General features: G+C 40.5%; 2 protein-coding genes across 4 annotated transcripts; both read left to right on the top strand.

Annotated features, from left to right (window-relative positions):
• Window positions 1-69,840: 69,840 nt before the first annotated feature.
• LOC124288221 (extensin-like) lies at window positions 69,841-70,536 on the top strand. Its single transcript, XM_046724784.1, has one exon. The coding sequence runs from the start codon at window positions 69,841-69,843 to the stop codon at window positions 70,534-70,536; it is 696 nt and encodes a 231-aa protein (XP_046580740.1).
• Window positions 70,537-71,428: 892 nt separating this feature from the next.
• Window positions 71,429-131,411, top strand: LOC124275013 (leucine-rich repeat-containing protein 74A-like). 3 transcript variants are annotated; one of them, XM_046710572.1, is made up of 14 exons: window positions 71,429-71,651; window positions 91,939-92,007; window positions 93,156-93,429; window positions 96,249-96,463; window positions 107,573-107,680; window positions 108,092-108,185; window positions 110,869-110,918; window positions 119,885-119,966; window positions 123,875-123,960; window positions 125,973-126,167; window positions 128,985-129,080; window positions 129,569-129,832; window positions 130,107-130,192; window positions 130,688-131,411. In XM_046710572.1, exons 3-14 carry the CDS (start codon window positions 93,228-93,230, stop codon window positions 130,854-130,856), a joined length of 1,647 nt encoding a protein of 548 aa, XP_046566528.1. In that variant the 5' UTR covers window positions 71,429-71,651; window positions 91,939-92,007; window positions 93,156-93,227; the 3' UTR covers window positions 130,857-131,411. The 3 variants fall into 3 exon arrangements, with proteins under 3 accessions (XP_046566528.1, XP_046566463.1, XP_046566597.1); XM_046710507.1 differs by lacking the exon at window positions 91,939-92,007 and having other exon boundaries at window positions 71,430-71,651; XM_046710641.1 differs by lacking the exons at window positions 71,429-71,651; window positions 91,939-92,007 and adding an exon at window positions 87,935-87,958.
• The last annotated feature ends 12,304 nt before the right edge of the window (window positions 131,412-143,715 follow it).

Below are 143,715 nucleotides of genomic sequence, written 5' to 3'. Positions count from 1 at the left end.
TCAGTTTATATATATATATATATATATATATATATATATATATATATATATATGTGTGTGTGTGTGTGTGTGTGTGTGTGTGTGCGTGCGTGCGTGCGTGCGTGTGTGTGTATTTCGTATTTCTAATTGGCGATTACATACACCAATCGTGTAGTGTTTCATAGTCTCTTAGTTACAAGAAAGAATAGTGAGAATGCGAAGTTTGATATTAGAAACTTTCGTTTCATAATTTGATTAAAACGTAAATCTTGTCATACGGACATACCGTGCGTTCCTGCGGACGTTGAATTTACAACGTGCGGCGTCACACCGTGAGGTAGCGAATTCAAGCATTTCGCCAGCTCTAAGTTAAGTTCGGCATGGCAGGTTTAGTCCATTCACAATGAACAACATGGTGTCTTTTTCTGAAGTATTCCCAAGAGTGCTTAGAGTGATATAGGGTCGGTCATCTGACCTTTTAGACAACACGTGAAGCAATTTCTCCTCGGTCCGTGGTCGATTACCCATACTTGTTTGGTCAAAAATACATAACGTCACTAGTGCTCAGGTGTGTTTTGTTGTTACATGTAAAAGCCAACTTCTTCAACATCAGAAAAGGACAAATACAAAAAATAAAGAATTTTAAGGGTCCAATTTGATTTATATTTTATCGTCTAGGCAACCTTATGTTCGTCACACAAAAACACCAAAAAACGTTTCACGATAATTGAAAGGTACAAATTTGTATATTTTTTGGTTTTGTACTTTTTGTACCAAGTTTTATTGGGAAATGTCCATAAGAAACGGGTTAAAGTGCAAGTCTGTTTTGCAGCCCTCAGACGATAAAGCAACTCTGTTTAAACTCCAACGTTAATCACGTTAATGACAGGCAGGGATTCAGCTGTCGTTACTCTCAAAGACATGAGCATACAATGTGTTTGTCATGCATAATATTATAGAGAAATAGGAATTTCCCCTGAACCATTTTCAACATCTTGAAACATATGAAGGAAATTATAATCTCTCAAAAACACAGTGGTCGTTTCTTTCGCGTCGCAGCGCTTCATATACTACTCAAAATATGTTAAACATCCGATTCTACAGTGAGTGAGTGAATGAGTTTGGTTTTACGCCGCTTTAGCAATATTCCAACAATATCACGGCGAGAACACCAGAAATGGGCTTCACACATTGTACCCATGTGGGAATCGAACCCGGGCCTTTGTCGAGACGAGCGAACGCTTTAACCACTAGGCTACCCCACCGCCCTATGATGCTATAGATTAAGACGATTCGTATGAAAACCTAAGCGTTGTAGCATCTCATCTATAAAGAATAAAAGCTGCAAAATGGATTTTTGTAAACTTAAGCGTTCATTTGTAGTGAGAGAGTGTTGCATTGCACAGTGTCCTTGATTATCAGCTGTTTGGGGGTGTTTGACGAATGTTAACAAGGTATTATGAGGTAAGTATTGTCCCCCTTGGACAACCTCTCACATGTAACCCGAATAACTAGTGTTAAACACCCATGTACAATATAAAATCCCGATGAAAAATAATCAATTCCCCGCATTTCTGACCGTATCAATCACCGATTTGTTTACTCTTAATCTGGGTATAAATCACCATTGTCTCTTCAAGATCAGTCTATCGATCGGCGGTGTCTGCTTCAGACATGCTATCGATATTTGGTTATCTACTCAAGATCATTCTATAGACCCCTTGTATGTCTACTTTGTAGCACGAAATTGATTATTTGTATTGCTATATAATGATATCGATCACTTGTAAGTGACAACATTGGGGCAGTGGGTAGCCTAGTGGTTAAAGCGTTCGTTCATCACACTGAAGACCCGGGTTCAATTCCCCACAAAGCGATCGTAGGTTTACGACAGCCGTAAGACTACGTTAAAGTATCCGAAGTGCGAAGTCTTCTTAGCACCACGATCAAAGCGATCGTAGCGCTACGACAGTCGTAAGTCGTAAGGAGTTACGATCACATTAGCGATACGATCGCATTGAGGAACGGGGCCCTGGGTTTGATTCCTCACATGGGTACAATGTGTGAAGCCCATTTCTGGTGTCCCCGACCGTGATATTGCTGGAATATAACTAAAAGCGGCGTAAAACTATACTCACTCATGTATTCACATTCAGCTTTAGAACACCAAATTCCGCTTCACAACACAAAACTCAGCAATTTCTAATGATACAATTTTTATCTCGACATTCTAATTTTAGCCGGGTTCATAACTGTATCTTTTCATTTCTACTCTTCGACATGCAATATGATCAGCTGGATAGAACCACAAGAAACTATGGAACATGCAACTGATTCTGAAATCCACTTTATGAGATTCTTAATGTCGCATTGCATCATCGTTAAATATGAATTATTTTCCACAAGTAAGCCGATTGGAGTAAGCAGTGATATATCGTGAGACGACGATCCAATTGGCCTATAGAGAGGGATACTTATCAGCTCAAAGCTTGGGTTTGACTGCATTCCTGAACTGTGATCCCTAGTCTCTCCCTAATCAGGTCGTATTTCCCTATTACGCCCCCTCCTGTCTTTATTAAGAGGGATGTTAGAAAATCTGGTCCTGTTCATTACTGATAGTCACGCGTACATGCTCGACCTTGACCTTGCCGATCTTTATACCCTGGGCCCCGTTCCACAAAACGATCGTAGTTGTAAGAGGATCGTAACTCCCATACTTTAACATAGACTTACGACTGTCGTAGCGCTACGATCGCTTTGAGGAACGGGATCCTGGCTAGCTATTCTCGAAACGTTCGTAGCCCTACGAACTTCTTAAGCCCATTCTTAACACATTGGCTACGATCAAAGTTAAGAATTCTTAGGGCTACGAACGTTTCGAGAATTAGGGCCAGGGCTCTCTTAGCGCTAAGATAGTCGTAAGGTAATGTTAACTTACGACTATCTTAGCGCTATAAGAGCTTCGAAAATCTAGGCCCTGGTCCTTATCAAGTACATAGACTCTCGCAGAAAAGGAAGAAAACGCTTGAATATTAGAGTTGACAAAAATATATTACCATAGTGCTACTAGACTTAACTAGTGCGGAAACACTGCTATTTCCAGGTCCCAAAGACAATTAAGATATCTGTATCGAATATATAACCATCAAAGATGACGCTGTTTGTTTCATATTTAGCCACCATCCACATGGGTGTATTGATATCTTTGTACGTCAGTTTATGTACGTGGTCTTTCTCTGAAACGGTGACATCTGTTTTAATATAGAACGTCAATGCACATGAATACCCAGTCTTGACAACCCTCAGAAACAAATTCCGTTTGGTGTAAAGGGGGAAAATAGCTGTGAAAAGTATGTGAATGGATCAGTGAAAATTAACAATGACGACAGAAGTTCGTTAAAAGCCATTAAGCTGAATTTTACCTTCAGCAGCAAAATTTATTGACTGATGAGTCTCGGGATATGAAGAACGTTACTTCAAGGCCTCAGTAAAGCTTTTTTTGTAGACATGAGGAGGAAATTTGTAAATTTGACGCATCAGTAATAAAAATGATGTCCTATGCGATTCCCTATTTGTACTTGTACCATAGCTCTCGAATTACTTCAGGTGAACAGTTGACTGACTACAAATAGACTCGGCATATGTTTATGACAGGTGCCACCGGTGGGGCAGGATTCGCTCACCTTATTTCGAACACCTGGTATCATCACTAAATCATAGTGATTCATAAACATATGCTATGTCATCGTATCGCATGGTGACAATCACTGGATTGTCTGGTCCAGACTCAATTTGTTTACAAACAACACCATACAATTGTAATTGTGCTGAAACATACGTTACGGAACCGGTTTCACTTGCATTTCATTATTTGTCTTCTCTATGGGCAAATGGTGCGTACCTAATGGGGGTTTCAATTCGAATTTGGCGCAGATCCTTCCAGTAAAGCACTCATACGTACTCATGATTAGCAGGATCATAAACATCACTGACCTCCATCAAGGTATGTTCCGAGTTCTCGACTCGACTCGACTCGACTCGACTTTTAGCATGAAAACCGGGAGATTTTTCAGAACCATCGTGCAAACCTAAAATTTACTGATGCTACATGCATGTACGCTCCTGTATTACCATACTGTATTCCTTAAGTTTGTTGGAATGTGTCGCACATCTGGTGACTCGACTCCCTTGAAACGCTGAGTTGCACATTTCTTCATAAAAAGCTTTACTATTTTTCTACGTGTTCGACATAAAATTACAGATCAGTTGCTTTGTCTTTCAACCTTTTCGAAATATCTATAATATATTTAAAAGATTCGTTTTTATACGTCATGTTATTTTCATAGTATTGTGAAGGTTCCTCGACAGACTGAAACCACTTAAAGCATGTTATAACTTCTTCTAGAATTGCGTCAAGGAAACAGCATATGGATAAAACATGTTCCATAAAATGCATTCCTAAACATAATTTTTCCTCCGCGACCCTAAACGTCATTTGAAAATACCTGGCTTATACACTAATGAAAGTGTCAAAGGAAATCTGCTGGTAGCAACTTAGCAAGGAAACAGGGAAGACCAAGTCTAGATCCTACAAGGCAAGACCCTAAACTGCAAAGCCCTAAGAAATCTCACGTGATTTGCAACATCTTAAGTATACCGCGCTGTGGTGGAATGTGTGAAATGTTTGAAATATTTTCCTTGGCCAGGAATTACAGCGAGGTACCATTCACACTGATGTATCCTTCCTCATGTAATTAATCCCACTGCGACGATTGTAATGCCGGTTACAACACCTGGTAGCGACCCCGGCTAATCCGCTCACACAGGAAGTCTGACAATCATTCTCCCGCACACCGCGACACTGCATGTAGGAACTTCCGGTCAGTCGCTGCAGGCATTTTTCACGATTCTCACTGAGCAGCCTGAGCTTCCTGAGAATGCCGTCAGTTCAGTGCCGTCCTCCACCTGCAATAGTACAATTTAAGAAATAATGGACAGTGGTCTATTTCTGTCTGTTCCGTCAAGGACATGCGCTACAACGTAGATGTGGAGGGTCATTGCGGGCAGACATATTGACTTTTTCTTTACGAGCATCTAACGGATTATGTTCGTATGCATCACAAGTGTTATATATATATATATATATATATATATATTCCAGTTTTATCGTCCTCGTTTTAATTTTGTATGCGTGTTTGTATATATAGGGTATAATTAATACACTTGAAGATCTGGGTTAGGGCTGCTTTTCTGGATCCCTTGCTTGAAGGAGGCAAGTGAAATGATGGGGCGGTCAGCTCGCAGACTTGGGTGATACATGGCATCGTATCAGAGTTGCCTTAAATTGGTCTTTACAAATAAATGCTTGCTGTAAGAGGTGACTGAAGGGGTCAGGTGGTCAGCTCGCTGACTTGGTTTACAAATATCATCCGATCAGAGTTGCCTTGGTCGATGCTTATTGTTTCAATCACTTGATTGTCTAGTCCAGACTCGGTTATTTACAGACCGTCGTCATATAGCTTTAAAATATTGCTGAGTGCTTGAACCATTATCATGACGTCATGCTATTGTTGTTGCGCATGATTCCGAGCAAAGATTTCTCTGGCCACGATGACCATTCGGATAAGACCGACGCAACAATAGCCGACTATGCACTATTTTTCATTAATTCATTATACGTCCGACGTGTACAGAAACAAATCTAGTGTGTCAATGACTATCTTTAAGAAACCTGTTTCCTTTCACAAAATGCGACGCGTATATATGTTACAGTTAACCTGTGTAGTCAGCCTTTTCGCATAATGACCAACTGAATCAGTCATTTCGGGAAGTGCCTGTCAGCACTAGGCAATACATGTAATGACTGAAAATTCCAGTTATTACACGAAATGACTAAAATTTATAGCTTTCTTTTACACATAATGCCGGACTGAAGATTTTGCAAATCAGGCAATATGTGTAAAACACCAAATGACAATGTTTTCATTGTCTGATGGACACACCTGTTCATTTCAAAGGTTATTACTTACTGTATTTAAATGCAGTCTATAATCACTATTTGTTTTAATACAATAATGAATATGTTTTACTGGCCTCGATGAGAAAGCGTTCTATCGCACCACCATAGTAACGTTAATGTATACAGATTTATGTTCTTTTGTCAATAAGGGTGTTGGTGCGGGGAATATAACAGTTGTGGAACGTTTGATTTATATGATATCTTCATCAATGAAAGATAAAGTAGTGGAATAGTCATGTCATGATTGAACGTAGGTGACAAGTTGGAAAACGATTCTGACTGATGATGATGATGATGATGATGATGATGATCAATGAAAGATAAGGTAGTGGAATAGTCAAGTCATGATTGAACGTAGGTGACAAGTTGGAAAACGATTCTGACTGATGATGATGATGATGATGATCAATGAAAGATAAGGTAGTGGAATAGTCAAGTCATGATTGAACGTAGGTGACAAGTTGGAAAACGATTCTGACTGATGATGATGATGATTATGATGATGATGAGGAGGAGGAGGAAGAGGAGGAGGATTTTATTAGCGCTTCGGATTGTGCCGATTTCTCACCTTCGACTTTCAAAGCATTTCACAGTTCCTATAACTACAGGAAGTGACGCAACCGAGAGGCTGTTGCTCATCATTTGCCAGCGCTCACTTATATCCCTGCCAGCCTGTCGGCTGTAACTAAGTCTTGATAATTAACCAACTAGATCATACTGAACTATTTGACTTTTGTACAAATTTTAATTCACTTTTGTAATTTGTTATATATTAGCCAGTAAATGTGCTTATTTCGTTCCGATGTTTCCATCACTGAAGTTCAAGACATCACCATGAAATGACAGCCGTTTGGACTATACACATGTAAAACAGTATCGCGACACCTATGATATTTGCTTCCTATATACCAATAATTAGGTTTGCATGATACATTGATTAAAGATATCCCTCTGAACTGACAACTGCTCAAAGATGGCAAGTTATTGTTATGCGGAATGCCTGCATTACATTGAGTACTATTGCAAGAGATAATGGTTGTCATCCATCGCCTATCAGCCGATTGGCCAGGAAACCGGCACACCCTTGACGTTAAGGGCCCTTAGCGTCCAGGTTGATCACGAGTGACAACTCGAGGGTATAGCCATTCCCAGAATCACAATACTTCAATTCATGCCATGTGTCTACATTTGCATAGAACAAAATCGGCCGGTAATAGAGCAAGACGACGGAGAAGACGTGTTTATCCCCAGAGCACAAACAGTACGACTACATGTAGCTTGGGATTTGACGTCACTGGGTGGGATCCTCTTGTCGGACGGAAGTCGATTTCTTCGTTCATGACTGATGGCTGACTTCGTGTTTGAAACACTGCACATGCACAGTTGAATATCGTGGAGCAAGTACCGGGTTTTTGGGGTTTTTTTTTTCTTTGTTTTTGTTGTTGTTGTTTTGTTTTGTTTGTTTTTTTTTTTTTGTTTTGTGGGGTGTCATTGATGGTGTAGGGTGTAAACTTGACCTTGTGACGATCTGACAAAACTTGTATGGACAATGGTACATCACTGACATCCTAGACTGGGTTGTTGTTCCACATTTCGATGACCTTCCTCTGAACCCAAGGTCATTTTTTCTCGACGACAATGTTAGGTCACATCTCGCACGTGACGTTGGTGATTTCTTACGTCAAGAGGCGGTATACACTAGTAGCAACTCTTCCTTGGCCAGTCAGGAGTCCAGATCCACAATCCCGTAGAGGATGCTTGGTACATTATGGGTAGCACATTACGCCAGAGTGATCCTTCAATGCAAAATCTTGATGTATTGGAAGGAGCCTTCCTTCTAAAATGAAATGCAATACGTCAACGTCAATCCAGCGTCTGCCACAGTCAGCAAGGAGGTCAGGAATGTTATTGCAGTTGGCGGAGGTTACACCAGATATTGACATCGTGCTCTGTTATTGATTATTATGTGATTTCTTGCGGATTGGGTGCCAGAGTCTTGAAAATGACCGCATTTGTTAACGTCGTACGACTATAGTCATCAGCACTTCAACATTACTAAATGTTTGCCATTTTTGCTTCCATGAAAATCATATATTTTATATATTCATTCTTTTTAGAATTTGCCATTTAATTATTCCTTGAGGCTCGATGTATCCCATAAGTAATCATGGTTTTTGATACGTTTCTTTAGTTTGGTTAATTATAACCTAACGTAGCTCGACCAGACCAACCAGTGATCGATTTCATGAAACATTACCAACATCCTTGCGGTACTTTGGAACACAACCGGCCAAGTCATCCAACCTTACCGTCTCTTTTAACCAGATGAATATTCTGGGGTTATAGTCGAACCCAAATCCACCATGTGAGTAACTTTGAAAAAAACATACATTATGTAAGAAACCATTTCACCTTTTCTCTTTTATAAGCACTAAAACACATTACAAATTAGGAATTAAATACAATGTTGCTTTATAGACTCCTCCTGGTTTATCTTAAGTAATCTCTCCCCCTTCGAGATAACATCAAATATAATTACAGATAATTGGAATCAACACGTTTGTTCGTGACAGCTGACATTCACCCAGTGACGCTGCGTGACAGGCATTGTATACAGTTTTCGTTCACGTAATTACCGTGGTAATGGTCGGTTACTTCCCAACCGGGAAAGGTTATATTGCATAGCTAATCCTAATGTACTGTCATTCTGTTTCATGTTTAGGATTTAGAGATATCTTTAGACATCTACTTCGCTGTCACTCACGCGAGATATGGCTATTTCCATTTATTCGTGACCAATCGCGTGCCTGGTAACGGAAAGCGGCGGATGGGTTCGTCATTGTTAGTATGCCATACCTCCCACACTATACTTTAGATTACTTGGCCTTCAAAATGACTTTAAGGAACAGGGTTCAGATCGTTGCAACAATATCAAAGCACGCACACCTGGTGTCACCAGTGATTCATTTTTATTATTTATACAGTATTTTCCCGTTTACGCCTTGCCTTTTATGCTTGGGCGAATATTCGAGATTAGTGTTTCACATTTACGACTCCAAACATAATGGGGGCGATGGGTGTTCTGTTATCGGGAAACACCGTAGTTACTTCCTCAAAGAATGACCATTACAAAATGCGCTTTCACACCGTCGCAGCCATCACTTTAATAATCAAGGGACATAACTCCGTCATTCACATACCACTAATAGGATAACCCTACAGTGGGGTCGCATAGTTGTTAAAGCGTCCGCTCGTCACGCCGATGACCCGCGTTCGATCCCCCACATCGGTACAATGTGTGGAGCCCATATCTGATGTCCCCTGCCGTGATATTGTTGGAATATTGCTAAAAGTGGCGTAGAACTAAACTCACTCACTCACTCTTAATATACGATCCTAAATCTCAGGTCTTGTGTGAGGGTGACAGAGTCACAGATCCAACCCCCGGAGTGCGGCGATCCAATCGAACGTACTCACATACCAGCATGTTGAATTTGAAATCTGTTCAAAGCACCATAAGCCTCATTCAATTCTTCCATTAAATGTATTTGTGCAACTACACAGTATTATTTACATACCACCGACATTTTAATGCAACCTTTGAAAATTCACGAAGTTACTAATCTCAATGGATCTGCTCCTATTACCAAAAGGAACCTTTATCGTAATCACGGAAATTCAGGAATGTTCCACGCATGCCTCGAAGCGAGAGGATTGTAAGTCGCCATGTTTGTTGTTCAGCACCGGAGTGAACATTGAGGATTAACAGGGGTGTCATGAGGAAGTGTTTTTAGTTCCAAAAATGTCCATTCTCAAAAGAATTTACGTGAATTATTTACGGGACCATTCTCTGTGGTATGGGATCCCTCTCCTAAACAGATCTAATGGTGATAGTCGCTGGCTGAGATAATACTGATGCGCGTGAACTCACTGAAGGTACTTCAGTGCAATATGCGATCCTTATATATTGCCAATTATAGAAGGCAATCATTAACATGTGTATTTTGACAGATAATGCCATGTTTGAACGAAATGATTTCTATCTGCTGGGACTGGAGACTGGTCACCTTCAAGTGCCCCGTTACGTACTGAAGAAATCAGTACGAAACAAGTTGTCGTTCTTCTTGCTTTATACCATGCCCCACTAATTGCAGGAAGCAATCGGTCGGTCAGTCCTTGTTAATGATGGTAGATTTGGAAGGAAGCGAGGGTTTTACGACTAATTTGGTGTCAGACGACGTTCTTTAGAAGGGATCTTGTCTTGACAGCACACTTAGATCATGGTTGTGAGTCTATTGACCGGCTCCGTCTCAAAACACTGAGATGAAAGAATGTAGCGGGGCAATGTGACAGTTGATGGCGATATACTGCGTTAATGTTTAACAAAGTGTGTGCTATTTAAAACAACAGCCGAGCAAAGAATTAACATTGATGAGAGGATGGTAGAAGAAATGTTTTCCCTTTGTATCTTAAGAAGGTAATTCAAGTGCGTCCGGCGAAACAAACATCTATCTCTCTGGTAGACAAAATCCAATTTCTTTACGAACACCTCGTAATATAGTCTCACTGTACACCTTAAAGGATCAAGGCCTCTTAGTCTGGCTATCTCGGGGACGAAATCCTGCCAGACACTCTTATTCTGTATATCTCGAAGACAAACAGCAAACAGAGACATTTGATATCAATTAAAACATCAGGTTACGACGGGAGTTCACTTTGTATTAGCATAGTTATGTGAACAGTGAGTGAGTGAGTGAGTATGGTTTTATGCCGCTTTTAGCAATATCCCAGTAATATAACGGTGGGGGACACCAGAAATGGGCTTCACGCACTCTAATCATGTGGGGAATCGAACCCGGGTCATCGGCGTGACGAGCGAACGCTTTAACCACTCGGCTACCCCACCGCCCCAGTTATGTGAACAACTGAAACCAGTTGCAAATACGGATTTTCCCCATTGCTGACCAGTTGAACAAGTTCCTGACTGCACCATCCCGCCCCCCTAAAACTCAAACAAAAACTTACTCTTTTGTCCTTTATATTTTTACAGTCATGTTTCATATTACAATACAAGCCCTTTCTTTCGTGTAAGTTTTCTACTGAACAATCATTCCACTGGCATATAATTAAATTCAGTAATTCCCATTTGTGATGAAACATACGATCACCCTCAAAGGTACATGAAACTAAGATTCATCAATGACCTCTCCTTGTTAGAGGGCTTTCTAACAATAAACGGAAAGCCTAAAAATACCCCGAGCTTTGAGTCTAATAGGAACCCGCACGCTTGTTAATCAAGGGTCATCAATATTGCAGGTGTTGAACCGTTCAGTTATTAACGTTAACATTCTTGTACCGGGAACGATCTTCTGTAAGTACGTATAAACTCCCTGTAAGTAGGCCAGAGCTTTATACATGGGAGTGGCCACGTACAGACGTCGGTGTACTCAGACAGGGAGATGACATAATAGGTTTCAAAAGAGTGCTTGTTATGCCCTTGATTCCAAGGTCAAGGGTAAGGTCTCATGCTAGTCTGAGAATGTTGATGAAAGAAACACATTTGGCAAATGAACCCGTATCGGTATTTGGAGGATTAGCTTTCTGAAAACCTTTTCTGAACGATATGATCGATAGTTTCGCATTAAAGACACATTATTGATATTTCGGTGTCGAGGGCACAGGAAATAAGGGGTTCAATGTTTGGAGGATAGGAAGTGACAGGCTTCACTGTTGAGGGAACAGGAAGTGACAGGCTTCAATAGCGAGGGAACAGAAATTGACAGGCTTCATTGTTTAGGGAACAGAAAGTGAAAGGCTTCAATGTCGAGGGAACAAAAAGCGACAGGCTTAATTGTTGAGGGAACATGAAGTGACAGGCTTCAATGTGGAGGGAACAGAAAGTGAAAGGCTTCAATGTCAGGGGAACAGAAAGTGACAGGCTTCAATGTGGAGGGAACAGAAAGTGAAAGGCTTCAATGTCAAGGGAACAGAAAGTGACAGGCTTCATTGTTGAGGGAACAGAAAGTGAAAGGCTTCAATGTCGAGGGAACAGAAAGTGACAGGCTTCATTGTTGAGGGAACAGAAAGTGAAAGGCTTCAATGTAGAGGGAACAGAAAGTGAAAGGCTTCAATGTCGAGGGAACAGAAAGTGACAGGCTTCATTGTTGAGGGAACAGGAAGTGACAGGCTTCAATGTCAAGGGAACAGAAAATGACAGGCTTCATTGTTGAGGGAACAGGAAGTGACAGGCTTCAATGTCGAGGGAACAGGAAGAGACAGGCTTCAATGTCTTGAGGACAGTAAATGACAGGCTTCAATGCCTTTAGAATAGTAAGTGACATGCTTCATTGTGTGGAGGATAGTAAGTGATATGCAGGCTTCAGCGTCTAGGGAATAGTAAGTGACAGGCTTTATTGTCGAGGGAACAGGAAATGACAGGCTTCAATGTTTGAAGAATAGTAAGTGACAGGCTTCATTGTTAGGAGGATAGTAAGTGACAGGCTTCAATGTAGAGGGAACAGGAAGTGACAGGCTTGAATGTAGAGGGAACAGGAAGTGACAGGTTTCAATGTAGAGGGAACAGGAAGTGACAGGCTTCAATGTAGAGGGAACAGGAAGTGACAGGCGTCAATGTCTAGTGTCCAGTGTTCGAGGAGCAAAAGGAAACAGGGGAAAGTGTCCATGACATTCGTCAATTTTCAGTCACAGCCCTTCGAGTCCGGAAGCAGTTTATGACACTTTCATTTCAGTCGGACAGTCAGCCGACAAGTGAGTATGATTGCCGATGGTTTTGGAGAAAGTGCCTGCTTACTGTCGAGGAAATGATTTGTAGATGTTGCAATAAGTTTTTAGACCCGTGGAATGCCGCTGCCGATCGAATCTAGCCCTACATACGTACTGTCAACGTGGCTGGAATTAATAAACGAATTTATAAGGTGAGTTTTCGCTGTCTTGGGTGATCCATGATTTTGGCTTGGAATTGCGGAGGTAGCTGTTTTTGGTGAGTCGTGGCGTATAACTTTTGAAATAATGATCCGATTGTGACCATTTATAGCTCATTTTGTAGGGAAATCATCATTGTGCTGATGACGTTTTCTTCCCCACCTGGATAGATGCAACTCCAACATCGCAGTTCATCAGACTTAGTCTTTAAACTTTCGACAACCATTTTGTCACAGGTGTATCCCGTCCTGTTAAAAACAAAGCCTTGTCCAAACAAAACGGTACCTAATCAGCCAATCCTCAGGCTCCACAAGCTTATTTGAAATCTATGGGAATACTAGGTTTTCTGTAAGTCAAGAAATACGCCATTATTCCATCTTAAGCCTTTCATGTCAGTTTGTTCATTTATAATAACAGTTCGTCTGACATGACCAGACAATGGAATCTTTCTGAACAACTGTACTTTTATGCAAGAGAAAACGTGACACTTGATACACGTATATACGTGAAATGTAGTTGTCTGGAGCATTTCGCCTAAGGTTAACGTTGTTGTATCATTAAGATAAGAGGTCGCGGTTCGTGTGTTTATCTGCCAGGCACTTAAGTCTATCTGGATGCACTGATATCATAATATTTTGAAACGTCTTACTTTTTATATCAGAGGACATAATGACACTTCAAACATGTGAGACTATCAAAAGCTGTTGCCTTGAGCAATTCGTCTGAAGATATTTTGGTCCGTAAAGTAGACTAATTGTCATACAATCCGTAGGTGGAGCTGCAAATAAGAGATTTGTGTGGTGTAGTTTCTTTATTGTGATTGGATTTGGAGTCAGTCTTGTCTGCCCAATGAACACAGCACATGGAACTATCCTTCTTTGAAACCGATGATAATGTTTGTTGCCGTCACCGGTGATGAAGGTGATAACCGTTGCCAGGTCCCATCTGGTGTCTAATCCAGTTCCATATTTCATTCTCCAGATTAATCTGTCATGTCAAAATCCAGACACTTTCACAATCCGACAGAGGTGTCTGTGAAACATACAGAAATAATCATTATTCCTTCCAGGTTTTCAGTGTGATCATGGCTTCATCTACAGACGCCTTCTGGGTAGGAAACATGCACGGAGGTCGTGTAAGGTCACAAATGAAAGCGAGCAGACGATTCTGACATGACTGGGGATGTGGTATTAACTCATGGAAGAATTACCAGTCCAGGTGGCAGACGTATTGTCTCACATGACTGGGCTACAGGCGATACCTGATGCAATTACAACACACCACTGAGTAAGACTTGTTTCCTGTTATCTGAATTGAGGCCGCGTTAATTATTGAAGGCATGCAGTATGCACACGGACACAGGCATGACGTATGGGTCCAGCGACTGGGGCAGTGGTTGCGTGAGGCGCCATGCGGGTCTTATCTTTATTGACATCAATACACATTTGGAACTAACGCTGACGGCACTGGTGAATGAAAATGGAAAGACTGATGCCTATGTTTGCAACCACATGTCTTTAAGTAGGACCATGATCACAATCGCGATAGTTACAGTATGATTGCACACCGCTTTCTTTTGTTAGAATAGAAATAGATTCCACTTGGTTGGAAGGGATAAAGAAAGAAGAAAAGTATTCGAATTAATCAGTGATAACACAAATAAAGGTAAACACTAGCGGAATCATCTAACACACGCACGATCTGCATGGACAAAAAAGTGCCATCGATTCCTCTCGAGACAAGTCACTGACTCAATAATGTCATGAAACTGAAACATCGTGGCAGTGGAATTACGAAATCATTAATGATAGACTGACAAACACCAAAGAATTTAAATTACAGGAAAATTACCATGAACGTTTTCTTGAACAAAAGTTGCTTAGACAGCCAAAGCCAAGTCTGTGTCCCTTGAACACTGCCTAGAACGATTAGTAAAATGTTTCCAAATTTGTTTCATCTATATGATCCTAAATAACTTTGTAACATTGTAAAATCCAACATGGCGGCCACTCGGCGACTACCACCCGTTTTATCCCTGGGAGTTTAATAAGGTGTTGTTTTGAATGCCAGCTAAGGTTTACATCATTCATTGGAATACTTTTCTATCATACGATTCCATGAACTCAAGCTATTATGTGCATTATCATCGATAAATTGTCAGGTTTTTCGTATTGAATTTCAGATTCCCACAAAAAATGGTATATTATTACTTCTTTCTTGATAACGAGCGACAGTTGGAAACTGTCACCACGCGTAATTGAAGGGGAAACCATCTGCTACATGGGGAATACGGTATCGTTGAGACAAACTACTCCATTTGGCCATAGAAATGCGTTTTCCAACGCCGGTCAATGCTATTAGTGTACGGGTTGGTTTGGCATACACTGCAGGGTTTGTCACTTTTTCTAAACAGTTGGTGTACGGGTTGGTCATATAATACTTTTCTAAATATACTTGTCCTATTTTACTGTAAAGTGTGAATTCAAAGACACATTTGTGATACTGCATAAACCAAAAGTTATCTCAGTTACTTTAAGGAAACTTTCCACAACTTTTCGCACGCTCAGAGGCACAGATATCAGTTTGCTGCCTTGACCATATCTCAAAGTATATAGCCTAAGTGAATGAAAGTGTGAAATGTTGACATAAAACAAACAAACTTTTGCATATGTTATAGGCATAAATAATATCTTGACAATCTAATGGAAACTAATTGTAAAGCATGTCGCATAATTCCTTCGTGACATCTAGAGAAACATACATGCACTCATTTGGCGTCAGCCATGGGCAGAAATCACTCGATTCAAATTTTTCTTTCTGGAATTGCCAGATATTTTTCCATTTTTGTAAATCTGGACATGCGCGACGCCGAGTGAGTGCAAACCGAAACATGAGTCTGATTAACCTATTCAGACAATGACCTACTTTTCAGCCGATCCGAATTTTCTCGTGGTATTTACAAATAAATTATAATTTTAAACTTTAATAACATCGTATTTCTATATTATTCTTGTGTACTAAATTTCAAACTCACTGGTTACACCTGTTATGGTTCCAATGTTCAACGGCAGAGCAGTTCCTGTAATGAATTTTGGGGGGATTCAGGAAATATAAATCTACTTTTATTGAATGACAACACATTCAAGTGCTATGACCAAACCGTATACCGTCAAATGACCAATCCGCCCACTACTAACAAATGAGACGTGACCAATCCGTACACTCAACGGCAGGGGGGTGCCTCACAAGACGGACAATTTCAACAATTGAGAGCAAATCTGGTAACTCTGAATATGGCGCACAGGTTTTCATAATGATCATGGCTTCTGGACAGGAAACATGCACGGAGGTCGTGTAAGGTCACAAATGAAAGCAAGTAGACGATTCTGACATGACTGGGTTGATTTGGTATTAACTCATGGAAGAATTACCAGTCCAGGTGGTAGACGTATTGTCTCACATGACCGGGCTACAGGCAATACCTGATTCAATTACAACACACCAGCGAGTGAGACGTGTTTCCTGTTATCTGAATTTAGGCCGCGTTAATTATTGAAGGCATGCAGCATGCGTCTGTACGTATGAGTCTAGCGACTGGAGGACTAGTTGCGTGAGGCGCCATGCGGGTCTTATCTTTGTTGGCATCAATACACATTTGGGACTAACGCCAGCAGCACGGATAAATGAAACTTTAAAGACTGATGTCTGTGTTTGCAACGACATGTCTTTAAGTAGGACTTTGGTCACAATCACGATAGTTGAGATCACACTCCGCGTTCTTTTGTTAGAATGGTCTCGATATCTAACGAAATAGATTCCACTTGGTTCGAAATGCTAAATAATGGTGAAAATATGTGGATGAATCACTGACGATCAGTGATGGCACAGGTAAATTGAAAATATGGCCTGCTCTGGCAGGTGCATCAACACACAATAGATCTGCATGGAAAAATCCGTGCCATCGATTCCTGACCAGACAAATCACCGACGAAACTGATGCATGGTGTCAGTGGAATGACGAAATCATTAACTGCTAGGCTTACTAACACCAAGAATTCAAATAACAGGGAAATGACCATTTAGGTTTTCTTGAACCAAACTTGCTTAGGCTGCCAAAGCCAAGTCTGTGTCCTCTTAAACAAATGTCTAGCTCCATTAGTAGAATGTTTCCAATTTTGTGTCATTGATATGGCCCTAAACAACAAATAATGTTGTAATTGCCCAGGGCAAAATAACAGGCATGAAGTTATTCCAACGTGAATCTGTTTGTTCAAATATTTATTGATGAACTTCCAACATGCCCTTTGTTGTATGAGGCTAGTATCGACCTCCCATGTGTATGTAGTATATTTTATAAATTGCACAATGAATGTTGTTTCATGCATTGTTACTTACAATAAAGCGGTTCACCGTATCAATACTTAAAGTAGCAGTTCAAGTCAGTCTTTGAATGAGACGTCCGTCGGTTACCATTACCTTTTGTTGGAATATCTAGAACAAACTTAAAAGTATAGCAGTTTGAAATCAATCGTTATAAATTCAACTGACGTTCAAGATATTGGAGATGCAATCCAACTACGCTCTTATGAGTTTTCTTTGGTTACATAAGTTGTATGAGAGACAGAGCGATCGAGGTTATAAGTGAGATTGAGAGAGAGAGAGAGAGAGAGAGAGAGAGAGAGAGAGAGAGAGAGAGAGAGAGAGAGAGAGGTGTACGTAAATGGACAGAGATAATGACACCGACAGTCAGAGACAGAGAGAGAGAGAGAGAGAGAGACATCGTATAATAAATATAAAATTGCAAAATTGTGAAAATACCATTTCTAAAGTTAGTTGTCCTAAACGTCACTCCTTCAGGGAAGGAAATTTGGATGTCAAAGACCATATGCACATCAAACACAATACCAACAGGATCTTCAACAGAAGGTGGCAAGTGTCCTCCACTACATTAACGTTTGATTACAAACTGGAACTCTTCACAACACAGTAAAACATTACCCTGTGGCTAAATGATCCTAACAGCATCAGTTAATCAATCGTACATTATGGAAAATTAAATTGCGTTCCAATATCATGGCAAACTCATGCTGTAATTTGGAAAAAGAAAACATATTTATGTGGACAATTTGAACCCGCTTTCACGAGAGTTCCAATATTTAATTAACGTTCAGGACAAAAAGGGGTATGGGGTGTGGGCCCACCCCTGCATCCCCCTCTGGATCCGCCTATGTTGTGTGCAGGTGTTCTGTTTATCTTCCTCTACTAGGAACATTGTTTGTTTGTTTCAAAAGCGTTTGTAATGCCAGCTCACTCAGGGATTTTATTTTATTGTCACTAAGATTGACTTCTTTAATAAGGTGGAGTTGCCTAGTGGTTAAAGCGTTTGCTCGTCACACCAGAGGCCCGGGTTCGATTCCACACATGGGTACAATGTGTGAAGCTCATTTCTGGTGTTCCCCGCTGTGATATTGCTGGAATATTGCTAAAATCGGCGTAAAACCAGACTCACTCACTCGCTCTTCAATGAGATGACACTGACAGCTGATAGTAATCACGACTATCGATACGTTATGTAATATATATATATTCGTCATGTTGCCTGGAACATATGTCAACCCAAAACCCATATAAAGTCGCGATAAAACAGTAAAATCGAAATGGCTTATTTGGAGTTTAAGCCTCAGCTCAATCCGGTATCACTGCTTGTCATAAACATCCCCAGGATTGGTAATATGATTCATCTGTGACAGATACAGTTTGGACTTGATGTATTAAAGTTACCCTTGTTTCGCGTCCACTTCATAACAGAAAAGAACACAGTCCCACCGGGACAAGATGCGTCGTAATGAGTCGTTAAGTGTGTTTGAAGTGCTCTCCAATTTCCATTAAGCTCCGGAAAGAGCTTGTTCTGTTTTGCTTGTAAAAGTTACGTGTGTCAAAACACACTTAGCTGTTTTTAACATTTATATTTTGTTTAGAAATGATTTTCTTGCGATATTTGAAACTGTGTCCTCAGGTTAGACGTCATGTTCGCTTCGAGAAGAATTTGTAGAATTGACGGTTTCCAAGTAACACGTGCTATGAAAACACGTGGACATTGGAAAGGTGAATTGCAGCTGACGTTTGCGGGAGACGGACTTTGCCTTAAGACGAATATCGAGTGACATACTGAATTGCTTACACACGTAATCCGATCCACATGGAATCCAAACTTTCATACAAGCGTCATCATTAAACTTTTCCTAAGTTGTTTGTCATAAATTTCGATGTGTTTAAAATCGAATTTCGGTTATATGTTCCGGACGTGATCGTGTTGTAACATTAGCAGTAGCTGGGTAGTAGTACTAGTAGAAGTAGTGGCAATGTAGTAGTTGTAGTAGTAGATCTAGTAGTAGTAGTAATGGTAGTAGTAGTAGTAATAATGGTAGTAGTAGTAGTAGTAGTAGTAGTAGTAGTAGTAGTAGTAGTAGTACTGGTAGTAGTAGTAGTAGTAGTAGTAGTAGTAGTAGTAGTAGTAGTAGTAGTAGTAGTAGTAGAGGAGGAATCAGTTGTAGCAAAAGTAATAAAAGCAGTTATAAACCGACGTACAAAAGAAAGAACGCACCTGGTGCTTTTGGATTACTTTCCATAAAGAGACGTAGATGTTTTGAAAAGAGTTTTTACAGTGATAAAAGACACAGACTTCCTAATATGTTGCCAAAACACCACACATATCGTGCTCAATTGCGAAGTTGCCAGTCAAAATCACACTTTTCAAATAATCCAAAACTTTCTTTTGTACGTCAGTAGAGTATTTGCTTAAGTTTAAAAAAGAATTTCCATGATATATTCTTGATGTGATCTTGTTGCAACATTAGCAGTAGCTGGGGTAGTAGTAGTAGTTGTTATTGTAGTAGTAGTCGTCGTCGTCGTCATCGTCGTCGTCGTAGTAGTAGTAGTAATCGTAATGTCAGTACTAGTAGTGGTCATGGTAATGGTAGTTGTTGTAGTAATAGTAATGGTAATGGTTGTAGCAGCAGTGGTAGCAGCCTCAGTAGTAGTAGTGGTAGTAATAGTAGTAGTAGTAGTAGTCGTCATCGTCGTCGTAGTAGTAGTAGTAGTAATCGTAATGTCAGTACTGGTAGTGGTCATTGTAATGGTAGTTGTTGTAGTAGTAGTAATGGTAATGGTAGTAGCAGCAGTGGTAGCAGCCTCAGTAGTAGTAGTAGTAGTAGTAGTAGTAGTAGTAGTGGTAGGAGTAGCAGTGGCAATAGCAGTACAATTAGAAGTAGCGGTACTATTAAATTGAACAGAAGCAGCAATAGCCGTAGTGATAATTGCAGCAGTATATAACTTGTTGTATTTGTATAACTTGCTGCTGTATTAATGTTGTTGTAACACTCTTAGGCAACACTTCCAAAAGCAACCTTTAGTCGTTGTTGAAGTGATGCCACACAACTCGCAGCAGTAGGTGATTATTTCAAATGAAAACATAACGCTAGAGATGGACATCCAAGATTCGTCAAGCTGTACATGTGAACCCTGTCTGGCGAGAAAACGAGAAACGGACACCGCGTGCTTGCCTTCAGGAACTGCGACCACCCGATCCATTTAACTGTCACCTACAAACACCAAAGGTAGCTGGAGATATGCTGTCCTCAGGCCTGACAAGCTTAATTGAAAACTATCGGAACTATAGTTGTGTGGGTAATTATAAATAAAGTATTATTCCATCTTAAACCTTTCATGTTGCGACAAATACCTGTTCATCTTACATGGCCAGGCACGGGGATCTATCTGAACAACTATAATTTCCTGCGAAGCAACACGTGACACATGATACACTATAACTGTCAAATGCCGTTGCCTTGAGCAGTTCGTCTAAGGGTGTTGTCTTCTTTAGATGAGAATTAATTGTTCGTTTATTTGTCTGCCAGACATTTAAATCTAATTGGATGCGTTGATATCATTATAATTTGAAATGACTTTACATTTATATGTGTGTGGATATAACACTTCAAACACGTGAGGCTATCAAAAGGTATTGCCTTTGGCAATTCATCTAACGATTATTTTATTTAAAGTAGACTTCTTGTCATACAGTCCGTGGATGGAGGTGCAAATATAAGATTTGTGTGGTGTAGATACTTTGTTGTGACTGGATTTGGATTCACTCGTGTCTGCCCAATGAACACAGTACATGGAACTTTCCTTCTTTGCAACCGATGATAACGTTTGTTGCCGTCACCGCTGATGAAGGTGATACCCGTTGCCAGATCCCATCTGGTGTCTAATCCAGTTCCATTCTGTGTTCTCCAGATTAATCTCTCATGTCAAAATCCAGATGCTTACACAATCTGACAGAGGTGTCCTTGCAATGTACAAACATAACCATCATTCTTACTGCACTTCCTTTCAGGTTGTCAGTGTGATCATGACTACATGTTCAAACCACTACAAACACAAACTGGGCAGGAAACATGCAAGGAGGTCGTGTAAGGTCACAAATGAAAGCGAGCAGAAGATTCTGACATGACTGGGTTGATTTGTTTGTAACTGAGGAAAGAATTACCAGTCCAGGTGGTAGACGTGTTGTCTCACATGACTGGGCTACAGGCGATACCTGATACAATTACAACACACCACTGAGTGAGACGTGTTTCCTGTTATGTGAATTTAGGCCGCTTTAATTATTGAAAGCATGCAGTATGTGTTTCTGTGCACACTGGCTCACACATGACGTTCCATACGTATGGGTCTAGCGATTTAGGAGGACTGGTTGCGTGAGGCGCCATGCAGGTCTAATCTTTAATGGCATCAATACACATTTTGGACATTAGGTATATGACAGGTTTCTATGTCTCGGGTGCAGATTGTGACAAGTCTCCAAGGAGCAGTTAATTGTATGTTTCAATGTCTTTGGGACTCTTCATGACATGATTCAAGTTCCTGTGATCTTGTAACAGTTCACTGTGTGCCTTTTCTATGCTCCGAGGTTTTCCATCCGTTCTTCATTTTAACAGAGAGTACCGCATGTCCTTCAACCTATCACAGTTGCTACAATACATATTTTTGGAACTTTTCCCAATCATATCTACATAAAACGTTTCCGTCATCAATGCTCAATAATTAGCAGCCAGCTCTATCAACTCAGTTTATCAGTCTCGAAACCTTTCACCAGCTTTCTTGTCACGGCTGTATCCCGTCCTGTTAAATGCAAAGCTCTGACCAAGCACCTGATCAGTCACTCCTGGTATGTTTGTTGTCTTATTGACTCCTCCTCGAATGATGCTGACAGATTCAGTTTGGATTTCATGTATTAAAGTTGACAACGGTGAACAGAAAAGACCACAATGCCACTGGGGCGGAATCTGTTGAAGTGAGTGGTTAAGTGTGTTTGAAGTGCTCTCCAAACATGGAGAATCTCCATTAAGGCAAGGTAAGAAATCTTCTGCATTGCATATAAATGTTAACTGTGGCAAAGTATTTTCAATTTTTTCATATAAATGTTTTGTTTGGAAATCAAGATTCAACATTAAACGTGAAATAAACACATGTTACGATAGGAAAGCTGAATTGAAGTTGACATTTACCACTTTTCCTTGAGATGATAATGAGGTGACCTAATGACTTGAACTTTGTATACATAAGCTTAAGTACGTAATCCGATCTACGCGGAATCCAACTATTTCAATAAACGCCATCATTAAGTTTTTTCCTAAGTTGTTTGTCATAAAATGTATAATATTTAAAATTACATCAGGTCTATATATGCCATTCCTTATAGCACAAAACAGACTATCGCTGATTCTGCATCCTAAATGTAATTTTTTTTTATTAACGATTGCATTGTGAAAGAAAAAAAAAAGGAAAAAACTATAGATAGATTTGAATATAGGTTGAAATCAAAATTTCGAGTGACGTGGGATGTAAACTCACAACTGTTGTCAATAATCTGTGATGTCAAAAGAAATACTGTTCTTCATCTTCACAGAAAGTATATCATGCCATGTAAGGTTTCACAGTTGCTATAATACATATTTTGGAATATGACCACCTAATCCCCCGTTTAGGAAGCTCTGTCTACAAACGTTTTGCTTGTTATTTAAGGGCACACTCAGCCATATTCCAGCTGTATTCCAGCTATATGGAGTATGGAGAGAATGTGTCGTCATGAACATCGATCAGTGCAATGTTGATAAGATGACATGCTTCATCCAAGCCTGACCAACCGATCCATTTAACCATCACCTACAAGCACCAAAGGTAGTTAGAGACCAGTTGCCCCAGGCCCGACAAGTTCATTTGGAAAATATGGGAACACAAGGCTTTGGGTAATTCAAGAATACGCCATTATTCCATCTTAAACCTGTCATGTCGGCTTGTTCCTTAATGACGGCAAATACCAGTTCGTCTGACATGACCAGACACTGGCATCCATCTGAACAACTATAATTTCATGTAAGAGAACACTAGCGTTGAGCAATTCGTCTAAAGGTGTTGTCTTCTAAAGATGAGAATTAATGGTTGGTTGACACTCCTGCCAGACACTTAGATCTAACTGTATGCATTGATATCATTATAATTTGAAACGACTATAATTTTTTTATATGTGTAGATATAACACTTCAAACATGTGAGACTATCAAAATCTGTTGCCTTTTGCAATTCGTCTAACGATTCTTTTATTTTTGACTGCCGCAAAATAGGGTAATAGTCCTACAGTCAACGGATGGAGCTGCAAATATGAGATTTATGGTATAGTTTGTTTATTGTGTTTGGACTTAGAATCAGTGTTGTCTGCCCAATGAACACAATACATGCAAATATCCTTCTTTGTAACCGATGATAATGTTTGTTGATGAAGGTGATGCCGTTGCCAGGTCCCATCTGGTGTCAAATCCAGTTCTATTCTGTATTCTCCAGATTAATCTGTCATGTCAAAATCCAGACACTTACACAATCCGACAGAGGTGTCTGCGCAACGTACAGAAATAACCACAATTCTTATTGCAAATCCTTTCAGGTTATCAGTGTGATCATGGCTTCTGGGTAGGAAACATGCACGGAGGTCGTGTAAGGTCACAAATGAAAGCGAGCAGACGATTCTAACATGACTGGGATGGTTTGGTATTAACTCATGGAAGAATTACCAGTCCAGGTGGTAGACGTATTGTCTCACATGACTGGACTACAGGCGATACCTGATGCAATTACCACACACCACTGAGTGAGACGTGTTCCTGTTATGTGAATTTAGGCCGCGTTAATTATTAAAAGCATGCAGTATGTGTCTACGTATGGGTCCAGCGACTTGGGAAGTGGTTGCGTGAGGCGCCATGCGGGTCTTATCTTTGTTGGCATCAATACACATTTGGGACTAACGCCAGCAGCACGGATAAATGAAACTTTAAAGACTGATGTCTGTGTTTGCAACGACATGTCTTTAAGTAGGACTTTGGTTTTGTCACAATCACGATAGTTGAGATCACACTCCGCGTTCTTTTGTTAGAATGGTCTCGATACCTAACGAAATAGATTCCACTTGGTTCGGAAGGCCAAATAAATGTGAAAATATGTGGATGAATCACTGACGATCAGTGATGGCACAGGTAAATTGAAAACATGTCCTGCTCTGGCAGGAGCATCCAACACACAAGAGACCTGCATGGAACAATCTGTGCCATCGATTCCTGACCAGATAAATCAGAGACGAAACCGAGACATGGTGTCAGTGGAATTACAAAATCATTAACTACTAGGCTTACTAAATAGACATAGATACTGACACCGACAGTCAGAGAGGGAGAAGGGGAGGGGGGGGGGGGGAGGGAGAGACATCGTATGATAACTATAAAATTGCAAAATTGTGAAAATACCATTTCTAAAGTTAGTTGTCCTAAATGTCACTCTTTCAGGGAAGGAGAATTAGATGTCAAAGACCATATGCACATCAAACACAATACCAACAGGATCTTAAACAGAAGATGGCAAGTGTCCTCCACAACATTAACGTTTGATTATAAACTGGAACTCTTCACAACACAGCAAAACATTACCCTGTGGCTAAATGATCATAACAGCATCAGTTAATCAATCGTACATAATGGAAAATTAAAGCGCGTTCCAATATCATGGCAAAATCATGCTGTAATATTGAGATGTTAACATATTTATGAGGACAATTTGAACTTGAAGTGGGACTTTAAAGGAACTGGAAAACTGGGATCCGTATTTGGACCAACGACTCATTATTCACTGTGCATATATGTGAACAGGCAAAGGATATATTGGCTGCATTAGGAGTCATCTGAGCGTAATGTTCAGAGCGTAAGCGTGAGGTACTGATAAACCCAGAACACGATGCAGACTTACTTTTTTGTAAGTTACGGAAAGATGCAGAGTGGTGATTAATGAGTTTGTGCCAGTCATGTTATCTTATGATAATGACAAAAGGCGGTGTTTGATATTACCGACGAAGCTCATTGGTCGCCCTGCCATTCGAGTTTAAACTACACCAAACCAGAATCTGTTGGTTTAACTGGAAGTTCCAGAACAGATTGAATGATCTGGCAGCTGTGACAAGCTGATTTTGTATAAGAGTTCTGTGTTTTGCAGATGTACATCAATCCCGTAATCATGCCTGACAATAGTTTTCAATATCCAGCTGTCTTTCTTAACATTAGGACTTATGCTGCCTGTGACCACAGATATTTTCAATATCCAGCTGTCTTTCTTAACATTAGGACTTGTGCTGCCTGTGACCACAGATATTTTCAATATCCAGCTGTTTTCTTAACATTAGGACTTATGCTGCCTGTGACCACAGATATTTTCAATATCCAGCTGTCTTTCTTAACATTAGGACTTATGCTGCCTGTGACCACAGATATTTTCAATATCCAGCTGTCTTTCTTAACATTAGGACTTATGCTGCCTGTGACCACAGATATTTTCAATATCCAGCTGTCTTTCTTAACATTAGGACTTATGCTGCCTGTGACCACAGATATTTTCAATATCCAGTCTTTCTTAACATTAGGACTTATGCTGCCTGTGACAACAGATATTTTCAATATCCAGTGCTGTCTTTCTTAACATTAGGACTTATGCTGCCTGTGACAACAGATATTTTCAATATCCAGCTGTCTTTCTTAACATTAGGACTTATGCTGCCTGTGACCACAGATTATTTATGCTGCCTGTGACCACAGATATTTTCAATATCTGTGACCACACAGATATTTTCAATATCCAGTGCTGTCTTTCTTAACATTAGGACTTATGCTGCCTGTGACAACAGCTATTTTCAAGCGGGTGACATTTTGCCAGGGCAGATACAGCTTTTTGCGAAGTGGTGTGTGTGTGTGTGCGTGCGTGCGTGCGTGCGAGCGTGCGCGCAGTTCAGAAAGGGGATGCGCAGTCAATTTTCACCCGCTTTCACGAGAGTTCCAATGGTTATTTAATAAACTTTGAGGACAAAAGGGGGAGTGGGGATGTGGTGCGAACCCCTGCATCCCCCCTCCCCCTCTGGATGTTTTGTGCGGGTGTTCTGTTTATCTTCCTGTACTAGGAACATTGTTTGTTTGTTGTTTCAAAAAGCGGCAATGCACAAAAAAATCGTTTGTAATGCCAGCTCACTCATGGATATTATTTTATTGTCACCAAGATTGATTCCTTTAATAAGGGGCCCGTGAAGTTCCGGGGTAGAATAGGTCTTCAGCAACCCATGCTTGCCATAAAAGGCGACTATGCTTGTCAAAAGAGGCGACTAACGGGATCGGGTGGTCAGGCTCGCTGACTTGGTTGACACATGTCATCGGTTCCCAATTGTGCAGATCGATGCTCATGTTGTTGATCCCTGGATTGTCTGGTCCAGACTCGATTTTTACAGACCGCCGCCATATAGCTGGAATATTGCTGAGTGCGGCGTAAAACTAAACTCACTCACACACTCCTTTGATAAGGAGGGCGGTGGCGTTGCCTAGTGGTTAAAGCGGTCGCTCGTCACGCCAGAGGCCCGGATTCGATTCCCCACATGAGCACAATGAGTGAAGCCAATTTCTGGTGTCCCCCGCTGATATTGCTGGAATATTGCTAAAAGCGGTGTAAAACCCAACTCACTCACTCACTCACTCTTTAACAAGGTGATGACACTGACAGCTGATAGTAACCACGACTATCGATACGTTATGTAATATATATTCGTCATGTTGCCTGGAACATATGTCAACACAAAACAGATATAAAGTCGCGATATAACAGTAGAATCTTATTTATAATTTAAGCCTCAACTCAATCCGGTATCACTGTTTGTCATAAACATCCCCAAGATTGGTAATATGATTCATCTGTGACAGATACAGTTTGGACTTGATGTATTAAAGTTACCCTTGTTTCACGTCCACTTCATAACAGAAAAGAACACAATCCCACTTGGACGAGATGCATTGTAATGAGTCGTTAAGTGTGTTTGAAGTGCTCTCCAATCCCCTTTAAGCTCCGGAAAGTGCTTGTTTTGTTTTGCTTGTAAAAGTTACGTGTGTCAAAACACACTTAGCTGTTTTTAACATTTATATTTTGTTCAGAAATGATTTTCTTGGGATATTTGAAACTGTGTCCTCAGGTTAGACGTCATGTTCGCTTTGAGAAGAATTTGTAAAATTGACAGTTTCCAAGTAAAACGTGCTATGAAAACATGTGGCCATTGGAAAGGTGAATTGCAGCTGACGTTTGCGGGAGACGGACTTTGCCTTAAGACGAATACCGAGTGACATGATGAATTGCTTAAACACGTAACCCGATCCACATGGAATCCAAACTTTTATACAATCGCCATCATAAAACGTTTCCTAAATTGTTTGTCATAAATTTCGATGTGTTTAAAATCGAATTTCTGTTATATATTCCGGACGTGATCATGCTGTAACATTAGCAGTAGTTGGGTAGTAGTAGTAGTAGTAGTTGAAGTAGTAGTAGTAGTAGTAGTAGTAGTAGTAGTAGTAGTAATGGTAGTAGTAGTTGTAGTAGTAGTCGTCGTCGTCGTAGTAATAGTAGTAGTAGTAGTAGTATTGGCAATAGCAGTACAATTAGAAGCAGCGGTACTATTAAATTGAAGAGAAGCAGCAATAGCCGTAGTGATAATTGCAGCAGTATAAAACTTGCTGTATTTGTATAACTTGCTGCTGTATTAATGTTGTTGTTGTAACACTCTCAGGAAACACTTCCAAAAGCAACCTTTAGTCGATGTTTAAGTGATGCCACACCACACGAAGCAGTAGGTGATTATTCCAAATGAAAATATAACGCCAGAGTTGGATATCCAAGATTCGTCAAGCAGAACATGAGAACCCTGTCTGGCTGCAACGAGAAACGGACACCGTGTGCTTGCCTTCAGGAACTGCGACCACCCGATCCATTTAACTGTCACCGACCAGCACCAAATGTAGCTGGAGATATGTTATCCTCAGGCCTGACAAGCTTAATTGAAATCCATAGGAACTCAAGGCTTAAGGTAATTATAAATAAAGTATTATTCCATCTTAAACCTTTCATATTCCGACAAATACCTGTTCATCTTACATGGCCAGACACTGGGATCTATCTGAACAACTATAATTTCCTGTGAGGCAACACGTGACACATGATACACTATAACCGTCAAATGCCGTTGCCTTGAGCAGTTCGTCTAAGGGTGTTGTCTTCTTTAGATGAGAATTAATGGTTCGTTTGTTTGTCTGCCTGCCAGACACTTAGATCTAACTGGATGCGTTGATATCATTATAATCTGAAACGTCTTTAATTTGAGAAGAAATAACACTTGTAAAATAGAACATGTAAAACTATCAAAAGCAGTTGCCTTGAGCAGTTCGTCTAAGGGTGTTGTCTTCTTTAGATGAGAATTAATGGCATTTAAATCTAATTGGATGCGTTGATATCATTATAATTTGAAATGACTTTACATTTATATGTGTGTGGATATAACACTTTAAACATGTGAGGCTATCAAAAACTATTGCCTTCAGCAATTCATCTAACGATTATTTTATTGGACTCCCGTAAAGTAGACTAATTGTCATACAGTCCGTGGGTGGAGCTGCAAATATAAGATTTGTGTGGTGTAGATACTGTATTGTGACTGGATTTGGATTTACTCGTGCCTGCCCAATGAACACAGTTATATCCTTCTTTGGAACCGATGATAATGTTTGTTGCCGTCACCGCTGATGAAGGTGATACCCGTTGCTAGTTCCCATCTGATGTCTAATCCAGTTCCATATTTCATTCTCCAGATTAATCTGTCATGTCAAAATGCAGACACTTACACAATCCGATATAGGTGTCTGCGCAACGTACAGAAATAACCACCATTCTTACTGCAGTTCCTTTCAGGTTTTCAGTGTGACCATGACTACATGTTCTAACCACTACAAACGCTTTCTGGGCAGGAAACATGTACGGAGGTCGTGGATGGTCACAAATGAAAACGAGCAGACGATTCTGATATGACTGGGTTGATTTGTGTTTAACTGAGGGAGGAATTAACCAGTCCAGGTGGCAGACGTATTGTCTCACATGACTGGGCTACAGGCGATACCTGGTCAATTACAACACACCACTGAGTGAGGCGTGTTTCCTGTTATCTGAATTTAGGCCGCTTTAATTATTGAAAGCATGCAGTATGTGTTTCTGTGCACACGGGCTCACACATGACGTTCCATATGTATGGGTCCAGCGACTTAGGAGGACTGGTTGCGTGAGGCGCCATGCGGGTCTAATCTTGGTTGGCACCAATACACATTTGGGGCTCACGCTGGCTGCGCGGGAGAATGAAACTTTAAAGACTGATGCTTTTGTTTGCAACAGCTTGTCTTTAGGTAGGACGTGTGTCACGATCACGATATTATACAGATTATATAATAGAAAATCTGTCTCGATGTCAGCTGAAACAGATTTCACTGGCCGTGAAAGAATAAAACTAGCGGTGAAAAGTATGTGAATGGATCTCCGGAAATCAATGATATTCGCGAAAAGATTAATCAAGTCGTGCTCGGCCGGAAGCTCGCACCCCACATATGATCTGCATGGAACAGTAAATGTTTGGTTTCTGCCTGGCCCAGCACAACAGTGCTCCTTCTGGACAATCCAGTGACAGTGACTCAGTTGTGTCTTGTGTGATATTGAAACATTGTGTCAGTGGAATTACATCGTCATTAACTGCAAGACTGATAAACACCACGCACTTTACATTTTATGAAAATGGAGATTTAAGTTGTCTTGAACCAAACTTGCCTATACTGCCAAAGCCAAGACATTGAACAATGCCTGGATCGATTAGTAAACTGTATTTGATTCGTTTATATGATCCTAAACAACAAATAATTTTATCATCGCCAAGGGCAAAAATAACAGGCGCAAAGTATTCCCAGCATCAATCCGTTTGTTCAAAGAATTATTGTTGAACTTCTTCCAATATGCCCCTTGTTGTGTGAGGCTAGTATCGACCTCCCATGTGTATATGTATTTTTTAGAGCATTGTGTAAATTGCATAGTGGATGTTGTTTCGTGGCATTGTTACTTACAATAAAGTGGTTCATCAATTCTTAAAGTAGCACTTCAAGCCAGTCTTTGAATGAGACGTCTGTCAGTTACCATTACCTGCAGTTGGAATATCAAAAGCAAACGCAGAAGTTTAGCGGTTTCAAATCAATTGTTATAGATCTTCAACTGACGTGCTACCAAAATGCAATCCAACTATGCTCTAATGATGTTTTATTGGTTTCACCTGACTATGTGAGAGACAGAGCGAGAGTGGTTGATGGAGGGGAAAGGAGATGGACAAACGGAGACATCGACATCAACAGACAAAGGGAGAGGAGAGGGGGAAGGGAGAGACAAACAAGCATTAGATAGAGGGCGAATTAGGGGGGGGGCAAAAGGGATACGTTCAATCGGTGAGAAAAACGAGAATTGAGAGCGATAAGTTGTTCGAAATTTCATAAGATTATTTGTGAAGTCGGTTGTCCTACTTTATGAGGGCAGGAGTTTGGATTATTGAAGACAACAAGCACATAAAAAAGACCAGCCATCAAACTCACCAACAGAAGACATCACATGTCCTCCTCAACATTATCGTTTCATTATAAACTGGAACTCTTCACAACACAGTAAAACATTACCCTGTGGCTAAATCATCGGTTAATCAATCGTAAATAATGGCAAATGAAAGAACGTTCTGATATCATGGCGAAATCATGCTGTAATATTGAGATTTTAACATATTTATGAGGACAATTTAAACCTGAAGGAGGACTTTAAAGAACGAACGAACAGGAAAACTAGGCTCTGTATTTGAACAAATAATTCATTGTCCGCTGTGCGGAAATGCGGACAGGCAAATAACATATTGGCTGCGTTAGGAGTCATAGGCTCGTAATACATGTGTCTGCATACTATTGAGTCTGGACAGATCTGCCGGATTATATGTCCCACTGACAGTTTTAAAAAGGATGTCACAAACTAGGGTTAAATAAGTATTGATATTAGCAGATGCTTCTTGTTCTAAAACCCAGCACTAGTGATCTAAAACCTACACCTCTGCGCAAGGCTGTATATCATTTATAATCAACGAAGCTTGACTGATTAAAGATCTATACCATGTACAGATTTCACATTGGTGCAGGGGCTTGTGTCATTCCGTGGGAATACTAATTGTAATCACTATTGTGTATGGATTCAGAAAAGACATGGTTTCATTTTTTCTGTTGGCTATAAGTGTCATTGTGGGGTGATTGAATATGAGTTCCCGAATTTATTTTTTTTAAAACTTTTGAGTTCCCAAAATTGCTTGCGACACCATTTCGAGGCAAAAATATTTTCATATACTTATCACAACATAGTCATGTAGCATATCAAAAGGTAGCTTATGTTGCATGATATAGAAATAACCATATAATATGCTTATAATTTCAATTTGGTGACATCAAATATGACATAATCACATAAATTAATCAAATATTGTCTTTCCTTCATTGTAAGTGTTGGCCTATAATAATGGAAACCATTTATTCAATTAATGTATTCTCCCATTTCATAATATATACTACCATGACACACTTATGTAGTAATAATAGTACCCAGGTAAGGTTAATGTGACTATCATATAGTTATGCACAAGTGTCAAATGAGGCCTACCAGTACAGTCAGAATTGACACGCTGACACTCGTGCCTGGGTAATTAAATGACAAATGACATAAATCTAAATCTGCAGTCAATATAAACTGAATGTATTAATACGGGAGTGACAAATTATATCATAGTGAACAGATAACTACATATTACAAGTGGGGTATGCAAGTGCAATAATATAATGTGTACTAGTATATTTATTTTAACTTTCATAAGGATTAAGCATTGTTAAGTAACTTGCATTGTCAATCAATCTGTCATTAACAAAACTTGCTGTTGAAATACAAGCTTCGAAATTATTTGACCTCAAGTTACCTAATCAGTTACCCCAGTATAATCATCAGAAAAAATGGAACCATGTTTTTTCTGAAACCATATGCAATACTGACTGCAATTATCAGTGGTTCCAAAAATTAACATGCACTTACCACGGAAAGCATATTTGTTACATAAGCTCCTGTACTACATTTCAGATTTCAGACTGACCAGAGTCAATACCCTTTTACCCTCAGAATATAAGTCTTCATCTAGAACTCGTAGTTTCAGCTGAAATGATATCTTTAAGGTAGCATTTATCTTCGCCTATCATAAGTGCGTATCTTATGGGTATCGGCTTGAGTCGTTTGTAACCAATGTTCATGTATCTAACGGAAAGATGTCAACGGAAACGAATGTAACTGCTTTACTTTCGCAAGGCGTGAAGTTCTACCAAAAGACTGCGAAGCCAGACGAGGTACGGACTATTTGCCATAGGTGACGATTTGAATCTTGCCGAATGGAAATACTTCGTTTTTTGTAAGATACGGAAAGATGCAGAGTAGTGAATAGTGTGTTTGTGATGGTCATGTTATTTTATGATCATGACTAAAACGCTGTCACATATCATCGATGAGGCTCACCGGTAGCTCTGTGCTCTGAGGCCATTCTACATCAAATCAGAACCAGTCGTTTTAACTAGCAGTTTCAGTGCATATTGAATGATCTGGCAGCTGTTACTGGCTGATTTCTTTGGTGGGGGGTTTATGTTTCTTAGATGTACATCCTTCCCGTAATTAAAACTGACAATATTTTTCAATACCCAGTGCTGTCTTTCTTAACATTATGACTTATGCTGCATATGACCACAGAAATGTTCAAGCGGGTGACATTTTGTGCGGAACTGGGGTTGTTCTGTTTATCTTCCTGTACTTGAAACATTATTTGTTTGTTGTTTCAAAAACGGCAATACACAAGAAAATCGCTTGTAATCTCAGCTCGCTCATTGTCAGGGATATAATGTTATTGTCACCAAGATTGACTTCTTTGATAAGGGGGCGGGGGTGTTGCCTAGTGGTTAAAGCGGTAGCTCATCACGGCAGAAGCCCGGGTTCGATTCCACACATCGGCACAATGGGTGAAGCCCATTTCTGGTGTCCCCTGCCGTGATGTTGCTGGAACATTGCTAAAAGCGGTGTAAAACCCAACTCACTCAGTCACTCACTCACTCTTTAATAAGGAGATGACACTGACAGCTGATAGTAATCACGACTATCGATACGTTATGTAATATATATTCGTCATGTTGCCTGGAACATATGTCAACACTAAACAGATATAAAGTCGCGATATAACAGTAAAATCTCATTTGGAGTTTAAGCCTCATCTCAATCCGGTATCACTGCTTGTCATAAACATCCCCAGGATTGGTAATATGATTCATCTGTGACAGATACAGTTTGGACTTGATGTATTAAAGTTACCCTTGTTTCACGTCCACTTCATAACGTTGGAACAGAAAGAAACACAATCCCACCGGGACGAGATGCATTGTAATGAGTCGTTAAGTGTGTTTGAAGTGCTCTCCAATCTCCATCAAGCCCCGGAAAGTGCTTGTTTTGTTTTGCTTGTAAAAGTTACGTGTGTCAAAACACACTTAGCTGTTTTAAACATTTATATTTTGTTTAGAAATGATTTTCTTGGGATATTTGAAACTGTGTCCTCAGGTTAGACGTCATGTTCGCTTTGAGAAGAATTTGTAAAATTGACAGTTTCCAAGTAAAACGTGGTATGAAAACATGAGGCCATTGAAAAGGTGAATTGCAGCTGACATTTGCGGGAGACGGTCTTTGCCTTAAGACGAATATCGAGTGACATAATAATTTGCATATAAACGTAATCCGATCCACGTGGAATCCAAACTTATATACAATCGCCATCATTAAAGTTGTCCTAAGTTGTTTGTCATAAATTTCGATTTGTTATATATTCCGGACGTGATCGTGTTGTAACATTAGCAGTAGCTGGGAAGTAGTAGTAGTAGTAGTAGTTGTTGTAGTAGTAGTAGTAGTAGTCGTTGTCGTAGTAGTAGTAGTAGTAGTAGTAGTAGTAGTAGTAGTAGTAGTAGTAGTAGTAGTAGTAGTAGTAGTAGTAGCAATAGCAGTACAATTAGTAGCGGTACTATTAAATTGAAGAGAAGCAGCAATAGCCGTAGTGATAATTGCAGCAGTATAAAACTTGTTGTATTTGTACAACTTGCTGCTGTATTAATGTTGTTGTTGTAACACTCTCAGGAAACACTTCCAAAAAGCTACCTTTAGTCGATGTTGAAGTGATGCCACACCACACGAAGCAGTAGGTGATTATTCGAAATATAAACATAACGCTAGAGATGGACATCCAAGACTCGTCAAGAAGAACGTGATCATGAGAACCCGGTCTGGCTACAACGAGAAACGGACACCGTGTGTTTACCTTCAGGAACTGCGACCACCCGATCCATTTAACTGTCACCGACCAGCACCAAATGTAGCTGGAGATATGTTGTCCTCAGGCCTGACAAGCTTAATTGAAATCTATAGAAACGTTAAGGCTTAAGGTAATTATAAATAAAGTATTATTCCATCTTAAACCTTTCATGTTGCGACAAATACCAGTTCATATTACATGGCCAGACACTGGTATCTATCTGAACAACTATAATTTCCTGTGAGGCAACACGTGACTCTTGATACACTATAACCGTCAAATACTACTGCCTTGAGCAGTTCGTCTAAGGGTGTTGTCTTCTTTAGATGAGAATTAATTGTTTGTCTGCCAGACACCTAGATCTAACTGGATGCGTTGATATCATTATAATTTGAAATGACTTTACATTTATATGTGTGTGGATATAACACTTCAAACATGTGAGGCTATCAAAAACTGTTGCCTTGAGCAATTCATCTAACGATTATTTGACTCCCGTAAAGTAGACTAATTGTCATACAGTCCGTGGGTGGAGCTGCAAATATAAGATTTGTGTGGTGTAGATACTTTGTTGTGACTGGATTTGGAGTCAGTCTTGTCTGCCCAATGAACACAGTACATGGAACTATCCTTCTTTGAAACCGATAATAACGTTTGTTGCCGTCACCGCTGATGAAGGTGATACCCGTTGCCAGGTCCCATCTGGTGGCTAATCCAGTTCCATGCTGTGTTCTCCAGATTAATCGGTCATGTCAAAATCCAGACGCTTACACAATCCGACATAGGTGTCTGTGCAACGTACAGAAATAACCAGCATTTTTTCTACAGTCCCTTTCAGGTTTTCAGTGTGATCATGCCTTCTGGGCAGGAAACATGCACGGAGGTCGTGCAAGTTCACACATGAAAGCGAGCAGAAGATTCTGACATGACTGGGTTGATTTGTTTGTAACTCATGGAAGAATTACCAGTCCAGGTGGCAGACGTATTGTCTCACATGACCGGGCTACAGGCAATACCTGATTCAATTACAACACACCACCGAGTGAGACGTGTTTCCTGTTATGTGAATTTAGGCCGCGTTAATTATTGAAAGCATGCAGTATGCACACAGACACAGGCATGACGTATGGGTGCAGCGACTGGTGGAGTGGTTGCGTGAGGCGCCATGCAGGTCTAATCTTTACTGGCATCAATACACATTTGGGGATCACGCTGGCTGCACGGGAGAATGAAACTTTAAAGGCTGATGCCTGTGTTTTCAACGACTCGATTTTAATAAAGACTTTTTGTCACGATCGCGATATTTTCACTTTAATGTTACGTCAACAGATATATATTGTTCAAATAGTATCGATATCAGGTATATGACAGGTTTCTATGTCTCGGGTGCAGATTGTGACAAGTCTCCAAGGCGTACTTAATTGTTAATGCTCCGAGGTTTTCCATCCGTTCTTCATTTTAACAGAGAGTACCGCATGTCCTTCAACGTATCACAGTTGCTACAATACATATTTTGGAACTTTTCCCACTCATATCTACATAAAATGTTTCCGTTATCAATGCACAATAATTAGCAGCCAGCTCTATCAACTGTTTATCAGTCTCGTAACCTTTCACCAGCTTTCTTGTCACGGCTGTATCCCGTCCTGTTAAATGCAAAGCTCTGACCAAGCACCTGATCAGTCACTCCTGGTGTGTTTGTTGTCTTATTGATTCCTCCTCGAATGATGCTGACAGATTCAGTTTGGATTTCATGTATTAAAGTTGACAACGGTGAACAGAAAAGACCACAATGCCACTGGGACGGGATCTGTTGAAATGAGTGGTTAAGTGTATTTGAAGTGCTCTCCAAACATGGAGAATCTCCATCAATGCACGGAAAGAATTCTTCTGCATTGCATATAAATGTTAACTGTGGGAAAGTATTTTCAATTTTTTCATATAAATGTTTTGTTTGGAAATCACGATTCAACATTAAACGTGAAATAGACACATGTTACGATAGGAAAGCTGAATTGAAGTTGACATTTACCACGTTTCCTTGAGATGATAATGAGGTGACCTAATGACTTGAACTTTGTGTACATAAGCTTAAGTACGTAATCCGATCTACGCGGAATCCAACTATTTCAATAAACGCCATCATTAAGTTTTTCCTAAGCTGTTTGTCATAAAATGTATAATATTTAAAATTATATCAGGTTTGTATATGTCTTTCCTTATAGCACAAAACAGACTATCAGAGATAGTCTGCAGCTTAAATGTGAAAAGAAACGCTTGCATTGTGAAAGGAGAAATGAAAAAAACAATAGATAGTTTCGGACATAGGTTGAAATCACCATTTAGGTTGACCTGGGGCGTAAACTCACAACTGTTGTCAATAATCTGTGATGTCAAAAGAAATACTGTTCTTCATCTTCACAGAAAGTATATCATGTCATGCAAGGTTTCACAGTTGCTATAATACATATTTGGGGAACATTTAAAAACAACATCTTCATAAATAGTTTCCGTCATCAATGGACAATAATTATCAACCAACTCTATCAACACAGTTCATAAAGTTAGTCCCGAAACCTTTCAGCAACCCTCTTGTTACAACTGTATCCCGTCCTGCTACGTGGAAAGCCTTCTCCAAACAAAACGTATACGATAATTCACTCCTGGTATGTTTTTGTCTGATACACAGTTTGGAATATGACCACCTAATCCCCCGTTTAGTCAGCACTGTCTACAAACGTTTTGCTTGTTATTCAAGGGCACACTCAGTTATATTCCAGCTGTATTCCACCTGTATGGAAATATCTGAGTATGGAGAGAATGTGTCGTCATGAACATCGATCAGTGCAATGTGGATAAGATGACATACTTTACCCAAGCCTGACCAACCGATCCACTTTACCATCACCTACAAGCACCAAAGGTAGTTGGTGACCAGTTAACCCAGGCCCGACAAGTCCATTTGAAAAATATGGGAACACAGGCCTTTGGGTAATTCAAGAAATACGCCATTATTCTATCTTAAACCTTTCATGTCAGCTTGTTCCTTAATGACGGCAAATACCAATTCGTCTGACATGACCAGACACTGGCATCCATCTGAACAACTATAATTTCATGTAAGAGAACACCAGCGTTGAGCAATTCGTCTAAAGGTGTTGTCTTCTAAAGATGAGAATTAATGGTTGGTTGGTTGGTTTGTCTGCCCGACACTTAGATCCAACTGTATGCATTGATATCATTATAATTTGAAAAGACTTTATTTTTTTCAATATGTGTGGATATAACACTTTAAACATGTGAGACTATCAAAAGCCGTTGCTTTGAGCAATTCGTCTAACGATTCTTCTATTTGACTGCCGCAAAATAGGGTAATAGTCGGACAGTCCACGGATGGAGCTGCAAATATGAGATTTGTGGTATAGTTTCTTTATAGTGGTTAGACTTGGAATCAGTCTTGTCTGCCCAATGAACACAGTACATGCAAATATCCTTCTTTGAAACCGATAATAACGTGTGTTGCCGTCACCGCTGATGAAGGTGATACCCGTTGCCAGGTCCCATCTGGTGTCTAATCCAGTTCCATACTTCATTCTACACATTAATCTGCCATGTCAAAATGCAGACACTTTCACAATCCGACAGAGGTGTCTGCGCAACGTACAGAAATAACCCTCATTCCTCTCATTCTTAAGTGTGATCATGACTACATGTACTAACATCTACAAACGCTTTCTGGGCAGGAAACATGCAAGGAGGTCGTGTAAGGTCACAAATGAAAGCGAGCAGACGATTCTGACATGACTGGGTTGATTTGTTTGTAACTGAGGGAGGAATTTACCAGTCTAGGTGTCAGACGTATTGTCTCACATGACTGGGCTACAGGCAATACCTGATTCAATTACAACACACCACTGACTGAGACGTGTTTCCTGTTATGTGAATTTAGGCCGCTTTAATTATTGAAAGCATGCAGTATGTGTTTCTGTGCACACGGGCTCACACATGACGTTCCATACGTTTTGGTCCAGCGACTTAGGAGGACTGGTTGCGTGAGGCGCCATGCGGGTCTAATCTTGGTTGGCACCAATACACATTTGGGGCTCACGCTGGCTGCACGGGAGAATGAAACTTTAAAGACTGATGCTTTTGTTTGCAACAACTTGTCTTTAGGTAGGACGTTTGTCACGATCACCATATTATACAGATTATATAATAGAAAATGTCAAAGCTTAAGAGAAATCTGTCTCGATGTCAGCTGAAACAGATTCCACTGGACGTGAAAGAATAAAACTAGTGGTGTGAAGTATTTGAATGGATCTCCGGAAATCAATGATATTCGCGAAAAGATTAATCAAGTCGTGCTCGCCGGAAGCACGCACCACACATATGATCTGCATGGAACAGTAAATGTTTGGTTTCTGCCTGACCAAGCACAACAGTGCTCCTTCTGGACAATCCAGTGACAGTGACTCAGTGATGTCTTCTGTGAAACTGAAACATAATGTCAGTGGAATTACATCGTCATTAACTGCAAGACTGTTAAACACAACGCACTTTACATTTTATGAAAATGGAGATGTAAGTTGTCATGAACCAAACTTGCCTATACTGCCAAAGCCGAAACATTGAACAATGCCTGGATCGATTACTAAACTGTATTTGATTCGTCTATATGATCCTATACAACAAATAATTTTATCATCGCCGAGGGCAAAAATAACAGGCATCAATCCGTTTGTTCAAAGAATTATTGATGAACTTCTTCCAATATGCCCCTTGTTGTGTGAGTCTAGTATCGACGTCCCATGTGTATATGTTTTTTTAGAGCATTGTGTAAATTGCATAGTGGATGTTGTTTCGTGGCATTGTTACTTACAATAAAGTGGTTCATCAATTCTTAAAGTAGCACTTCAAGCCAGTCTTTGAATGAGACGTCTTTCAGTTACCATTACTTGCAGTTGGAATATCAAAAGCAAACGCACAAGTTTAGCGGTTTCAAATCAATTGTTATATATCTTCAACTGACGTGCTACCAAGATGCAGTCCAACTATGCTCTAATGATGTTTTATTGGTTTCACCTGACTATGTGAGAGACAGAGCGAGAGTGGTTGATGGAGGGAGAAGGAGATGAACAAACGGAGACATCGACATCAACAGACAAAGGGAGAGGAGAGGGGGAGGGAGAGAAAGACAAGCATTAGATAGAGGGCGAATTAGGGGGGGGGGCAATAGGGATACGTTCAATCGGTGAGGAAAACGAGAATTGAGAGGGATAATAGATATACCCTTTAAAGTTGTTCGAAATTTCATAAAATTATTTGTGAAGTCGGTTGTCCTACTTTATGAGGGCGGAGTTTGGATTATTGAAGACAACATGCACATAAAAAAGACCAGCCATCAAACTCACCAACAGAAGACATCAAAAGTCCTCCACAACACTAGCGTTTGATTATAAACTGGAACTCTTCACAACAGAGTAAATCATTACCCTGTGGCTAAATGATCGGTTAATCAATCGTAAATAATGGCAAATGAAAGAACGTTCTGATATCATGGCGAAATCATGCTGTAATATTGAGATTTTAACATATTTATGTTATTTATGTAACAATTTAAACCTGAAGGAGGACTTTGAAGAACGAACGAACAGGAAAACTAGGCTCTGTATTTGAACAAATAATTCATTGTCCGCTGTGCGAAAATGTGGACAGGCAAATAATATATTGGCTGCGTTAGGAGTGATAGGCGTCGTAATACATGTGTCTGTATACTGTAGAGTTTGGACAGATCTGCCAGAGAATAAGTCCCATTGACAGGGTTAAGAAGGATGTAAACGGTGTTAATTATAAATAAGTATTGATATTAGGTGATGCTGCATTGATTAAAACCCAGCACTAGTGATCTGAAACCTACACCTATGCGCAAGGTTGTATATCATTTATAATCAACGAAGTATGACTGATTACAGACCAATATTAGTGTATATTTTCACATTTCACATTTCAGATTTTAGACTCTGACCAGAGTCGACAACCCTTTATCCTCAGAGAGTATAAGTCTTCACCTAGAACTCGGAGTTTCAACTGAAATGATATCATTAGGGTACAATGTAGCATCTGTCTTTCCATTAAGGTAGCATTTGTCTTCGTCTATCATAAGTGCGTATCTTATGAGTTTCGGCTAGCGTCGTTTATAACCAATGTTCGTCAACGGTAACAAATGTAACTGCTTTACTTTCGTAAGGCGTGAAGTTCTGCCCAAACATGGAGAAGCCAGAGGAGGTACGGACCTTTTGCAATAGGTGACGATTCGAAATTTGCCGAATGGAAATATTGTTTTTGTAAGTTACAGAAAGGTTCAGAGTGGTGTATCAAGTGTCACGTGTTCTCTTACATAAAATGATAGTTCTTCAGATAAATCCCAGTGTCTGGTCATGTAAGATGAACTGGTATTTGTCGTCATTAATGAACAAACCGACATGAAAGGTTTAAGATGGAATAATACTTTATTTATAATGACCCACACAACTATAGTTTTCAATTAAGCTTATCGGGTCTGAGGACAACATATCTCCAGCTACATTTGGTGCTGGTCGGTGACAGTTAAATGGATCGGGTGGTCGTAGTTCCTGAAGGCAAACACGCGGTGTCCGTTTCTCGTTGTAGCCAGACAGGATTCTCATGTTTCGCTTGACGCGTCTTGGATATCCAACTTTGGCGTTATGTTTTCATTTGGAATAATCACCTACTGCTTCGAGTGGTGTGGCATCACTTCAACAACGACTAAAGGTAGCTTTTGGAAGTGTTGCCTGAGAGTGCTACAACAACATAAATATAGCAACAAGTTATAATGCTGCAATTATCACTACTGGTATTGCTGCTTCTCTTCAACTTAATACTACCGCTACTACTGATTGTACTGCTATCGCCACTACTGATTCCACTACTACTACTACTACTACTACTACTACTGCTGCTGCTACTGCTCCTGCTGCTACTACTACTATCGCTGCTGCTGCTGCTACTACTACTACTACTACTAATGCTGCTGCTGCTGCTGCTACTACTACTACTACTAATGCTGCTACTACTACTGCTACTACTACTACTACTACTACTACTGCTGCTGCTGCTGCTGCTGCTGCTACTACTACTACTACTAATGCTGCTACTACTACTGCTACTACTACTACTACTAGTAGTAGTAGTAGTAGCAGTGCTGCTGCTACCACTGCTGCTACTACCATTACCATTACCACTACTACAACAGCCATTACCATGACCACTACAACAAATCAGAAGCAGTCGGTTTAACTAGCAGTTTCAGTGCATATTGTATGATCTGGCAACTGTGACTGGCTGATTTGTTTGGTGAGAGTTTTATGTTTCTTAGGCGTACATACCTCCTGTATTTAACATTGACTATATTTTTCAATATTCAGTTCTGTCTTTTTTAACATGATGACTTTTGTTAAATGTGACAACAGGTATTTTCAAGCGGGTGGCATTTTGTACGGAACTGGAGTTAGTCTACCCCTACAAGAAAAATGTTTTTTGTTGTTTCAACAGCGGTAATACACAACAAAATCGTCTGTAATCCCAGCTCACTCATTGTCAGGGATATTATTTTTTTGTCACCAAGATTGACCTCTTTAATTAGGAGATGTCACTGACAGCTTGATGTTTTAGAGATGTTGCTGTTTCCAAACTACAATATGGTGAAAACATATGGTTAAGAAATGCACAGCTCTGATGTTTAGGTTCGAATCCCACGTTTTCAAATCACAGGGACGTGACATCTCAAACGCACCCAAGAGCATGTGCGATGACAATGCAGTTGAATGAACAGAAAACCATGGTGCACGTGCAATGTGCACACTCAGCTCCCATAAAAGCACAGGTTGAGAAATGGCTTTCATTCACATTCACGATGCCACGGTTGACCAACGCCCAAAGGAACCAAGCAATTGGAATGCTGCATGCTGGCCAAACACAGAGAGATGTTGCTAATCATTTCCACGTTCTCCAGACGACCATTTCGAGGCTACAGCAACGTCATAGGGCAACAGGAAGTGTCCAAGACCATCCACGTCCGGGAGCGCCTCGTGTGACGTCACAAAGGCAAGATTGGTACATCGTCGTTAGTCATCTTCGGAATCGTTTCAGGTCTGCACGAGAGACTGCAAATGCCACGATAGGAAGGAGAGGACGTTCCATCAGTGACCGGACAGTACGCCGTCGCCTTGCTGCACGTAACATCCGATGTCGTCGACCCTATCGTGGACAGATCCTCACCCATGCACATCGCCTAAACCGTCAACGTTGGGCAGATGCTGGAGGTTATCTTGGTGCTAGACAGTGGCGAGATGTCATCTTCACAGATGAATCACGTTTCAACGTCAGTTTCCCTGATGGTCGGCTACGTGTCTATCGCCGTAATCATGAACGTTTGGCTCAGCCTTGTGTCATTGAGCGTGATCGCTTTGGTAGTGGTGGAGTTATGGTATGGGGGCAATTAATAATATAACGTCAACTTCCGCTCTGGTTTGGTTGTTCTTCAAGGGAACCTCAACGCCCGACGTTACATTGACAACGTGTTGCAACCATTGCTTCTGCCATTGATGGGTCGACACGGACGACATCGCCTCGTGTTCCAACACGACAATGCCAGGCCATATACGGCTAGGATAACACAGGACTTTTTGCATCAGAACAATGTTGATGTCTTGAACTGGCCCTCGCGATCACCTGTTTTAATCTGATTGAACATTTGTGGGATGAACTTGGGCACAAGCTTTGCAGTTTCACTGGAGAGCCGTTCCACAAGCTTTGATTCGGAGATTGTGCTTGTCAATGCCTGGCAGACTCCGGGCTTGCATGGCTGCCCAAGGAGGACACACACGGTATTGAAATGTGTCATCTGACAGTTGTGTGTTCTCATACCACTTGTTTTGGAGATGCTCGCAAAGACATTGTTGCATCCGTAATCCTCTGTAAACACGACAGTATTGTTTACAAGTCATCACAATGCCTTTTCCTGTACCGCCATATGTAATTTTTGGACATATGAGAAATATATCTGACATTTCTTCCTCATATGCGTTTTTATTGCCTCTCAGTATATATTCGTCATGTTGCCTGGAACATATATATATGTCAACACAAACCATATAAAGTCGCGATAAAACAGTAAAATCGAAATGGCTTATTTGGAGTTTAAGCCTCAGCTCAATCCGGTATCACTGCTTGTCATAAACATCCCCAAGATTGGTAATATGATTCATCTCTGACAGATACAGTTTGAATTTGATGTATTAAAGTTACCCTTGTTTCACTTCCACTCCATAATGTTGGAACAGAAAAGAACACAGCCCCCACGGGACAAGATGCATCGTAATGAGTCGTTAAGTGTGTTTGAAGTGCTCTCCAATCTCCATTAAGCCCCGGAAAGTGCTTGTTTTGTTTTGCATGTGACAGTTACGTGTGTCAAAACACAGTTTGCTGTTTTAAACATGAATGCTTTGCTTAGAAACGATTTTCTTGCGATATTTGTAACTGTGTCCTCAGCTTAAACGTCATGTTCGCTTTGAGAAGAATTTGTAAAATTGATGATTCCAAGTAAAACGTGCTATGAAAACATGTGGACATTGGAAAGCTGAATTGCAGCTGACGTTTGTGAGAGACGGACTTAGCCTTAAGATGAGTATCGAGTGACATAATAAATTGCTTAAACATGTAATCCCGTCAACATGGAATCCAAACTTTTATACAATCGTCATCATTAAACTTTTCCTAAGTTTTTTTGTCATAAAGTTACATTTCTTTAAAATCGAACTTCTGTTATATATTCCGGACGTGATCTTTGAAACATTTACAGTAGCTGGGTAGTAGTAGTAGTAGTAGTAGTAGTAGTAGTAGCAGTAGCAGTAGTAGTAGTTATGGCAATGGTGGCAGTAGTAGTAGTAGTAGTACTAGTAGCAGCAGTAGCAGTAGTAGTAGTAATGGCAATGGTGGTATCAACACTGGTAGCTGCAGCAGCAGGAGTAGTAGTAGTAGGAGTAGTAGTAGTAGTAGTAGTAATAGTAGTAGTGGCAGTAGTAATAGTAGTAGTAGTAGTAATGGCAATGGTGATAGTAGTAGTAGTAGCAGTAGTAGTAGTAATGGCAATGGTGGTATCAACACTGGTAGCTGCAGCAGCAGGAGTAGTAGTAGTAGTAATAGTAGTAGTGGTGGTAGTAGTAGTAGTAATGGCAATGGTATCAACACTGGTAGCTGCAGCAGCAGGAGTAGTAGTAGTAGTAGTAGTAGTAGTGGTAGAAGAAGAAGTAGGAGTACATATGTTGTTGGTGTGAAACACATCCAAAAGCTACCTTTAATCGTTGTTGAAGTGATGCCACACCACTCGCAGCAGTATGTGATTATTCCAAATGAAAACATAACGCTGGAGATGGATATCCAAGACTCGTCAAGCAGAACATGTGAACCCTGTCTGGCTACATCGAGAAACGGACACCGTGTGCTTGCCTTCAGGAACTGCGCTTTGCACATTGTATTGGAAATCTTTTCCAGTTCTGGCACCAATTACCCAAATGTACTGTTGAAAAGCTGAAAATATTATCAATTGACCATTAGTATCTTGCAATGAACATCCCTTATTACAACTTTTAATATTAGCATTATGATGCAGCCTTACATGGCTGGTTGGTTGGTTTGTTGTTTAACGCCGCACTCAACAATATTCCAGCTACATGGCGGCGGTCTGTAAATATACAGACAATCCAGTGGTCAACAGCATGAGCATCGATCTATGCAATTGGGATACGATGGCATGTGTCAACGAAGTCAGCGAGTTTGAGAACCCGATCCCGTCGGTCGCCTCTTACGACAAGCATGGGTTGCTGAAGATTAATTCTAACCCGGTACAGCTTAGTATACAAACAGGTATCAAAGAGGTTTCGGTGGTCCTGCCACAGTCAGTCTTGGTTGCACTAGCCCCATTTAGTCAAGACATGGGATTTCTCGTAGGTGGCGTTTCCTGGTCGAAAGCATTTAGAACTTTCAGGAAAATGTGAAGATTCACCATCTCTGCAGCCGTCTGCATTACCGAGAGTGTCAGAGGGACTGTGCTACTGGCAGCAAACCCGGGTACTCTTCAAAAGTCAGTCAAACGTTTGGGAAGTTCCAAACTAAATTCCCATAGAACAAAGGGCAGACAACTTGGTACTTGGAATGCGAGCATGACAATGAATCGTGTCAATTACATTGGAATCAACACGGGGCGAGAATTACTGATTTCACTGATTTTATGAAAAACAAGGTCAGGTTTGATTGACTGGAAACGTTTGTGGTCATACACAGTACATTTCCAAAAATATATTTGAATTACCATTGTCCATGACGACCTTTACATATTCTGGGTCGAACCACAAGCATGGCGAACAGGGTAATATAGGGATCGATCGATATGCTCAATGTGGGCATTGCTTTTATGATTAGTAGTGGTGGTAGTAGTAGTAGTAGTAGCAGTAGTAGTAGTAGTAGTAGTAGTAGAAGTGGCAGTAGTAGTTGTTTGTTTGTTTGTTCGTTGTTAACACTGCATAAATACTGTGCATTATGTGTCTTATGACTTATACTTTATGGAGTGGATATAGCGCGGCATCGTCATTATTAGTAGAAGAAATCGTAGTAGTAGTAGTAGTATAGTAATAGTAGTAGTAATATAGTAATAGTAGTAGTTGTATAGTAATAGTAGTAGTATAGTAATAGTAGACGTAGTAATAGTAGTAGTAGTAGTATAGTAGTAGTAGTATAGTAATAGTCGTAATAGTAGTATAGTAGTAGTAGTAGTATAGTAATAGTAGTAGTAGTATAGTAATAGTAGTATAGTAATAGCAGTAGTAGTAATATAGTAATAGTCGTAGTAGTAGTAGTATAGTAATAGTAATAGTCGTAGTAGTAGTAGTATAGTAATAGTAATAGTAGTAGTAGTAGTAATATTAGTAGTAGTATAGTAATAGTAGTAGTGGTAGTAGTAGTATAGTAATAGTAGTAGTAGTAGTAGTATAGTAATAGTAGTAGTGGTAGTAGTAGTTTAGTAATAGTAGTAGTATAGTAATAGTAGTAGTAGTAGTAGTGATAGTAGTAGTAGTAGTAGTAGTAGTAGTAGCAGTTGTAGTAGCAGTAGTAGTAGTAGTAGTAGTAGTAGTAGTAGTAGTATAGTAATAGTAGTAGTAGTAGTAAGAGGGGTAGCAGCAGCAGTAGTAGTAGCAATAGCAGAAGCAGTAGTAGTAGTAATATAGAAGTGGCAATAAGAGTGGTTGATGAGTCGTAGTAAAGCACAAAGAGTATGAAGTCGCATACATTGTTATATAACTTAGGATAAGTATGTCATGTCACCCAGTAGAGTGACCGTACCCTATTTGAAATAAGAGGCGTTTGTATCCGATATTTAGGCATCAGGAACCAATTACATAGAGATGTTTTTGTAACAGATTAGAGGTGTCCATTTTATCCAGGAAGGTCACTGAAGACGACATCTGCCATGACGTTAAAAAACCTAGACTAATTACACATCCTTGAGGAGGACCAGTTGCTGATATTTGAGCGCTGCAGATGTCTTTCCTGAAATGAACCGCTATTGATTTGTCAGTGTGGAATGGCCTCCGAATCATCTTGTAGACTTAAGTCCATGCGTGTATTCAACATTTTCTCAACATGCACTGCACATATTTCTCCGAACTAACTGTATCAAATGTGTTGATCCACAAAGAAGTTGCTAAAATATGACCCTTTATTAATACGTGGTTAATTTTTTCCAATTAACTCCAACCTTCCAGGATGAAGCTGTCAAATGACAATTCCTTTCTGTGATTTAACAAAGGTTTCGGTGACGGAGAATATGTGAAGGAATAGAACTGGTCCTCAGCAACCCATGCTTGTTGTAATAGGCGAGTTACGGGATCGGGTAATCAGACACGCTGACTTGGATGTCGTCGAATCCCAATTGTGGGCATTGATGCTCATAATGTCAAACTCAAACATTCACAGACGGTCGTCACGTGGCTGCAATATTGCTGAGTGAGGAGTTAAGCAACAAACAAACATCACCAATTGGGAACAGTTTCTCCTTGTGCACAAAAGCCAGGACATTATTTATTACGTCCAGCAATATGGTCCCCAAAATACTATTTTCAATTTTAGTGACCATTCTATATTTTCGATACCGGTGCCCTTACCTCCGATTTTCCATGCGATCTTGGAACATCCTAGGTTGTATATTGTCATATTGTTTTTTTTGCTGTGGTGACTTCCCTACCTATTCTCCACCACTGGGGATCCGTGAAGATCCGGGGTGCAATAGGTCTTCAGCAACTCATGCTTGCCACAAACGGCGACTATGCTTGTCGTAAGACGCGACTAACGGGATCGGGTGGTCAGGCTCGCTGACTTGGTTGACACATGTCATCGGTTCCCAATTGCGCAGATCGATGCTCATGTTGTTGATCCCTGGATTGTCTGGCCCAGACTCGATTTTTAACAGACCGCCGCCATATAGCTGGAATATTGCTGAGCGCGGCGTAAAACTAAACTCACTCACTCCACCACTGGCTATTTTGGGAAGCAGGGCTACAAGCTAAATTTCCATTATTGATAATTTTACCATAAAGATTTGTAATACTACAATGGTGATACAATAATCCAGTATAATACCGACCCTGGATATTGCTTTGTATAGGCTCCAAGTCGAAGTATTACCCAGTCCGCTCAAAATGTAATCCTCTCCAGATCGATAGAGGATAAAATCCGATAACATTGTCGTTAGAACTTTCTTGGCCTCCATCATTGGGACCAAGGAGGGTGTATCTTCAATTCGATGGTTGGTGTTTACCGGAAAGGTGAAATGTTTGCGTCATAATGAGCGATCCTTTTCACGTGAGATGTATCGCATGGCCTAATTATTTCGAGCTTAACACGCAGAGTGTTTTATGGGAAAGATTTCTATATCGATCATTAAACAATGGTCCATTATCTTGCGTGAAAGGTAAATATGTTTGAATTCTTTGTATCTGAAAAACAGAGATAATCATTGATGAATTAGATCGGAACCTGGAAAATCATTTAATTCGCTGAACATTTTAATTGAAATTTACGAAAGGCTACAATGACTGAAGCTTTTAATAAAAACGAATCATTTACACAGGGATATCAAAATGAGAAAAAACTTAATTTCATGCAAAGAACTCGAAGAGTGCCCATGATGAAAGATGGGTTCAAAAACACGACACACAAATCTCTCACTAAATCTCTAAAACGAGACCAACTTCTTTCATGTTCTTTAAAGTCTTCTTAGGATTTATTGAGCAGCAACTCTGCTGTAATCTTCCCCTCGTAATAGCTAACCACACAGTCATCGATATCCAATCAATTCGTCAACAAACGAGAGTGACGACTCGAGCCACAACCGAACTATGCCATTGTTACTTTTGACAAGCCTCGCGCAATTAAGCGATTACTCCGCTTGGCGGTGGCCTACCTGGTTGACAGGGGCGTGAGAAGGCAGAAAATAGGTCACAGAGCAGGTGAAGCTAATGATGGGTGCAGTATGTTTGCCTTCCCGTTCTAGTTATTTGCATTAAGAGGCTTAAGCTGTGCAATATCCCCTCTACAGGCTTGTACAATTGATTCAGTGTACCTTTTGAAAAATACGGCAGACATTTTAGATCCCAAGGATTGGTTTGATAATGTGTCAATCTTGGTATTTGATCTACGGCAATAATATTCGGCATACGCAGTATCGTTGTTGAAGCATGTCACATCAAAACAGTATCATTCATTTGAATCCTTGAAGTCGTGATGAGTGCCTTTTAGTCCACATTGGTCACACTATTACTTTGATAACTGAGAAATTCTAATTGCTTACAACGATGTACTCTGGCAAAGAGTTTTGAACACTTATTTTATTCATCTTTTAACTTTCGGGATTTAGTAACAGATTATAATGTTGTGTGGTAGATCTAAGCATGGAGTAAATAAGACCATCGCGTATATCCCTGTCACATATTACAGAGTATAGTTTCAAATCCTTCTGACAGTTCTGGTCGGTAAATAAGTATCCGTTCTGTCTAGTTATTCTTGGAGCGAGACACATGTGATACTGGCACCAGACCACTGTGGTGATAAGAATGCCACTGAGACTGAAGCGTGCTCGAATCTGACACATGGGTTAAGCAGGGTATCACTGTAAAGCACTAGGAAATTCAGAAAGATGGTGAAGTACTTCAACTTCTTCCCCAATTAAATATCTTGGAACCGTATTGTATTCTCTTAAAACAATAGACCATGAAGTTAAATTCCCATTCACCATCGAAGACAAGTCGTCTTGTACTAATGAATCTATTTCTAACTTTTCTTATTTTTTCATGTTTTTCCTAAAGGCAACTACGTGTTAACAATTGATTTTCACTAATACTGGTATCCGATAACACACGCTTGCTTCCTTTTGTAAGTGGCAAATGTGGAACCACCTATTAGCGGGATGTTGTAATTCATGTATGTTATCGAGACATCCTGCCTGGTGACGTGAAAGGAGAATCACACATTACCGTCCTCCGCGTACGTCCGGGTTACAATAGGTCTTCAGCAACCCATGTTTGTCGTAAGAGGGTACTAACGGGCGCGGGTGGACAGGATGATTGACTTGGCTGAGGCATGTCAGGGTATTTCAGTTGCGAAGACGATGCTCATGATGTCAATCACTGGATTGTCTCGTCCAGTCTCGTGCAATTACAGACACCCCTCATATCGCTGCAGTATTGCCGAGTGCAACAATAAACAACAACAAGCAGAATATACTTTACTCTTGGAATTGTCACAGCTAGAGCCGAAATATAGTTCCGATTATATGCATATATTGTTCGGTTATAAAGGCATTATTTATGACAACAGGAGTTGAAGTCCAAATCACGTGACGCGTTTACTGGTGAGAGATGGTGGTTGTGTTTCGGTCCGCGTAGCATGGTAGAGTTCATTTGTTGAAGGGTGAACAAATGAAGGTCCGGGAATGTCATGTTATGTATAGAGCACGGTGATGTGGACTACGGTTGAAATAGACTTGTCTAATTTCAATATTCATACATCAAGAGGCAAATGCCAGATTTGGAGGCAGTTTGTTTTTACGAACAGATGTTGTCATCGCTGATTTTCAGCAATATATCTTTTAAAATAATTATTATCGCTATTTTGGCTCTTACGACCAACAAGATATAAGCCTGTATTCTCCCAGTTTCTAGTAGCATGGCTGTCAGTATACTGAAGTGTCCTGTTTCTTGAAATTTATTGATGCTAACTGGGTTCCTTTGTGAGCATATTTTCTCAGTATATACATGCAAATGTTGTCTACTTAAACGGTGAAATCAGTGCGTTTTCAAATGCGATTATTGAAGCGTTTCTTATATTCCAACACTAGCCGGTGAGGTGAACAGTATTCCAGCTGTTTGACGACGTCCTGTAAATAATCTTGTCTTCACAAGGCAAACCAGTAATGAGTTTTATGATGAACGACACGCTCCACTAGGGTACCACGACACGAGGTAAACTAAGTCCCAGAGAGTCCCCAGCTGATCCATTTTGTCGCACGCGACTTGTCAGTTTCCACATTCCACAGACTTAATAATCTTTCATATCACGAAAGCGATGATACAGGACATACCAGAAGCTGACTGGAAGGAGGAAATGACGGGATACCCAAGTACCAGAAGGTGACCTGACGTGGGAAATGATAGGATACCCAAGTACCAGAACGTGACCGGAAGGACGGGAAATGATGACGGGATACCCAAGTACCAGAAGGTTACCGGAAGGGGGAAATGATGGATACAAAATTACCAAGAACGTGACCGGACGAAATGATAGATACCAGAAGGTGACCGGAAGGGGGAAATGACGGGATACCCAAGGTACCAGAAGGTGACTGGAAGGGGAAACGACGGATACCCAAGGAGGAGTACCCAGAAGGTGACTGGAAGGAGGAAACGACGGGATGACAAGCATCAGAAGGTTACTGGAACGACGGGATACCCAAGTACCAGAAGGTGACTGGAAGGATACCCAAGGAACCAAGTACCAGTCGGGATACCCCAGAAGTACCAGAAGAAAGTGACTGGAAAGGGGAAACGACGGATACACCCAAGTACCAGAAGATACCCAAGGATACCAGAAGGTTACTGGAAGGGGAAACGACGGGATACCCAAGTACCAGAAGGTTACTGGAAGGAGGAAACGACGGCACCAGAAGGTTATACCCCAAAGTACCAGAAGGTTACTGGAAGGGGAAACGACGGGATACCCAAGTACCAGAAGGTGACCGGAAGGAGGAAACGACGGGATACCCAAGTACCAGAAGGTGACCGGAAGGGGGAAACGACGGGATACCCAAGTACCAGAAGGTGACCGGAAGGAGGAAATGACGGGATACCCAAGTACCAGAAGGTTACTGGAAGGAGGAAATGACGGGATACCCAAGTACCAGAAGGTTACTGGAAGGAGGAAATGACGGGATACCCAAGTACCAGAAGGTTACTGGAAGGGGGAAACGACGGGATACCCAAGTACCAGAAGGTGACTGGAAGGAGGAAAATGACGGGATACCCAAGTACCAGAAGGTGACTGGAAGGGAGGAAACGACGGATAAAGGACGGAAGGGGATACCCGGGTACCAGAAGGTTACTGGAAGGAGGAAATGACGGGATACCCAAGTACCAGAAGGTGACTGGAAGGGGAACGACGGGATACCCAGAAGGTACCAGAAGGTGTACCAGAAGGTGACCGGAAGGGGAAAATGATAGGATACCCGGCAAGTACCAGAGTACCAGGATACCCAAGTACCAGTGACCGGAAGGGGAAATGACGGGATACCCAAGTACCAGAAGGTGACTGGAAGGGACTGGAAGGGATAAAATGACGGGATACCCAAGTACCAGAAGGTGACTGGAAGGGGAAATGTCGGGATACGAAGGTTACCCAAGGACCAGAAGGTGACCATGGAAATGGAAATATCGGGATACCCAAGTACCAGAAGGTGACTGGAAGGGGAAATGACGGGATACCCAAGTACCAGAAGGTGACCGGACGTGGGAAATGATAGGATACCCAAGTACCAGAACGTGACCGGAAGGGGAAAATGACGAGATACCCAAGTACCAGAAGGTGACTGGAAGGAGGTAACCAGGTGACTGGAAGGAGGTAATGTCGGGATACCCAAGTACCAGAAGGTTACTGGAAGGAGAAAATGTCGGGATACCCAAGTACCAGAAGGTTACTGGAAGGAGTTAATGTCGGGATACCCAAGTAACAGAAGGTGTCCGGACGAAGGAAATGACGGTATATCAAAGTACCAAAGGGTGCCACAAAATACCTGAAGGTAACGGGACCGAGAAAATAGTGACCGGAAGTACCATAATGTAACCGGAAGCACTTGGGCATGACACAAACTTACAAAGTTGGTACGCAGAGGGTTACTTTGTTGTATATCCCTATTAATGCAGCTGCATAATATGTTTATTTTACCATTCAAAATAGAGGTATAGCTGACACGAGACGCCAGGTGAACCACATCTGACGAACATTGTTGTATCTGGAACGTGGAGACTTTCTTGAAAGTTATTAACCTAGAAACTAACTAAAAAACTATTTACGTCATACTTACGTGTAAGCAGCTTTGCAAATTGGGGCTCAGTGGCGTATATGAAGGACATACTACCTCCTTAACAACTGATTTGTACCCCAAAGAGTTACTTCAATGTTTTCTGTAAGCTCAATACTTACGTCCTTCAAATCCACCATCTTACACTGTTTGGAATTTAAGTCAAGGTCGAATAAGGTTTTCCATCATTAAAGCTGCTGACAGGCAAAACCTATCGACATGACAACTGTTATCCTTGCAACTACTAATATGTCATATTCCTTCATGACAGACCGTGTAGCGGTATGAAAGGAGGATACCTAGGGGCAGGGGATGGATAATTGCTTCTGGTATCCGCTCACATAGTGCAGCATATGACGTCTTCCTTCTCAACTGTTGATTTCAGCCTGTATAAGTAGCGGACAGGAAACCAGTACATTGCAATGTGGCAATTTCAAATGGCGCCAAATGCTTGTGATTGCACAACGACAGCCCGTATATGTTTACTCCAAAGATTATTTCTATTTTTTTTCTCAAATCTATTTTGGAAATGGACCTGATAACAAGTAGTAATTTGTCAAAACATAGGAAAACAGACGGTTTAGTTATATTCGCGTCTGCGTACTTAGGAAGGTTTTACACTGGAATACAAGACTATTGTATACATACATTAGGTAATTGTGTATCTGGTAATTATTATCAAATGATTTCTAAAGTCAACATTGATTTACTTTCAGTCAGGTTGTTTGTCAGTGTGGTTTACTCCGTGCGTTCTGCTTGACTATTTCTTGAAGCGAAGCTCCATTAAATTAGTTATATAAACATGAAAACATATGTTATATTATTGCTATAATATTTAATCTGTAGTGCACTACAATTATTGCAAACCAGTGTTTACACAGGTTCAATATGATAAAACATGGCTGTCTGTCTGCCTTTTAAGAAGTTCGGTGTATAATTCAACGAAAAACTGAAATGCAAACAAAGCAATCTGGAATCACCAAGTTAATAGTTGCGTTTTAAAGGGAGATAACCGAAGTGAATACAATACCGCCTGTCACTAAGAAAGACTATTTAACTGCGGGATGATCGTTATTGGAAGGTAAGATTGTCACATCTCCGGAACGTCCTGATTTCATGTCAATCTTCCGTGAGCGATTATGGTAGCGTTGCTTCATTAGATCTACGACGTTTCCTTAGTATTAGCGACCTCTAGCGGTAGATGGAACCGTTAAAGCGCCGATAAGGACGCACTAGAAACGGTAACGGCGTGATTGTCGCCGAAGCTTTAGCTGTTGACAAGATACAGTCTTACAAATATAACGACACATTTGCTTTAACATACAGATTTGTGTAGTTAGTGTACCGCTGACATAATTAGTGGGGAATCGAATACAGAGAACTGGGGGCAGTAGGGTAGCCCAGGGGTTAAAGCGTTCGCTCGTCACTTGGAACACCCGGGTTTGATTCCCCACATGGGTACAATGTGTGAAGCCCATTTCTGGTGTCCCCAGCCGTGATACTGCTGGAATATTGCTAAAGGTTGTGTAAAACTAAACTCACTCACTCACTCAAAGAACTGACGGGGATGGATCTAGCGGTTTATATTTTACATGTAATGTGTTTAATTAAGGCATGAGTATAATCGGAGAACATGTATAATCTGGATTGAGTATAATCAGGGGATATGTATAATCAAGGAATGTGTAAGAGTCCGTGAATATGGCTGTATTATCAGGAATATATATAATTGGGGAATATGTATGATTGTTGAATTTGTATAATCATGGAATATGCATAATCAGGCAGGGTATATGCATCTTTGAGGAATATGTATAATTAGGAATATGTGTAATCAGGGAATGTGTATACCCAAGGAATATGAATAATCAAGAAAAATGAATAATCAGGGAATATGAATAATCGGGGAATAGGCTATCTGTAATATGTTTATCAGGGAGTATGGATAATCAGGGATCTAATCTGCTGAGGCGTACAGATACGATCTATGCTCTAGATTTCCAACATGGTATATGTCCTTCAACGATTTGGATAGATGCAACCTTTCTCAAAGAACGCAGATAAGGAACATTTGTCCTCGGGTTTTACTAAAGTACATATACCGTACACTGGACTTGCAGGATGTGCTGATGTACATGTGTTGTGCTCCAAAACCGGTTGGGTCTTGTTGTTGTCATGGCTGAAAACATATTCTGTCTCAAAATGAATGTTAAATATCGGTTTTGGGACCCCCGTGCCACAAGTCATCAAAATGAGTGAGTTTAGTTTTACGCCGCTTTTAGCAATATTACAGCAATATCACTGACACCAGAAATGGGCTTTACACATTTTACCCATGTGGGGAATCGAATCCGGGTCTTCGGCGTGAAGAGCGAACGCTTAATCACTAGGCTACCCCACCGCCCCTGTCATCAAAGAAATCTGAAACCAACCTTGGTTGATCCACAACTATACCATCTGTATTTGTTTCAGGTTTGTGTCATCCACTAAAACAACCATCCTTAGCTCAGAGCATCGTCAAGTATTCTCACTCTTTCTCTGTAAGTTCAGATGCTTTAAGGGGGCGGTGGGGTAGCCTAGTGGTTAAAGCGTTCGCTCGTCACGCCTAAGACCCGGGTTCGATTCCGCACATGGGTACAATATGTGAAGCCCATTTCTAGTGGTCCCCGCCGTGATATTGCTGGAATATTGCTGAAAACGGCGTAAAACCAAACTCACTCATTCATATCCAGAGACCTACAATCTGTAGTCAATGCGCGTTCCTTGATTCCAGTCACAAACCAGTTGAAACGCCACGCCCCGGTCCATTCATTACACGCCAATTACATACATTATTGTCAATCTTCTCCGAGGATGCTCAATATATTACCAATACGAGCGCCTTGACGAGAATGTTCGCGGCGTTAGCTCTCCACAGTCAAACGTTCAAATGTCAGCAGCAAGAATCAGGAGACGTCTGGACCAGCTCGGAGGTTTCCACCGCGTGTGCCACAACGTATTTGCTCAGATTACGTTCAAACTGTACGCTGCTATTTCTTCAGGCATAATGTCGGGGAGGTAACTCACGTCTATCATTTAAGAAAATTACCGAATTGTGAGATATAAGGCCAGTTAATATCATCGGTTTTCCACTAGTTTACCGCTGGAGGCGATCACACTGAGAGTACATATCAGATAGCATCAGACATAGCCTCTGATGACTTATATTTGAATTCTATTTAACCTGAACGTAGCAAAAACACGATGTAATCAGAAGGATGGCAATCTATTCCTCTCTGTGGGCGATTCTGCAAGACAGTGCCCGCACGGCTAATAGTCATGATCAGCGACGTGAAAACCAATCACTATCTCCCTAATCCAGGAAATATTACTCTTTTTAAAGAAAGAAATGTTTGATGAGCAAGCAGCTGTGCCCTGTTTTAGTAAAATCAACACAGTGTATACGTAACGCTATAACGCCTTTAACAACAGCCGACACTTGATTCCATTGGGTTAAATTCCAATGGTAATCGTCCAGTGCGGAACATGTTTAACGAAGATGCTCTCGGCGTTATGTGGTAGATAAAGTGAAACTAGTCACGTATCAGACTTCAAGCAGGGTCGGAACAGTATTTACACAGACCTGAGATAGTTAAAGTGAAGGTCCTAAGGTATTCCTGGTCGTGTCTGTATACATGATGCGGCGGAAGAGGGTCACAGTAGATAATCTAGTGTGAAATCGGATAAATACTAGATATTCCTCAACCTGAATCACTTCGGGTTCCTATCATGAGAAGATGACACGCCTTGGAATTACCGAGGTACTGTTCAATCCCCGTTAACCCAAACACACATTTACTCACTAACTCAAAACAGCTCGTATTTGCGTTTGGGGAAGACAACATGTTGGGCAATGATATTTGCCATCAGGGGAATACGGGTTTGCAGCATGGCGACTTGTGACGTCATAAACATGCAGCCGAAAACCTGTTGGAGTCTTCACCGGAGGACCTTTTTCAAGTGAAGGCTTCGTGACCTCAGTCATGATATTGCTGGGGTATAGATAAATGGTGTTCACTAGCACATCGCTCCCGTTATTAACAGACAAGTAATGGTGAACCACGACAGTTATGTTCTAATACAGTAGACTACGTTTATAACGTGGTCCAGACTCGATTATTTACAGACCGCCGCCATATAGCTGGAATATTGCTGAGTGCGGCGTAAAACTAAACTCACTCACTCACGTTTATAACGAACTGATGGATATAACGAACTGATGGATATAACGAAGTGTTGGGCATTTATGGTCCTGGACACTTGCTGTATATTTTAGTCCAAATGCGTATAACGAACTACGTTTACAAATATAACGAACAATAAGTGGCCCCGTTTAATTCGTTATAACCGTCTGTAGCGACCATAACATTTCCGAGTCCCGTGCTGGGATTCGAACCACAGACCTTCTGATCCGAAATCGGACGCCTTGTCCACATGACCAAAGAGGTTAATCCCGGTCAGCAAGCTGACAAGGTAAGGATGTCATCTGTGAAACGACTCCAAGCCCTGCTACACGTAGTTTATTGCACATTGCATTGATTTACATCTAAGTTAGCTTCACGAACCCGGGCCCATACAAAGAAGCTGAGATTGCGTGATCGTAGCTGTTAGGGCTCGAAATTGCTGGTAACGTACTAACAGTTCCGTTATGAAGCCAGTTGTTAATGGATGTTAATGTGTGGTGAAGGAACGGGCCTCTGGTTACACCCGTTCTGTATTTCTTATTCTGATTGTGGTAAATGGTATACATCGTGTAAAAGCATTCTTGTGATTATGTTTGATTCTGCAACAATCTGGAATGTGTGATACAGTGACTCTTTTACGGATGATTTCCTACTTGGAAACCCAACATCAATTAAAAACACCATGTCGCTAAAATACTATCAAACATAATTAAATTGTATTTTTAACTTGAAAATACATGTATCATAAATATGGGAAACCATGGAACATTCACAGTTTCATGTGGCATGAAGTTACTTAAAGGTCACATGCAACCAAAAAATCAAACATAATTAAAACACAATTATCACTTATTCATGACATATAATATACATTGCTGGTTATAAAAAAACATATAAACAAAATTATAAGCGTACAATCGCACATCAAAAGTGCAATATTGTGGACTTGGGTTTACTTCCAAAGAAACGAAGCAGCCGGGATACCGAACCCAGTCAGAGCAGGTGGGTGTGCACTCAAGTGTAACGGCTAGTTCATTTGCAGATGCCCTCACGGCTCATTGTGTGTGTATATAGAGATGTTGGGTTTGGAAATACATGCTCATTTTTTGTGTTTAACATTTTGCAATCAACAGACATCATAACATGTCATGTGTTCAAGTATCACACCTGCCTGTCTGTGTAATTACATAATGTGACAGAGACCGAACTCGGGCCATAAATCAATGCGTTTTGTTTATGGTGTATAGCCTGATTGGTGTTAAGTTCAAATTGCATGTGGTCAGTGATCGCAGTTGTGTATTGAATATTGTCATTAGCAGATAGGCAGGCAGACACACAGGTGTCAATAAAACAAGACATTGAGTTTTGTCTGTGACAACGACATATCTATATCACAGTTAGAAATTCTGTCAACGCTAAATAATGACATTGCTTTTCAGTATCAAACTGAGAAAGTGACTCGGTAAGAAGAACGTGTGGTGAAATAGACAAATGAAATTATATAAACAGTTTATTTACTGTCATAACATATAAAAAGCTCGCGCCTGTGAGATATCAACAAAACATTAGGAAAATAGCTCACACCAAAGCCTTCACCGAGTATTTACCGGACAGCCCGCTTCCAAGTTGCACGAACCTATTTCACTGCGCACGTGCTATGGGCGCAGCCCAGTTGTTGAAACCAGTTTTCCCCGGAAAAGTCGGGGGAAAATTAGTGAATCGTTTGAACTCCGATTTCGCGCGGTTTTTTTCATCGCGTTATTTTTCAACTTTATAAGTTGAATTTGCATTTTTGATGATTTGTTTCGGTAAGTCCATACCGAAAGGTATCAGAATCTGCAAAGTTGTGTTTTACGTTGCATGTGACCTTTTAGGTTAAACGTCGCGTTCAAGATGTCGCGTTACAGAGCTGTATACATGCACACCTTTGGGTATGTGTGAGGCTGCTTGTACAAGTCGTAACGTACGCTGGCGTTATAGTGCTAGCCCACTGAGATACCATGCCGTAGCGTTTTATTAGGATACTGACTCCGAGCCTGTCAGTCCTTGTTTTGTCCCCATTCCTGTAAAAGCAGGCAGGGAATCAATCAATCTAACGCCTTTGGCTCTGGGACCGTAGGGGCCGAACTACTAACCTTCTCTCTCCGGAAGACCACCTACGAGACCACGGAAGAGATCCACTGTGTGATGCGAAACGTGATCGTGACCACTTCCTTGTGTCGCCCATCGTGTTCCACTTCCTTGTGTCGCCCGTCGTGTTCCACTTCCTTGTGTCGCCCATGGTGATATATACTGTAATAACAGTGATAACAATGATACGGATGATACTGACTTACTCACTGACACTGGACAAAGACGTCGACTAATGTTATTGATATCAAACATTTAACCCTGATACGATGCCTCTATGACCACGCGACTCGTGAAGGTCCGGGTTAGAATGAATCTTCAGTAACCCATGCTTGTCGAAGGAGGCAACTAACGGGATCGGGTGGTCAGGCTCGCTGGCTTGGTTGACACATGATATCGGTTCCCAATTGCGCAGATCGATGCTCATGCTGTTGATCACTGGATTGTCTGACTCGATTATTTACAGACCGCCGCCATATAGCTGGAATATTGCTGAGTGCGGCGTAAAACTAAACTCACTCACTCACTATGACCACGCCTTGATAGATGGTGTCATTTGAACCCTCATGCACCCGATCCAGTTAGTTGCCTCTTACGATAATAATGAGCTGCTGAAGACCAATTCAAACCCGGCTATGTCCAAACCATATCCAAAACATACAACTGCGTGACCTTATTCATTTGCATTCTGAACTTCATACTTAAGTTTGTTTTCAACGTTCAGGAAGGAGACATGCTTCTCTGAATGCTCCACTCGTACCGAGAATTAAAACGTCCAAACACTGACTGGCAGATTTACGAGCCACAGAGAACTAAATTATCTGATTTTGATGAGACTAACACGTGCCCTGTACTGCTGACTCCCGGTCTAAAATGCAGCCTGAATTCTGCGACTGTTTTCACCGCCAAATCCAAACAAAGATTTCCGTTCAGAAAATAACATCCGTTTCGCTTCATTTGTTTTCCTGTTAGAGGTTTGGCGTGGCAGTTAAAGCATACTTGCTATCTATCAAAAGAGGCAGTAACGCAGAACGAAAGCGTGGAGATAAACAGTCCATGACCGACCACTTGACCTTAATGAATCGTCACAAGTTGTTTGATCCATTGAAACACAGTATCTGAATGTACCATAGATGATCATTGAAATACACAGAAACCACACGTTCTGGTCTGATCGCCATGTCAACGCATGGGTTAATGCAAGGTTACTTTCTCCATGCTTTTAGATTTGACCTCAGTTTACTTGTAGTCCGTCTGTCGCCAGAGAATTCATGTTGAGCTGAGAGATCGTCATTTCTATTGTGTGTGGTCCCATATTGGATCTGTTTGTGCTGTTAAGTGTTGACTGTTGAACTTCATATCAAGCCATTATATTTTATTAGAAACAATGCTAAAACATAAAACAAGACGATAAAGAACATACTTATCAGGAATATTACTCTGTATATGATTTCTCAACTATTTCATGTGAAAAAAACAACCAAAAACACGTTCGTTATCGATTCCCTGAAATGTCTAATTGCACTGTTTCTCATTCAAAATTAACATGTTGTTTTTGTTGCAAAAGAATAAGTTAATACGTTATGATCACTGGATGTTATGGTCCATGATTTGATTGCCTGATTTGTTTACAGGCCGCCGTCGTAAAAGTACGGCCATGTGGCGTCAGTCAACAAATAAACATTTTTAACATTATTAAACATTATTTATAAACATTTTCATGCAAACTGCGTAAGTGGCGCTTGTTACCGGTAAGGCGGGACACCATTACCCTATTGGCGAACACCTGGTACTTCTTCTCAGTCATCACCGCTATGTAGCCTTTTGCCGCAGTGGAATCTGTTTTGGTGATAATCGAGAGTGTTTTTTCTTTGGCATTGACGTGTTATCTCTGTGTCTTACTGAAGGCTGAGCAAGGCCCCGTTTAGCGAATACGTTAGAACGATACGACAGTTGCGTTGCGTTGCGTTGCGTTAAGTAGAGAGGTGCGAAAAAATTAAACGTCAGTCAACAAACACTTGCAATAAAGGGTTTGCTCTATTGAAAGATGCACTATATGTGCATTACAGACGTTGCTGAATTGAAAGATGCTCTATATTTGCATTAATGAGGTTGCTGAATGGAAAAATGCTCTATATTTGCATTAATGAGGTTGCTGAATGGAAAAATGCTCTATATTTGCATTAATGAGGTTGCTGAATTGAAAGATGCCCTATGTTTGCATTAATGAGGTTGCTGAATTGAAAGATGTTCTATGTTTGCATTAATGAGGTTGCTGAATTGAAAGATGCTCTATGTTTGCATTAACGAGGTTGCTGAATTGAAAGATGCTCTATGTTTGCATTAATGAGGTTGTTGAATTGAAAGATGCTCTATATTTGCATTAATGAGGTTGCTGAATTGAAAGATGCTCTATATGTGCATTAATGAGGTTGTTGAATTGAAAGGTGCACTATATTTGCATTAATGAGGTTGTTGAATTGAAAGATGCTCTATATTTGCATTAATGAGGTTGCTGAATTGAAAGATGCTCTATATTTGCATTAATGAGGTTGCTGAATTGAAAGATGCACTATATTTGCATTACAGACGTTGCTGAATTGAACGATGCTCTATATTTGCATTCAGTGGTTGCTCAAATGAAAGATACAAAGGCTGCTCAGTTAAAACTAACTTAACATAACGGAGGTTACATGACTGACAAATACACTAAATTACATAAGTGAGATTACTGGAGTATAAAATGAGCGTTATTTACGTTATTACGTGGGTTAGCGGATTGATGCACAATAGCCCCTGTCTACCTCCCAGTCTACCTTGTAATTAGAGTCTGAAACCGAGACATTGTCTATATATGATTAATACAATCATTGTACTCTAGACGGATATACATATGTAAGCTTCGAGCAATCAGTCAGGTAAATTAGATTAGGAATGACTTGGCAGTGTGTGGTCCTGTGCGTAGAGCTCACAATCAGTTGAAGTTGGGCAACGTTGGGCGCGGAGAGTCCTTGGATGGGTGACCGTGTTTGGCAGCTTGATTACTGAGAGTTTCTTGGACTTCACTCCTGCTCCACAACGAAGCACACGTGACAGATCTGGTCTCACCTCAGGCAAGTGAGTTTGTTTAAAATTGCCTCTGTCCACCCAGCAGTAAATTGGGTACCTGGTATGATACGATGCTAGTCTGAATTTGAGCCTTGAGTGCCTGACAGGTGACCGGTTGTATTCTCCACTTGGAATGTTCTGTACTCGTTGACCAGGGGTAATATGTCAGCACTTTGAGTATGCAATGTGCATGGATAAATGCGCAATATAAATTGACTATTATTACTATCATCATGTTATTATTATTATCAAAACAGCTAGAGTTGACTGACTGTTCTATTGTTTACGGTAATGGGAACCTGGTGTGCAAGTGTGCAAGAATTCGTAATCAATAATCTTGAAAGTAATGCACCACAAATGAAATGAAAACAAACAGTCACCACCAGGAATCTATCAACTATAGATAGTTATTCTTCAGGCTTTTCTAATTCAGTCCTTTGCATCTTAACGACGTGGTGGTAAATCGGTTACATTCATCCCTCTCCCCTTCGCAACAGTTACAGTTGTGATTTCATCTCTACAAGGAATACAAATATCAGCTTGAGGTTGTTTCCCCGCCGTATTGTCATCAACAATGGCTTTCTGTGGGCAAAACTATGCAGAACTCCCAACAGGGCCTTACAACGCACAGCTGATGTTGACAGAGTGAAACTTAGGTAAATGAATAGCCAGACAGACGTGTATGGAGCTGACATGTCACATCCCGCAGTTTCTCGCAAGGTCTCGTGGTAACTGACAAATAATATCCTGAAGGTACGTTGTTCTTAGATTGAAATAAAAGTCTGAGTAGCAGGCAAGATGTTCTTGAATTTTACAAGTTGCTTTGTGTTTAACAGCAACTGCATAAGCATTCTGTCCGAAAGTCGTGCCCATCATGCGTTGAGGCTGTCGACTGAAAGAAAACTTTTCAAAGCTGTTTGAAATTGCAACTACAACTATTCTTGCTGCTTCTTCTATTTCTATTATACAACTATTCTTGCTGCTTCTTCTATATCTATTATACAACTATTATTGCTGATGCTGCTTCTATTTCTATCATACAACTATTATTGCTGCTGCTTCTATTTCTATTATACAACTATTATTGCTGCTGTTTCTATTTCTATTATACAACTATTATTGCTGCTGCTTCTATTTCTATTATACAACTATTATTGCTGCTGCTTCTATTTCTATTATACAACTATTATTGCTGTTGTTTCTATTTCTATTATACAACTATTATTGCTGCTGTTTCTATTTCTATTATACAACTATTATTGCTTCTTCTATTTCTATTATACAACTATTATTGCTGCTGCTTCTTTTATTTCTATTATACAACTATTATTGCTTCTTCTATTTCTATTATACAACTATTATTGCTGCTGCTGCTTCTATTTCTATTATACAACTATTTATTGCTTCTTCTATTTTTATCATACAACTATTATTGCTGCTGCTTCTATTTCTATTATACAACTATTATTGCTGCTGCTGCTTCTATTTCTATTAAACAACTATTATTGCTGCTGCTTCTATTTCTATTATACAACTATTATTGCTGCTGTTTCTATTTCTATTATACAACTATTATTGCTGCTGTTTCTATTTGTATTATACGACTATTATTGCTGCTGCTGCTTCTATTTCTATTATACAACTATTATTGCTGCTACTGTTGTTCAATTGCTATCGTTACCAGGAAGTTGACTGTTACTACTTTTTCTTCTTTTCAAAGAATATCTGCAATTATCATAAATTGATACCAGAGTGATTGGCATACCACTGATCAATTCTGCCACAGGAGTATTCATAATGAACCTCTATTTCAAAACACGCCTGGAACATGCACAAATACACCAATCCACCGAGAATTGCGGCGTCAAAACACCAAAGTTAGGTTTGTGATCGAGCTGTAGTAAGTGCTCCGGCAATCAATCAATTCCGACCAACTGTTTCAGTTTTCATTAATTAATAAGGTTCTTCTTGGAAAGAGGATTTAGAATAAAACCTAGCACTGGTTCACCGACATAGCGGTAACACCATAGCCCTGTGGAGATGCCAAACATTATCTGATTTCCATCGGTTCACTAGGATCGTTCATGCTGTCTGTTAGCCTTCAAAGCAACTAGCAAAACTTCATTTCATTTTGGGTTGATTGTTTGACTTCTGTCATACGTTTTCATTTTCTGTTAGATAATTTCTTATCCTGTGCTTGGTCAGGTTTTATCTAAATATACTTACGAGTTAAGCCAAATTCGTGTTATCCATGTGCTCTAGTAGGGGCTTCAGGGAATAGTTAACCTGTCTCACAGTTCCCGAACCTTGTAAGCTTCCATTTGTAATGCTAACCAACATATGAATGAAGTGTAGGCTTTCCACAGGCACGGGTGTTCTGGGTCTCCACTCTTGCTAGGTCTCCACCTCAGTTCAAATGGAGTTAATTGTATCTATCCAAATTCTACATTTTCAGAGACGAGGCGTTAGTATTGTGAGTAACCTAGCCAATGAGGAGATAATATGCAATTTTGACCATGTTATAGCTTGACGATTTGTAATATTTAACATTTCGTAATATTAAAGCCCCTACCAGCCTTTCTGTTGCATGTGTAAAATATAGGAGTTTCGACAATTGCAATGCCAATAACGTATTTTGAAATGGGAACCTCGTGCCTATAGATGGAACAGTGGCATCAATGATCAATAATTCATATACCGGAACAAGGTATCACAGTGGATTGCTTGAGTGAGTGAGTAAATTTGGTTCAACGCCACTATGATATACTACCGCTACTGATATACCAACCAACACCCCAAGCTGCATATAACATTGATTAAATCAAATCAAGGCGTCAGTTTAGTTTAGTAACACTGGTTGAACACGGATATTACGTTCAACTGAGAGTCATGACCGGAACGATCTTGGATCCATACCGAAGGCCAACGGATCCTCTCGTGGCTAAGGTATGTAACCCAACAAGTAGTGGCGACCAGGACAAATGGGTCTCTTGTCACATTGACCCACTTTGTGAAAGGGGTTTACGAGCAAACGCTGAACCCACAAGGTTATTCCGACCGAAAGATATAATACTGTGCAGAGCGGCGTCCAATGATATAATACTGTGCAAGACGGTGTTCGGCTCAACTCCCTCACTAATACACAATGAACATACACCAGTGACGCAACAACCTTGAATACTGCCCATTAAACAAATACTTCATGTAAAGACTAAAGAAGTAAATGCTTGACACTCGAGCTCGCTTCACGTGAATATCGCAACATTGACAACAGGTCACGCAAACAAGGGAGGTAACTACGTAAGGTGCAAAATATCTCGTCACGTAATGAGGTGTGACAAACTGGTAGTGAGGCTGAATTATTCATAACTGTGAAACACGTATTGACATCTAGCTGAACGGTTCGTGTTGTGATGTGAACAATGAAAACACATTTTTCATACTGAATGAAATCGAGGCGTGAAAATCCTGTCCATAAGCATAACAAATTCTTTGAGAATTAACAGGCCTTTGTTAATGAATATAATGAATACGTGTTTAAGAGTCGTCCTCAAATAGTGACTTATCTAGGTGAGCGTATCCTGTGATTCCTGTCCCACCGGTGTCACATGTCACAAATGCAAATACCCCACGTGTTCACGTTAACAAACGCGGTAACAATATGCTGCATTTCAAAATGAGGATTCTCATCGGACATCACTTTAGTGGATGAGGTTTCAAATATTGAAACTTTCTTCACGTCAACCATAATAACTGTTACAAACCTTGACCTAGCCCATGAATACGGAAACTTTGATCAACCAGCCATAGGGCTTGAGATCTTAGTATGAAGCTCTTGAATTATTCGTAGAAAGGGAATTACACTTTGTGTGAACTAGATAATTTGTAAGCGATTAGTTTTACAAACGAAATTTCATGTACTGTGTATAGGATGCAAATCAATTTAACGCCCATTCATACTTAACTTATTTAATATTTGAGAAAGTAAATATTCTTTTCCTGGTATTGTATCTGGGCTTTTTAAAAGTAATTTATAGAATATTATTTTTATAATTAGCTCACCTACATGCGGGGAGTTATCATGCTGCCAAAGTCGGCTTAATTCATTGTACAGAGTTGCATCCCTTAGCAATGAAAGGATCCTCTAAGCTGGAATCGAATGAGCTCCGATTTATGATCCGCCGTATGCCAATACCATAATATGTTGTAAATGTCTGACATTAGCATTGCGGTGGAAAGGTAATCTGTTCAATAGGTTAAGAAAAACTAACCCACAAACTCCGTAGGTAATTTAAATAACCATATTATTCTACAAAATAACATGTTCATATCCCATTGTTTGTGAAAGTATCAATAAACCTAGACACAAAGTGTCATGACATAAACACGTTTGTTAAAGTAAAACGTTCTGTATTATTATCAACAAGGTCTCACGATTATACGACTTTTAAGCTGCAAATATTAAATCTTTCACTTACTAAATCTACTTAACTGATATCATAAAAGGTTAAGCAGTCATGCTAGGATGTGAAACTGTTTAACCCTGGCCTCAAAACATTTAGACTTTAATCCCTGATTTCCCTTGTCACTCTAGGTCTCTACATTCAATTGATATTTCGCGACCTGATACTGCCACTAAACAACCCCAACTTTATTGAATTCATTCATATTAAAGCAATTTATATGATTCAATATCTGGCTCTCTTGTCGAATAGTGTCATATGATCTTCGTCTCGCGTCCATAAAGGTCAACCAAGGCCACTTGTGCTCCTCAACATATACTTGAAGTGCTGAACTCAGAGAAAGTTTATTCTGTCATATACCTCAAATGATAAACGGCAATGAGTGAGTTTAGTTTTACACCGCTTTTAGCAATATTCCAACAATATCACGGCGGGGGACACCAGAAATAGGCTTCACACTGTAGATAAACTACAAAACCTTCCAAGATAATAAATGTATGCACATAACGAGTATCGAGTTTTTCATCACTGTTATGCTAATGAAGGGGTTGTTCTCCTTGTATGTACGATACAAACATCAGAGAGTATAATATAATAACGACATTGCAGGTGTACAATGTTCCTAGTACATGCCAAGAATCTACCATTATGAGTTCGAATCCCAGCTCGTCCAGTTCTAGGTTTGTCGCCACATAACCCGCGCTTGTGGGCTTTAGCAGAGCGGTACACGTCGGATCCCTCATTGAGGTGTCCTGGCGGTGGGGTAGACTAGTGGTTAAAGTGTTCGCTCGTCACGCCGAAGACCCGGGTTCGATTCCAAACATGGTTACAATATGTGAAGCCCATTTCTGATGCCCCCCGCCGTGTTATTACTGGAATATTGCTAAAAGGCGGCGTAAAACTAAATTCACTCACTCATTGAGCTGTCATACCCTGGAATACTGTTGAAGCGCCCTTGTACTAAACTAATTCATTTGGACCATAATCGGGTCTGTTTAGAATATACTCGAATCTAAAATTAAGACGAATCCGATCTCAAGCCAAAAGTTACTCATTATACTTAATCTATACTTTAACAATACGATTCCGTTGTTATCATGAATACGTGTAATAGAATCACTATCTGACGGTGATTAAAATAGGCGCGTGTCCTGTCATACTGAAAGGAGAGAATATGTCTGTGAGAAAGAAAATATTACAGCTTAGAAGGAAAGTTGGGTAACCCCATCCCTCAAGGAATACAACTTCCCGTTCTGGTGTATGTTCTGGACCATAGTGCTCTAAATGTGAACCCATATCAAGCACACAGACTTTATTCCAGTAGAACAAGACCCTTTAACGTCTAGTTCTAGATTCAGTGTCATCAGACCGGAGATAAGCTCACATGGTAATGGAGAAATACTTTCAAAACAAAACGTTGAAGAGTGCCGATATCATATAAATCGTTTGGCTTTGACATTTGCTCCCATTAGAAAGGATAAACGATGAAGAAATGAAAATCTTAGTAAATGTGAAGACATGTGTACATCAGAATTATTATGTCCTGGCTGTACAGACAGATTTGGACACAGTGCAGGTTCTAGCTCATGTAGAACACCGAGGGAAATCTTTGATGCGTCGAATTTCAGGGCGTTATAACATATATCCTCCTCATTCGAGGTTTATACAGCTACAGTCAGCTCTGGCTGCAACCGTTGTGACGAATTATGGAGTTAAACGAAGTAATAGAGTTAATTAACTAAATTGCCATGCCTGTGTGTTTTATTGTTTGTCTTGACTGAAACCTGATTATCTTTAAGCAGCAGTGGGTATATAAGAGCCAGTCATGAACCAGCATCAACATATAGTGAGTGAATGAGTTTAGCTTTACGCCGCCTTTAGCAGTATTCTATTAATATCACGGCGGGGACACCAGAAATAGGCTTCACACATCGTACCCATGTGGGGAATCAAACCCGGGTCTTCGGCGTGACGAGCGAACGCTTTAACCTCTGGGCTACCCCACCTTCCCCATGAACAAATAGAATGTGCTTGTAAACTGATAACACATATGTTTGTGAACTGAACCTCTTGCACTTTCCGAATTCTTTTACAATGGAACATGTCGTATGTACATAACTAGATACCGCAGATACTGTTATTATGACCTTTCAAAGTGATGACGATGTTTATCATCAAAGTGTGAATCGGTTCAAGCATCAGTTCATAGTGGGCATCATTTACAGGACTGTTGAGTGTAAAGAATCCATGTTCACGTGGTAAATCGTGTTTCTTATGAGGGAAAATGAGCAAAATTGCATTTTTTATTTTTTTTTATTTTATGGGAAAGTATTTCTACATACTTTCAATCTCAGACACGCCACATGTTCCTACCTCACCCCATGCCACGCCACGCCACGCCACACCTCACCGTCACACGCCACGCCACACCTCACCGTCCCACACCACGCCACACCTCACCGTCCCACACCACACCACGCCACACCACACCTCACCGTCCCACCCCACGCCACCCCACGCCACGCCACACACCACCGTCCCACACCACGCCACGCCACGCCACGCCACACCTCACCGTCCCACCCACGCCACGCCACGCCAAACCTCACCGTCCCACACCACACCACGCCACACCACACCACACCTCACCGTCCCACCCCACGCCACGCCACCCCACGCCACGCCACGCCTCACCGTTCCACACCACGCCACGCCACACCTTACCGTCCCACGCCATGCCGTCCCACCCCATCCCACGCCACGCCAAACCTCACCGTCCCACGCCACGCCAAGCCACACCTCACCGTCCCACACCATGCCACGCCACGCCACGCCGTCCCACCCCACGCCACGCCACCCCACACCTCACCGTCCCACACCACGCCACCCCACGCCACGCCACGCCACACCTCACCGTCCCACACCACGCCACCCCACGCCACACCTCACCGTCCCACCACGCCACGCCACGCCACACCTCACCGTCCCACACCACAACTCAATACAACACATTAAACCTCACGGCCCGGCACAACACATCACACCATACAAACACCACAAACACACCAAACACTTAATCTTACCATCCCTCACCACGCCACGCCACGCAACGAAAACACTACAACACACACAACACACATACAACACATAAAAACACCACATTGTCACCCACACCCTCACCCGTCACGTGTTCAACTTCACACTCCAGGCCCTATTCCCACACTATTACATATGTCCACAGTGATATTACGGATCATTTAGGAAAACCGCTTTAAAACGCATCAAATTCCTTCTGTGAAATTCCTCATTCCTCATAACTGCTCGTGTCTGTGACATTACTTCCACTGCTGTGCTTATTCCAAACCGGCGTAAATGCCAAAGGCTTGTCTAAATACCCATCATAAATGCCTGTAGATATGAAAATATTACATTACACTCGTATCAAACTCGTAAAAACGGGCGCTCTACAACTGCCACGGATATGTGGTTGAAACGCGAGTCGATTTCCAAGGCTACTTGTAGTTGTGTGTTCAGTGTCTGTACAACATAAACTCAACTGGCATCCTCAGAATGACAATGTCACTATGACATAGAATAATATCCTACTGGCAGTGTTTCGTATCAATTATGTTAACAATAAATATTAGAGTTCATGTACACAAATATTTACATTAAGTATATTAGGCCCTATATATACTTTGTATCCCGATTTATGATTGTATTTCAATGCATTTCATATTTCTATTTGCATATCATCCTAAAATAGGTATCATCAATACACCACCCGAAGCTAATTGCTGAGTATTAATAGTTAGTGGCGATTGGAACTCAATAAGACTCGACCTTATCGTAACTTAGAAAGTTTCAACCAATGGCGCGTCCTGACCCGTCACGAGCCTGCACTGACCAATGGAAAGGAGGATTTGACACATGCGCGTGCAGGCAGTGTGAGATCGCACGATCACTTAAAGAGAAACGTCGAGAGCCGACAGGCGATATGATCAATACTTCACAAGCTCAGTCAGAAGCCCTGTGCCATCAGCTGAGTCGGTATACCTCATAACGGCCTGGACAGGACAGGTTATAGTGCATGCCTCGCGCTGTTCACTGTTGACACATAGAGTAGTGACACGGCCGTGGGGATGAAGGATGTACCCGTGGGGGTGGAGACGACATGCTGTCTGACTCCCAGGTAAGATCTACCATAATGACTAGAATGCATTTGTGATGGACGCTGATGGTTAGATGTACGTACCTGTAGCTGATTCAGCGTTGACTGCTACAGGTGTTTGGTCTCTCTATGACCTTACCTACAAGGTTGGTGGTGTTCATGCTCGAGATGAAGCACTAATCAAACGTTGTTGGGTTTCTATTTATTATATAGTTTAATTATGTATCTACAGATATAGGTATTGTTGTTTTTATGTTTTTTCTTTATGTGTGTTCGTGTTAAATATATGATACTGATTTTGAATATTATAGTTATGTCATTGCTTCGTGATTCGTTATCACCGTCCTTGTCGCTGGTTGAGGTTGTATGGGAGTCGCTATGGTTGTAACAGTTCAAGCAGTAGCAGTAGCCGCGGTTATAGAAGTTGTAGTGGTCGTGGTTGTAGTAGCGGATTTGTACAAATTGTGAAGTGATGATGGCAGCAATATCAGTGGAAATAGAAGTAGATTAATGATAGTCATTATCAGACGTCGCCAGTAGTAGTAGTAGTAGCAGTAGTAGTAGTAATAGTGGCAGCAGTAGTAGTAGTAGTAGTAGTAGTAGTAGTAATAGTAGCAGCAGTAGTAGTAGTAGTAGCAGTAGCAGTAGCAGTAGTAGTAGTAGCAGCAGCAGTTGTAGTAGCAGTAGTAGCAGCAGCAGTAGCAGCTGTAGTAGTAGTAGTAGTAATAGCAGTAGCAGTGGTAGTAGTAGTAGCAGCAGCAGTAGTAGCAGTAGCAGCTGTATTAGCAGCAGCAACAGTAGTAGTAGTAGTAGCAGTAGTGGTGTTGTTTGTGGTGAAGTTGGTGTTGTTTGTGGTGATGGTGACGTTGGTGTTGACGTTGGTAGTAGTAGCAGTAGTAACAGCTGTAGGAACAGCAGTGGGCCTAGCAGCAGCAGCAATAGCACATTTTGTGACTTGCAGAACGTCGTTGAAAGTGAAGCAGTATATGTAGCCACAACAGTTTCAATAGCTGTCTCGACATAAACCAGAGCAATTGTTTTCTGGTGTGATGACCTACTACACAGACACCGCGCTCCTCAACACGTCACCATAAATATAAGTTATGAACATAAACGTATGATTATTCTGCCACAGTGTTGTAGGGAATAACGGACCTGAAAGTGATTATTGGCTTTATCATCACAAAGATCGATTAGGTGCTGCACGAAGGTCTGTAGCGTTAGTCGACACATCGATCTACAGGAGTCACGTGCACTGATTAACACGTGTGTGCGAATCTACATATGCGTGTAATTTGATCTCCTTCTGTGTTTTCACATCCAACGTTTACGACATAGTCTGACACACAATGAAAATGAATACTGATAATGTTTTCGTGTATCAGACAAGGTGTTTTCTGCTCATCCCGAAGCACATCAAATGAGATTCAAACCCGAACGACGATACTGTATTAATTATGACGTGTCCAGTAAAATATTTTAATCTTGACTATTGATACAAACATCTGAATATGAGTTTTTAAGTTGTTATAATATTTGTGTATTTATTATTATATAATGTTAACGTCATGTTGTTATAAATACTAACATGGCGTTACATATGTCACATACCTTGCGTTAAAGTGAGTAAAGCCTGAAAGACCTGCATAAACCGGACTACTGCAGAATCTCGTTAGTCGGGACGTTATTTTATAGCTTATCCTTGTTAAACAGCTATCAGCAAGTTATTATGCCGTATATTCAGTCGAACCGGGTTAGAATTGATCTCCAGTAACCCATGTCTGTCGTAAGAGGCGACTAACGGAATCGGGTGGTCTGGCTTACTGATTTGGTTGACACATGTCATCGTATCCCAGTTGTGTAGATCGATGCTCATGCTGTTGATCACTGTATTGTCTGGTCCAGACTCGATTATTTACAGACCGCCGCCATATAGCTGGAATATTGCTAAGTGCGGCGTAAAACTAAACTCACTCACTCAATTATATTCAGTTTCTATTCTTGAGGTCGGTTGTCTGAGGCGCTACAGCCCGCTAGTTTAGTTACGGCTTCGGATCCAGATTCATCACATAGTACACACTATACTGGGTTTTACGTACCCTCCTGTCCCCACCCAAAATACCTTACATCCCCATGTTAAATACAAAATACTTCCCGGGAAGAACAGGGTTAGAATTGGTCTTCGCTTGTCGCAAAAAGGCGACTAACGGGATTGGGTGGTCTGGCTTGCTGACTTGGTTGACACATGTCATCGTATCCCAACAGTGATGTTGATCCCTGGATTGTCTGGTCCAGACACGATTATTTACAGACAGCCGCCATATAGCTGGAATATTGCTGCATGCGGCGTTAAACAATAAACCAACCAACCAAATACAAAACTTCTGTACAAGCGGCTTTTGATACCATTATTTTGTTAATCATTAAACGTATTAATTCAGTCCCAAACTGTCAGACTCATTGCCCATGAAGTTTTAAAGACAGAGTTCTACCCTTAATCTCATGCGAATTGCTGCAAAGTTCCTGGTGCTGCGGACCCGTGAAGATCCGGGGTAGAATAGGTCTTCAGCAACCCATGCTTGCCACATTAGGCAACTATGCTTGTCTTAAGAGGCGACTAACGGGATCGGGTGGTCAGGCTCGCTGACATGGTTGACACATGTCATCGGTTCCAAATTGCGCAGATCGATGCTCATGCTGTTGATCACTGGATTGTCTGGTCCAGACTCGATTATTTACAGACCGCTGCCATATAGCTGGAATATTGCTGAGTGTGGCGTAAAACTAAACTCACTCACTCACTCCTGGTGCTGCGATACGCAATATTCATTCACTCACTACCTAACATCATTCACTAGTTCGGAACCCAAAAAGTATGTGTTCACATTAAACCATATATTTCCTCGTTAAAACGTCTATATCGGCAGTAACGGTTCGTCCACTTTAACAAGGTGGCACTGTGTCGATGAGTGTAAATAAGTAAAGCGTGTTCTAATTATAAAACGGGGCTTCCAAAGTACTCTGCAAATTGTTTACCGATAATCGATTACTTTGTTATAGATGCGTAACTGTTTACCCATGTATGTCGACTTAAAATTAAATTTGCAAGAGTAAAGGAAGATTAAACTGTTTGCGGTGTCGTATTTGACGTAAGCAAGTTAAAAGGTGGATCGTTAAAATCTGATCCTATTCAGGTGTGCAGAATAAGGCTATCTATAACACATCCATTTTGAAGAAAATTGGAAATACCTCGTTGCTGAGCTGAACTATTAGAGAAGGTGTTCTTCAGCACATCGCTTTAGAGTGAGTGAGAGAGTATGGTTCTACGCCGCTTTTAGCAATATGCCACCAATATCACGACGTCGGACACCAGAAATTGGCTTCACACATTGTACCCATGTTGTGGGGAATCGAAACCGGGTCTTCGGCGCGACGAGCGAACGATTTAAGTACTAGCCTACCCCCACCGCTCCTTTACATGGATGACCTGCTCACACACAGTATACTGACGCGGAGGACTCAGGTCCTTGTTGTAATCCGGGTGTTCAGCGTGACGGCTACCCCACCGCCCCTCGTTATAGAAGCATTAACACCAAGAAATCCTTTACCCTGCTACCGGGCAGGCTGGACATGCTTACCTTTTTGTGTGAACATCTGGTGTCATCACTGGATTTCATGGATCTATACACACCTGTTTTGCTCTTTACACCCAATGGACTCTGTTTCGCCAAAATCGAGACTTGTTATTTTCTGTCTTTGACATTTCATTTATATTGTATTTTTACCCACAAAAAGGTCAAACAACGATCTTTCGTCACTGTGATGCCACAAGCTCAATATGATCATTTGAAGATTAAAAACGTTACACAAACTGCTAGAACGTACACCCGCACTTGCAGTAACCCCAAGGGTTTAATCTTAAGTAGCTTTCTTGTTATTCCTGGAATTAAAAACCGTAAATATGACCGAAATGGACAATACTACGTACGTCACAGTAGGAAGACTATAGAATAACACTCCCTGCTGTTGTCGGGCGGACTATTTCAAGCCTATTAGTTCTAGCTTGTGGAATAAAATAATCGCTTTTATTCTATTTTATTCATTTACAAAATCATTTTCCTCCACGGAATTTTCTGGCTCTTTGTTATTATATGGAAAGCTGCCTTTGTCTCATGTGATGACGCCGCGAGACAAACGTTTTTCCCGAGACTTGAAACGCGTGACGTCACCAAAGTAATTTCCAATACATAGCTTCTACTGTATACGCCTCGGCAAGCGATCTTTGTGCATACCTATTCCTGATTCAATATAAGAAGTTACTCAAACATGTTGTGTTCAAGAAGGCGGCGTGCATGGAAATAATGCATTTAAATAAAGATTTTCTATTAATTAGAGAAATATTTATAGATGATTTTGAACGTTGAATCTTCAACTGAATCATGACACATTAAGTGTGTTCAAGTCGTAAGTATGTTGGTATAAGTGAGTGACAGAAGGTTTTTATTCAAGTTTACTGATGTATGTACATGCTGAGTCTGTGCGTTTGCGTATGCGCGCGGGTTTGGTGACCCTGGTGGGTGAGGAAAGCGAGGTGCGGGCACGGATCATGATTTTTAGGTTGTCACAAAATACTATTTTTATATTTTTATTTTCTATAGTTATATTTTCATTTCTATTTTTAGCGGGATGGTGTGTGTGCGTGTGAGAGAGTGCGTGCGTGCATGCGTGCGTGTGTGTGTTCTCCGTAAACCGCATGTTTATGCTGGGGCTTCCAAAGCTGTACGCACCCCTATACCACTAATCTATAATTGCATCTGCAAGTTCATATTTTCAGTTAAAGACAATATATTTACATCAAATATATGGAAACTTACAAACTGAATCAGTAGCACCAGGAAAGGTACTTCGGGTCATCTTTAAGATCCCACGTTAAAGCTTGCCCAATACGTCACCAGTGGTTGGTTAACATCAGCCATTCACCAAAGCAATCATTCGTCAACAGTTCCACTGATACGTGTACATATTTTGACGGAAAAAGACATTTGTTGGTTTAGTTTAAAATCTAACATTTTTTCCAGGCCAATCCTGATGTTGTTTACATGCCCTTCCCAACAACGTTAACGTCATTTAGGAATTCTAACAAAAACATGATACAAACAGAAAACGAAAATAATCAAAATCATTAAATGACCATATGTTACCATAATGTGATTGATGGTGTTTCGTAATGGGATCACTGGATACATATCAAAGTCTCAAATAACCCTGGAGTTGTCGCCCCTGTTTTCTATTTCAACTTGAAATGAGGGACATATACGTCATCAATCTCGTCTGTACAGATGTGTGAAATTCGTGCGTTTAAGCTTTGTAAAAGGCTTATGGTACACACGTGGAGAACATCTTTACAGTTTGACGCTTCCAAAATCATGTCCGACGCTTTCTGAACTGTACACATGCAATATATTTTTAAGTGGAGAATTGCCTTGCCTTTGCATGAATTGTGATTATTGTAATGGTGTTTTTGTCGTTTCTATTGGTAATATTGGTATTACAAGGTAACTGTATTGTTATTTCAAATACTTCAATCTTCATGTAGCCTATTCCATCCATCAAATAACTTAGAGAGCCGTGAAGATTCGGGTTAGAATTGGTCTTCAGTAACCCATGTTTGTCGTAAGAGGAGACTAACGGGTTCAGGTGATCAGGCTCGCTGACTTAGTTGACACATGTCATCGGTTCCCAGTTGCGTAGATCGATGTTCATGCTGTTGATCACTGAATTATCTGGTCCAGACTCGATAGCTTACAGACCGTCGCCATATTGGAATATTGCTGAATGCGGCGTTCAACAACACACTTTATACAATAGACCAATCACTAGTAAGATTGTTCACGGAACAAGTTGTATTCTATGTGGTATTTCAGTCATATCCAGTATCCATATCATGACGTGTCAGATTGTTATTGGGCAATGCAGGTCATGGATATTTCTCATGTTACCACGTTTGTAGTGCCGACACACTAAAGCTGATAACCTATAACAATAAATCCTGACTCTTGATCAGCGGATCCAAGCACGTCTAAGGGGCGCAACCAAGCACAGATATTTAGGCCCCACTTGTCAATTTGGAGCGGGAGATTATCTCAGTAATTAAAGCAATGGATCGTCATACTAGAGTGAGTGAGTGAGTGAGTGAGTGAGTGAGTGAGTGAGTGAGTGAGTGAGTGAGTGAGTGAGTGAGTGAGTGAGTGAGTGAGTGAGTGAGTGAGTGAGTGAGTGAGTGAGTGAGTGAGTGAGTGAGTGAGTATATTTTTGACCGCTTGTATAAACATTCCAGCAATATCACTGCCCGGCTTCACACATTCTACCCATGCGGGGAATCGAACCAGGGTCATCGGCGATTAGCAAACTCTTTAACCCCACCGCCCCTTACCTACAATCCGGGGTAAAACATGAGTATAAATCTGATGTCCCCAGCCGTGCATGACATCAATATTGCTTAAAGCTCACTCACTCAACCGGATTTAAAAGCTGTGACGAATCCGGGTATTACAAGCAGTCTAGCTATCAATGTTTATGGTCCACCTGTCCCAACGATACCATAGACAACCACGGCATTACCGTACACCTGTGAATAATACATTACCTGTCGTGTGTCTTCTCGAGTTACTAGTGCAGGTAAAGTGAAAATTGATCATATTACAGAATATTATCGATCCCTTTCATTTAAAATGCGTGACAAATTCTTTGATCAGCAATGCAAAAGTGGAGCTTGGTTTTGCATGTTAAAGGGATGCTATTGTCACAGTCTCAAAGGTCCATATTTCCTGGTAATAAAACGTCTCTACCTGTATGTATAATAGATGTTACGACAACAAAATGTTGTGTGTGAAATGTGTTTACCTACTAACTGTGCACAGGGGACAACACAGGTTCGGTACTACATGAACCCTACAGCTTTAATCTTTTGTATGTGGCATTATTGGAATCACACAGGGATTTTACATCCTTAAATCATTTAAATCTGGGCTGGATTGTGATTTGGTCTCACTACTTTGATGGTTGTACTATTAACGCATGGTTGGTGAAGTATTTAAATAGCTTGCGCGAGTTTAAAACTAGAATGATATATGTTCTATTGTTTAAATCTTTTTAGTTTTACGGTTCGCCTTTTGACCCGATCTCGGTCATTGGGTATGAATATTTTATTGTGTGTAATTCATTTTTACGTTATGTACGGTCCTTACGGATGGTGGCCTAGCCAAGTGGTAAAGGCAAATTCCAGTTTGGATTCCCACATGATCAGTGTTTAGACCACAACTGATCCCATTATGCTTGTCGTAAGAGGCAACCAACGGGATCGGGTGGTCAGGCTCGCTGACTTGGTTGACACACGTCATCGGTTCCCAATTGTGCAGATCGATGCTCATGCTGTTGATCACTGGATTGTCTTGTCCAGACTCGATTATTTACAGACAGCCGCCATAAAGCTGGAATATTGCTATATTGCTAAAATCACTCACTGACCCCATTACAAATGTTCCGTAGTGATATTGCTGGAGAATTGTTAAACCGGCATAAAACTATACTCAGTCTCTTTTTGATGTGTTGAACATTCTATGTTCGTGTTCATTTCAAAATCAAGTATTTTCAGATTACTGTTATTACTATTGTTGCATTTATTCGCGTGAACACCTGGTGTCATCACTGATTTTCAGTGCTCCACTCATATATGTAATATTGTATATATATAATACATAATAGTATATTACTACTTTACCTTTTAGAGTCAAGTTTATCTGTTTTCAGATGTGTGGTAACAGGGGCTAAGTTTCGACTAAGATTAACGTTTATACTTTCGACAGAGGTCGAAGATTCCATTACCATACACACACAGTCACACACCACGCCACAATTTGAATCTCAGACCTAGCAGATCCTGGAAACAAAGGGGCATAACTTTGCAAAGCGAGTCTTTGGACCATTGGGTCCGTTGTTTCCTCTAAAACATCCTGGGTATGATATCAATTCCGGGGTTATTTGACAAGAGTCATGGGGGGATAGGATAAACTAACCTTTTCGTGAACACTGGTATCATCACTATTTTAATAGTAATCCCTTAACAATGCTCGAGCTGAACTACTGTAAACGGATCTCTGTTACTTCCAAATGCCACCGTTAATATGTGTCTTTCACTTCTCTTTACTGAGTGCTTCAACGTCAGTGAGGTTGGGAAACACTGGACGTATCTATTCATATTGAGGTTGGGAAACACTGGACGTATCTATTCATATTGAGGTTGGGAAACACTGGACGTATCTATTCATATTGAGGTTGGGAAACACTGGATGTATCTATTCATATTGAGGTTGGGAAACACTGGACGTATCTATTCATATTGAGGTTGGGAAACACTGGACGTATCTATTCATATTGAGGTTGGGAAACACTGGACGTATCTATTCATATTGAGGTTGGGAAACACTGGACGTATCTATTCATATTGAGGTTGGAAACACTGGACGTATCTATTCATATTGAGGTTGGGAAACACTGGACGTATCTATTCATATTGAGGTTGGGAAACACTGGATGTATCTATTCATATTGAGGTTGGGAAACACTGGACGTATCTATTCATATTGAGGTTGGGAAACACTGGATGTATCTATTCATATTGAGGTTGGGAAACACTGGACGTATCTATTCATATTGAGGTTGGGAAACACTGGACGTATCTATTCATATTGAGGTTGGGAAACACTGGACGTATCTATTCATATTGAGGTTGGGAAACACTGGACGTATCTATTCATATTGAGGTTTGGAAACACTGGACGTATCTATTCATATTGAGGTTGGGAAACACTGGATGTATCTATTCATATTGAGGTTGGGAAACACTGGATGTATCTATTCATATTGAGGTTGGGAAACACTGGACGTATCTATTCATATTGAGGTTGGGAAACACTGGACGTATCTATTCATATTGAGGTTGGGAAACACTGGACGTATCTATTCATATTGAGGTTGGGAAACACTGGACGTATCTATTCATATTGAGGTTGGAAACACTGGACGTATCTATTCATATTGAGGTTGGGAAACACTGGACGTATCTATTCATATTGAGGTTGGGAAACACTGGACGTATCTATACATATTGAGGTTGGGAAACACTGGCTATTCCTATTGAGGGTTGGGAAACACTGGACGTATCTATTCATATTGAGGTTGGGAAACACTGGACGTATCTATTCATATTGAGGTTGGGAAACACTGGACGTATCTATTCATATTGAGGTTGGAAACACTGGACGTATCTATTCATATTGAGGTTGGGAAACACTGGATGTATCTATTCATATTGAGGTTGCAAAACACTGGACGTATCTATACATATTGAGGTTGGGAAACACTGGACGTATCTATTCATATTGAGGTTGGGAAACACTGGACGTATCTATTCATATTGAGGTTGGGAAACACTGGATGTATCTATTCATATTGAGGTTGGGAAACACTGGACGTATCTATTCATATTGAGGTTGGGAATCACTGGACGTATCTATTCATATTGAGGTTGGAAACACTGGACGTATCTATTCATATTGAGGTTGGGAAACACTGGATGTATCTATTCATATTGAGGTTGCAAAACACTGGACGTATCTATACATATTGAGGTTGGGAAACACTGGACGTATCTATTCATATTGAGGTTGGGAAACACTGGACGTATCTATTCATATTGAGGTTGGGAAACACTGGACGTATCTATTCATATTGAGGTTGGGAAACACTGGATGTATCTATTCATATTGAGGTTGGGAAACACTGGACGTATCTATTCATTTTGAGGTTGGGAATCACTGGACGTATCTATTCATATTGAGGTTGGGAAAAACTGGACGTATCTATACATATTGAGGTTGGGAAACACTGGACGTATCTATTCATATTGAGCTTAGGAAAAACTGGACGTATCTATACATATTGAGCTTGGGAAACACTGGACGTATCTATTCATATTGAGGTTTGGAAACACTGGATGTATCTATTCATATTGAGGTTGGGAAACACTGGACGTATCTATACATATTGAGGTTGGGAAACACTGGATGTATCTATTCATATTGAGGTTGGGAAACACTGGACGTATCTATTCATATTGAGGTTGGGAAACACTGGACGTATCTATTCATATTGAGGTTGGGAAACACTGGAAGTATCTATTCATATTGAGGTTGTCCAAAGAAATGGAGTTCAAATTAGTCTGCATCTGAATATTGACTTTCATGAGTTTTGAAATAGATATTGAATTTCAATGAATTGTTAAATAAATATTCATTCATTGGTGATCTTAGATAAACTATCGTCTCAGTGCATAAACAGCTTTAGAAATTGAATGTTTCGCGTTTAAACGTGTTGAAATTCTCAACACACTTTAACTCTAAACATGTTTAAACGTGTTTAAAATGAAAACATGTTGAAACACTAATTGTTTTTTAGATTTATATGCATGTTTAGTTCGTAGATATACTTGTTTAGGTTGTGTTCAGATTTGACACTTGAAATCTGCAGTCAGATTATGATTGAAACACCCTCCTTAACATGTTTAGTTCTTGTCTATCTTCATATTCTCGTGAAGATCCGGGTTAGAATTGTGTTCAGCAACTCATGCTTGTTGTAAGAGGCTACAAACGGGATCGTGTGGTGCATGTTATTGTATACTAGTTGCGTAGACCGATGCTCATGTTGTTGATCACTGACTTATCTTGTCCAGACTCGATTATCTACAGATAGGCACCATATAGATGGACTTTTGCTGAGTGCGGCGTTAAACAAACAAACATAAGAATCGCTATCAAATAGTGAGTGTGAGTGTGAGTGTGAGTGTGAGTGTGAGTGAGTTTAGTTTTACGCCGCTTTTAGCAATATTCCAGCAATATCACGGCGTGGGACACCAGAAATGGGCTTCACACATTGTGCCCATGTGGGGAATCGAACCCAGGTCTTCGGCGTGACGAACGAACGCCTTAACGACTAGGCTACCCCACCGCCCTCTATCAAATAGTGACTAAACCAGGCGTTCGCGAAAAGGTGCTTGTGTAGTGCCCCACCGATGAGCCCGGCTTTACGCAACAAACATATAAATCATATTCTAAAGACATGTACCGTCATCACTACAACAACAACGCCTGTCTAGTCTGTATTATTACCACGCTTCATCCTGATAACTGAATAGGTCTGTTGTGGTATCCTGCTCCCAGAAACAGCTGTCTGCATCCTATACTCATTAAGGCTGTTCCGTGACCGAGAGATTTTCAATCATCAGTTGGCCAACAATAGCCCTGCATAGTGACATCATCGTGGGCTGCCATGTGTTTAAAAATAACTACTTTACTATTGACATATTCGCAAATTTATGAAAAGGATTAGTAACTAAATATTGCCACATACATAGAAATATATTTTTTACCATTTTAGACCACAGATGGAGATATTTGATACTGAATGCCTTTACAAATGCCTTTAAAGCTGTCAGTGTTGAAAACACCTGTTGTAGAAATAAATGATCTCAAGATATACCACAACCTGTCATGCATACAGATATCCATTGTTTCCCTCACGTATTTGAATACCGTAATGATAGGTTAAAACGTTCGCTCTTCATGCCGCTACAATGTAGTAACCTGTGAAGATCGCGGTTAGAATTGGTCTTCAGCAACCCATGCTAACGGGATCGGGTGGTCAGGCTCGATGACTTGGTTTACACATGTGGTCGTATCCCAATTGTGTAGATTGATGTTCATGCTGTTGATCACTGGATTGTCTGGTCCAGATTCGATTATTTACAGACCGCCATGTTGCCGGAACATTGCAGAAAACAAACCAACCAAACAACTACAATTGCAATGTAGTATGCTCGTATGTACAATGTACATTAGCCACTGTGAACCGCCTTGTTTTAGCCCCTGTGGTAATATTGCGTTTTATACATGACTGGAAAAAGTGCTGCTTATCACAACTCATTCACCTAATGCCATATTTCTTCAAATGATCCTCCGGTGTTTTAGTGTCAAGCAACAAACGTAATTTTAAGTGTAAATCTTCATGCTTTAGTTAATATGGGCATGTGCTCTAGTGGTTAAAAGGTAATGGGGTTTTTAAAATAATTTTCCTGAGATTGTGGCTGAACATTATATCATATAAATAGAAACTAGGGGTGATTAAGAATATATTTAGGTGTTGACCACGGACTTAGGTTTTCCCTGGTAAATGCCCACTTTCTGTGACATCATTATGATGAAGAGTGTGTGAGCGTGCGTGTGCGCGTTCGCGCGAGAGTGTGTTTTGGTAAGTGCCTGTGTGTTTATAGACAAACAAAAAAGTGTATCTGGCTAAGATCTCGCAGATTCACGTCCTACACGAGACGATTTTTCACTACCTTTTTACAGTCAGATATTGATGGCTATATCCTTACTATATACACAAAGGTGTTCACAATTATGTATTTCCGCGTAGATCTCACAGAGTTTAAAGAACCCCGACACTGCAAATAGATCAACACAGTAACATACACATTTACCCATTTTCTGGTCCCGAGGAGAATGGCGCTACTATCGGGCGGCCACCAACTGCCGACCTGCATTAGTATCATAATCAGCCCTTTGATTGGTTATCGATCTATTCACACCTCACATATTTATTAGTCCTAGTCATAAAACGATTTTTCACACGCCGCCGACCCAAGGGACTTGGTATCTTACGATCTCGTGTAATGCGATATTTGTCGTCGAAATGGCTGATTTAGTGCATCGTGTACTGAACAGGGGACGCTTCCTATTCTTAATGAACAGGGGGTGCTGAAGGTATCAGTATAATTACTAGGTAAACATAATAAACCCGGCTGCTGAAAGCGTAGGACATGTCTCCAAAGAATTGCGTCTCATGATCTGGGTGTCATGAACGTAGCTTTAGGTTATTGTATTTACTAGAGCGACATGCATGCATGAAGGTGCGCGATTGCTTGTACTAGACCAGACTTGTGCACTGAAATGCCACGCCTTGTTGCATGAGTGAGTGTGTGAGTGAGTGAGTGAGTTTATTTTTACGCCACTTTAAGCATTGTTTCAACAATATCACCAGAAATGGGCTTCACACATTGTACCCATGTGGGGAATCGAACCCGGGTCTTCGGTGTGACGAGCGAACGAGTTAAGTACTAGGCTACACCACCACCCTTTAACATGGATGACCTCCTCATACACAGTATGCTGACGCGGAGACCCGTGACCCTTGTTGTAACCCATCAATACCAAGCACCGGGAAGGGACACAACAACGATTATGTTTTAGCGCCATTTGGTATAACAAAACCACGGGATCAAACCACTGACATTCCGTTCTCCGGGCAAACACTCCATTCAACATACCACCATGGTGGTTCTCTCGCGATCTAAGTCCAACGAAACCACACGTTTCCTGCTAGAATAAAGCCGTGTTTCTTCTTAAAACTACTTGTAAAATGTACCATTCACGCGTTGGAGAGAACATGTGAGATCCTCTTAAGAATGACGGACTTACTTCTTTGCTTTAAAGAGTGATGTCATGACGTCAGCCGGAAGTGCTTCGCATCTTCTTGACTGGTTTATCGTGTTGAGCACCCAGACGTAATTTACATAATACAGCATTGCAATAATCATCAATAATCATGTGATGTCGGGATAACGCCTCACAGTCTGTCAGATTTCCATTTTACTCCTACAAATGTTTAGAAACGTGAAACAGAGATCTGACAAATTGTTTTCTCGCATTTAGGTTGAATTGAATCTTTTACAGAAGGAATCAGTTATGTTTCAGTGAACTGTCACTTTGCCAAGCATGTAATATTGCCAAAGGTCCCTCACAGTTTCGATTCGTATTTTTACCACACTTATATAACTTTATTATCGTTCCGTGAACTATTCTTACTGAAACTGGTTAACACAATTAAGGTATTTTTAACTGTCGCGTAGAACTTGCATCAAAATAAAATTAAGAAGTCAGAGGATTGTGTCATTTGGCTTTCCACGTAAATCATAATACATCCTGCATATAACCGATTCCGTGTTTGCGAGTTCACATTTTGTAATGTACACTTACTGATCACTTAATGATAACGGTAATTTCACAGGCAATGTCTGTTTATCACATATGGTATATGTTACAACGTCTAGACCAAAGAAGAAAATATAGACACCAGACAGCGGACATTCAAGACTTTCGTCAGTGGCGTTAGGTGAGTGAGTTTAGTTTTACGCCGCTTTTAGCAATATACCAGCAATATCACGGCGGGGGACACCAGAAATGGGCTTCACACATTGTACCCATGTGGGGAATAGAACCTGGGTCTTCAGCGTGATAAGCGAACGGTTTAACCACTAGGCTATCCCACCGACCCTAGCGATGTTAGGATTCGGAGGGATTATTTGTCTCGTCATATGGCTTTAGTTTCTCTGACCAGATGTGTGAGTGTAACTCGTTGTTATTACCACGAGTTTTACGACTACAGCCTGAGATCTACTGTATTATTCATAAACACAAAGAAAGAGCATGAGTGCAGATGACGCTCATATACATAATTTAATGATATTGGCAGAAAGTGAGAATCGAAAGCTGGTTTATGGATCCACGGGTTATTGTATCACTACATACACTGGGATGAGTATTGTGACTCCGGCTTTTAACATTATTCTAATCATACAACTAGTAGGCCACACCATGATTGAGGTTCAAGTATTCTGCCCATGTGGAGAATCGAACCCTGTGTGCGCCGTGACGAGCGACCGCGTCACCCACAAGGCTACCTATCCGCTCGGTATATATCAAACCTGATTAATTCAGTTCCAGCTTGGCGTAATTGCTAGCCATCTGTTGTTTCCAATATAGATTGCAGTCTGGCGGATGTATGTTGTCATTCAATAACCATTGCCAAACCTTTATTGAACAATTGTTGTAGAAAATTAAGAATAACAAACAATATCACGTAACGGTCTGTTAGTGGAATGATTGAAAGTCCACGGTTATTGAATATCAATGAGTGTTTTGTGAATTCAACATATTTCCTGACGAAAAACACCAACCCGAGAATTATTAATTATTTTTTAACATTCAATAATTTGTCATATTCAATTTGTAATCCATGAATGCCTCTGGAAACTGGTTTGGTATAATTGTTGGTCATATTGATTGTGTTTGACTGTTTCTCTTTCGAAAATATGATGTATTGAGTAGCCTTTGATGCGTAGTTTCAAGAAACACACAGAAATATTAAATTCATCACATGCGTTCCTAAATAGTACCACAGTGAACTATGTTAACAACGAACAGACGGATAAAACGAACCGTTTTCGTGTTTACTTGTATATTTCAGTCGAAATGCGTATAACGAACTACTGTTATAACGAAGTAAACTTAATGGCCCCTTTGAGTGCGTTATAACTGTGATTACCATATAGGCCTTTAGGAACTCACAACTTAGGATTTGCTAAATATATACTACCCATCAAAAGTTTAGACTCACTAGTGTAAATGTAGCCACTTACTTGTCCACTGTTCTAAACTAGCTTTTTGCAAAATATTCCATACTGTTTAAAGGTACTGTTTAGTTATGAACTGGTGTATTGTAAAACATATTCGTAACATTGAAAAGATTATTGTCATGAGTTCAATAAATGATTAAAATCTGTGAAAATTGGCGAATTCTTAACAAAACTTTACACCAAAACGAATCTGTTCACATGCACGACATTTGCTCATGCCTTTCGCAATTTGAAGCATCATCCTTGTGCAATTCATCTGCATAAGGTTTTCAGTTGGTTCCCCCAAGTTGGTGGAGAAATTCATCTTCGATGTAACCACATACATATACATAACATATAGTGAGTGCTTTAAGTGAGTCTAAACTTTTGATGGGTAGTATATATCAATCTAAATATGATTGATTTAATCCATTTCTAAGGCGAAGAGTGTAATAATAGTGATTATTTCATATCTGTTATTAAGTATTATGTTTCCTGTTATCGGAGACACGGGTGGCCCAGTTGTCTGAGGTGCCGACTGATGAGCTGCGTCCTAAGGTGGACGGGAAACAAGTGGTCATGGGTTTGAATCCCGGATCCTGATTGCTTTTCTTGGTTTGTCAGCAGTATACCATGTTCATGGGATTTGTCGAAATGGTAAACATCTGACAGCTGCTCAACTTTGAGCTTCCTTCCAGCTACATCTAACAAGCTGGGGTATAACTGAAATGCTGTATAATGCGTTGTTACCCCCAACTGAGTGAGTATGGTTTGACGCCGTTTTTACGCCGCTTTTAGCAATATTCCAACATATCACGGCGGGGGATACCAGAAATGGGCTTCACAAAATGTACCCATGTGGGAAATCGAACCCGGGTCTTCAGTGTGACGAGCGGACGCTTTACGCATTAGGCTATCCCACCGCCCCCAATGAAATGGAATGATAGAGCTGGTTACTGGGGCCTGTCTTGCTTCAGTGTTTTCTGGTAATAAAACCGTGCGCACTAGAATTAGGGAAGTGGTTAACGCCGCGACTCGTAACGTCCAGAGATCGGGTTCGATTCACATCATGTACACCTTGTATAAAATCTAGTCTTTGTGTCGAACTTGATGATGGAATATTGATAAAAAGAGACGTAAAAAGACCAGTTTGGCATTTAACAACCAATCAACACTCAGGACAATGCAGACCCTTGAATCTTCGCACTGTGGAAAACAACCTTTTTCAAAATCTAATATTAGACTTATAACGGATTTTTCACTGATTCATTGATGTGTCTGTAACGTGATTATGTAACCTTGAATTTACGTCCGGGAAACATAACGACGTTAACATTGCTATCTGACGGCATTCTGTTTTTCAAGGAAGAGGCATGTGGTCGTTAATTGAAAATTGATTTCCTCAAAACGAACTGATGAAAATGAGAAAATAATGATTTTACCATTGCACGTTATTGATGTTTATCCATTGCAGAGGACATATATTGTACGTGTCAAGAAATGAGTCAGGTTAAACGCCCCTTTGGTAGTATATCAGTTGTATCCTGGCGTGGCTGCTTAATGTGGGAGGAAACCCCGAAGTAATTCAGTTCTGGCTAGATGGTGTTTGGAAGTTTTGGAAGTATATGCTCTAACCTTTGAACAGAAACTGTTGAAGTATATGCTGTAGCCACCGTACAACGACATTTAAAGCATATGCTCTAACCATCATAGAGGAGCTGTTGAAGTATATGCTCTAACCATCATACAACAACGTTTAAAGTTTATGCTCTAACCATCATACAACAACGTTTAAAGTTTATGCTCTAACCATCATAGAACAACTTTGAAGTATATGCTCTAACCAGCATACAACAACTGTTGAAGTATATGCTCTAACCATCATACAACAACTGTTGAAGTATATGCTCTAACCAGCATACAACAACTGTTGAAGTATATGCTCTAACGATCATCCAACAACTGTTGAAGTATATGCTCTAACCAGCATACAACAACTGTTGAAGTATATGCTCTAACCAGCATACAACAACTTTGAAGTATATGCTCTAACCAGCATACAACAACTGTTGAAGTATATGCTCTAACCATCATACAACAACTTTTGAAGTATATGTTCTAACCATCATACAACTATTGAAGTATATGCTCTAACCATCATACAACTATTGAAGTATATGATCTAACCATCATACAACTATTGAAGTATATGATCTAACCATCATACAACAACACTTTAGCTGGAGTTGTATGAGGCTTTCCCTTGACAGCCTAAAGTTGTGAAATGGAGACACCAATGGCTTGAAGTGATGGAATATTGGTCGACCTATGATGAGGCCGCCATCCCTCTTGTCATACAGCTTTATGGATAGAGTTTGGCACTGAATCTTTATAGATAGATCTAAACCGGAAACAGATGAGGCGGCCTCATTGCTTTTTTCTATTTCTGGTTCAGGTGAGAAAATCAGTGGAAGAGAAATTGCTACTTGATCATTATTGAACCTTCTGAGATCACTGATCTACCTGACCTGATATTGAACTACTTGTGTTGTTGTTGCCAATCCGAAACAGAAGCTACAAAGCAAGCATCCATGATCACCAGCCGGAAGAGTACACCAAGGGGATCCTTCCCGGATGCCAAATGTCGTATCCCCAAACTTCACATAGATCTTATCTATTTAGAAGTTGGATGACATTTGCCTCCATCTTTTGACAAATTGTCCAAAACATCTAAAGCTACAGAAACACCCCAATGTTCAAGGAAGGAAGTTTCCCCTTAAGTCTATCCTGTGGATTAATGGTGTTTAGTGTGGATATATATTTTACATAAACTTGCTTCTTTTCTGAGACGACGTAAAGGCAAGCAGATCCTTTCAGTTTTGAGAATCCGTTTGGTATTAATCCTGCCTGTCTCGAATACACTCTGTGAATATAAGGAAAATCCTCCTTAGGCTGTATTAAGGATTGTGGTTAATCTTTGAGACAGGGACTTCACTCAACTACAATGTCGTTCATTATATCTGTTTCACGCAGCTATTTCAGTAAGTCATTTGTCTAAATTCCATCCGTTCTCGGAAGTAGAGAGAAATACTTGTCTACATTAAATAGATGGATGGTGTTGTTTGTGATGTGAAGAGTGACTTCCCCTTTGTCTTGATACCGAGCGCCACCTACTGGCCGGAAACACGAACACATTTGTTAGGTGTCATTTCTTTCTCCCTTTCTGGTGTGGTAGTTCGTCAGTCAGGACTTATAGCCGACATTACGTATACAACTGCATCAAGATACGAATGTGTGTTTTGTAAAAATGAGTCACTAATTCATTAACGATCAATACTTTACACGAAATTTTAGAAGATACAATTTTGTTCCGTTGTTTCAAGTGAGTGAATGGGTTTAGTTTTACTTCGCTTGAAGCAATATACCAGCAATATCACGGGGGGGGAAACCAGAAATGGGCTTCACACATTGTACCCTTGTGGGGAATCAAACCCGGATCTTCAGCGTGACAAGGGAAAGTGTTAAACCACAAGGCTAGCCAACCGCCCCTCCGTTATTTCAATAATGTAATAACACATCCTGACTGAGGACATATGTTGAGATATTAGGATATATCGCCTAAATTTATACCATGGTACAAGTTTACCGTCGCTTTGAAATGTTTACAGTATTATAGTCTCGTCAGCATGAGATGGCAGGAAAGTCTGATGTGAAGTAGGTCTCTGTTTTCTTGGTGAGGCTCTCCAGCACTGGTATGGTGTTCCTAAACCTAGGAATGTAATCAGGAGGGGCCGGGACTCGAACCAACGATTAGAAGTTTATGTCACTCCAAGGGAGGTAACTCTGCACAATAAATGCGGTGCAAAGGGCGATCTGGAGACAGGTGCGTCGGTTGCGATGTTGTGAAGGCAGGTACACATCCTAGGTTTCGTATGTATTGAGGAGGTGTGTGACATAAAGTTTCAAAAAGACATGTCATTATAATGGAAAAAACATGGAGCACAGCTGAACAGAATGTGTACTGGATGCTATCTAACGCCTGTCTTCTAATGGAATTGTCTTCTTTATTCCCTGTAGACTGACTATACTCCAGCCAATCTATGTGATTAAAGCCATAATTGTCTTTTGCGTCTCAAGCTAATATTAACTCGACCTTACCTGATACACCACCACGTATGTCTGCATTGTAATCTCACGCCGATCTCAAACAACCGAGGTAGATGATACTTATAGTAAGTCATAAAGGATCTGCGCAGTCTTGTACAGACGGTACCTCACCCAGGTGTATGCAGGTGCTTTCAACTACGGTTGTAGTGCTTCCTTTCTCATCAGACTCAGTGAGATTGGGTTACAAACGGTTGTTATATATACTCATAATGTTGGTTGGTTGGGTGGATGTTGCTTGACGCCGCGGTACGTAAATAATTGAATTTGGACCAGATAATCCAGTGATCAACAACATGAGCAACGATCTACGTAGTTGGGATACGATGACGCGTGTCAACAAATTCAGCGAGCCTGACCACCCGATCCCGTTAGTGGCCTTTTACGACAAGCATGGGTTGCTGACGATCAATTCTAACCCGAATCTTAGGTCTGTTCCTGATGTAGTCAATTTTAGCAGAGATTTCTTATGGATGTGCTAACAGTTTTGCAGCTTGTATTAACATTTCGTCTGTTTGTCTATAAGTGTGTCTGTCTGTTTACGTCTAATGGTCCAGTCTGCTGCCGGTTGTGCAGGGCTATCCCACTGTGATATATCAACATGACTATCCCATCAATATACAGTTCACTGACTCAAGCCAACCGGTACTTTAATTCCACTTTATTACCTGTGCCAGAGTGTGACAATAAGTACCAACTGTACAGTGTTTCGGTATGGAGGTGTTTGGACAACATATTCATTCGTTTACGTCTTAAAGACATGTGGGTGTTTTTTTCCTGTCCTCAAGAGAATGCTTAATATCTCATAATTTTGTTTCAAAATGGCAGTGTTCAGCACATGTAAACATATAACGTATATACCTCAATACGTATATGGCTATGGGATTGCAACAGTCAATATAACCAATATTTTGTTATTTGTTGAAAAATGACTTTAACACAAATGTCACATCGCCTTATCGCTATCACCATTTGCTTTTGAGACGTCAACAAGTATAAAGGCGGCATATTTCCAACGTCAACATGTTGACAGGTATTAGAAATATTTTTACATTTACGGTCAAACGCACCATGGTAACGCAGAAATAAACAATTTATGATTAATGCTGCCTTCATATTTCTCATAATAAATTGTCCCTTCTCTTTCATAAACTGTCAGAAAAATACGGAGAAACCTTGTTTACTGGTCACAGCGACAATATCAATATAACCCAACAAGATGGCCAACCGTCCAGAGACAATGACTAAGCCAATACCGCAATAAGCAAGCTGAAAGCAATAACCTTTATGAAGAGAAATGCCTATACGACTCATTTGAGAGCCGAATGTTCTCTGTAAAGGGTGGTATCTTCTAGTACAGCGACACCTTTTCATTCATAGCAGCTGGTGTAGTGTTAATAATGTGTTCCCACGTCCTCTATACATAACCATACAATAGGCCTTCAAAGACGATAAGCGAAGAGCAGGTAATTTTCTCAATAGTCCATTGGGGCGCTATCAAACAGTCACTTAACGTTAAGCAGTTCCAGAGTGCTATTACAACCTGTTATGCCGTAGTATGCCTTTGTAGTAGGCTGTACTAATCGATAAAGGAGGGGCACTCCATCATCTGGTCCGACTTCTCGAAACAATTGTAATCTGATCACTTTGCCATTTATCGTTGCTCATATTCTCACCGGATATAAGCTGCCGGCATTGATTTTGGTGCAATGTTGATCCTGTGGATTGATCCCAAGTGCTTGTAATTACCACAAACGATTCTGTTTCTAAAGTATACGCAATTTTCTTTTCAGCCTCTGAAAGAAGGATGTGCCTAAATACGGAAGCGCAGTTAAGGATGATGGATGATTTGATTGGATGAAATTATGCACGCGCTTGCCAAACTTCCACAGCGACTGAGGCCTAAGCGACAAGCAAGCAGAAGGCTCGTTGCCCCGGAAACTTCAAAACGAGGGTTCTCGTCCAAATATGGCGCTACCTCAAGTTCCATTCCACTGCGCATGTTCACTTGTACCGGAAATGCGGATAGGGATGGACAGGAAGGGGAAGAATATTTTAAAGCGGACGGTAAGATTTGTGTTACATATAATTGACTTCGTCGTGGTAATGTTTGGCAAGAACACATCCCGTCATACCGTTTGAAACATAATTTATCGGAAAGACGAAACAGCGGGAACTCAGTTTCACCGGAAGTCAGTCAAGTATAGACGGGAACAGTTCATCAGCAAGGTCATGATGATTAGAAACTTGGTTTACCGAAAGATTGCTAGCTGTAAGGAAGGGCATGCAAAACATTTTTGCGAACCCTTGTGTCACCTCTGTATTTTCATATACTTTCCACCGCTATTTTGCCTTTAACCTCCAATGGAAACGGTTTGGCTGGATAATCGAGTTTCGGAATTTACTGACGTTAAACTTTGATATGTACTACTGCGTTCAAATGTAGCTACTCGTACTGGTCCTGACTTCTGTTGCTTTTATAATGCTAGCCAACTAAGACACCATGCCTCAGCTTTACGTGGATGCACCACTCAAACACAATATACTGACTCTAAGGAGACCTATCCTTGTCGATCGCCAGTCAAGGTAACGACAAGTACCATATTCTAATGTCTTTTGGTATGAGACCACAATGGGTTCGAACCACTAACCTTCCGTCTCCGGAAGGACGCTCTGTCCGTAAGACCACGGATGCTGCCTTGGCCATCCAGCGTTGGACGAAGGGATGAACCAGGACGTATACATAAGAAATAACAGTTGACGTAATGCAGCGGAACTCGTTTAACCAGTTTGGTCGATGTCCATTAAACTAAACAAGTATAATTAGTACGTAATTAAACTATAATCCTAGTATTGTGGCCTCAGACAGGTTCCACTGTAAACATTGTCCGTATTTTCCATTTACCATTAGCAATTATTGACGAATTATGAACAGCCTCCGGTTTCAAAATGGCCGCTTAGCAGCCGTCTTTAGTTTCCTGTTTTTTCTTTCTTTCGTATTTTGAAAACACGAAAGTCCTTGCAATTGGGCTGGATCTGTATTGTCAAATATGGCGGTTTATATCATTGCATATAAATAGCAGCTGGTGGCTATATTGGCAAAATCACATAACATCTCTGCATATTCTAGAATCTGTTCTTCACATCAAATACGTTTTTAACAAGATCCCAATGAATAGTGCCATTCCCTATTCTTTACATTGGTTCAACATGAACAGTTTTAGTATGTTATGCATTTATGTTCAGCATTGCTCAATCATCTGAATAATTCATATTAATGAAAATACGTTGACGCCTGAATTTCAACTGAATTCCATAGCCAAAACCATATTAAATGAAACGTGTCAAACAGCTGTTGTTGGTAGGATGTCATTTCATTCTCAATTTGATATGTAATGCATTTTAATGAAGTTAGTTGAAATTGGTAGACTGAATTCAAAGATCTGTAAGATTATGAATAGTATTAAATTGCAGTTGGCACCAAATGTTGCAATTATTGACAATGTCAATTAATTAATTTGAATTGAATCAAACGTTTGTTAAACGGTCAGGCTGTTTGCTTTGAATATGTTATTACACCGACATTTATCAGCAATATTTCTTTTTGTCCTGATAGTTTTATATGTTTGTCGTTGTGCTGTTCCACTTCCACGTTTTAATGTAAATCGGGTCTAGAATGAAATCACCGTACTTGGTACTGATCCCGATCAGAAATATAGCGCGGTGTAGGTAACTACCCAATGGAATAGTGTAGTTAAAATCCTTTGGTTCACTGGTGACAATGTGTCGCGATTTTTGTGCAGTCATACAATAGTTAGCTGGGACTAGATTTTATTATTTTAATGCCTCTGGAATATAGCTGGCGTATATATACTGCATGCTATAGTACTGATGTTGTAAGCCCATTTCTGTTCCCCCGCCGTGATATTGCTGGAATATTGCTAAAAGCTGCGTAAAACCCAATTCACTCACTCACTCACTCATATTAACGCTTAGATCGTAACAGATCAGATTGAGTTCTAAAAATATTTTTACTGTCACGTCCAGATCGTACACTATCAAGATTAATATTGTCATAAAATTATGCAGACCGTGTACTGTCAAGATGATTATTGTCACATCCAAATCGTGTACTATTATGGCTGCGCAATATAACCGGTTTACCGGTATTTACAGGTTCAGACATGAAAACGATACGTATTGCGATACACTGATCGAAAACCGGTATTTTGACATGCATTCGGAAAACGTCGTTACACTCGGAAATCTTCGGATATTTCCTTGTTTCATTTGTGCCAAATATTATTCACATTTTTATTTTATCATGATTAAAATTTGTTATTAAAGCTTAATCAAGCATAATGTTCTTGTTGTGTTTTTGCTCTATAAATCAAGCAGTAACTCGATTATAAGTAGTTTATTGTTTAAAAATACCTCATGCAATATATTGCAATACATATCGCAATACATGCTTTCGCATCGCAATATATCGCAATATGAATATTCTCTGCAATACCCACCCCTATGTACTATCAAGATTAATTTTTACATAAACAGATCTACCCGTGAAGATCCGGGTTAGAATTCGTCTTCAGTTACCCATGCTTGTCGTAAGAGGCTACTAACGGGAACAGGTGGTCATACTCGCTGACTTGGTTCACACATGTCATTGGTTCCCATTTGCATAGATTGATGCTCATGCTGTTTATCACTGGATTGTCTGGTCCAGACTCTATTATTTACAGACCGCCGTCATATAGCTGGAATATTGCTGAGTTCGGCGTTAAACAACAACCAATGAACCATCATATACAGAACGTGTACTATCAAGATGAATGTTTTCATATGCAGAGCGTATATTATCAAGACTGGTGTTTTATTTCCAGATTCAGATGTTGTGTCGACGTCATTTGACGAGGTTGTGGACTTTGTTCCTGATACATCCGGGTCAGTCAGCCAAAAAGTGTACCAACGTGCATGCGCACGGCTGCAGCTCATTCCGTCCAAACACGTATACAGTCGCCTGGAACAGACGGAAATCCTCCTTCCAAACTGTTTTCTAGGTCATACAGAGGTCAAGGCTCTCGCTATTGCTCTTGTGGTAAGAGACATTACTATTAATAATAGCTGTTGCTGTAACACCTGTAGTATTTGTAGTGGTAGTTAGAGACTGAGTTCTCAATGTGAAATCATAAGGGACAGGTAGATTAATTACAGGGAATAACTATATACAGTAAACTACTGTTACGACGAAATCAAAGGGAACCATAAATTTTAGTTCCATATAATCGTACTTCGTTATATTCATTTCGACTCAAATATACATCAAGTAGTCAGGACCAAAAGAACAGTTCATAATATTCTTCAGTTCCATATAATCGTAGTTCGTTACATTCATTTCGACTCAAATATACATCAAGTAGTCAGGACCAACAGAACAGTTCATAATATTCGTCAGTTCGTTATAAGCGTAGTTCGTTATATTCATTTCGACTCAAATATACATCAAGTAGTCAGGACCAATAGAACAGTTCATAATATTCGTCAGTTCGTTATAAGCGTAGTTCGTTACATTCATTTCGACTCAAATATACATCAAGTAGTCAGGACCAACAGAACAGTTCATAATATTCGTCAGTTCGTTATAAGCGTAGTTCGGTTTCGTATTACTAATATCATTACAACTTTTGTATTCGTTTTTGTAATTGTTTCTTAATTACTGTTATAACGAACTCAAAGGGACGACTACTTTCAGATCGTTATAACAGTAGTTCGTTTCACGCATTTCGACAAAAAACATAGCAACTGGCTGGGATAAAAAACATTTCGTAATATCCGTCAGTTCGGTATAAACGGATTTGTTATAAACGTAGTTTTGTTTTGTATTGTTTAACACCTGCATGAATGGTCGAGGTGTTCTCCGACAGGTCCAATGTCATTCTATCAACCACATTCGCCGAGCCTGACCACTGAGGCCAATAATGCGCCTTTACGACAAACTTGTTGGGGACTTAATTTAACCGAGACTTCCTTTGGGGTGGGGCGGTGGGGTAGCCTAGTGGTTAAAGCGTTCGCTCGTCACGCCGAAGGCCCGGTTTCGATACCCCACATGGGTACAATGTGTGAATCCCATTTCTGGTGTCCCCCGCCATGATATTGCGGGAATATTGCTAAAAGCGGCGTAAAACCAACCCATTCACTCCTTGGGGACAGTAACAGGCTCAAAATCAACGCAATATTTGTTTTGTTTGGTCTTAGTTACAAATTCAAAGGCACATTAATAATGCACGGACAAGGCATTATTTACATGGTGTAAACCCCATAGTGTCGTCATTGATTCTAAGTGATCCATTCAAGGGACTTTTACAGCTATTACGTGTACTGTTCGTTAGTTAAACTTGACTACCAAACTGGCTATTTTCTGCTTTGTGTAGTGAATACACGTTTGGGGTCGTGAATAGTTGACGGTATATTTTATTAATCAGTCTGCTACAAAGAGTATATCTCCCCAAACTTTATTATCCTTGTATAGCAAGTATATTTCTATGCATGCATTCCCTCACTTTCCTACTACCTACAAAGGACCAACCAAATAAGTCAATAGAACATGTTAATTCAAAGCATTCTCCTCGGCTTCTTCGGAGTCGTCGGATATACTTCTGATTGTAATGACCAAAGAGCACACACCTGTTCCGAAAGCAGTGACCAGTATTGACCCGTGAAGACCCGGCTTAGAATTTATCTTCAGTAGCCCATGCTTGTCGTAAAAGGCGACTAACGGGATCGGGTGGTCAGGCTAACGTGCACTGACTTGGTTGCCACATGTCATCGTATCCCAATTAGGTCGATGCTTATAGCGTTGATCACTGGATTGTCTGGTATTGATTATTTACAGACCGCTTCCAAATAGCTGGAATATTGCTGAGTGTGGTGTTAGACAATAAACAAAACAAACAGTCGGGTTTTCTTTTCGCTAAGCAATCTGAATGTAAAACAGCGATTAGAATTGTAGTGAGTAGTGAGTTTAGTTTTACGCCGCTTTTAGAAATATTCCTGCAATATCACGGCGAGGGACACCAGAAATTGGCTTCACATATTGTACCTATGTGGGGAATCGACCCTGGGTCTTTTGCGTGACGGGCGAACGCTTTAACCACAAGGCTACCCCACTGCCCGTAGAATCTGTACATGGTATGAATACGAACACAGGCATGGCCTTGATGTAAGGTTCCACAGAGGTCGAGTCTGGCATGCTTTCGTCCAGGTGACTGGAGCTGCGTGCTCCGCTGAAATTACATTAAACCCACAGTGTCTGTGGAGAAATCAACTTAAAGTACTAAACACAGATTAATCGGGTAAAAATACTCTCGGAAAAAAATACATGCATTTCAAAAAAGGTCGAGCGTTCATATGTGATGAAGGCATCTAAAACCTGATCGTGATAATAGAGAATCTGAGATCTTGTTTAATGTATCGAGAAGTTTCTTTTTCCAGTCTGTTTCACATAAAATGATGACATACAAATGCGAAAGTATGTATTTGTAATGAGCCATGGGATGTGCTGACACGTGGAAATTTCAATTCAGCTAAGCACGGGATCTTGTTCATTAAGCGCTATTATTTATAGCCTTCGTGATCGGATCAGTCAATTTAGTGCAGTGTTATCAACGGAGGCAACCCTAAAGCAAATGCCATGCATAATTTACCGGCAATCCCATAACAGCTATAAAATGGACATTATGTATGGCATTTTCAGGGACTCTAGGGGAAATGTTTATTCAATATTATGTTTACACGATCTATCGTTTTTGCTTTGGATGGGAGGTTGGTCACACTGACGTTATTAAGCGTATGAAGATCACATTTTCAAGAGGCTGTGTCCTTGAAATGACGTTAACATGACTTGGGGAATCCCCAGGGAATTCCCAAGCATAAATATATATTCTTTTTGAAACTATTTGATCCTGGAGTCGGTATTTTAGCATACATTGTGAGAGTCAGGGAGTTTAACTGTATTGGCGTTCACGAATATCCACAGCCGATGAAATAAACAAATTAATAATGCACGGCCAAACTATCTATTTCATCCGTGTCCAGACCGACAGTGATAGTCTAGATGGATTGACAAAATGGTTGTGAAAATTGTAGTTGTTTTAGCTTTCACTTGGGCTAAAGAACGATGATGATGATGATGATGAAAATCTGAAATACCCAGGATATCACTTACTGAAGCACTCTCCCTTTAAATACCCAAACCCAATTAGCCGTGATCGTGTAAGTCACGATATCGCTACAAGCAACACATTTTTAAGCAATCCATGTGCAACTCAATTCGTTTTAGAAACGCTTACACATATTAATTTAGTGACTTGAAACGAATGCAAATTGATTCCTATTGAAATGCAGCTGAACTCAAGTTCATTAATCTGGATGAACTGCACGCCTTAAACTGCCGATAGATTAAACCCATTCTGTATCCAGCAATGTACAGGATGGTTCTTCAGGCGATTAAATCATGCCGCGCGTCTGCTTACACAATGTAAGACACGACATTTCATTGGGAGTAAGCGCATCAATATGCCATAGCAGAGACAACATCGATTTGTCTGCAACCCCAGACGAAGGTAATCAAGTGTGTCATATGCTGTATCAAAGAATACGTCACCTTTGGCTTCTATAGTTCATGTCCTGTTGACCTTTAAGGCATGTTTCTGGCATATTGTCTATTGGTGCCATGCCAATGTCAGTTAGTGCAGTCGCCAGTTACTGCATGACCGACCACGTCCACATCAGCAGCGTTGTCTGTAATCGTCTCAGTGCACTCATTGACACCATCCGTGCATACCGACAGTTTCACTGGAGGCGATCAAGTACGCCTGTCATTACCGAATTTTTCACAAATTTTTGGGTTGATTCGTCGATCGGCTTACGTGATTCCGAAGTATTAATGGTCTCATGATGGACAATGGTCAGTTCAGTGACGTAAGCGACTTGCTCTTCAACTCGATTGATTACGCGGCACTATATTACTGGTGGGTAATCTTCCGAAATCGCGGATGTGATTAGTGTGCACCCATTGTTCATTCTCAGCTCCCTTAGGAGAAATATGTTTTCTTTGTAACAACTAACCAACCGATAAGTTGTGAATAACATTGATTTTTAGATCTCAGGGGTTTCTACGTTTTGCCTAGGCACAGAGAAGAATTTATTTTGGCCGATTAAAGTTATCAAAGATATACAAACTGGGAAAACCACTGAAGATATAGTTTAGCCAGGACAAGCGATAAAGATGATTGCCTTTCTTGTTTATTGTTAAACTGGAAGGACAAGATACAATTTGAAGCTTTTACGAATAAACATAATATTTTGAGATGATGTACATATTCCTTATGGACATGTTATAGAATATCGATATTGTTAATGTTCCGTTGGAATAATTTGACTATGCATCCTTTCGAAGGTTAGTTTCATATATCATGTTTTGAACCGGCGGGGATCTATCTGAAAGGGATTCAGTATGTGTATGAGCAAAACATCGAAAAGACATTTGAAGCCGAATTAAGATTTATTTGCCTCAAAGGCCTCTTTGCTGTTACCGAGCAAACGCAATACACTGCTTCCTTGGTTTACCCAAACATTCGGGTACTTGTTGCTGGGTTGGTTGGTTTGTTGCTGAAACCACATTCAGCAATATTCTTGCTATATGGCGATCGTCTGTAAATAATCGAGTCTGGACTAGACAATTCAGTGGTGAACAGCACCACGCCATTGTCAACAGTTCCACGCAACTGGGATACAATGACGTGTCAACCAAGTCAACGAGCTTGACCATATCCGATCCTGTTAGTCGCCTTTTACGACAAGCATGGGTTACTGAAGACCAATTCTAACCCGGATGTTGCTGGGTGTGTGTTGGACATCAAAATAACACTTATCTTTTCATGTAAATTGTGTGTTGGGGGAAGGTGTGGAGCGTCCTGTCGTTGTAACTGGACTATTGTCATGCTTTTCGGGAACACCTAGTGTCATCACTGACCGCCTCCGTGGTGTAGTGGTTAGAGTGTCCGCCCGGAGAGCGGAAGGTCGCGGGTTCGATCACCGACCGCGTCATACCAAAAGACGTTAAAATATGGTACTTGTTGGTCCCTGCCTGGCGCTCGGCATTAATGGGTACAACAAGGACTGGTCGGCTCGGAGTCAGTATAATGTGTCTGAGTGGGGTATTCATGCTTCACCTCGGCATGGTATCTCAGTGAGATAGCACTATAAAACGAGCTTAAGTCTGGGCTAGTACAAGCAGCCGCACATACACACGCATGCACGTCGTCATATGAGCGAAATATTCTCAAGCACGACGTAAAAACCCAATTTCACCTCACCTCACCGTCATCACTGATTTTGAGTGGTCAGTCCGCGTGTATATCATTACTGTTTTGCCTTTCACGCTTTGTGGAGCATATATCCGCAAATGATCGTGTCCGTTCTCTGACGGTGTCATTCTCTATTTACTGAAATGTACACAAATCTCTATCGAAACGTACTGGGGTGATAGTTTTACAGCGTAAGCTTTGCGTAGCTCCTATTTAAAGTAGTATAGGTGATCTATGACTTCCTTTGAATACTTATCAGACGAACCGTATGTAATTAGTTGGACGCATCGAGAACACTGTTCATGGAAATATATAACAGTGACAACGCTTTGTATAATCATAATAAATCTCTGCCATTGTTTCGACTATAAAACAAACATGTTTTAAATTACAAACAAATAGTAATTATTCCAGTGTTCGCGAATAGCGTATCCAACACATTAAAATGCAAGTGCCTGTTGACCTAAAAACAAAAAAGCTCACGAAAACATATGGTACAAGTCAAAACTGTGCATCTGATATAAATATGATTACTGAGGCGTCAACTTTGGAACTGTCAACCATAGAACATGTTTGAAAGCTTTGCTGATGCTTTGAATGTTGTAAATAGTAATGATTCCATGTGTTCACGACCCGTGAAGATCATCAGGGTTAGAGTAAGATTTCAGTAATACGTGATTGTCGTAAGAGGTTACTAACGGGATCTGGCTAGCTATTCTCGAAACGTTCGTAGCCCTACGAACTTCTTAAGCCCATTCTTAACACATTGGCTACGATCAAAGTTAATAATTCCTAGGGCTACGAACGTTTCGAGAATAAGGGCCCTGGTCGTGAGGATTGCATGTTATCGTATATCCATTGTGTACACAGATGCTCATGATATCGTTCATTAGTTTGTCTCGTCCAATCTCGATTGTTTACTGACACACGGTGGTCATATAACTGGAATACTGAAACAACAAACAAACAAATAAGCCTGTGTTGGTGAAACGGGTACCGTACCCTGTGCCACTGGTTGCAGATCATAAGAATAATATTATCGTTTCCAGTATTATACGTGGAATATCCACTATGACGCCGAAGGTCCGTGTTCGATTGTGATGGCTGTAAAATCATACTCACTTGCTTTCTTTTCATGACAATTCTCATATTTGTTTTACATTATTACATCAAAGTGGAATATCTGCTACTTTGAATACCCTCTAATATCAGTCGTGTACGCTGTAAAACCACAACCATTAGTTGAGATGGGCCACGAAGACCAGTTTAATCTGGTTAAGATATTTCCAAAGATTACAATGAAATAGATTAACTGTGAGGAGAGATCAGCTTGGATGAATTACCAAGTCAACGAGGGGACAGGATGGCTAGTGTGTCGACTAGTTTCTCTGCACAGGGTCTGTAATTATTAATTCGCTCTTTTTGCATTGCTCTTCATCGGCGGCCCGATGATATCGGCTGCGTAACCCTTGCATCTTCAGCCCGGAACTACTTACATACCCAGCATGCATTGCGACTGTGTCTTTGAAGTGCTTTTCAATCACGTAATTTGCTACAGGGGAAATAGCTAATTAAGACACAAATGACTTTCGTGCTAATTTTATCTTTGGACTATGATTCAACGCTTGATATAGATCACTTTGGATTGTCATGTACTGCGCATGTAAGTTTTATGACTGACTCAGGAGTGTGAGCGAGTGCAAATGTAACATGGCATCGGTGTTGTTTCAGCCATAGAGCGATGTGAACAAACATTATATATAGATACACACACATTTAATTCAAAGTGATGTTTAAAAGCAGCCTTTGCGTATTTCTGTGATGGTATGTGTGCTGTCATGCCTGTTTTGACATATATTTGTCGTTGTGTCTGTGTCGTCATATCATTGTCTTTGTGTCTGTGTCATGTGTTTGCCTTTGTGACTGTGTCGTTATGTCATTGTGTCTGTGTCATGTGTTTGTCGTTATGTCTGTGTCGTCATATCATTGTCTTTGTGTCTGTGTCATGTGTTTGCCTTTGTGTCTGTGTCGTCGTGTCATTGTCTTTGTGTCTGTGTCATGTGTTTGCCTTTGTGACTGTGTCGTCATATCATTGTCTTTGTGTCTATGTTTCATGTGTTTGCCTTTGTGACTGTGTCGTCATGTCATTGTCTTTGTGTCTGTGTCATGTGTTTGTCGTTGTGACTGTGTCGTCATATCATTGTCTTTGTGTCTGTGTCATGTGTTTGCCTTTGTGTCTGTGTCGTCATGTCATTGTCTTTGTGCCGGTGTCATGTGTTTGTCGTTGTGACTGTGTCGTCATGTCATTGTCTTTGTGTCTATGTCATATGTTTGCCTTTGTGACTGTGTCGTCATATCATTGTCTTTGTGTCTGTGTCATCTGTTTGTCTTTGACGTTTGTGTCGTCATGTCATTGTCTCATGTGTCATGTCTTTGCCTTTGTGTCTGTGTCGTCGTGTCATTGTCTCTGTGTCTATGTCATGTGTTTGCCTTTGTGACTGTGTCGTCATGTCATTGTCTTTGTGTCTGTGTCATGTGTTTGCCTTTGTGACTGTGTCGTCATATCATTGTCTTTGTGTCTGTGTCATGTGTTTGCCTTTGTGACTGTGTCGTCATGTCATTGTCTTTGTGTCTGTGTCATGTGTTTGCCTTTGTGACTGTGTCGTCATGTCATTGTCTTTGTGTCTATGTCATGTGTTTGCCTTTGTGACTTTGTCGTCATGTCATTGTCTTTGTGTCTGTGTCATGTGTTTGCCTTTGTGACTGTATCGTCATGTCATTTTCTTTGTGTCTGTGTCATGTGTTTGCCTTTGTGACTGTGTCGTCATGTCATTGTCTTTGTGTCTGTGTCATGTGTTTGCCTTTGTGACTGTGTCGTCATGTCATTATCTTTGTGTCTGTCTCATGTGTTTGCCTTTGTGACTGTGTCGTCATGTCATTGTCTTTGTGTCTGTGTCATGTGTTTGCCTTTGTGACTGTGTCGTCATGTCATTGTCTTTGTGTCTGTGTCATGTGTTTGCCTTTGTGACTGTGTCGTCGTGTCATTGTCTTTGTGTCTATGTCATGTGTTTTCCTTTGTGACTTTGTCGTCATGTCATTGTCTTTGTGTCTGTGTCATGTGTTTGCCTTTGTGACTGTCTCGTCATGTCATTTTCTTTGTGTCTTTGTGTGTGTCTTTTTGTGTCTGTCATGTCATGTTTGCCTTTGTGACTGTGTCGTCATGTCATTGTCTTTGTGTCTGTGTCTGTCTCATGTGTTTGCCTTTGTGTCTGTGCCGTCATGTCATTGTCTTTGTGTCTGTGTCTGTCTCATGTGTTTGCCTTTGTGACTGTGTCGTCATGTCATTGTCTTTGTCATCTGTCTCATGTGTCGTGCCTTTGTGTCTGTGTACAATCATGTCGTCATGGTGTTATGTTGTGTACCTGTTGTCGTCATGGTGTTTGTCGTTGTGCCTTTGTTATGTGTCACGTCGTCTTTCGTTGAGTCTAAGTATACATACCAAATTGAATGCTTCCATGTCAGGTGTTTTTTTGAGGACGTCGTCATGGTGTTATGTATGTGTACAATCACTTGTCGTCATGACTGTGTTTTTCATGTTTGTGCCGTGGAAGTCATGTCTGTGACGTGCAGTGGCTATGTATTAATGTCATCGTGCAAATGTCTTCCTCATGATGTGGTGTGGTGCAAAACCCTTACTTTGAACGCTTAGAATATTTGTAAAGGTTTACTCATATTCACTCACTTTTCCTCAGTGTTTACTAAACTATGATTTGTCCCCTTTGTTTGATTTTGCACGTGTTTTGTCTATCCGTATTGCCTGTGACACATTTAGATAACAATTTAATTTGCAAAGGGACAGAACGCTCATTCGTGGAATGGAAAAATTATATTCGATCAATGCTCTACTTATGCAAATAACAATGAAGGACATATTTAATTTCAAATTATACAGCTGTTCCTCGACCTTCAACAGCAAATCGATTGTGGATAATGAACTCATAATGAGTCATGGCTAACTGGGGATGAGACAAGTCTCCATCTGATATCATGTCGGACATGCGGACTGCTCGTGGAGTTACCTGCCCTATTTTAATAGCCCATCCACGATGGCCGACGCAGGATGGATATTACACGATTCTCTGCACTGGATATTCCATTGAACTGATTTAGGTTTAGTATATCATCGGCTATACCGGCAGCTTTCCATTGTTTAATTATAACTTTTACAACATGAAGCCAATTTCTTTTCATCTGCATTTTTGACATACAAAATATGTTTGGTTCCTTGAGGTCAGTGGTGTGGTCAAGTGGTTGGACGGACATGACGAGGGAACCGAATTCGATTCTAAATTTGGTGCAATATGTGAAGCATTGAGACTCTAAACATTAACGTTATTGATTCGGTCAACAATCTTTAGTTAACAAAGATTTACGATTCCGACTTTATCATGAGCATGAATCATCATATAGTGGTGGTACCACGATAGACTAACAACTAGTCTCTGAAATGAACATATTTTACTTTTTTAGACTTGCGTGGGATATATTTGCTTCAGGGTCTGTATGACACACTAGTACCACGATAGGGATATACGTCATCAATAGAACATGGTTCAACATTGTAGCTCTAGGCGTTATAAAGGGATCGGGAAATGATATCACCCCCTTGGCGACTGACAAACATCAGTCGTCTTCAATGCTGTAAACCGCATGTACGTTTATGGATCACAAACAAAGCTGACTAGGGGCCAATCATTTGTGGGAGTGTCACCCAAACATATGGAAGCTCGATGGGCATATAGCGTCGTCGTCGTAAGCTCAAGACGCATGCTTCTTCTTGTAACGACGCCGTATTTTCTCTGATCTGCAGAATTTTGTGTCAGTTTAAACTGTCAGCCTTTATACAGAATGTTCATGGAATATCAGTGATGTCATTATCGAATTGCCAAGTGGCTTTTTTATATATTTGATACTACAGACTACAGATAAAAGGTGAGCTACTGTACCGTGGCACAATAACTATAATACAAGATGGCCGATCCTTTCTATAGTTTCCCGAGTGCTTCCCTTAAACGACATGGGCCTCGTTCCACAAATCGATCTTAACGTTAAGGTGATCGTAACTCCCTTACTTTCATATTGGCTTACGATCGTTTTGCTAAGTTCGTTTTGTGGAACGGGGATCTGGGTTCTGATGTGGAATAATCGTGTTTGGATCGGGGTAGACACTCTAATGCCCAACAAGCTTAAACTGATAATGCTACTTAATGGGGCGGGGAATTTTGCTTAGTGAGGAGCTTGACTACTTGCCATCGTACCCATAGAACTCTGTTCATAATATCAATTACCGGTTTGTCTGGCCTAGACATGATAAGCTCTTATCACTGAAAAGAATATATAAATTAATCAGAACGACGTTCATAATATCAATCACTGGTTTATTTGGTCATGGAAGTGGTCATATCACTGTGAATTACTCATTCCAATTCATGTTAATTGTTTAAAACGTTTTAAGCAAATATCTTAATGCGATATTTATTGAAGTTCATGTTTTCGTCGGTGCATTAAGGTTGAAGAGGTCTGGGCATTACCGACTGGTTGTTAGAGGAGTGGATCTTGCAATCTGATCTGTTATAACTGATTCAGACCAATAAAACCAAAACACATTAGTAGAATCTTGTATACAACCCCTATTGTCCAAACTCACCATCCAGCATCAATTCAATCATGTACCTGAAATCTATGTATATAATGTTTCAGATTATCTAAGAAATGACAGTGAACTTCGACAAGTCATAATCTAATTTCATTAACAATACATTTTATCGTATTGTTTTCAGCAAAATAACACCGTCCATACGCTTGATCTCCATGGCAACGAGATTGGAATCGCTGGGCTGAAGTATGTTGTTGAAATGTTGCAAGAGAACAGATCTATTATAGACCTGGTAGGTACATGAAACCACATGAAACAATAATTTGAGAGCGGGGGATATTTCTTCGCGGAATTTGATACAGTGATCCAAAGAAGTTATTTAATTATTTATCTATTCTTCAATATGAGGATTTAATCGGGTAAGAATGTGTTTGGTATAGTGGACATCCACCGTATACAATTTTATTGACAATGTTCTAATCCGAAGCATCTTCATCTGGTCTAGTCCAGCAGACAGTGCCTTCGGTGATGATTGTAGGTTTGAATCCCGGTTTGAGTAAACTGTTTCAAATAAAAAAAAATTCATCTCAACACTTTCAGTCTGCTTAAGTGGCAGCATTTTCAATTTCATAATAGACAGGCATATTTGTTCTCTTAGGTAAAATATTTCATATTTACAAAAGTATTGTTTTGCATTTTTCAGAATCTATCGTTCACTGCCTTAAGAGACGGTGGCGCAGAAATTATCGCCAACTCTCTTGTCCGAAACACGTCCATTGTTAAGCTCAACATATCGGGTAAGTGGACTTGAAGACGTGCAGATAATACGCCGACATCGGTAGATGGTAGTTACTGTCTGGGGCACAACACGCACTCTGCAATGACAAGTACAGCAGAACCTCCCCGTTATCAGCTGAAAACAAAAGCTTAACGTCCAAGCGCACGCTTATGCTTGACAGAGAGACAATGATTAACATCCACAGACACATCACAGAAAGACAGAGAGAGAATGAATGATTAACATCCACAGACACATCACAGAAAGATAATGTCTGACTTCCATAGACAAAGACTAACGTCCACAGAATGACAATGAGTCACGTCCACAGACAACGTCCACAAAATGACATCACACATGAAGAGACTAACGTTTATAATCAATGACTCCACAGACCATAGACAAAGACTAACGTCCACAGAATGACAATGAGTTACGTCCACAGACACATGTCACAGAGAGAACGTCAAAGAAGGACAATGAGTTACTAACATGTCACAGAGACAGAACGTCCACAGAGGACAATGAGTCCACGTCCACAGACATATGTGACAGAGAGACAGACAAAGACGTAACGTCCACAGACACATGTCAAGAGAGACAAGACTGTTCATATAATGACAATGAGTTACGTCCACAGACACATGTCACAGAGAGAATGAAAGACTAACGTTCATATAATGACAATGAGTTACGTCCACAGGCACATGTCACAGAGAGACAAAGACTAACGTTCATATAATGACAATGAGTTACGTCCACAGACACATGTCACAGAGAGACAAAGACTAACGTTCATATAATGACAATGAGTTACGTCCACAGACACATGTCACAGAGAGACAAAGACTAACGTTCATATGATGACAATGAGTTACGTCCACAGACACATGTCACAGAGAGACAAAGACTAACGTTCATATAATGACAATGAGTTACGTCATATCACAGATGACAACGTTCATATGATGACAATGAGTTACGTCCACAGGCACATGTCACAGAGAGACAAAGACTAACGTTCATATGATGACAATGAGTTACGTCCACAGACACATGTCACAGAGAGACAAAGACTAACGTTCATATGATGACAATGAGTTACGTCCACAGACACATGTCACAGAGACAAAGACTAACGTTCACAGACACATATAATGACAATGAGTTACGTCCACAGACACATGTCACAGAGAGACAAAGACTAACGTTCATATAATGACAATGAGTTACGTCCACAGACACAGAGAGACAGAGACAATGAGTTACGTCCACAGGCACATGACAGAGAGACAAAGACTAACGTTCATACGAGTTCGTCCATATAACGTTCATATAATGACAATGAGTTACGTCCACAGACACATGTCACAGAGAGACAAAGACTAACGTTCATATGATGACAATGAGTTACGTCCACAGACACATGTCACAGAGAGACAAAGACTAACGTTCATATAATGACAATGAGTTACGTCCACAGACACATGTCACAGAGAGACAAAGACTAACGTTCATATAATGACAATGAGTTACGTCCACAGACAATGATATAATGACAATGAGTTACGTCCACAGGCACATGTCACAGAGAGACTAACGTTCAAAGACAACGTTCATATAATGACAATGAGTTACGTCCACAGACACATGTCACAGAGAGACAAAGACTAACGTTCATATAATGACAATGAGTTACGTCCACAGACACATGTCACAGAGAGACAAAGACTAACGTTCATATGATGACAATGAGTTACGTCCACAGGCACATGTCACAGAGAGACAAAGACTAACGTCTAACGTTGCTCTCAGTAACATTCCACCAGTGTGACGGCAGTTTGCCAATAATCGAATCTTGATCAGACAGTCCAGTGATTGGCACTATGAGCATCTATAAACACAAATTGGAAACAATGATATGCATCGACCAAGCTTTCCACCAGATTGGTTTATACTAGAGAAGCAAACAGAAACAAAGTAAAAGACCAAAGAAAGAAGTTTGTTAAAAAATAACAAATAATACAGGGGTATTCAAGGGTGATTTACATGAATCATAATGATTCGGTTACCATATTTATGTTTGGGAGTGTTTGCAGTGTTTCGGGACTGTTCCTTTATAATTTGGGGGTCACAGTTTTCAAGTGCACACTTCTCTTGTCCAACTGTTCAGCATATATTCCTATAATGGATTCACCCGTCAAGATCCGGGTTAGAACTGGTCTTCAGCAACCCATGCTTGTCGTAACTGGCCACTAACGGGATCGAGGATCAGGCTCGCTGACTTGGTTGCCACATGTCATCGTATCACAACTGCTTAGATCGATACTCATGCTGTTGATCACTGGGTTATCTGGTCCAGACTCGATTATTTACAGACCGCCATGTAGAATATTGTAGAGTGTACGGAAAACCAAACCAAACCTTTATGGATTCGTATGTTATCACAACTAGACATGATGTGTTGGCGAAGTTAGACATTAATATTAAACCCATGGAAACATTTACACCAAGGATGATTAGCGTGTAACGTGTAAAGTACTGTAACAATTAGTGCCACCAAGCACTGTTCGATCGGATGAACAAAATGTTTTTGCTATCAATCCACAAATCCTATAATCTGATTTGCCCTCCAATCATCAACTTTTGTAATGAAGTACAAATGCCTACAGGTTGTAACAAATAGTATCTTGTCTTTACAGGTAACGATTTCCAAGAGAATGATGCGTACTTCATCAGTGAGATGGTTCAGGTGAGACAGGATGTTTCCCCCACATACCCCATTGATCAAACGCTGATTGTCTATACATAGCTAACTCAATTATCTATATTACACATGGCTGCACAAGATACGAGATCAAAGAAATATTATGCTTCTTCGCACATCAGTTATGATAATGATTGACAATAAGGCAGAAAACGTGTTTTGTTTCTCCCCATTTCCGGAAATCGATGTGACCGCAATGGGTTTTGTGTATCTACATTAGAGATTGTTTGTAAGTATGGAAAACGTCCTGCAAATCATGCATGAATGTGCTTAGAGTTACTTACCCTTGGTTGGTTCTAAAATGGTACGCTTAGGTCAATATGTGAAACGAATTAATAATTAGGTTCTTGAAAGGCATATAGAAGTTGTTATTCAAGTAAGGCAAAATATTATGGATGTCAACTTCTTGTTTATTCTATACACAACGAAGGGGCAAGGAAAAGCCCAGAAACGTTGCGTATAGAATACACAAGAAGTCGACGTCCATAATATTTTGTCTGAACTAATAATTAGAGAATTTTAAAATCACCGATTTGAGGAAACATGGCTGTTGTAAAAAGCTGTGTTATGCATGCCCTTGTGTCATACATTGGTTAGGCCGTAATATATTAATAGTATTAACCCCTGTCCGCCCCGCCTCGTGTAATTCTATTGCCTTTGGGCTCCTGCGGACGGAGAATATATAATTGCTCCGCTTTGCCTCCTTTCTTTTCTTGACAAAATACACAAAATAAGTATAGATCTTTGCAGACCTTCATCCTTCAGATTAATGAGCAGTATTATTGTTAATGGTCAGATAATGGTCACTCTAAACGTAATTCTGCATGGACTCCATCAATAGCTCGGCCTAAGGAATTACTTAGCTCGGCCTTAAGGAATTACTTACATTGATGTGACCTTGCATAGTTAATGTCTACAAAGCATCAGTCGACGCATTTCTTTGTGTCGTATTGTGTAGCTTAAAGTCGAATCGTTTCATTGTGTTGATTTGTGTCGCTTACGCGTGTCAGAAAACTACGCTGGTTGGTTCGAATCTCAGCTTTCCCCCGACTTAGCCTGACCGCCCGATCACGTTAATCACATGCTCTAACCAAGATATTCATTGGTATATCATATTAAAAGTGTTGATTTATAAGAAAGAAACATTGTTGCAAATATATAATCAAAAGTATCTCCTCCTTGTGTAGAAATCGCGCCATTTCTGATCCTAAGTCTGTCAGCACAACGCTAGAGGTCAAGGTCAGCCCAAGACAAGCCAGCGTTTGGTCCCTCGGTCATTTTTCTCCCTCATCCAGCTGTGTCCTCAGTTATGTGGAGTATAAAATCCTCTTCTATACTTATAAATAGAATCATACATTCATTATATTTTGATAAAAATATATTTTTCTCGTAATAGAATGGAAATAAAATCTGCTGCAAAATGGTGGACGAGTCTCACATGGTAGACAATAGCGAAAAACGGTTCAAATCGAAACTGAATGCAATTCTCTACTTAGGTAATATATATGAACTTAGTGTTACAGCCCAATTCGACAACAGCGATCCAATATATTTGTATCTTGCCATGTGGAGAGAAGTCTTTGTTGAACGTGGGAAGTAAGTGACATTAGTTCAGCGCAGCTTTGAATAGGATATCTGTAATAACTTGACGTTATACGTGGAGATGAAAGTAGTCGAGTTCTTCTTCGGTTATCTATAGTATGTTCAAATTTCCAATCCAGGAATACAACACCATAACGGCCGATACAGCCTGTGGGTATATTGGGTTTCTAATTTGCTTTGATACTTAGCATTAACCGTTAATGATCCCGTTACGAGATGTTTATCATATCACTTCTCCTTGGTTACAGCGTTGTGGGACATGAAAGGGAACCTCTTTCGTAACCATGGGAACTAATGATATTTTCACTGTTTATGGCTTAACTGTGTAATAACATAGGCTTGCTTACCCTTGGCGCGAACATCACAAAAGGAAAAAAATAAAATAAAATTACTCCTTACAATCTCATTTTCATTTTGTATTGTTGTAATTTCTCCACGTTTGATCTTGTAAAACGTGAGGTGAAAAAATTATGAAAACTAGGAGTTTGAAAAAGATGCCGTTTTATGCTTGGTGATGAAGGTACGTTTTTTGTCTGTGCACGACAATATCTCCCGTACTTGCCACTTATCTGACACTTAGGCAAAAAAAGCTCATTTCAGCGACATAGTGGCTACATCAGAGCATGTTAGCCTGACGTGAGAAAAAATATCCGAGTGATGTTAGTCTTCCCCTTATCTGGTGATGATAACTGAAACCACAATCCGGTGAATATAGGATACGAATCTGCGATCATAGTTCTAAAATTCTAAGGGGCGCAACTCTCAACGGCGAATTTCTCCCGCCCCGTTTCCGTAGAGCTAACCAGGCCTGACCGTTGCCATGGTGACAATGTACGTCATTGCGGAGCGTTTTCAAAATCAATCTGTTATTAATTTAGTTATTGCTGATTGGCTATACGATGGATCACTCATGGCAGGGTGGACTGAGGTAACGGCAAATGTATTTATCACGATTCGCATGTTCGAATCTGCGATATGATCAACGCTGTACTCGGGTTTAGGTTCACCAAGTAACCGTCCTCTTCCTCCAGCCACAGCAGCGCTAATGTGATCGTAACTCCCATACTTTAACACAAACTTACGACAGTCCTAGCCCTGTGATGGCTTCATGGAATGAACCCCAGAGCCAATAACATAACTGCCATATCACTCAAGTAATGAAATAATACCGCCCTCATTCCGCGGGATACCATTTTAACGAAACGAAACGACTTTCTATGGCATCTAACGGAGCGGAGCTTCAAAGTTTTATGTGTAGTATTGTATTTATTACCAGTATGAATTATGTAACAATTTCGTTTGTTATGCAGACCAAACCAAAAGATGGGCACTGTTTACATTACATTATGAAATAACTCTTTAGTTTAGTATTTCTTGAGCTCGTGGTAATAAGGCCCACGGCAACGCGGCAAGGGTAGGACTGACTGACTGACTGAGTTTGGTTTTACGCCGCTTTTAGCAATATTCCAGCAACATCACGGCGGGGGACACCAGAAATGGGCTTCACACATTGTACCCATGTGGGGATTCGAACCCGGGTCTTCGGCGTGACGAGCCAACGCTTTAACCATTAGGCTACCCCACAGCCCCGGCAAGGGTAGGAATCCTCATTAGGTCAAACAGTGTCGTTCTTTGGATGTTGCCGCTACAGTTGGCCACTCACACCGCCGTAATAGTAAACTTCATATCACTTCCTATATCCAACGACCCGCGAATATTTGCATGCGTGGTATATAACGTCTGGGACAGAAAGTTAACACTTAAATGTCGAATTTGAAAAAAAAACAAACCAACATTATCGAAACTTTATCATGCTGTATCAGTCGCGGGACACTAAGAACGTAGCTCCAACACCCAACTATGATTCTCGTATTATGTCTATATTCAACCTTATCGAATCCGACGTCGCCATAAACGACATGAAGTACGTACTACTTACAGTTTATGGATTAAATACCACTTTCTTTTAACCGATAGTGTACACCACCTTGTTTTAACCGACCCTTGTAACCTATGACGTCAACGTTGTTTCAAAACAACAATCCCGGTGTGCCTGTAACGTCTCTCGACGTTGTCAGCGTTACGCAGGAGGTTTACCGATTTGACACGAGTTTTCTCTCAGTCCGACACCTATCGATCTAGAGAGTCTAACTGCCACGGTGTATGTCAACACGACTTGCAAAATGTCACACAGTAAATCAAGACTTGTGCAATTATTGTGTGAAGAATCTCAGGAAGATAATTGTCCTGACGCTGTTTGGTTCCCTCGCTCCCACAGACCGTTAGAATTGACTTTGCCAGGAAATACGTGACCGCCTCTCTGGTTGCCTTCTTGTGTGATCCCCATGCCGGGCAAAACATACGTATTGGAAATATAATATGTTGGTAGTTACAGAATGTAACAAAGGTAATTATTTGTCCTGTTCAGCTAAATATGATAATATCCGTCTTCCTTTAAATGATACGTCGCCCATTTTGAATATGATATCAGCGATTTCCTATCTCCCTGTATGACACAGTGTCAGTAATTACAGAATGTGTTGTAGTGATAATAGTATTTCAGTCCTCGGTTTAGATATGTTACAGTTTATACTACTGGCCATGGAACTAGTCTTCCTGTTAATTGAAATACCTGAAAACACCTGAGAAGCGCATTATGTTGTATAAATTGATATCAGTGGTTTCCGTTCTCACGATATCAAACGGTCAGAGTTATTATGGAACCTTTTGTCGTAATTATGGTATTTCAGTCCTTTTCAGAAATATTTTATAATGTATACCACTGATCATAGAAGTTGTTTTCCTATTGATTGAAGTACATGGCAACTGTTGTTAGGCGCATGTTATGGAATAATTTAACAAAATAGAATTTGATCTCTAGATTAAAATAATGATTAATGTTATGCCAACCATATGCACTGACACGAACCCATGAAGATCTGTGTTAGTCTTCAGTAACCCATGCTTGTAAGAGGCGACTAACGGGATTAGGTGGTCAGGCTAGCTGACTTGTTTGACACATGTCATCGTATGCCAATTCATCGATACTCATATTGCTGATCACTGGATTGTCTGGTCCAGACTTATTATTTACAGACAGCCACCATACAGCTGGAATATTGCTGAGTGCGGCGTTAAAAAATAAACAAACAAAACAAACACAAAAACTGACACGATCATCCCATTTTGAGTTATATCTGGAATTCAATACCCAGGAACCCAGGACTTAAGCAGCCCACACTTGCCGTAAGAGGCAACTAACGGGACCGGGTGGTCAGGCTCTCTGGTTGATGGTTCATCCGTGTCTTCGTATCCAAATAGCCTAGATCGATGCCCACGATGTCAGTAACTGGTCCCGGTCCTTATAGTAATATTTTACAGACCACCGTCATATCGCTGGTAAATTACTGTATGTGACGTACCTTAAACAATGTACAAATTACTATCCAAATAGCGTGATGACGCCCACGATGTCAGTAACTGACGTTACACACGGACACAACACATTTAATAATTAATGTGCAGCTGAGGTAATAAAACTGGGGCAGATGTTACAATCACAACCTTGTCCAATATTGATGGTAATGTTTTTGTCATCAACGACTGGTTTAATACAGCAATATGTCCATCTCCGTGCTAAACGCATTTTGTCCTTTTTCAAAGAATCTATCGTAAATGTCCAAGAATTGACATTAAATTTTTCTGACAATAGCCCCTTTTAATACTTTACCGTTCTTTCTCCTGTCCATTCTTTCCTGTGATGTATGTTATCGTGAACGATGCAATTTTGTCATAACGTAAAGTAAACTATGATTATAACGACCTAAAAGGGACCACTCATTTTAGTTCGTTATAACAACTGTCCGTTAAATGTATTTACACTAAAATATACAGCAATTGTCCGTTATGAACGTAATTCACTGTATGTTCAAACAATTCCACTGTATGTGGATATATTGATGTACTGTATCTGAATCACACATTGTACCCAACTGGGGAATCGAACTCAAGCCTCGGCATGACGAGCGAACGCTTTAACCACAGTGCTACCCTATGGCCAGTACAAGTTAGAGCCAGTAGGAACATGATGTAGTATGACATTCCCTTGATTATCACATGATTGGTTCCCTGCATGTAAACGAAGCGACATGCTCTGGGGTTAAGACCATCATGAGAAGAAATGAGTTCTGGAATTAAGGCCGACAACGTCCTTAGAAATGTCCTCTAGCTTTATATCATGTAGCTCGTCGACGTCAATGGGTATTTGAAAGTTATATACATACATACGTAAGTACGTTCGTACTGCCTGCATGCATGCATGCATACATACATACATACATACATACATACATACATACATACATACATACATACATACATACATACATACATACATACATACATACATACATACATACATACATACATACATACATACATACATGAAGTGGTCATCGTCTGAAATGACTTTAGACTTACATCGCACGTCAAGTGAGGCCGCCGTGAAATAACTGAAATACAAATCAGCATTAAACCCAGCTCACTCACTCACTCACTCAAACTTGATTGTTAAACAGCATGGAATTGAAACACTATATCAAAGCGTCACGACAACAGAATCACCAGTTCAGCCCCTGTAATTGTTAAGCTGAAGTCACGCACATCGTGTTCTCCTTGAAGACCATTCACAATCAATAAGGGTCAGCGATACTTAAGGAACCAGAAAGAGGCGGTAGTGGCACTATGTTCCTTTGGTACTTAATACTTCCAATCCATCCTCTAGAGTCCAGTGTAATTACCCTGTAGTTGACGTTGTAACAAGAAACCACACTGACATGACTCTAAGGAGATAGGTTACAAGATGAAGAACGTCTGTTTATGGGTCCTTGGCAAACCTAGCCTCGGGTCAAGAAGTTAATTTAGTCAGACATAAGACGAATCCTTTTGAACACTTGTAGTTAGACACACCGCAACACAATATCCTTACACACTCAAAAGATTTGTTCGTGGAAGGTTTATAATGTAACAGTTTTGTGATTGTCAATATTGTAAATAAATGCATGTATGAGTGCTTCAGTTTACTTCTGTACCAAGATGACATAATTCAAGTTATTACTTCTTCGAAAATACGAATTGAAATGGTGAAAAGAAACATGTTGTATTGTACATCACGTGACATGTTTTACCGCCGAAGTCAATATGGACTATGTCGGCCTCCTGATGTTACATCTTCTGCAGAGGTATTAATTCTGTTAACCAAACTCACTCACTCACTCATAACAGGCAGTCCGTGTTTGATAAAGATACAGTCATGTTGGCATTTCCATGTGACAAGTCAACCACAAATCTACCACTAAATGTAATCAATTACCCAAGCTGAACTTCTATCCTCGAACAATGTTCCTTAACACGTTACCATTCCCCCGTCGTTGTCGGCGTCTGTTTGTAGTCATTGTTAACTATCAGGAACCGTGACTCCGGGGAATCACGACAAACGCTAGTCGCTCCCACAGGACCAGGCATTCCAACACCTACACCACTGCCAATATCCAGCTCAGTTGCATGAACTTCACGCCTGGTCCCAAGAGACACCCATGTCTTAAAGGAAAAGCATTTCTTATCATAACGCTGCTGAGTGATCGTACTGGGCCAGTCCTTCATTTCAGAAACAATCTAACGTTCACGGCCAGTACTGTCACGCGGTGTTTAGTATTGAACATTGTATGTTCAACCATAGAAATGCCACACGAGAAGTATCAATGTCTTTACAGCCCTGAAGCGATCAAACCAGTTGATCATGCTTGGCTCGACAGACCGGACATTGCCTGATGACATGTGTGCGTGACTCTAGCCCATCTGAACTCCAGACCTACCGGATGAAGGCTAAATTGTCATAGATGATATACAGGGACGGTCAGGTATTGCTGACCTCCCCTGAGTCCGGCACACCATCTTGTACACTGTCTGCAAACATTACAATATTTGATAAGGTTAGCTGATCCCTGTCCTAACGTCACTCTTCCAGAGGGTGAACCAGCACCACAATAAACTCGATAGTGTTTCAGATTTGTCTAAGGGTATTATTAAGTCCGTTATTACATTCTTGTCACTTCTGGCCATGCATAGTGACCAGACGTGCAACTGTATTTGGACCATAGTGTATTCTAACATGCAGATTGGTCAATAATGCTTATTGTAGTGAGATATGGCATTAGTATCATTCAGCATGGAGTTTTAGAATGATAAATTTCCACGCAGATGCGATCAGTTTGGAAGAGTTGTCCTGAATCACGAGTGAACGAGAGTATTATTATATCGATTACAATAAAGTATTATAAGATTCTTTGGTTTCATGTCATTATTTACAATTTCAAAAGAGACACTCTTTCTCCAAAGATATATGTGATCACGGTTACAGCATTCAAGGCCTCGGATAAGTTTATGAACAGTTTTATAGGACACGTGTCTAGGACATTTCCAAATGTGTTCATCTGTGTCAAAAAAGATGCAGTCCCTGTTTTGAATTTTATCATATGTTTCCGCGTCGTTTTAGGTGAACAATTTACTTGCCACTGCATGACGAATGCCTCAGATGGGCCTAACCTTAGTTATCACATGGTATAGTCTCTATTTGTTTCATAGTGATTCATAACCACATGCTCATTATAAAGGTGACATTTATAATGGACTCTACTTTCAGCAGATATTTCAGGTAAATCTGGAAAGGGGCTTGTCGCATTGATTTCATCAGAACATAAACCCATTTGACTCAGTACACATGGCGTACGTTTACTAAGCTCTCAAATGCTTAGAATGAAGTTCTGTGATTAAACAGAACGTGAAATATCGCGGCCATGTCAAACAAAGTACTGTAATATTTCACTATGCCCCATACTCTATAAGGTCGATGGGCTAGTCTAGTGGTTAAAGCGTTCACATGTCACGCCTTAGGCCAGGGTTCGATTTTTCACATGGGTATGGTGTCCCCCGCCGAGACATGACTGGAATATTACAAAACATAGCATAAAATCCAACTCACTCACTTATGGACTCCAATATCAAATAGAGTTCATAATATGTTAACGTGAGAGTTGCCGTTTCTGTTGTCCATGGCCAGTAATGGAAACTGCCGTGGGTAATTATGGAGATTTCCATTCTTCGTTGCAACGTTCTTTCTACATCACAAATACGCTGCTGTTAGGTTTTAATGCTAAGGTCTGACTGGAACAATTTGTGTTAGGAACATTGTGTGCGTATCCGGGTTAACGGGGTTTCGCAGTATTCGGGTTTAAATTTTAAATTTTACAATACATACTCGAATTCCATTCATTGAATCCCTTCTGCTTCAGAAATCCAAGACACTTCGGGAACTTAACCTCAGCCACAACTGTTTCCGGGAAAATGGAGGAATTTTCATTGGCAAAGCCATCGGTAAGTACACCATACCTATACCTGGAATTAGGCCTTAGATATTAATTATTCAGGTGCAGAGGTATTGAGTGTTTCATATCTGAAACGTTCTGTGCCAGTAATCGACTCAAACATGTACCGTCTAATTCAGTGTCACGTCGTTGTAAATACCATATTTATCGACTTCTCTGACTGAAGAGGAACACTTTTAAAGGAAATGACGTCACATTGGAAATGCATGACATCATCATGGAAGATGAATGACAGGTTTTAAATTGATTAGGTCTGTCAAATACCGGTGACTAGTTTTGATATGTTTCGGTTTAATCATTTTATCAAAATTGTTTGTTTTGTTTTGTTCAGCATTTGTATTCTCAGTTTCCAGATGTTAGAATGATTTTTCTCATGTGCAAACCCAGTCAGTTCCAAATGAACTGGGCACATAGTACTAAATTAGTCCCACAATGACTAGTCACAGTGCAGTTTCAAATATAGGGGCGGTGGGGTAGCCTAGTGGTTAAAGCGTTAGCTCGTCACGCCGAAGATCCGGGTTCGATTCCCCACATGGGCACAATGTGTTAAGCCCATTTCTGGTGTCCCCCGCCGTGATATTGCTGGAATATTGATAAAAGCGGCGTAAAACTAAACTCAGTCAGTCAGTCAGTCAAATATAGATATAGCGGATATTTGCCTTCCCAATACGACAGCTTGCATGGAGTGAGTGAGTGAGTTAATATTTAACGTCACATCGGCAATATCTCAGCCATATCGTGACGAAGCTTGCATGGACATTTTCGTAGCTTTTGGATTCAAAAAGCGTAGTTTGAGGTTGTCTTGAGCGCACGGTCTTTCATTTTGCGACTTAAGCTTTCAAACAATATGTTGGTAGCCATTTTCTTTTAATGACACTTTTAATGATGCCCTCGGACCTTTATTAGATAATGACGCGCTGATGACAACACGACGTCATTAGAACGTTAGTACAACTGTATTTAATGCATCATTAGTTAATGCATCATTATAGTTTGATACAACTATATCCCGTTCAACAATGTATTAACAGCAGCCCGAGGGCTGTCACTTACAATTAAAATTACCGGAAGTCCAAACGCGACATCCCTTTGCTTTGTAAAGATCCACGACTCCGTAGACAGGTGAAAACGATCCCTGTATACTGACACGGGGTCGAACCTTTGGTAACAAGCATACAATCAAAGCCAGAATAGAAATAATCGTTTTGGATGTTTGTCAAGAAAATATCACACGTGCTCCCCATAATGTCGTTTTACATTGATCGTGTGAAAACCCGTGATGTACCGAGAAGCCCAAAGGTTAGAAATTAATAGCTTTATTCAGAGACCCATGACTTTATTTTATAGAGGTTATTCAATTTCACAGTTAGCATGGTCCATCAGTAAAGAAGCACTCTCGTATAAAATTCTGTTCGCAAATACACTTTCCTTAAATTAGTCGCTATTAATCAACTATCTGGGGGCAAAACGGGGCAAATTAGGTGGTGTGTATTGAAATCCTAATTATGATCAATGAATCGTGATTCTATTTCACATATCATGTTAATTATTCATAAACATTTTAGTAAAATCACTGATTAATCTTACTGTGACTGAGGACACTTCTACGATCATTAAAACGGTTGCTTCAGTGAAAATATTTGATTCTAAAATCTCAAATTCATTTAATGTTTCATTGTGTATTTTTTAGTTTAAATGTGATATTGTCCTAACTTTTAATTCAGTATGATTATATTTCCTTACGATTAATTATGTTTGTCGCTTCCATTTATGTTGACACATGTTAGAGATTCCATTTAATATCGCCATGAAATTTCTTAATAAAGTTACTTAAAGAAGAACAAATTTGTAAAATTGAAGAACCGGATATCTCATTATTGGAATGTCTGAAAACATTCTCCGTAGTTAATGAGCTTTGTTTTTGTGTGAATGTTGCAAAATCAAAGCAGAATATCGCTAATTATGACATTTGGATTGGGCCAAAGCCAATTAAAGTTTAATCTATTTCTTGTGTGGATGATATGACATGATTTATGTGGAGACAGATCATATGGGGCGCCCTTAAATACATGAACAAGTCCCACCATGCGCATGATTGGGTCTTAATGAGACCTTGTATAAAACACAGTGCCAAGATATGCCTGTATTTATAGGAGTTCGCAAATATGGGCGTAATTGGAAGGCCTTGTTACATTCAATCTGGGGATAAAAACAATTAAACTTTTTCCTGTTTAGTCTTGAAATACTCTCTATTAATCATACGATTTTTCCTATGCAATCTTAGAATTTTCTCATATTAATCTTAAGATTTTTTACCTCTGCGTTTGCCTTTGTAAATGTCTGTAGTGGACGTGTGTGGACGAGTAGACGAGTAAATGTAAGAGGCCAAAGCCAGATAATAACCTGGATTACTTTATTGTCTATTATATCAGTCTAGATTACAAGCTAAATCAGATTCCATGAGTGAGTGAGTGAGGGTGAGAGTGAGTGAGTGAGTGAGTGGGGGAATTCCAGCTTCGTCTGAGACATTGACGGTGGAACAATATAGAAACTGGCATATTCAATATTTTCTCAAATTCTCAAGTGGAATCATATAACGCTCTGTATTTGCTTATCGACCGGTGATGTTGAATTTTAACCCTTCATTACTTCAAGACACAGTTTAAGTACATGTACCAAAGTTCACAATAACATTTATGGAAATGTGTCATCCTTACCCCAGGAACCAAGGCGGTAAATGTACTTCAACCCTAGAGGCACCTGCTTGTCTATTAATAAAATATTTGAGGGGGACACTCACAGGTGACAGTTATATAACTTTGAAATGAATAGGGCAGGACATTTAAATATACGACTCTCTTTCAATCTTAAGTGCTGCTTGTATCATCGACAACGTGTTTGTATGTTGTCATGAAAATATATGGCCTCCTTATAATTGTTTGCGTAATGTTCCGCTGTTCAAAGTGTTCAAAGGTAATAAAAATTCAGGTATTTGGTGTATCCAAGGTGCAGCGCCATAACTGTTATTATTTACCGAAATCATATAACTGAATTATGGGTGACGACTCGTCCTGAAGACGGAGTGGGTCGATTTACAAGTTGTCACTGGGGACACTATTGGTTGTAGGGGCTGGAAACTGAAACTTTGCTAAAAGCGACGTAAACGTAAAATCACTCACGCACTCACTTACTCATTGAAACAACCAGGCAGTACCATGGTACCACTGACGACACCAATTGTCTGAGGGCAGTATTGTGTTTGTATCACAGCTGTTTAACCCAGGTTACAAACTGGCCTTCAACAACCCATCCCAATTAACTTTGCTAAAACAGTTATATGTCTTGGTATGACATATTATAACTAACATCCGTGGGCGAAATACGCATTATGTCGGAAGGAGCACGTTGTATTTTCAAATCATCATCATCACCATCAGCATGTTAATTAGTTTAAAGTTTATTTATTTTAGGCCCCCGAAAATATTGTATATCCATTTTATGAAATACTGCATGTAACATCCATTGTGTCAGTTACTCTGTGTTTGGTTTATTCTGTATGTGGGCTGTAACAAAACACTTCGTCTTCTTCATGTTAAACAGGAAATATGAAATGATCGGGAATTCTTAACGTTTTAGTGTAGTAGTGAGTGAGTGAGTGAGTATGGTTTTACGCCGCTTTTAGCAATATTCTAGCAAGATCACGGCGTGGGACACCAAGGTGGGCTTCACACATTGTACCCATGTGGGAATCGAACCCGGGTCTTCGGCGTGGCGAGCGAACGCTTTAACCACTAGGCTACCCAACCGCCCATTTGTGTAGCAAAGCTAGCAGAAAGCGTGTGCGTGTATCGGAACTTGCAGGTGATGTGGAATCATCTCTCAATGGTCTTCTTTCAGCTGTGAATGGTTCTTTGAAGAGTCTGGACCTTAGCTGGAACCATCTCCGTTTGAAAGGAGCGGTGGCAATATGTCAGGGACTACAGGTTAGTAGTCCTTTCTGGATCCACTTTCGGTTCGCTCAGGTTCGCGTAGGTTCACTTTGGTTCGCTGTGGTTTGCGTTGGTTCAATCACCAACAAGTAGGAGCTAAACATTGGACACGAATGTATACCACTTCCGGTTATACGTACGCATGCGCATCGTCTCAAATAACGACTATGCATAGACATCTTCATCTCGACTTTGTTATGCAATAACAACCTTTATAAAACAACTTTATGTCTGATAAACACATCTCGCATGAGGATGACTCACAAAAAGCTTTCCAGAGCGTATAGCGATTTAAAGTAAGCTCTTTTCATAACCTGCGCGAGAAGAAAACTTGAACAACCCATTTTGTATTATCGACATAATCTCGCATTGTCTGCAGTATCGATCTCCCGATAAAACTTTAAGACATCGTAATGGCCTGTTATATATTGCCACGGCTTATTGAGTCAGGTATTATTTATGTTCGTGTGAAACTTCACGATACCTCGGTACAAGTTTGTTTGACAAAACATTGTACGAGATCGTCAAACAACAGAGAACACAGAAATCATTACGCATTTGTTGGTATTAATTGTGCATATAGTTTGAAAAAGTCCATTGCTTCCGTTTTTAATTCACGTACTTTTTAGTTAATCGAGATCTGCACTATTCCTGGCCAGTCATAGCACACTCAGCAGTCACGATTCAATACAAAATAAATGTTTTTGGTGATTAGGGGCCGTATCAAATATCTCCTTTTCAATTAATGTATTGTCATGCGATAAAGGGATTCATAGTTTATATGGACATAGGTAGGTAAATACGTTTTCAGTAACTGTTGTATGACGGGGATAAATAATAGTAATCACATATTTTGCACGTGTTAGGATTCCAAGTCGTATAGTTTGTAAAGCCAAAGCAGTTCTGGACTACGAGAATATTTGACGAACAGGAATTAGGAACTTTTGGTGTTGATATAGCCATCAGGATATTTTGAGAATGACATATTATAAAAATACTATTTAAATTTTCAGTACAAAGTAAAATCATGTCAAATGTTTTGATATTGTCCCTTAGTGTTAATCAATCATGTTTGAAGGTTGTTATGTTCGCATGTGTTATTCTGTTGTCAAGCAGTTTCTCTGTCCCAACGAAATGTGCACTGTATGAAGACAGCATATGAATACACACTTACACAGTGCAGTTGTATGAAATCAATAAGAAGACAAGCATATCGTAGACCTCATACCGACAGCAGGATACCGACGTGAAAGCACCTGCAGTGGCAGTAGGGAACTGTAAACAGAAAGTCTTAAAGATCAACGTTGATATATATTTGCCAAAGAAACACAAATATCGATGTTTGTTGTTTATTGATTTTTAAATATTTTCATCAGAAGTACGTATATCAATTTTCATTTCTTATTATTTTATATATATTTAGGTTACAGGTTTTGCATTATTTTCTGTTACATAATATTTTTTTAAACGTAGAGACAAATAAATCGATACTGCCGTTTTAGATAATCTTTTCTGCTGCGACAATCTATATATTTACAGCTAAATATTTACGTTGATTTTCTTCGATTTTTTGCATCCATGTTCATATTTGACATGGGCTAAGTTTTCTTCTTTTTTTCAAAATGGACCTTACTTCAGCAAGATCAGACTTTGAACGATCATTGATTATTAAAAGATATACTTTACAATTCCGAAATGTGTCTCATCTATCTCCCATGAATCAAACGCTGTACAATTTTCAGACAAATTGAATTTCTTTAGATGTATTTTGGTCTCAATATTTTAATGCATACACGTAAACGTCCTGAACTAATCTGTTCCCTTCTGGGCGGTGGGGTAGCCTAATGGTTATAGCGTTCGCTCGTTACGCCGTAGATCCGGGTTCTATTCCCCACATGGGTACAATGTGTGAAACCCATTTCTGGTGTCCCTCGCCGTGATCTTGCTTGAATATTGCTAAAAGCGGCGTAAAACCATACTCACTCACTCACTCTGTTCCCTTCCAGGCCAATACAGGCCTAACCCGGCTCTTTCTGTCCTGGAATGGGTTTGGAATGGAGGGAAGTCAGGAGATGTCTAAAGCTCTGGTCAAGAACAAGACCCTGGTGGAACTGGACCTCGAAGCCAACAGGATCAACATCTGTGCCTTCCGCCTTCTGCTCAACGGACTGCTAAAGAACAACACTCTCAAAGTCCTTAAGGTATGTCATATAGGTCATTACTTCTCACTGGTGTGTTAAGGTATGTCATATAGGTCATTACTTCTCACTGGTGTGTTAAGGTATGTCATATAGGTCATTACTTCTCACTGGTGTGTTAAGGTATGTCATATAGGTCATTACTTCTCACTGGTGTGTTAAGGTATGTCATATAGGTCATTACTTCTCACAGGTGTGTTAAGGTATGTCATATAGGTCATTACCTCTCACTGGTGTGTTAAGGTATGTCATATAGGTCATTACTTCTCACTGGTGTGTTAAGGTATGTCATATAGGTCATTACTTCTCACTGGTGTGTTAAGGTATGTCATATAGGTCATTACTTCTCACTGGTGTGTTAAGGTATGTCATATAGGTCATTACTTCTCACTGGTGTGTTAAGGTACGTCATATAGGTCATTACTTCTCACTGGTGTGTTAAGGTACGTCATATAGGTCATTACTTCTCACCGGTCTGTGCAGCTCTCATTAGGAACTCAAGGTAAGTATCATGGGTCAGTACTAATCATCGATCTATGCAGCACTCTCGAAGCCCTTAAAGTACATTTCATTGGTCGGTGGAGCTCTCTCAACGTCCTCAATGTACGTGTCATAGGCCGCGCAGCTCTCTTGAAGTTCTTAAGGTACGTCGTACTTGTCTGTGCAGCTCTCTCGAAGTTCTTAAGGTACGTCTTACTGGTCTGTGCAGCTCTCTTGAAGTTCTTAAGGTACGTCGTACTGGTCTGTCGTACTGGTCTGCTCTCTTGAAGTTCTTAAGGTACGTCTTACTTGTCTGTGCAGCTTAAGGTCTTGAAGTTCTTGAGGTACGTCTTACTGGTCTGTGCAGCTCTCTTGAAGTTCTTAAGGTACGGTCTGTACTCTCTTGAAGTTCTTAAGCAGCGTCTCTGGTGTGAAGTTCTTAAGTTCTTAAGGTACGTCTTACTGGTCTGTGCAGCTCTCTTGAAGTTCTTAAGGTACGTCGTACTGGTCTGTGCAGCTCTCTTGAAGTTCTTAAGGTACGTCTTACTGGTACGTCTTACTGGTCTGGTTCTGTGCAGCTCTCTTGAAGTTCTTAAGGTACGTCTTACTGGTCTGTGCAGCTCTCTTGAAGTTCTTAAGGTACGTCTTACTGGTCTGTGCAGCTCTCTTGAAGTTCTTAAGGTACGTCTTACTGGTGTGTGCAGCTCTCTTGAAGTTCTTAAGGTACGTCTTACTGGTCTGTGCAGCTCTCTTGAAGTTCTTAAGGTACGTCTTACTGGTGTGTGCAGCTCTCTTGAAGTTCTTAAGGTACGTCTTACTGGTGTGTGCAGCTCTCTTGAAGTTCTTAAGGTACGTCTTACTGGTGTGTGCAGCTCTCTTGAAGTTCTTAAGGTACGTCGTACTGGTGTGTGCAGCTCTCTTGAAGTTCTTAAGGTACGTCGTACTGGTGTGTGCAGCTCTCTTGAAGTTCTTAAGGTACGTCTTACTGGTGTGTGCAGCTCTCTTGAAGTTCTTAAGGTACGTCTTACTGGTGTGTGCAGCTCTCTCTTGAAGTTCTTAAGGTACGTCTTACTGGTGTGTGCAGCTCTCTTGAAGTTCTTAAGGTACGTCGTACTGGTGTGTGCAGCTCTCTTGAAGTTCTTAAGGTACGTCTTACTGGTGTGTGCAGCTCTCTTGAAGTTCTTAAGGTACGTCACTGGTGTGTGCTTCTCTTGAAGTTCTTAAGGTACGTCTCTTGGTGTGTCGTACAGCTCTCTTGAAGTTCTTAAGGTACGTCGTACTGGTGTGTGCAGCTCTCTTGAAGTTCTTAAGGTACGTCGTACTGGTGTGTGCAGCTCTCTTGAAGTTCTTAAGGTACGTCTTACTGGTGTGTGCAGCTCTCTTGAAGTTCTTAAGGTCTTACGTCTGTGCACTCTCTTGAAGTTCTTAAGGTGTGCAGCTCTCTTGAAGTTCTTAAGGTACGTCGTACTGGTCTGTGCAGCTCTCTTGAAGTTCTTAAGTTCTTGGTGTGTGCAGCTCTCTTGTTCTTAAGGTACGTCGGGTGGTGTGCAGCTCTCTTGAAGTTCTTAAGGTACGTCTTACTGGTGGTGTGCAAGTTCTTAAGGTACGTGCAGCTCTCTTGAAGTTCTTAAGGTACGTCTTACTGGTCTGTGCAGCTCTCTTGAAGTTCTTAAGGTACGTCGTACTGGTTTGTGCAGCTCTCTTGAAGTTCTTAAGGTACGTCTTACTGGTCTGTGCAGCTCTCTTGAAGTTCTTAAGGTACGTCTTAAGACTATGGATACTGTCTAGACTACGGATACTGTCAGTCTAGACTACAGATACTATCTAGAATACGGATACTGTCTAGATTACGGATACTGTCAGTCTAGACTACGGATACTGTCTAGACTATGGATACTGTCTGGATACTGTCTAGACTATGGATCCTGTCTAGACTACGTATACTGTTTAGACTACAAATACTGTCTAGACTACTGATACTGTCTAGACTACGGATACTGTCAGTCTAGACTACGGATACTGAACTAGATAGGAGTCTTATGTAAGATGTATTGTGTTGTAACGCTGGCGGAAGAGAGTAGGTGAATGAAGACCAGCGATCTTGACACGTGAGAGCGTCAAGAACTGACGTCTCACTATTCAAGGGACGTTCGCTCGGATAGCAATGATCAGGGATTGGTTTGCGAATGGACGTCGTTTATAAAATTTTAAACAGGCTTACCATAACGGGATCAGATTCCTTGTTTTTAAATATTTCACAATATATATTAAATGTTTGTTACAGCTAACACTTGTAATTCCGTCATGAGGATACTTATGGAAAGGTTGTATTTTCTCCAGATTGGAATCAACCCGTTGACAACAGAGGGCGCTATGAGTATTCTCAAAGCAATATCTGAAGATGACGCCACAGCCCTCATTGACCTTGACCTTTCCGTAAGTCTAATATCAAAACAGTATGTGTGCACACTTCATAACACAGAACTGGGCTCCACACATTGTCTCCATGTGGGGATTCGAACCCGGGTTTTCGGGAAACCCTTTAACCGCAAGGCTACCTCACCGCCCGCTGGGCTCAGTGGACGTCCGTGGGTTATACACGGCCTCATTTCAATAGCTAATTAAACTTAGTCACACATCACCATCACACCATCAGACCGGTGTATTGATGAACACAGTGTGGACTAGCCATGAAGTATTGACGAGAATTTGCCCGCTATAGTGGCCCATATAATACCACATACACTTCCACGCAAACATCGGAAAGCTTCAAATGAGTGCATTACCCATTATTTATGCCCCCTTCCATGGAATTCCTGAAAAATGCTAAGAGCGGCGCAAATCCTCATGCGTCCACCCACTCACTCGCTCAATCACTCAATCACTCACTCACTCGCTCACTCACTCACTCACTCGTGTTTCAGGAGGTTGCTGTAGGAGAAGACTTCACCGATCTCCTGGATGAAGTCCAGACCAAGCGGCCACTCCGGGTCAAATATGGCGTAGCCATGCGTCACGAGGACTTCAAGCGCAATGGCAAAGCCGTCGTCCTTGACACTGATGATCCGTCCAGCATCCTCTTCGACTACATGCGCAGAAAGAACCTCCGTCTCATAGACTTGCTGCATAGTCTTGATAAGGACAAGAGCTACACACTGGATAGAGAGGAACTGAGAAACGGACTACTGGTGAGAGTTATCACCCTTTAACCCATATAGATTTCAAATTGATTCAAATACCATCGGCGCCGAATTCCACCACATCACTCCAATTTCATTCACTTAAAAAAGTAATTTAACTATGAATGGCTTTGGCTGTTTCTGTTTTTCCTTTTGGGTAAAATAGAAACCAGATAATTAATGGTTAAGATTCATCATCTTAAAAATATTATTGTATTTTCCCCTCTTCACAACAAAGACCATGTTTACACAATAGATCAAATATCATGCGTTGTTTTGCCAGAACGACGGCATCCCCCTCAGCTCCCGCTCCATGGACATCATGATGGAGAAGCTGGACAGGAACACCGACGGCTTCGTCGACTACGAGTATGTATCGTTTATAGGGGACATCTCAAAGGCTGCTGCATTAATATCAAATACACTGAAAAAGTTCTATTCCCTATTCATCCGGAAGGTACCGTTTAAAGTAAACACACGAATAAAAGGGTCACTTGGCTGTCCAAGCAAGTTTTGTGTTCGAATCCCTTTTTGCTCTGTGTTCTGCCGTTGTCAGGTAGTAATGGTCAAGTACCAGCATTGCCTTAAGCTTGCTCCTCACATTAAGTTGCGACACCGTGATGTAGGCGAAATACTGTTTAAAAAGATGCAAAACTCACCCACTCACTCACTCGCTCACTATTCATTCTGTATACAAATCATATAAATATGTTACGGCAATTCCTCTACGAAATGAACAAAATATGCAATATCAGCTTGTCTGCACTAGAATGAACTTGTTACCGATGTGAAAGTAAATATTTACACACTCGACAGATGGGATTACCAGATAGATTTATGAACACATGACCTTCTTCTTACCAGGGAGCTTGCTCTTGGCTTGAGGGACTACATGCGGAAGATTACAAAGCGGAAGAAGAAAGAAAGTCAGTCTGCGCCAATCAAAAGCCAGATCGAGCATCTCAAGGAAGCTATACGCATGCGCATTGAGAATAGCAGGCAGCAGGACTCTTCAAGAGAATGGAGGATATAACTGATAACCTATTCCGGATCTGACCTATAACCTTTGTTCTACGGTTGTGAATGTGACATTTACCAAAAGCGTTGCCGAAAAGCGGAATATAAAATTGCGACAACATCCTTTACACTTGAACTAACAATGGCTTCATACTGTACAAATATATTTGTGGAATATTCAATATATGTATATATGCTGATCAATGCTAAAGGATATGTTTGTCGCAACACATTTTACTGTGATATATTCTATATATTCCAATACAAGGCTTCAAGTACACAATAGGTATTGTATATGTAAAATATGTATTTTTCGCATTATTTCTATATGCAACCAAATATGTCGACAATGGTGCGTCAGTTTTTGATACACCAATATGCACAATTTAATATATCGGAGTGTGTAGCATCTAGCCTATCTACTGTCTATATGTACGCCAGAACACTCGGAGTTGTATCAACAACATAAAATGTCATCAAAACATATAGTTTTTCTTTATAGTTGTGTTCATGTCCATTGGTTTCATTAATAACACATTATTCCATAATGATAACTAAAATATTTTTATTACATGGCTTAACGAGTGGTCAATATTCAAGCCATGGACAGGACAATGCATTTGTCAGGGTAGCCCTTGGTCAGCTAAACTTGTTCTAATAGATCGTTTAGATACTGGACATAAATCATTCCCCTATATGTATGTTATTAGCCAATATATTCTTTTCCACGAAGCAGAAACGGTGCAATGTCCTCTTTCGTAGTTGAACGCTTGACCCACTGGATTACTCTACCGACGTTTGTTAAATCACATAACGTACTTTGGCTACTGACTGCGGTAAACACAGGGAATGGGGATATATGTAAATCGCTTTTGAAAAAACTACCAATGTATATTTATGTCTACTCTTTGAAAAACGCCAAGCATCAATTTTAGGAATAGTGGATACTATAAAATATGAACTATCACACTTATTTACAGAATCAAACCCGTGAAGATCCGGATTAGAATTGATCTTCAGTAACCCTTGCTTGTCCTAAGAAGCAACTAACAGGATTGGGTGGTCAGGCTCGCTGGCTAGTTTTACACATGTCATCGTATCCCAATTGCATAGATCGATGCTTATGCTGGTGATCACTGGATTGCTTTGTCCAGACTCGTTTATATACTCGCCGCCATATAGGTGGAATATTGCTGAGTGCGGCGTAAAACTAAACCCACTCACTGAGTGCGGCGTAAAACTAATCGTGTCACGGAACATCCAAGCAAATATACACAATGTATCCACGCATGACCGTTAGACACAGCTCTGGTTTAGCTCAAACAATGGAGTTCAAACATCGACGCCAATCGACAACTAGGTCTCCATTAGTAATGAAAGTAATAAGGAATAAGTGATGACACGAGGTGTTTGCACGAGGGATAGCATGGCCGGTCCCGCCCTACCAGTAGCTATTCACATAATTAAAAAGTAAGTGCTTGTTTATTGAAGACCAGGCCCCGATTTCTCGAAACAAACTTAAGTCTGAGTTTTGACTTAAGTTCGAGTTTTTACTCAAATAGAGAAAATGCATTTAGCAGAATGAACTGAAACTGATATTAAACTCAAACATACTAGACAATTTGAGTTTGGTGGATGGATTACTTAAGTTGTTTGGGCTTTTTTATTTTAAAAATGCAGTTGAGTTAAAAATTCAGCAGTTTCAAATTGTCAAACTCAGTTTGAAATTTGAGTTAAAACTTAAGTTTGTTTCGAGAAATCGGGGCCAGTTGTGTAATGGTAAAGTTTTGTCAGAAACAGTCATGAACAACCTGATTAACATGTCAGGTAACAGGAAACCAACCTTGTTATACATTTCTAGCCACGTGTTTCATGAAATGCTATTCCACTCCCACAAATTAGGAAATACCATCGTATTAGAGAAACCAGTTAATTGATTAGACGTCAATTTGCAGTCTTCATCAAACCCATTCCCTTTATCGGCAGTGATTAACATTACTATAGTTGGGTTCACAATAACAATTATAGATCAATATTGTGACAATAGAATCAATAGCTATGCCAGAAAGAGAAAGGGTTACATCGGTAACAAGAAGGAAAGGTGAATCGGTGACATTCAAACAGAGGAAGTAGGCGGTCATGGAATGGTACGTCAACGAGTTAATTTCCGATGTTTTCAGGTTGTCTTATTAATACTTATTTCTTACGTTACATAGGCGACAGGGGGGATATTAAAAACAATTATACGATATTTTTATCATTTGAGTGAGTGGGTTCAGTTTTACGCCGCTTGTAACAATATTCCAGCTATATCACGGCGGGGGACACCAAAAATGGGCTTCACATATCATTTGAGTACAAACATGAAATGCTTTTGAAGGGTATTAGTGAATACGAACATCATGATTTTGCATGTCATAAAAATATATTAATAGCTGATAAATATGAGATACCAGAATTGGCTTTGCATGTGTTTGTGCTGGGTGCCACAGGCGTGGCAGGAAGCGCTTCCCTTTTCGTTTACCATCACCATTTGATAGTGAGTTATAAACACATGCTTATGAAATAGTCGACTCGATACCACGATACGCCTATACTTTCTACGATTATGCATTGAATAGGTATTGTTGTGCCAGTTTGACATCAAACCGATCGCACAATATCGAATAATATAGTTCATAAATAATCACCTTCGAACACAATTACAATTCGCAATATTTGTCAAATTTACAATCGCTCATTCATTCAAGAAGCCGTATATTCTTAGGTTAAACGTTCTACATGTTATAAGTTGTACATGTATATGTAATTTAGCCCCACAGGCTGATACCTGTCGAGGGTGATGTCGTATTAATTGGACAGTGTACAAACACATGGATATACCTATGTGGAATCATCCATGTTAATAGGAACGTGGCATTATGAATATAGGTCTGAACATTGCCAGTTGTTTAAACATTTGAATGTTTCTTGAATGACCCAAATGGACATGTACGCTAAGATGTGTCAAAAAGGCTCTTTGTCGAAATTTTGGACATGAGCATGTCTTTGACCCAAGTATATATTCGTGTTGGGCCACAGACATGGATGTATCTAAATATATTCCATTTTTGCTACTATTTTTCTGTACCCTCATCGCATCATACGCCCTACACGTGTAAGTGTGAAAATGAAGGTTAATTTTTTAACAGTTACTTTCTTGTCTGACCAAAAAGGGCCTTCATCAATCATTGTCCTTTATAAAGAACGTCACCATGACAACATGTATGCATGCTTCTCATGTATGCATGCATGCCCCTGTCATAAATTCAATGCACAAATGAACAAACATACTGAAGGCATACGTCATTATGCAAAATTACAGAAAAATTACGTAGTAACCCCAATATGATTCAAGTTTTGGAAATCACTCCAAACTGTTGATTCCGGAAGTCGACCCCAGGAGCACATCCGGCTTGTTGATTCTACTTCCGGAATCAACGGCTCGGGTGGGTTTTTTCCATTACAACATCAACAGTATCACTACCGATGTTTCTACTGTATTTCTAGTAACACATATCCTACGTTTGTACGTGGTCTTTGAACTGGAATTAATTGCTCCGGGTTTAGATTCAGTCGGAATATCTACACAAGGAGTATATTCCACCCACAAAGTAATGACGACCTGCTCCCACACAAATGCTGTATAATTATTGACAAATTGGACACTCGTGATGCGTAGATTGTTGTCATGGAAACCTACAGCTTTATGTGTGTCGATTGAATTAAGTGGTAAGGGTCCTCCAGCTCTTCAGGCTTCATGATACGGTCAATTTTGAAGTTGACATTTGTTGCGACTAATATTTAACAAAACGAACGAATACCGCAGGTCTTGCCTTCTACCTGTTCTGTTTTCAATGACCGTATGATGAAAACCCATAGTCTTCAAAAACACGCCATCAAAACTGGTTCTCGTATCTCTTTGCGCTGCGGCATCTCAATACAGGTATTAATGGAAATCTACTGACCTTATGTGGTACAGATGTCTGGAGTTTCATCTGGACCGGTCTGTCTGGATGAACTCGGAGACGCTTATAAAGCAAATATGGACAAGTTGCATGACATGATTATACCACAAATGTTTAGCAAAACATGACTGACTGACTGAGTTGAGTTTTACGCCGCTTTTAGCAATATTCCAGCAATATCACGGCGGGGGACACCAGAAATGGGCTTAACACATTGTGCCCATGTGGGGAATCGAACCCGGGTCCTCGGCGTGACGAGCCAACGCTTTAACCACTAGGCTACCCTACCGCCCCAGCAAAACATGAACCTTCATACCACCGTCATACACAGTTCAGAATAAAGAAAGATTTCATGGTACACAACATAACCAACATGTTATGAAATCCTCGATGGGGGCTGGTAAGTAGGACAGCATGGCCCTCATCGAGTGTTTTCGTATTTCTTGGTATGATTGTGGAAATATGTTGTTTGATAAATTATTTCAAGGATGTTGTACAAATGTCAATTCTACAGTGTTTCAAATGGTTAATGAATATTTGTAACTGAGAATGTCTTGAATAAATTCTTTGCATCAGATGAACACAAATCAGTATTTATTGTTCTTTCAAAAACGAGGTTGCTTTTTTATGAGTGAGTGAGTGAATATGGTTTTACGCCGCTTTTAGCAATATACCAGCAATATCACTGCGGGAGACACAAGAAATGGGCTTCGCATATTGTGCCCATGTGGGGAATCGAACTCGAGTCTTCGGCGTGACGCGCCAACGCTTTAACCACTAGGCCACCCCACCGCACCTGCTCTACTGAGTCACCATGGTCACTCCGCTTGTTTCGAACCACTGATAACTCGATGTATTGTCGATGATTCCCCCCTAGATTTGACACTACTGTTGATCGATCTAACAACGTAACAAGTGTTGACGATACGTTCATGATTGTCGTGTCTATATCTGGGTCATTTTAGCGGCGGTGGGGTGGCCTAGTTGTTAAAGCGTTCACTCGTCACGCCGAACACCCGGGTTCCATTCCCCCACATGGGTACAATGTGTGAAGCCCATTCCAGGGAACCCCCGCCATGATATTGCTGGAATATTGCGGCTCAAAACCGCACTCAATCACTCACTCACTCATATTAACCTTGAACAGTGAAATCTTGGACTCATATTTTCGGGATTCACACATACACCGATATACTTTATAAGTAGACATTTGGTTATTGCTCCAGCTATTGGTTCCAAGATGGCGACCACGTACCACGCAGGCTCCTTGTCACAGGTGGGCTTAATTGCCTTGTAATTGTTGCTGTACGGGCATTCAAAATAGCATTTTATCTACGTTGCCTGGAAACACACTTGTTATGTTAACCATTAGAACTGTGTCTCTGTTTTAAGCCATGACTGGGAACTCAACGGCCAATAAACCTGTAGAGGCATTACTGTCAAATGAATGGTCATCGGCGTTATCACCCGATTATAAGTTTAGGGGTGTCACAGAGTATAGTTAAGACGCCGAAATTTTCTGTGAAGAGTTATGGCCATTAGTGGTGTCAGGATCTACTGAACAAGGACTGGAAAGTCGAATGACTGTGTTAATTGCCAAAGGACCGTGAGTATCATGTCCAAGTCATCAACTACAACATGCTGTCACACTACTTCGAACCGTATTTCAGACTGAAAAACCTGTGGTGCCAACTTTGTCTGGAAAGAACATCCAAACGGCTTAGACATTTATCACACTTACCGTTTCGTTTTGTTTGTTTTCGTTTCGGTCGATGTTTATTTTAGTTTATTTATTTTTCGGGTTTTTTTGGGGGGGTGTTGTTTTTCACACGAACTTTGGTGTCTGCTATCTAAAATCCCAAACTGGCCACCATTTCTCATTCGCTATCGGTCACATTTCAAAATATATCTGTCTTTGAAACCGCGACAGGGAGACATGATACACATCAAATACAAGATCTTTCCACTGACATGCCGTATTCTTTTATATCTCAGTTATGAAATGTAACAGTCAAAACCCGTCTGTAAACTGTTCATACCACATCATGCCACTTACATATGGATGCGAAAGGTGTACTCCTTGTGACTAATTAATATTCTGTTGATCGAATTGCACATTTCCCAAAACAAGTGTCATGGGTGAGTTTGACATAATTGAGAAATACCCAAATAAGTACCGCAAGGCACAATACCATCGTTCCACAAGTCTGTATACCTACCGACCCGTGAAGATCCGGGTCAGAATTGGTCTTCAGCAACCCATGCTTGTCGTAAGAGGAGACTAACGGGGTCGGGTGGTCAGGCTCGCTGACTTAGTTGACACATGTCATCAGTTCCCAATGGCGCAGATCGACGCTGTTGATCACTGGATCGTCTGGTCCAGACTCGATTATTTACAGACCGCCGCCATATTGCTGGAATATTGCTGAGTGCGGCGTAAAACTAAACTCACTCACTGTATTCCTACCTAAGCTCTGTTGTCAACATTGTAACTTCCACCCCTCTCCCCTTCAAAACATTAGCGACACAAAAAAACCACTCTTAACCAGTAGACGGAAAGTAACAGATGTTATATTTGGGATTACACATTCTCAATAAAGTACATATCCTGGTACATTTGTTAGGTTGAGTGTTTTCCGGGATTCGAACACACACTCTCGGATCCGGAGTCAGGCACTTAATCGCCAGCACACAATGTCAGCGATCAAACACTCAGAATATCCTATAGCGGATCCTGAGGCTACTAAGGACACGACTGCAAACGCATTTGCGGCGGTTTAGAGCGTCACGTGTTCCTCAGTATAGTTAGACACTGCAAACTTTCTATCTAACGTGAACAATATGTTTTGTATCTTTGATATTCATGGTGTAAAACCGGATACAAATTTTAACAGTATTGCAGTCATTACTACCTTATAACCTCAACTTCCCAGTACAAATGTTTATTAAATCAGATTAGTAGACTTAGTTCCAAATTATGCACACGTTTGGAATGTTAAGACAGTTATAATGGATAAAATTCTCTAAAACTATGTGTTTGCACCAAACAGCTATTTCATATTACAGACGGTTGATAAATATGTTAATTAGTTAACACTGATAATGTGGTTCAATGAGAGGCAGCAGGTGGAATCGTTCAACGTTGTATAAAGAGAGTGCAATAATTGGAATGAGCGTTGGGCTAATCAGGGCTGTAGACAATATCAATACACTCTCGACATGATGAGCTATAACTCGGGAAACGTCGTGATGGGGGTCCGGGTGATTTATTTAAGTTGCTAGGCAATGGGGCAGACTGTGTTGCCAGTAAATCGAGACATGATATATATCAACAAGTAATAAACCTGATGTTATTAAAATGTAGTGGCTGTTGTGTTGTTGTGATTATAGAAGTGGTAGTGGCAGCAGAGTAGTAGTAGTAGTGGCGATGGTAGTGGTGGTAGTAGCGGTGATGGTTGTAGTGGTGGTAGTGATGGTTGGGACTGTGGTAGTGGTGATGTTGTTTATTGTGGTTGTGGTAGTGATGGTTGTGGTGGTGATGTTGTGGTTGTAGTGGTGGTTGTGGTGGTGATAAGGTTGTAGTGGTGGTTGTGGTGGTGGTGATGTTGTTTATTGTGGTTGTGGTAGTGATGGTTGTGGATGTGGTGGCGGTGATGTTTGTTGTTGTTGTTGTGGTGGTCGTGGTGGTGGTGGTGGTGGTGGTGGTGATGTTGTGGTTGTAGTGGTGGTGGTGGTGGTGGTGATGATGTTGTGGTGGTAGTGGTGGTTTATCGGGGTGTTCTCATAGTGTAGGCACCTTTTGTTCATAATTACTGAAGCAATCAGGCATGTCAAATAGCAAAACAAAGGAATTACTAGGGGACCGTATCAGTATAAACCGGTGACGCAAAGTTAAAACTTTTATTTTTCAATACAATTACATACTCAATAGTACTTATTTTATAAAATATATAATTTATATTGATTATATATAAATATACATACACTCATGCAAAAATATCAAAACTTTACCAGAAAAAAATAAGCACTGGACTGCGTACACTATGAGGAGACCCCGTGGTGTAAGTGGCACTGTACTAGTGGAGTGTGAATGTTGTTTAAAGGGGCAATATCCCAGCTACCTGTGGCGGGTTTTATGTTTTCTGTTCCAAAGTTTCTCGTCGAATAGCAATTTCATCTTACCTCGTGAGCCTTACAAATGGCGGTACCATTCATAACTCCCATTAAGAGATCATTCAATAAAACGAAAAACACCAAATAAATATTAACCAAATGACTTCTGCATAGTGAAAAGTGTAGGGTAGTGGGAGGGGCGGTGGGGTAGCCTAGTGGTTAAAGCGTTCGCTCGTCACGCCGAATATGCGGGTTCGATTCCCACATGGGTACAATGTGTGAAGCCCATTTCCGGTGTCCCCCGCCGTAATATTGCTGTCATCGACATGCTAAAACCTAGCCCTGCCTTTTAAAGCCCTAAAGCGGCGTAAAACCCAACTCACTCAGGTTAGTGGGAGTGTTTGTTTAATTTCTACTCAACACTTTAAAAAGCCCTGTATAATCAGCCATGTTTTACACGACATACCAACTCGGTTACACTAAGACACCTCGTCTGAACTGAAAGCCTTCCTTGCAGATGTTGCCTTTAACATCGGAAGATTTAAAGAATGTACCGTTTTTGAACTTAAAAAATATTTCTTCTTTCAGAACTAATGGTTTTACAGTTTCGAAAACAGGTTTTGTGGAGTGTTGCTCAGGTCCAGACTGGCCGACGTCATTGATTTCCCATCGATCAATGTACTAATTATACAGCGTGTTAAGAAAACGATTGATTTTTACCGATTGGAGCGAGATTTTTGTTGGGTAATTATAGAGTGATCTTTACTTTGTGTTGGTGACGTAGTACGTTGCACAGAATGTTCGACACATTGCGGCTGGATGTCGGCATGGACGAATCGAATCTTGAAAACAAATCTAAACCGGGACTAGAACTTTTCATCAAAGTTAAAGACTGTCGTAAGCCTTATTGGAGCACGCATGTGATTTATCACACCTGCGCATCGTGTGACGTCGTCGCGGCGATAGAAAGCTGTTTTAACCAACTAATTACAGTAAACTGTAGATTCGTTATTTTTATGGTGATACGATTATAGGGCAATGAGGGCGGGTTTGGGGTGGACAGTTGGCTGTAATTACAGTGGGGCGTGGAGGAATCATTCACTAAAGTCATATATACAAGAAAACTTTGAGAGTGCGAGAGGTTTTTTAGCAATATTCTAGCAATATCACGGCGGGGGACACCAGAAATGGGCTTAACACATTGTGCTCAAATTGGGGATAGAACCCGGGCCTTTGGCTTGACGAGCGAACTCTTCAAACACTAGGCTACCCCATCGCCCCTGCCCAAACGATAAGAGGGTGCATATTGTGTCAACGCCGTTTATATTAATCCTGATAAACCGTTGGGCAAAACAAAGTCAACACTTCAATGGACAGTATACAGACAATACCATCCATAATTATATTCAGTCAACTTTAAGAAAGTAGATCAAAGTAAAGCTGTTCATTGGTGAGTAAACTGCAGAGCAAAGAAAAGTAAATAAACTCTGTCAAAAAAGAAACGCAACCCCTGTATTTTAGAGATTTTGATCTGAAGTTTTAGGACGACACGGCATTTTTATTATTTAAGACAGAAGTCTGAAATTTGGCAGAATAATAACCCAGATGGGCATGTTTAAAATTGTCATTTCAAAAGTCATCTCACAGACACCAGTTTGTCACCAGGGGGGGGCGTCGTTCTCAGTATCTCGTATGAGCACCACGCGCTGCAATCACTGCACGGCATCTCCTTGGACAAGAACGGATAAGACGCCGGATTCTTTCCTGGGGAATGGCTCTCCACTCCTCCTGCAGTGCAACGGCGAGCTGTTGCAGCGTCTGTGGCGGCGGCTGACGTCGACGTACGCGTCGATCCAGAGTATCCCACAGGTGTTCAATAGGGTTGAGGTCTGGTGATTTAGAGGGTCATGGCAAGACATTGACGTTGGAATTCTGCAGAAAGTTCATTGTTGCACGTGCAGTATGAGGCCGGGCGTTGTCCCGTTGAAAAATCTGTGTCTGTTGGTCAATAATCGGGAGAAGGTGAAGCTCTAACACGTGGTTGATGTAACGTTGGGCTGTCAGGTTCCCTGGAACGATCACCAAGTCTGATTTCTGGTTGTATGAGATGGTTCCCCAAACCATGACGCTTTCTCCGCCAAATCTGTCCACCTGTCGGACGCAGATGGGCGCAAAACGTTATGACGTCTCCTATACAGACGCTGTCTTCCGTCGTGACGTTGCAAAAGAAAACGTGATTCATCAGAAACCAGATTCGCCTCCAGTTTTGTAAAGTCCGTATCCTTACGTTGTTGCACCACCTGAGTCGTCGGCGTCGATGTAGGGGCGTAGTACAGGTCCAACAACTGGTCTACAGGCACGTAAACCCGCTTCTTTCAGACGGTTCCTAATCGTTTGAGCTGACACTCTCCTCAAACCTGGTATTTGTGTGGCAGTCACGGTTGGTAGGGCATGCCGATTACGCAGGTGATGGACCCGGATGTACCGATCTTGAAGGGGGTCGTGATTCTTGGCCTTCCACTTCTCGGGCGATCGTTGGTCAAATTGAAGTTGTTGTAGCGGCTCCAAAGTCGGGATATCGTTGTTTTGTGAACATTTAGGTGCCGTGCAACAGTTCCAAAACTTTCTCCGGCTTGAACACGACCAATGGCGATATTTCGGTCGGCAGCACTCAATCGTGGCATTTTAACACAGCTTTTCGGCGACAAATGAATGAATATAATACGGAACCACATGGGCTTTTATACACCCCTACATTAACTGCCATTTTCATGATTTGCATGTGTTTTTTTTGTGCGAAGTCACCATGAGGGTCATTTCATGCGTTGTGACGGAATAAGCAATAAAATACACTTATGCGTACAAATGCAGTTGTTTGGATGGTAATCTTCATTAATTACGTGTATCATTTCATTACATTCGAATAAAATTTAGTTTGGAAGCAATAACTTCATTCAAACGAATTTTTCATATCTGAGGACAGGGGTTGCGTTTCTTTTTTTGACAGAGTTTAGATTAAAAAATAGATTTGGCTGAATGATTACAAACGTCATCAAAACGTTACAAGGTGGAAGGGGCGGTGGGGTAGCCTAGTGGTTAAAGCGTTAGCTCATCACGCTGAAGGCCCGAGTTCGATTCCCCACATGGGTACAATGTGTAGAGCCCATTTATGGTGTCCCCTGCCGTGATATTGCTGGAATATTGATAAAAGCGGCGTAAAAACTCACTCACTACTTGGCGGGACGCTGTGCACGCGTTGGGTCAACACATCATTCTGCCACCATCAAACATAAGTGTGCTGTCAGTTTATATCAGGGCCGGTTTTAATTGACTGAGATTATACTAGACAAACTAGTGACTGAAAGCATGAGCATACATCAGGGTAAGCAGTCGAGACCGATATCCTGACTATACGAACCATGTCTCAGTTGGTTGTGGAGTGAGTGAGTGAGTGAGTGAGTGAGTGAGTGAGTGAGTGAGTTGGGATTCACACCGCTTTTAGCAATATTCCAGCAATATCACGCTGGGGACACCAGAAAAATGATTTCCCACACTGAACCCCGATATTCGGCATAACAAGAGAACGCTTAAACCACTAGGCTGTCCTGCTACCCTTTTTTGGCTTGGGGTGATGTACCGCTGCATATTCTGAGTGAATGCGAATTGAACGGTGACATTTTGAGAGTATATTCTGTTTGATGTTACCTTGTATCATGTGAAGGTGTCGGCGACTGTAAAAGTCAGTCCCAACACGCAGTCGTATGTTCGAATCCCACCCACGTCCTGATTACCATTTTTGGCTTGTTCCAAGGTTTCTTTAAGTGTCCAGCTATTCTTAGGTTTTCTATGCTTACTCCACATGATACAACTTGTATATCATATCGGCTCACTCAACGATGAGATAGACAGGGTTATGTGAGTAGTGTTGTTTAATATATTTAGCTGCATTCCAGTCATTGTACAACAGCCTCACCAGAAGTGGGCATCACGCTTTGTACGGGCCTTCTGAGCGGCGAGTTACGCGATTATCACTTGGTTACCCCATCGCCAATAGATAAGAATAAGAAAACCACAAGCTTTCCATTGTGTACACAATCACAGACATGAGCTTTAAGGATAAAGCTTTTATACAAATGTGTACATTCTTCGTACTTCATAACATTAAAACCGTAACAAATGTACGAGCGTGTGTACGTGTGTGCGTGCGTGCGTCTATTTATAGTATTTTCAAAAATCATGAGGCGAACCAGCCCCGGTCTCGCTTCCCTTGCGTTGTCTACGATCCAAGGGAGGCCACTCTACTTTTCCAACCCAAGATAAACGATTACTGCTATACCTGTGGCAGAGTGGTCCGTAAACTGTACAAATATATATGAAACTATTGCTTCACAATTTGCAATATCACGGTTACTTATTGATCCGTGTGCTTTTCACCTACTAAAAGTACCATCTTAATTATTACATATGATAAATGTAAAACTCGAAATATCAACATAAACGGTCTCGTGTATTGGTCCAGCTTACGACATTAAAAGTGGAAGCTCAGTAGCCTCTGGACGAAATGAGAGAAATGACGATTAGATCCAATCGTCACGTGTAAGTTGTTGAAGTTTCTATATTTCAGGATGACGGTATTCAACAAAGATCTAAGGAAATCCTATTAACTACCTTTCATTCCACCAATCGGAGCGTCGCTCAGCAGATCGGGAAAGTGCCAGTCGGAATGGGTTTTTTCTCATCATGTAACCCCAAAAA

This window comes from Haliotis rubra, unplaced genomic scaffold (assembly GCF_003918875.1).
Source record: "Haliotis rubra isolate DU_JTF1 unplaced genomic scaffold, ASM391887v1 Scf1, whole genome shotgun sequence".
In the NCBI taxonomy this organism is placed as follows: Eukaryota; Metazoa; Mollusca; class Gastropoda; order Lepetellida; family Haliotidae; genus Haliotis; species Haliotis rubra.
Note: the sequence above shows the minus strand (reverse complement) of the source record. Positions and strands in the feature narration are given on the sequence as shown.

Coding starts and splice junctions, on each gene's coding strand:
- LOC124288221 (XM_046724784.1), top strand. CDS start 69,841: ATGCCACGCCACGCCACGCCACACCTCACCGTCACACGCCACGCCACA.
- LOC124275013 (XM_046710572.1), top strand. CDS start 93,228: ATGCACGCGCTTGCCAAACTTCCACAGCGACTGAGGCCTAAGCGACAA. Junction 93,430..96,248: donor AGAATATTTTAAAGCGGACG/GTAAGATTTGTG, acceptor TTTTATTTCCAG/ATTCAGATGTTGTGTCGACG. Junction 123,961..125,972: donor CAATATGTCAGGGACTACAG/GTTAGTAGTCCT, acceptor GTTCCCTTCCAG/GCCAATACAGGCCTAACCCG.